We start from the raw sequence: 142,710 nt of genomic DNA on the forward strand, positions 1-142,710 counted from the left end.
CACGAGAGATTTTTCTTTATACTTCCGCTACATTTATGTGAAGACTATGTCTTATTATTCGTGATGTAATAAACACTTATGATGATACTATTTATAATTTGTCGGCTTATGTGTGTGACTGATCTCTGGGCGCACATAAGATTTTGCATCCCATTTTATCCTTAAAATCGGGTGTGACAATCATCCTCCCTCTCTCTAGGATCCGACCTCCCCTTATATGTCGAGATAGGTCAGGTACATGGCAGTTTAGGGGACTTTAGCCTATGGTATACATGCGCCGGAGTCCAGGAGGGTCTTCAAGTGGTGTGAATGGACCTTGGCATTGTCGTGGAGCCAAAGAAGCTCTAGGCGTTGTTCGACTGCTCTGTTCTGACACGCTAAGTGTCAGGCTTTGTTGGCTTGGACCGGCTTACACCAGGTGCACCTTTTGGAGGCTTCTTGGTGGTGAAGGCATCCGACTTGAGGGGCCAATGAGTGGGCCTGGAAGCCCCCGAGTCCCTGAAGCCGTTGGGGGGATTTGTCCCCTTGTGTCACGTGCCCGTGCATGACCCTATTGGAGGAGCGGTTGACAGCGCCACGCCTGCTGGGCAGCGCTAGGGAGCCCCGAGCCATGGATGCTCGGGGAGCTTGTCTCTAGCCCGGGCCTTGGCAGGCGCCGAAGGCCGGGTGGCCAAGGATCAGGTTTAGACTCTTGTCGATAGGGAGCCTGCCGAGCAGAGGCGGAGGGCGTGCTCGGGCTTGGCCCAATCCTTAACAGAAGGTGCGTGCGAGCGTACCTGAGGGGTGTAGCCCCCGAGCGATCCCGGAGGATCGGTTGAGGGGCCTCGTGGTTGGGATCCTTTGATCCCGAGGCTTAACATACCTCTATGTTATGATCACGTCACACCCCCTCCATAATCGAAGCCTGCATTGCATTCACACAGCTCGTTTAGCAGGGCACCTGAGAGCTTCCAGCCTGTTCGTTTGCTCGTAAATGATCGTAAATTTTCAGCTGGGAATAGTGTTTTTCTCTCACACCAAACCAACCAGCAGTAAATAATCCACGATCGTTTACGGCCTCCCGAACAGGCCGTTCATCTCTGATACTGTAGTAGTATTGTTGCTTCCAAAAGCCTACAAACCTAGATTCATCGGGCCGTAATGTATTTTATAAGGAGAGATAGAAACCACTCTGATTAACGGAGGAGGGCACATCAAGAAACCGCATCAGTAAATGGCCAGGTGTGGCCTCTAGGCAACTGGCAACGTCCTAAGGCGACTGCCTCTAAAAAATCATCGATTAACAGAGGCAGTCGCCTCAGGACGTTCGTCTCTGAAAATCGCTATTAATAGAGGCGGTCATTCTAAGCGTTTATCCATAAATATCAATTTTTAGAGAGGGACATCTTAAGATGCCCGTCTTTATAAATAGTTGCATCAAAAAATAATTCATAAATTTTTCATATAAACTTAGATGAAAACAAAGTTGTGGTCCTCGACACTATTTATAACTTTATAGTTGACAAGTTTTTTATATAAAACTATTTAGAGTCCCAAAATCATGTTTTAAGTACATGAATTTTGAAATTTGAAATTTGAAATTTTCAAACACTGGTTTTCGTCTGTTGCGGTGGACTATTGATCATCTATTGCAGCAGAATATATACACGGAGGTAGCAAAGGGAGTCCCTATTAATAAGGATCCAGAAGAGTAAAGGACAAGACCTTCCTCACAAAGACACATTGCAACATGCTGCCGCCAGTAAAAGCAGCGTGGGTTTTAAGTGACTGCCTAAGTCATGTGGGATAAATCGATGCATAAGATGCATTCAAAAAATAAAGATGCAGATATTGCAGACTCCTAGTTATACTCTAGGCTTTTTAGTGACTTTTGTGAAGCCTTGGTTATCTCAGCCTGTTCGTTTGGCGGTGGCTTGTCGTAAATGATAGTAAATTTTCAGCCGGAACAGTATTTTTCTTTCACACAAACCAGCCAGCAGTACTTCTTTACGAACCAGCAACGATATGAACCAGCGAACCGGCTAATCCGCTGGAGAATTAGCGTCATGAGAGCCATCTCCATTCGCGTCCAACGATGCTTGGACGTGTGGCGACTTTCCAAATACCCTCTACACGTGGTTTCGAATCAGCAGTATCTGCCAGGCGTTTTGGGTTTTTTTTTTTTTTTTTTTTGAGAAGCCAGGCGTTTTGTTGGATTGACCTCTACGTGCTCAGGGCCGTGTTAGCTGTTGCTACCGGCCTTCTTAAAATTACATAGTAATGCAAATTAGCGCACTATATATTCAGCCGCGCGCGGCAGAGCGCGCGTCCCTGGCCTTGTATATTTCACAGGCCTGGCCCACAGGTCACAGTGCTCACTTGAGCATGAAGAAAAGATAGAAGTACAGGATTTTTTTTAAGATAAGAAAGTACAGGATAGGATGACGATCGAGCGTGTGAAAAAGTCAGAAATTCCACTACAGCATGCAATCTAGCTAATTAATGGCATTCAGATGGTCATATAAATAAATAATGTGAAGTATAAAATGGATTCAGTGCCAGTTTTCCTTTTATCTCTGTACTTTTATAGTGAGTGTCATGATCATCTACATTTTTAGGGATTTGGACATGCGCATTTGTGAGTTTTCATAGCTACATCAGACACCAATGACCATAACACTACTACATAATCAGTAAGCACCGCCGGTTGCCAACCCCTATCACTACTGGTTTTACCGGTCAGTCGTCAGTAGTGGCAAGAGGAAGGATGTTCTCACCTATCACAGTCATAGAAAATTGCTACAACCTTTAGACAAAATGCTGTCTCCTTCTCTCTTCTCATGAACACACTATTTCTAACACTGGAGTCGCCTGTGCTAGACTTGATGGGTCTGAGATGTTTCTTGTAGAGAAAGGTTCAGGTCTGGGGCAAACTTCACTTGTGCCACTCCCTATCATCATCGCCCTAGCACCATTGAATGTCCTGGTGCCTCCCTCTCCCAGAAAACGATTTCAGAAACATGGTGAGCCGACAACAACATGAAAAGAACACTGATCCTCATCGGGTTGGGCACTGAACTTGTCATGGTAGATGAAGGCGAAGAGTCCCTATAAATAAGGATCGACCGAGGGAAGTCATGTGGACCGAGTTGGCACAGAAATTGATTTTTACAGCCTGCTCATTATACTTTTGGGGGGTTTTAATGACTTCTGTGAGAAGCCTTATCGATCCTATATGTTTCACCAGCCTAGCCCAAAGGCCACGCAGCAGAGCGTGTGAAAAGGTGAGAAATTATATTCTACCTCAGTGACCTAATTCAGACATTAATAATGGGCGTTCATGTGGTCATATAAATAAATATTACAAGAAAAGATCAGAGCCAGCTTTTTATCTTGTCTTTGTACTTCAGTACGTGTCACAAGTCTCATCTTCATGACCAAATTTGTAACCGTCACATCCCCATTTTTCAGTGATTTAATCTGGACGTGAGCCTTGGTCAGTTAGCTTCGTGGGACGCGAACAATGGTAATGGCCGGTGCAAGAATTCTAATGTGGACTTGTGACACAGATACCAAATTCATGGAAATGTACAGCAGTTATGAATACATTGGAATTGCAATTCAGTCCTTTGGTGTTCTAGGCAAATTATACTGAGATTTCTACCGGTTGCAACTTGTTGCTTGAGAGTTAATATGATACTTCAGGTTCAGTGTGACGCTAAACAAGTACAATCATATAGGCTGTTCTCTTTTTCTTCTTTATATATATATATATATATATATATATATATATATATATATATATATATATATATATATATATATATTGTTTATACCAAAGAAATTTTTAATGCTTCACAGGTTTTGTATGTAAATGCGTCATAGTAATGCTGCTGGTCAATGTGGAATATAAATTAGTGGGATTTTCATAATCTTGAAAAAAAACATGTTTTTTTAGGAAACTGGAAGTGCTTGTGCCCTTACAGTGCAATATTGTTGAAATAAAGAACAGTTAAAGTAAAGTACAAGGCTGGATCACCGACAAAAGTTCAGGAAACAAAGGGTGTCCCTATTAACTAATAGGAAATTAATAAGAATCGATAAGAGTGAAGGACAGGAACTTCCTCACAAGGACACGATGCAACATGCTGCTGCTAGTAAAAAGTAGCGTGGGTTAAGTGACTGCGCAAGGCATGTGAGACGAATTGATGCATAAGATGCTTCAAAAAAATTATAGATGCAGATACTACAGACTCCTAGTTAACTTTTAGGCTTTTTAATGACTTCTGTGAAGCCTTGGTGATCCTATGCCGCGTTTAGTTGCCGGCCGAAGTTGGCGCCGCCGGAATAGTAGATCACTATAGCGCACTGTAGGATTTCGTTTATATTTGATAATAATTGTCCAATCGTTGACTAATTAGGCTCAAAACGTTCGTCTCGCAAAGTACAACCAAACCATGCAATTAGTTTTTGATTTCGTCAACATTTAGTACTCCATACATGTACCGCAAGTTTGATGTGATGGAGAATCTTCTTTTTGCATAGTGCCAAAGTTTGGATTTTGATAGAACTAAACATGGCCCTGTATGTTTCACAAGCCAAGCCCACAGGCCACAGTGCTCACTTGAGCGTGAAGAAAAAGATTGAAAGGACAGGACCCGGCCCCGTTCAGCTTACTTAGAAATCGGCTTGTTCGGCTTGTTTTTTCAGCCGGAACAGTATTTTTCTCTCACGACAATTCAGCTAGAACAGTGTTTTTCAGCCAGTTTCAGCCAAGATTCAGCAAGCCGAACGGAGCCAGGACGACGAACGTGTGAAAAAGTCAGAAATTCCACCACAACAATCTAACTAATTAATTAATGACTTTCACGTGGTAAAATAAATAAACAATGAGAAGTATAAAATGGATTCAGTGCCAGTTTTTTGTTTTATCTTAGTACTTTTACAATACGTGTGTCATGATCATCTCCATTTTTAGGGATTTGGACATGCGCATTTGTCAGTTTTCATAGCTGCATTGGAAGCCAATGACCATACCACTACTACACATGATCAGTAAGCACTGCCAGTTGTCAACCCCTATCACTACTAGTTTAGTTGGGGCAAGAGGCAGTGATGTTCTCACCTATCACAGTCATAGAAAATTTGCTACAACGTTTAGAAAAAATACACGGCATGTTCGTTTCGCTGAAATCTGGCTTATGCTGATAATTATGGTCATGTTCGCTTGTCTTATGAGCCGTACTATTTCAGCGAACGAACAGTGTTTTTCTCTTACAACAAATCAGCGAACAGTACTTAGCGAACATGGCCTATGCTGAAAAATACTGCTGAAGTAGTTCAAGCGAACAGGGCCGCACCCTGTTCGCTGATGCTGAAATTTGGCTTATGCTGATTCTTATGCTGAAATGTTGTGAGAGGAAAATACTGTTTCATAGCTAAAAAGTAGTTCCGAATAAACTCAAGCGAACAGGGCGGCTATCTCCTTTCTTCTCATGAACTTTCTGTTTCTGTTACTGGAGTCGCCTGTGCTAGACTTGATGGGGCTGAGATGTGTCTTCTAGAGAAAGGTTCAGGTCTGGAGCAACGCCCGCTCTTGCTACTCCCTATCGTCATGGCCCTAGCACAATCCGATGTCCTGGTGCCTCCCTTGCCTAGACAACGATTTCGGAAACACGGTGAGCCGATAAGAACATGTAAAGAACTCTAATCCTAATCAGACATCAGGTTTGGCACTCAACTTGTGATGGGAGATGAAGGCGAAGAGTCCCTGTAAATATGGATCGACCGAGCGAGGGAAGTCGTTATGTGGACAGAGTTGGTGCAGAAAGTTATTATTGCACCCCCTCGTTCTGTTCGTTTGAACTTATCAGTCCGACTTATCAGTCATGGTGCAGTATTTTCTCTCACAACAAAACAGCATAAGCCGACTTATCAACTGTAAAAACCATAAGCCGAACAGCTTATACTTTTGGGGAGAGTTTTTAATGACTTGTGTGAGAAGCCTTATCAATCTTCAGCCTGTTCGGGAGGCCGTATTGTATCGTGGATTATTTACTGCTGGCTGGTTTGGTGTGAGAGAAAAACATTGTTCCCGGCTGAAAATTTACGATCGTTTACGAGCAAGCGAACAGGCTGCCTATATGTTTCACCAGTCTAGCCCAAAGGCCACGCAGCAGAGCGGTGTGAAAGGTGATGAATTCTACCTCAGCGACCTAATTCTGACATTAATTGGCGTTCATATGGTCATATAAATAAATATTATAAGAAAAGATCGGTGCCAGTTTTTCTTTTGTCTTTGTACTCTAGTACGTGCAGTGTAATAAACGTCTCCATTTTTCAGTGATTTAGTTTGGATGTGAGCCGCACCTTGGTTAGCTAGCTTTGTCGGACGCGAACAATGGTAATGGCTGGTGCAAGAACACGGATACCAAATTCAAGCAAACTAGAAGAACATCCCATGCGTTGCTACGGGAGCTACTAATTTAGAATAAAATTTAACTATTCATACCATTCTTATGAAGAAATTAACTATTATAAACTAATGTTAGTGGATAGCGTAGCATGCCGATGTGGACAACTAAATGTATGTTAGTGGATGATGTGTTTCGCTGACATGGATATCATAATTGCAAGTGACAGTGAACTACTGAGGTGGACACTTTGCATGTCAAGAGAAATTGCTAGTGAAGTTTTGCTTTATAAGAGTATATGATGTACAGCAGTTGATAAATTGGATATGCAATTCCTTTTGGTTTTCTAGACGAATTATACTGAAATTTCTACCAGTTGCAACTTATTGCTTGAGCGTGAATATGATGCTTCAGGTTCAGTGTGACGCTAAACAAGCAAAATCATATAGGAGTAGGCATTTATCTTTATTTTTCTTCTTTTTTATGTGTATATACTTTATTTATACCAAAGATACTTTTAAATGTTTCACAGGTTTTGTATGTAAATGCACATCATAATAATGCTGCTGCTGAATGTAGAATATACATTAGTGGGATTTTCATAATCTTTAAAAAATCATGTTTGTGATCCAAGCAAGTAATTATTGCATCTTTAAAAAAAAAAGACAGAAGAGCTGCAGAGATCCAATCCGAGAGGCATGTACAAAACAACAGAAAAAAACAAAAGGACATACATACTTTACACATAGTTAAGTTTTTCTTATGTCTCTGCTCCACCTAAAATTTTGAGTGTGTTCCGCCACTGCATTCACGACTCATTTGGCAGGGTGTCTGGGAGCTTCAGACATTGAATCCTGGAGCTGAGACTGTCTTTTAGAGCAAGAATGAATCCTGGAGCAATGCATTCTAGAGCTGAAGAACTGAGTTTTTTCCTTTTTAGCAAGAAGCACAGCGGAGGCTCAGGAATCGGGTGGGAAACAAACCTTGGAGTTGGAACAGAGTGGACAGAGCCAGAACAGCCAGGCGAGGCTGACAGTTCGATGGGGCTGAGACTGTCTTCTGGAACAAGAACGAAACTATCAAATAATCCTGATGCCTCTCTCACCCAGACAATAATTGGAGAAAACCTGGTGAGCCAACAAAACCATGCAGAAAGCTCCTATTCTCATCAGATAAATATTAGGTTTTGATTGTTCATGGCTTCATGCCTTGTTCATGAGGCCAATAGTCCCCTATAAATAAGGATCGATCGAAAGCAGGGAAGTTGTGTGGGCCGAGTTGACGATAAAAATTAATGCAGCCCGCTAGTTATACTTCTGCGTATATATGTTTGGATCTGGACTTATGCGAGAAGCCTTGTTGATCCTATATATATATGTTTCACAAGCACCTAGCCCACAGGCAACAGCTCTGACTTGAGCAAGAAGAAAAGAATAATATGACAATTTGCATGTGAAAATGTCAGAAATTACACGTCAGTGATCTGGTTCAAAGAAATGGCGTCACGTGATCATTTCAATAAATGATGTATATATAAGAAAAGATTCAGCGTCACTTTTTCTTTTGTCTCTGTAATTTAGTACACCTCCGTCCTAGAAAAGATAGATGCAATTCTAAGCCGGTCCAAGTCAAACTATTGTTATTTTAATTAAGTTTATAGAAAACAACATTAGCATTTATGACATTAAATAAAAAAATACTATGAAAATAAATTCCATAATATTTAATACCTTAAATATTAGCCTTTTTATATAAAATTAGGCAAATTTAAGTAAGCTTGACTAAACACTATTATAGAGGTGTATTCTTTGTGGCACGGATGATGTCTCCGTTTGCAGTGATTGGACGTGAGCCTTTGTCAGCTCTCTAACTGCGTCGGACGCCTGCGGTGGTAACGTCGCAGGAATTGTCCTGTGAACCTATGAATCGGTACAGATACCAAATTCAATGAATTGAGTGGCAGTTAATGCATTGGGATTGTAGTGATTCCTTTGGTTTGCTAGGGAATTATACTGAGATTTCGACAGGTTGCAACCAGCTTGAGAGAGAATCGATGCGTGCCCCTCGTGTCAGGCGGCGCCGGGAAGGAGGGAGGAGCGACGGCGCTAGGCACGGGCGAGGGCAGGCCGACGACGACGGCGCCGCGCGAGGGTGAGGGCATGCCGGCGACGGCTAGGGCTAGCGCGAGGGATGGGCGCCGGTGTTGTGGGGAGGCGGATGTCGGGCAGGCCGGCGACATTTTCCCTTCGCGTAGGAGCTCGGGTGCGTGGGCGGGCCGGGAGGTGGGCCGGCGGGGGTGGTGAGTTGGCTTTGCGAAATGACCATAATGCCCTTGGACGAATAAAATCAACAAAATAGCTATTTTGGGTAGGTATCAGAAATCGTTTCCAACCATTGTATGATATAGGTCTTCCCCTTTTTTCTTTCTTTTGTGTGCATATATTTTATTGTATACCAAAGATATTTTAAAATACTTCTCAAGTTTTGTATATGCGTTATAAACTTATAATAATGTTGCTGGTGAGTGTGGAATGTACATTTGTTGATTTTTTAATCTTGAAAAAGCCCAGAGTTTGTCTCCAGGAACAAGCCATCTGTCTCCAGGAAACAAAGGTAGGGCTCCTCTGATGAAAGCCCTCGCAGCTACAACGTAGGGCTCCTCTTTAACCCCTCGCACTCGCAGTTGTCGCCGAGACAACATGCTACTGCTAGAACGTAGCGCTCTTCTTCCGCTGCTTTCAGCTCTTGCCGTCTCAGCAAGATATCTCCTGGTGCCTCCCTCGCCCAGACTGCCAAGAAAACAATTGGGGTTTGAGAATCATGGTGTGAACCAACAAACGAAAGCTACGATGTCCGATCCTCATCGCTTAGGGAGCCAAACCTACGTTCTGCACAGGTTCGGTTCTGAACTTGTGATGGGGAAACGAGGACGTACAGGTGAGCAGCTGAGCATGGTTCTCTGGCCCGCTTGCTGTTCTTGGTGTTTGTTGCATTGGAATATTGGTCTCGCGGCCAAGGGTATAAATAAGGACTGAGGAGAGGAATGGACAGAGTTGACCTTCTCCGGACATGCTGCGTGTGGTTGTTTGTCGACTGATTTGGAGGCTTAAGTCATTTGGGCAAATTTGACACAAAAATTTGGTACAGCCCCCTAAATTGGGATTTTTTTTATATGGCTGTGAGCTGGATGGGCCTTTTAAACTTCTGATGCGATCCTGTGAGGAGCCTTAGTAGTACAACTATACGCAAGCTTGGCCTACAGAACATGTCAGAAATCTGATATGGAAATCAATGGTGTTCACGTGGTCATATATATATAAAGCAATAATAATATAGCAAAAGATGCAAGCGAATGTCTTATCTAATATCTTTATACTAATTTATTAGTACGTGTCATGATCATGTCCAAGCGAAGTGATTTGGACGTGAGCATTTGTCAGTTACCTATCTGTGAGTCAATGATAAAGATGCCTGTTACCAGGGATGATCGGATACGAACGGATATCACTCATATTATATTTGTTTTCATATTTCTGTTCGGATTCGGATTCGGACACGGATAGCGTTCGGATACATATACGAATACGGATTGACTCGGTTACGGATACGAATAATGAGTATCGAATACGGTATGAATCGGATTCGGAGAAGGTCGGATACAAATATCTATTCGGATATTGAGTAAAAGCAGCATATATATATATATATCATACGTGTGCAAACCATTACACCACTCTATGAGTCCATAATCCATCTAGATTAAGCCGAAAGACTAAAGAGTAAAGCAACAAATAAGATAAAGATACAGATACATCATACATCAAACATCATACAAGCACCAATCTTCGCGGCATGAGTAGAAATAGCCAAGCTCATGGCTTCATGGGTCTCATGGAGTCATGGTCATGGATTCAAGATCTACAATCCTTATATAGGCCATTTTTTTCATTTGAGAAAGTTTGAACAAAATGTAGTTCAAATTTCACAAGTGTGTGACATAGTTTTAGAAAGTCTGTATGAGATTCAAGAATTTGTGACTAGTGTTTGATAAAACTTTCTCAAATGGGAAAATGAGCTATGTAACAATTGTAGATCTTGCTGAGATGATCAAACTTGGTATTCAGAGTTTTTTCATCTGAGGTCATTTAGTGTCTCATTTGAGCAAGTTTGACCAGGTCAAATTTGTTCAAATGAAAAAACAACACTTTGACTCTAGTATTATGAACTCTAAATGACTTCAAATTGAAAAGTTTTGAATACCAAGTTTGTTCAAATCATCAAGATCTACAATTCTTGTTTTGGTCAACTTTCCATTTGAGATAGTTTGGATGGTTCAAATTTATGATTTTTAAATTTTGATGCTTACAAACTAGTTTTCGGAACCCTACATTGTCTCAAATTGAAAAGTTTTGAATACCAAGTTTGTTCAGCTCATCAAGATCTACAATCCTTATATAGGCTATTTTTTCATTTGAGAAAGTTTGAACAAAATGTAGTTCAAATTTTACAAGTGTGTGACATAGTTTCAGAAAGTCTATATGAGATTCAAGAATTTGTGACCAGTGTTTGATAAAAACTTTCTCAAATGGGAAAATGAGCTATGTAACAATTGTATATCTTGCTGAGACGATCAAACTTGGTATTCAGAGTTTTTTTCATCTGAGGTCATTTAGTGTCTCATTTGAGCAAGTTTGACCAAGTCAAATTTGGTCAAATGAAAAAATAACACTTTAACTCTAGTATTATGAACTCTAAATGACTTCAAATTGAAAAGTTTTGAATACCAAGTTTGTTCAACTCATCAAGATCTACAATTGTTGTTTTGGTCAACTTTCCATTTGAGATAGTTTGGATGGTTCAAATTTGTGATTTTTAAATTTCAACGTTTACAAACTAGTTTTTGGAACCCTAGATTGTCTCAAATTGAAAAGTTTTGAATACCAAGTTTGTTCAGCTCATCAAGATCTACAATCTTTATATAGGCTATTTTTTCATTTGAGAAAGTTTGAATAAAATGTAGTTCAAATTTCACAAGTGTATGACATAGTTTCAGAAAGTCTATGAGATTCAAGAATTTATGACTAGTGTTTGATAAAACTTTCTCAAATGGGAAAATGAGCTATGTAACAATTGTATATATTGCTGAGACGATCAAACTTGGTGTTCAGAGTTTTTTCATCTGAGGTCATTTAGTGTCTCATTTGAGCAAGTTTGACCAAGTCAAATTTGGTCAAATGAAAAAACAACACTTTGACTCTAGTATTATGAACTCTAAATGACTTCAAATTGAAAAGTTTTGAATACCAAGTTTGTTCAACTCATCAAGATCTACAATTCTTGTTTTGGTTAACTTTCCATTTGAGATAGTTTGGACGGTTCAAATTTATGATTTTTAAATTTCGACGTTTACAAACTAGTTTTCGGAACCCTAGATTGTCTCAAATTGAAAAGTTTTGAATACCAAATTTGTTCATCTCATCAAGATCTACAATCCTTATTAGGCCATTTTTTCATTTGAGAAAGTTTGAACAAAATATAGTTCAAATTTCACAAGTGTGTGACATAGTTTCAGAAAGTCTATATGAGATTCAAGAATTTGTGACTAGTGTTTGATAAAACTTTTTCAAATGGGAAAATGAACTATGTAACAATTGTAGATCTTGCTGAGATGATCAAACTTGGTATTCAGAGTTTTTTCATCTGAGGTCATTTAGTGTCTCATTTGAGCAAATTTGACCAAGTCAAATTTGGTCAAATGAAAAAAAAACACTTTGACTCTAGTATTATGAACTCTAAATGACTTTAAATTGAAAAGTTTTGAATACCAAGTTTGTTCAACTCATCAAGATCTACAATTGTTATTTTGGTCAACTTTTCATTTGAGATAGTTTGGATGGTTCAAATTTGTGATTTTTAAATTTTGACGCCTATAAACTAGTTTTCCATTTGAGAAAGTTTGGATGGTTTAAATTTTGAAGCACTAAATGATTTCAAACGAAAAAGTTGTAAACAACAAAGTTTCATAACTTTTTGAGATCTATAATTTTTATTTTGATCATTTCTCCATCCAAGGTCGTTTGAATAATATCCGGATAATATCCGTTTTTAAATATCCGGATATATCCGATACTTAACCGGATTATCCGATATCCGCCGGATATCGATGATATTACATCCGTATTTGATATCCGCCTAAGATATCCGTTTTAGTATCCGTATCCGAAAAAAATTACGGATATCCGAGTAACTATCTAGATAAGTGTTCATATTTGTTCGGTTGAACGGACGGTCGAATAAATATCCGTACCGTTTTCATCCATACCTGTTACAATTACAACGAAATGGACGTTGGTTAGTGCTTTGGAATTCCAGCTCCTTTGGCGTTCTAGGGAAATTATACTGAGATTTGTACCGGTTGAAACTTGCCTGAGAGCCATGGCTTCAGATCCAGGGTGATGCTGAAATGACATAGGCTGATCTGAACGTGATGCAGGCTTTACAAGAGAATAACTCCAACACCAGCTACAACAGAATAAGGAGAAGAGGAAACAAAAGTCGGCTGGTAAGGTCTCTGTTGCTGCTGCTGCGTCTGATGATGATTCTGGAGATTGTCTGGTAGTATTTGCTGGGTGTGTTGCTGGTCATGATGAATGGATTCTCGATTCCGCATGTTCATTTCATATTTGCACTAACAGAAATTGGTTTAGCTCGTATAAGCCTATGCGGAAAGGGGATGTTGTGCGGATGGGAGATGATAACCCGTGTAACATTGTGGGGATTGGATCAGTTCAGATCAAGACTGATGATGGCATGACACGCACGCTGAAAAACATCAGGTATATACTAGGGATGTCCAGAAATCTTATCTCATTGAGCACGCTTGATGCAGAAGGTTACAAATATTTCGGTTCAGATGGCGTTCTGAAGGTATCAAAAGGTTCTCTTGTTTGCTTGAAAGGTGATCTTAATTCTGCAAAGTTATATGTCCTTAAAGGGTGTACTTTACCTGGTTCTGATTCCGCTGTTGCTGCTGTTACTAATGATGAACCTAGTAAAACTAACCTTTGGCATATGTATTTGGGACATATGAGTCACCATGGTATGGCAGAATTGATGAAGAGAAACCTGCTGGATGGCTGCACTTCGAGTAAAATAAAGTTTTGTGAGTATTGTATTTTCGGGAAGCATAAAAGGGTACATTTCAACACTTTTGTTCACACCACTAAATGTACTCTTGATTATGTTCATGCTGATTTATGGGGTCCTTCCCGTAAGTCCTCACTTGGTGGTGCTCGTTACATGCTTACAATTATTGATGATTACTCTAGAAGGGTTTGGCCTTATTTTCTGAAACAGAAAGATGATACTTTTGCTACTTTTAAGGACTGAAAAGTAATGATAGAAAGACAAACTGAAAGGAAGGTAAAATTGCTTCGTATTGATAATGGTGGAGAATTTTGTTCGCGTGAATTTAATGATTATTGCAGATCGGAAGGCATTGTTAGACATCACACCATAACCCATACTCCACAACAGAATGGTGTGGCCGAACGCATGAACAGAACCATCATGTCCAAGGCCCGTTGCATGCTGTCTAATGCCAGGATGAGCAAGCATTTTTGGGCTAAAGCTGCTAATACTGCCTGTTACTTGATAAACAGGTCGCCTTCTATTCCACTAAATAAAAAAACTTCTATTGAGGTATGGTCTGGTACGCCTGCTGATTATTCACAGTTGAAAGTTTTTGGATGCACTGCTTATGCTCATGTTAATAATAGAAAATTAGAGCCTAGAGCTGTTAAGTGTCTTTTCCTTGGTTATAGTTCGGGAGTCAAAGGCTATAAATTATGGAATCCTGAAACAGGAAAGACTTTTATGAGCAAGAGTGTTGTTTTCAATGAATTTGTGATGTTTACTGACAGTTTGCCCTCAGATCATGTTTCAGAAAAAGAGCTGCAGCGTATGCGTATGCAGGTGGAGCATGTTGATGATGATACAGGTGTGCAGGTGGAGCCTGTTGATGAGCATGGTGACCATGATAATGATGTTGCTGAGGATGATGCTCATGATGATGTTCAGCAAACTACTCCTATTTTGCAGTTAGAGGAGGATTTACCTATTGCTCAACGCAAGTCAAAAAGGACAATTGCACCTCCTAAGCGTTTTATTGAAGAGTGTAATTTGTCTTACTATGCTTTGAGTTGTGCTGAACAGGTGGAGAATGTTCATGAGCCAGCAACCTATAAAGAAGCTATTCGTTGTGGTGATACTGAGAATTGGATTTCTGCTATGCATGAGGAGATGCAGTCTCTTGAGAAGAACAGTACATGGGAGATTGTACCTTTGCCTAAGAATAAGAAGACCATCAGCTGCAAATGGATCTTCAAGAGAAAGGAGAGTTTATCTCCAAGCGAGCCTCCAAAGTATAAGGCAAGGTTAGTTGCTAAAGGCTACAGTCAAATTCCGGGTGTTGACTACAATGATGTGTTCTCTCCAGTGGTAAAACACAGTTCAATTCGTACTTTCCTTAGTATTGTTGCTTCACATGATCTTGAGCTTGAGCAGTTAGATGTGAAGACTGCGTTTTTGCATGGAGAGCTTGAGGAGGACATATACATGGACCAACCAGAAGGGTTCATAGTGCCTGGCAAGGAAAAATATGTGTGCAAGTTGAAGAGATCCTTGTATGGTTTGAAACAGTCCCCTCGTCAGTGGAACAAGAGGTTTGATTCATTTATGTTAGCACACAGTTTTAAAAGATCTAAGTATGATAGCTGTGTTTACATCAAGCATGTTAATGGATCACCTATATATTTGCTGTTATATGTTGATGATATGCTGATTGCTGCCAAGAGTAAGATTAAAATCACTAAGTTAAAGAAGCTATTGAGTAGTGGTTTTGATATGAAAAATCTTGGTAGTGCTAAGAAATTTCTTGGTATGGAAATTAGTAGAGACAGAAAATCTGGTTTGCTATTTCTTAGTCAACAAAATTATATCAAGAAAGTTCTTCAGCGTTTCAACATGCAAAATGCTAAGGCTGTTAGTACCCCTATTGCACCTCACTTTAAGTTGTCAGCTGCTCAGTGTCCTAGTACAGATGCAGAGATTAAATACATGTCAAGGGTTTCTTATTCTAGTGTTGTGGGGTCTTTGATGTATGCCATGATTTGCTCTCGTCCAGATTTGTCATATGCTATGAGTCTTGTTAGTAGATATATGTCTAATCCTGGCAAAGAACATTGGAGGGCAGTTCAGTGGATTTTCAGGTACCTCAGAGACACAGCAGATTTCTGTTTAAAGTTTGGAAGAACTGATAAGGGTCTTATTGGCTATGTGGATTTTGATTATGCTGCTGATCTGGACAGGCGAAGATCACTTATAGGTTATGTATTTACTGTTGGCAGTTGTGCTGTGAGTTGGAGGGCTACTTTACAGTCAGTTGTTGCTTTGTCTACTACTGAAGCAGAATATATGGCTATTTGTGAAGCGTGCAAAGAATTAATTTGGCTGAAAGGTTTGTACGCTGAGCTTTGTGGAGTTGAATCTTGCATAAGTTTGCACTGTGACAGTCAAAGTGCAATTTACCTCACTAAAGATCAGATGTTCCATGAGAGAACTAAGCACATAGATATCAAGTATCATTTTGTGCGTGATGTGATTGAAGAAGGTATGCAAGATTAGTACTCATGATAATCCTGCTGATATGATAACAAAGCCTGTTCCTGTTGCTAAGTTTGAGCTGTGCTCAAGCTTAGTTGGTTTAATTGGATAGTCCAAGAGACTATTGTTGGCACCAGTGGTTTTCTATCTTTGTTATGTTCAGGATGAAGGGTTGATTTATGATACAAGATGAATTTTGTCTTAAGGTGGAGTTTGTTGGAGTTGTTCCAAATTCACTCCAGGATATAGGCCGGGCTTCTGACGGAGCGAAGCGGAGGCCCGTCGCCGGAGGCTTGGGTATATACACCCTTGCTAGGGTTTCGTGGAGACTTAATTCTCTTTTAAGCCACCATAGGCGTGTAACCCAAAACTCTTGAGATAGTGAGATTGTTGCTGGCTGGTGCCCGTGGTTTTTCCCCTTCACATCGGAGGGGTTTTCCACGTTAAATCGTGTGTCTCCTCTGTGGCTTGATTCTTTACTTCATATTCTTATACCTCATTCATAACAGCTGGTGCTGCATGTGGTTAAATGACTGATTTGGGGCCCATCTCTCATTGGCCGAATTGACACGAAATTATTGCATGTTGCTACTTAGAAAAAAGTCCCTTCCACTGTTGACATGATCAGTTTCTTTTATTCTTGAACTTCAAAACCGGATATCCTACCTACTCAACTCTTAAAACTGCCTAAATTACCTTCGTTCTCTGGTTTGGAATGGCTTTCAAGATAGTTTTCATCTTTAAGAAACATCAAGTACCTAATAATATAATTTAAACCATGTAAAATGTCACTAAGATTCTAAAAATTTTGAGAAAAACAGTAGAGATAGATTGACATGATAAATCCAAATAAAATATTCAAAGGTCATGCAAATATATGTAGGAGCTTCGAAAAAATAGAATTAGCTGAAAATGGGAAAATATCTAGAAAATATAAAAAAAAAACCCCAAAACAACACTCTAATCAATATATAGATGCATTTTGAAAACTTTTCACAAACAAAACATGAGATGCAACTAGCATGAATGCATTCAACATTAATGTATGTTAAATTCAAGATGGATGTTTTTTCGTGTTTTTGTTGTGGAAAATTTTTAAAAATGCAGTTCTACATCGATTACTGGTCTTGTAAATGTTTCCATATTTTTCGACATTTTTTATATTTTCCTAGAGAAAAATCCAATTTTTGGAAGCTTCTAAAGAAGTTTTCACGAGCACAAATATTTTATTTGGTTTTCTCGTGTCTCAATCTATCTCCACGATCATTCTAAAAAAATTAAAAGCTTAGGGGACATTTTTCATGGTCTAAAAACCACTTCAAGTTAGGATACAAGGTAATTTAGATGGTTTTGATAGTTAAGGGCGGTAGCATATCCAGTTTTAAAATTCAACAAAAATTAGATCCGATGATAATTTAAGAAGGTAAATTAATTTTTTTTTCTTACTAATCATAACTTTGGGCTTTTTTATATTATCGTGTGGATGGGACCATAAAACTTCTGATGAAATTATGTGAGAAGCCTTCGTGGTACTTTACACAAGTAAGAGAGCCCATGTCATCAGTCCATTGGGACATCATTGGTGTTCACATTGCCATATACTACGCCAGAACACGCAATCACTACCAAATCATCATTGTCGGTTGTACTGGGGCCGGAAGTGATAAGCTTATCACTGCCACTTCGTGGCTTCAATCAGCAGTGAGAGCACAACCGGCAGTGAAGGTGGATTATCACTGCCAGTTCATGGCTCCGTCCGGCAGTGATAGGCATGGTGCTATCAATGTCGGTTGAAGTCACGAACTGGCAATGATACCATGTTTTGCACCAAAAAATTCACAACTTTTTCATATGACAACTAGATTAAGATAAACATTATATCAAAATTATAGAATTTAAAGAGATTTAAAACTTTATAGCTGATAAATTTTTTAATTTGAGATGGTTTACAAGTCCAAATATGCAATATAAGATTTAGAAGGCGTGGTCGAACGACGGTAATGGCCAGTGCGTAGGAATTGTGATGTGAACCTGCGATGCTGATACCAAGTTCAACGAAATGTAAAGTAGTTAATACATTGGAATTGCAATAATTCTACCGGTTGCAACTTGTTGCATTAGAGTGAATATGATGCCTCATCAGGTTCTGCCTGATGCTATAACTAGTCAAATCATATAGGCATTTGTCTTCTTTTCTGTTTTTATGTGTATATATTTTATTTATACCAAATATATCGCTATCCATGACAGTACTGAGATGTAGTAAAGGGTAGCACAAAATTTTGGCACCGACTCCCCTGGTCCCTCCGGTCCTCTCATAATCGAGTGAATACTGAATTCAATTGCATAGGTGGATTGCATATTGCATCGCAGCTCTCAATGGCAGCAAATATCTTTGTTCGGATGGCCATGTATTTACATTAATCCACATGTGTTGAAGTGGATTGGAGTTGAAATTAAACTAAGTTTCACTCTAATCCACTTCTATGTTATGGTACAGTTATATAGCTCTCGTCTATCATAGCAAGATACACACGGATGAGGCCTAGATTCCATATAATAAATAAGGAGGCATCCTCTAATGCAGTATACTGTGTATATATTTCCTCTCATAATAAAGTGAGCCAGCACAGGAGAGATGCAGAGACAAGAGAGGACAATAAAAACAAGAGAAAACTATAAGGCTATAGATAGAGTGACAACAGTCAAGATTGATGTACCACTCTAACCATGTGTTTGGAATCGGCTACTATATATCACAAGTTGCAGTTTCTCCCTTGATTTTTGTAAGGAGCTGAAAACTTGGCGATTCTTTTCTTCCAAATTTCCTAGAATATGAAGATGGTGAGTGTCCACTGTCCTCACCAAGCTGCGTGCCAGATTGCTGCCATGGCTATCGTCAGGTGTGGGGGGGCTGCTGACTCAAAGTGCTAGGCCCTGTAGGGTGTAGGCCCACCAAGATACGTTTGGTGAATACGGCATAAAGTATTCATTGCTAATTTTAGTTGATTTTTCAAAACCTGGTCCCTTCAAGTTGTAAAAGATTTATGAACACGTCAAACATAAAAAAAGAGAGTAAGGGAACAGTTATTTCTATTTTCTTTCTTTCTTTTTCCTTTCGGAAAGTTGAATGGCTGATCACTTGAAATCGTAGTGATGAATCAATGAATCATGCTGACGATCTGCATTTTTGTCAGCAGAGATCAAAGTCTATTATCTCTCGAGTTTCCTTATAGCAGGATGTACTGCAGCAGTAACACTATCAATGTGTATCAGTGATAAAATGATGAACAGTACTGTAAATGAGTAAAGGGCAGTACTCAAAATTTTGTCAAGAGTACACCCCTGCCACCTCCTCCATAATCGAAGCCTGCATTGCGTTCACAGCTCGCTTGGCGGGGCTCCTGAGGCTTCAGCTCCGATATTGTAGTTGTAGCAGTATTATTGCTCCCGAAAACCAGAGCTTTATATTATAAAGCCTAAAAACATATATTCACAGCTCCTAGTGTATTTTGTAAGGAGAGGAAAAAATAACTTAAATAAACAAGGTTGCTATAATGTACTGAAAAGAGAAGCCATATCAAATAGGTCCTCAATAATTGCATAGGATGTGTTGCATTACAGTCCATCTCTTTCTTATACCACTCTATTTTCTGAACCATCGTCTATGGCTACAAATCGTGCACCAAAGTATGTCCAACTAAAACATCAGTGCCGCCAGATTTGCAGCATGACTTGCACCTGGATCATACACCCATAGAAATCATGCCCTTGGCACCACCAAATGTCTCGGTGCCTTTCTTACCTAGACAACCACGATTTGGAAATGACGTAGAGCCAAAGAAAGCGTATGAACAAAGCTAGACCCACATCAAGTTTGATTCCAAGAAGACGAGGAGGGATTAGCTAGCATACATGAGCTCCTCTCAAACACGGCTGGTATGGTTCCCTACCCATTCTTTGTTCAGGGCGTTTGTTAAGGTTGACTATTGGTCTCGTCTATTGTAGCCAGATACACATGGAGGAGGCGAAGAATCCATATATATAGGTAGGCATTTGTATGATATTTCAAGAAAAGTTAGGATATATTCTATCTAGAAACTAACAGAGCAACTTTAGTGTATTGCACCATAGTACCAAGATGGGCCACGTAATGAGTGCTAGTTAGCCAATTTTGCTCTAATGTCTACCTCTTCAAAGTGCGTCCCACATTTACAATTTAACTTATAATATGTAGGAGTGCAGAACAATAAGTCTCTTTTCTCTTACCTCCCCAGTTGCATGTGCTATTCTTATTCATTGTCTCTTCCCTAACTACACTATGTCAGAAAAGCAGATTAGTGGCGCGTCTAAACAGTTATCAGTGATGCGGAAAAAATGTGTCACTTATATATGTATCTGATGTGAATAAATCAATGATACATAAAAACATGTCACTGACGTCAAGATATCAGTGATGCGTATTGAACAAACGCGTCATTGATGTGAGTCATCAGTCAAAACACATCACGGGTGATGCGTTCGTGGTGAAAATCCGCAAAGCGACGTTCCCATTTGGCGTCATGATCGTCGAAGCATTGGCCAAGCTCATCGAGCAAGCTTAAGGTTCGGATCCATGGCGCCGCAAGAGCTCTGGAGACGAGTGAAGTGGTCGTGCAGCAGATCGGACCCCAGGATCGGAAGAAGAGTCTGATACCAATTTAATTTGTTAGCACAAGAGCGAAGGAGAAGGAAGGAGACTTGGAAAAGGGGAAGAAGCCGGACGCGATGAGGACAGTTTTCAGTAGAATTCGAGTTTGGCCTGTTCGTTTGGACTTATCAGCCAGCTACAGTATTCTTCTCACACAACAAATCAGTTTCAGCCGGCTTTAATACCAGCCGAACATGCCCATTTTATTACATATTTCTCGTCCCTCTCTCCATTCCCAGATAGATACTCTTCTACTATCTACTTGGTGTAGTCTCGGCCGGCAACCTTCACACTAGGCCGTGTCTTCCTACACACTAGGCCGTGTCTTCCTATTGAGCCTCACTACTTCAGATGTGCCGATAGGGTATCTAGCCTTCCTGCCTGGGTTTTGTTCCCTGTCTTGTCGTGCCGAGGTAGCTAGGGAAGCCTCGCTGACACGCCGTCTTGGCGAGAGATATCCTGGTGCCTCCCTTGCCTAGATGGTGAGATGACAATTAGGATTTGAGAATCATCGTGAGCCAGCAAAAGAAAGCTCCAATGTGAACTTATGATTGGAACATAAGGAGGCTGAGCAAAGCATGGTTTTCTGGTGGCCAAGAGTATAAAAAATAAGGACTGAGAAGGGGAAAGGACGAAGATGGTCTTCCCCAGGACATGCTGCTGCCACCTACCAGTGCTACATGTGGTTGTTTAATTTATCAACTGATTTGGAGGTCTATCATGTGGGCCGAATTTGACATAGAAAATTATTGGAGGCTGCTAAAGCTATACATTTGGTCTTTTTCATATAGGTGTGAGCTGGATGAATCTTTTCTGATGAACAGGCTAGAAATCTAGGCCGGGAACCTGATATGGTAAAATGACATCCACACGACCACACATGCATAGGTATGAAAACAAGCCATACGTCTGCTCCGAGAGGGTCAAAACCCTACATGGATAATCCGTATCTAAATCTGAACTTTTAATATCCGTACCATATCTGAATCCGAATACTCAAAATTGGATTTCTGATATGTATATGAGATAGATATCAAAATTCAACATGATTTGTATCCGGTTCTTAGATCCAAGAAAAAAATATAGGATAAAATGCATGATGTGAGATAGAATGCAGGATCACATATATCCGTCTATATTCGATTTGGTTTCATCCCTAACCACACGTCTTTTTAAAACCAAGAGCATGTGAGCTTCAATTTTTTTGTATTCCAAAGCGACAACCACCTTGGAAAATCATCGCTTATCTAGGCACAGGTTGAAAATATGACATTCTTTATACAAAATAAAATTTCAAAAGCCATTTGTTTGCTTTCCTCCTAAAGTCATCTTTAGATGTGGTTTTTGATGGAGCTGTCTCTAGAAAAAAAAAAGGGAGACATCTCTGAAAATTGCTTTTGTAATAGTGGTGATTCCTTATCACACGATACACTGGGACAGTAGCACTATGAATATGTGTAGTATACAAAATTTTGGCACATACACCCCTGCTCACTGCTTCATAAGTGGAGGTGCATTGCATTCATATGGCTCATTTGGTAAGACTTGTCGGGCTTCGGTGCCAATATTTTCTGTGAAGCTCAAAAAACATAGCTTCATTACTTCATAATGTAATTTGTGAAGAGAGAAAATAGTTTGAATGAATAGCGTTGCTACAATATGCTTAACGGAGAAGCCGAAATACATAGAAGCCGTGAACAGACAGTTGCGTAGGCTACCTTCCATTGCAACCTTTCTCCTTCCTTGTACCACTCTATTGTCAGATCCATTGTCCATGGCTGTAAATCTCACAACAAAATATGTCTGACTAAAACATCAACACTAGTAGAGTGACTTGCATATGGATGATACACCCACTAGATCATCCCCGGTGGCGGCAGATGTCTTAAGGCGAAGGATGTATGAGCATGCATGAGCTCCTTTTCAAACACTACTGCGTCTCTAGCCCATTCGTTGTTCAAGGCATTTGTTGTGGTGCGGTTGACTATTGGTTCATCTATTTAGCAAAGAGATGCATGGAGGAGGTGGCCAATTGAGTCCATATAAATAGAGGAGACGTCCTCTCATGCATTACACTCGGTGGTGTTTCTCACAGAATAAAAGTGGACTTGCTAGAAAATTACTCTTCACCACGATCTAGCCTAACACATTTAGTTTTATGCTTCAATTTTACATATAGATCTTAAATTAGTATAATGCCTTGTCCTTTGAATTCAAGGAATAATAACAAAAGTAAAAAAAAACTAATTTCAATCTTCAAAAGTAAACTTCAAATGCCAGATTTCTTTATTGGTAAGCCAAACCCCATTAGTAACCAAACAACTTATACATTGATACAGTACTCAGAAGGTGAGAATTCACTATTCTTACTTAGGCCCCAAATAAGTTTATCTCGTCCCCTTTAAACCAATATTTATTTTCAAGAACTAACTGTTGTTGATCCCTGGCTGCCCTGCACAGATAAGCAACTAGCTTTACCAGCACACACACTCACTTACTATGGCTAGACATAAAAGAAGAGGTTGAGAACAGCGTGCGCACACACTCAGCACAAGCACCAACGTTGGCCGAAGCCCTATCCTTTGGTTAGTGGCAACTGAACTAAGTATTCCATTGCCCTTTGGATTGAATATATACAACTCTAGCTGTACCTCTACCAGGTACATAGTTGTTGGCCAACTACCTACTCTTGAGTACAAGAGTACACCAACTACCTACTCCTAAAGTACAGGGTTCACCAACTACCTACTACTAAGGTACAGAGTATACCAACTACTCCTAGCAATACAAAGCTTACCTCAGCCCACTACCTAAGTCTTGGCTGATGTAATAGCTACCAACTAATATACTAGAGGTGGCATATTGTAAAACTGCTACAGCTACAGGGACTGGTCAGCAAAGCCGATCAGTCCTCAACTCCCAACAGGGAGTGGTCGGCCGAGCCAACCAGTCTCCAACCAAGGAGAGAATGGGGAGCAGCAGATTATGTCTAACAATTCTTCCCCTAATCCTGCTGCTAGCTCGATGCCTTGACCTCATCCACACCAATCATCTTCCTCAGCTCCATAAACCGCAGGCGACCGAGTGACTTGGTGAGGATGTCAGTGAGCTGTCTGCCGGTCTCGACAAACTCGATGACGATCTACCCTCCATCGATGCAGTTCTGGAGGAAGTGGGATTTGATGTCGATGTGCTTGCTCCGATCATGGAGGATAGGGTTCTTGGCGAGGGCAGTGGCGGGCTGGTTATCCACCATCAAAGCTGGTGGGTGAGCATTTTCGCCAGTCAGCTCGCCCAGCAGCCGGCGTAGCCATACAGCCTGGCATGTCGTCGTGGCCGCTGCGACGTACTCCGCCTCACGTCGATAGCGCCACGATCTTTTGCTTTAGCGACTGCCAAGCAATGAGGGCCGCTCCAAAGAAGACGAGCACACCGGAGGTGCTCTGTCGCCCATCAATGTCGCCCGCCATGTTCGCATCGTTGAAAACAGTGAGCTCCGGTCCACCTTCCTTTGTCTTGGGGGTTGCCTCATTGAACACCATGAGCCATAACCCTCCCTTGCCGCCACTCTTGGGGAAGATGATCGCTTGATCGAGCGTCCCCTTGATGTAGCGCAACAACCTTTTCACTGCCAACCAGTGATCTTCGCGTGGGTCCTCCATGAAATGGCTAACGTACCCAATCGCGAACGCAATGTTCGGTCGGGTATGAGTGAGGTAGCGTAGCCCGCCGATGATACTCCAGTAGCGCACCACGTCCACCTTTGCAGCAGTGTTGTGCTTACTCAGCTTCAGCCGCTCCTCCATCAGAGTCATGCACGGCATGCACTCCGCCATGCTGCCGCGCTCCAGCAGCTTCTCCATGTAGGCGCTGACCTAGGGAGATGCTCTGCTTCCCCTGCCTCACCTCGATGTCGAGGTATTAGGAGAGCACGCCAAGATCACTCATCTTGAAACGAGCCACCATCTCATGCTTGAAACCAATGATGTCCTCTACTCGTGTGTAGAGCACATGCTTTGTAGCGCAGCGAGTGAACCCAAGCTCGCCCAAGGTGGCATCGAGCTTGGCGTTCCATGCCCGAGGGGCCTGCCATAGCCCGTAGAGCGCCTTGCGCAGCTTAAGCACCATGTGCTTAGCGCCCTTGATGGCGAAGCCCGGAGCTTGCTTAACGAAGACCGTCTCCGCGAGCTCGCCATTGAGGAACGCAGACTTGACGTCGAGGTGGTGGACACGCCAATCCTTCATTGTTGCCATGGCCAACAGCAAGCAAACAGACTCAATTCATGCCACCAGAGCAAAGACTTCCTCGAAGTCGATGCCCTCATGCTGCACGAAGCCACGGGCGACGAGTCAAGCCTTGTACTTGACAATGGTGTCACGCTTGTCCCGCTTCACCTTGTAGACCCACTTCAAGCTGATCGACTTACAGCCCATCGGTGGGTCTACCAGCTCTCATGTGCCATTGTCCTCGATGGTCTTCATCTCTTCCAACATCGCCCGTCGCCAATTGGCGTCGCGTTCAGCCACTGCGAACGTCGGTGGCTCCTCGGCACTAACAAGGAGCAGCTCTGGATCATCGAGCATTTGACTCGCCAGGCCTATGGCCCCTGCATTACTGATGATGTTGTCTAGCCTGTGGAATCGAACCTCCTCGCCATCATGGAAGGCATCCACGAACTCACTAATGTCGCTTGGAGGGGAGGTGAACTCGATCGGTGGTCCTCGGCTTCCCTGTTCTGCCGAAGTGGTCGGTATCGCTGCTGGACCGCTCGGCACCACTGCTGGAGTGGTCGGCATCGCTGCTGGACCACTCAGCACCATTGCCAGAATGGTCGGATCCACTGCTGGAGCGATCGGCACCACTCTTGGAGTGGTCGACTCTACTGTTGGAGCGCTCTACACTGCTACTAAAGTGCCCGGCACCCCCTCTGTAGTGCTCAGCACTGCCCTAGGAGTGCTCGGCTCTGTTGCTAGAGTGGTCGGCACCACCTCTCTAGAGTCTCCATCACCGTGGCTGACCATGCGCTCAACGACGAAGGTGCTGGTGAAGCCGCCAGCTTCCCCCGTGCCTAGACTATCCCAGTCCCATGCCGCCTTCTCATCGAACACCACCGTGTTGGTCACATCATCGTCGAGCTCGAAGAAGGTTGCTTTGGAGCTCATTATGTGGTTGCTAGCGCTGGAGTCTAGGTACCACCACTGCTCCTGCTCGCCGCCCACACGTCCGAGGTGGACTTAGACATGTGGTTCGTCAAGGTTGACAGCCTTCAGAGCCTTCCCGAGCCCTTCCACCGCCATCCCATCTCCCTTCTCCTTAGCCTCAAAGTCGTGCAGTGCACAGAACGTCGCCATCAGGAGAGTAGCCTCATCATCATCATCAGCCTACGCCAGATGAGCCTTAGCCTTCTTCTCCTGCTTGCGATTTAGGCACTCCTTTGCCCAATGGCCCGTCTTCCTGCAGCGCCGGCAAGCATTGGGGTCGACCTTCTTCTTCTTCTTCGAAGAAGCCTTGCCGCGACGCTTGCCATCGCCACCGCGGCTGGAGGAGGCTTCTCTGGACTTCTTCTCCTTCATTCGGGCATCCCACTCCTCTTCTGTCAGTAGCAGCTTGCCGTTGTGCGTCATTGCTGTTGCTATATCTAGGCATCGGGTGGCCCGGCCCGGCACAGCACGGTCACGGGCCGGCATGGCACGATGGCTATTGGGCCAAGGAGGCACGTCGTGCCCTACGGGCCGTGCCTCATCGGCCTGCGGGCCTGGCCTTCGGCCTAGGCACGGGCCTGTAGGCCATTTTTCGTGCCGTGCTGGCCCGTGAGGCACGGCAAAAATAGCAGGCCGCGCCAGCCCACAGCCCGTTAAATCTAAAACACCTCCAAATAAACATCTCAATCCATTTTTTCAACCATGAACACATAAGTATGAATTTTGACCAACACAATTTTTTCACACTTAGCCATTTAGGACACTTAGGCAATAAACAGCAGCAACAGCAAGATGAAGACAACAGATTTAAATATCAAAAAGAGCTATTTTGTGCAATGCTGCCTCATTAAAAACCTACCTACGTAAAACTCACCCTTGTGAGAAACCCTAGGCAGAAAAAAAGAGTGTAGCCAGCTCCAAATGTCTTAATCTTACATAGTTATTACAGACCATTGTTCAAATGTTCAAATGAAAACTAAGCAAGTGAGTGAGGGACACATCCACTCTCAACTCACACAAAAGTACTCCAACACTCCCAGCCAACCAATGCCACTCTCAGCCACCAGATGCATCATCTTCACCTTCTAGTTCATCTAGGAACAGATTCTCGAATGCATCTTCAATTTCCTTGGTATCAGTAGCTTCATGTTGTTCCCTCTTCTCTCCTAGCTCCCAGTCCTTCAACAAGGTTAGCATCTCAACATGTTCTGGTTTCAAGCTCTGGCGCCGTTCTTCTAGGATCCTCCCTGCTAAGCTGAAACAAGACTCTGAAGAACAAGTGGAAATAGAAACTGACATGATATCTCTGGCCATAATAGCCAGGATGGGATAGGTTAGTTTATGGTCCTTCCACCATAGAAGAATGTCAAAACCATCCTCATAAGCAGTTATGCAGTCGCTGTCCAAATAGCTTGAAAGTTCAGAAGCAGTAGAGTGAGAAGAAGAACAGGCAGTGCCACTGGAAGGACCAGGCAGACCTGATCCTCCAAAAATTACCCCTCAAGTCTGTTTTCTCTTACCAGTGGGTGGGGTAGGACCAGCAACCCTTTGTGACCTGGTTGCACCAAACTTTCTCAAATATTTCTCAAACATTTTATTCAACTCAGTTTTCAAATCAGCATAGTAAGTAGTGTAATCAGTACCAGTATATTCAGTAAGTAAATGGAGGACCCTTTGCATACCTCTGAGCTTAGCTCTAGGGTCAAGAATGAATGCAAATGAGTATAAGAGAGGAATGTCCTTCCAATACTTAAGAAATTTATGCTGCATAGGGTACACAAAGGGTCTAAGATTAACATCCCTTTCACATGCATGCAAATGGGTTGCAATCTCCACAACATGGTGCAGCACAAGAGGACTGGTAGGATAATAAACACCAGACAGTGTAACAGTAGAGTCATAAAATACTTCCAGGAACTCCAATATTTTCCCAGCCACGTGCCAATGGGCTGGAGACAACAGTGCAGAACCATAATTTAAATTTATAAACACAGAAAATACTTTACTGTAAGGAACCAAGTGTTTTAGCATGAGATAAGTAGCATTCCATCTAACATCCATGTCTAAGCCAAATTTTCTAGGTCTCATACCTTTAGCTTCACAGTAGTTTCTAAACATAGTAATTCTTTAATTAGAGGAGTTCAAGAAATTAATTGCAGTTCTAAAATCCTCTATATAAGGTTTGATTCTTTTTAGTCCAGATTTGACTATCAGATTAATAATGCGACAAGCACAGCATTGATGCACAAGACTGTAACCAGGTGCAGGATCATCAGGTGCAGGATCACAACCAAGATAACCAGCAAACATGGGTGTCAAAGTTTCCATAGCCTTAGCATTAGAAGATGCATTATCTAAAGTGATAGAAAAGATTTTATCAACCAAGCCATACTCCTCAACAACAGATGCAATGGAAGCAGAAATGTTTTCACCAGAATGCTTAACTTGAATCAACCTAAGACCAACAATCTTCTTTTGTAATTCCCAATCAGCATTCACATAGTGAGCAACAACAGATATGTAATCCTCTTTAGCATTACCAGACCATATGTCAAAAGTCAAAGCAACAGATGCAGAAGCATGCACACAGTTCCTAATCATAGCACGACGTTCAGCAAATAACTTATCCAGATCTCTAGTGGTGGTTCTTCTAGATGATCTAACAAATCTTGGGTTATGAGAATTTTTAATATATTCCTCAAATGTATCAGTGTCACCAAAACCAAGAGGAAGATCAAGCCTAGCAATCAATCTACACAGTTCAGTTCTAGCAATAGCAGGATCATAGTTCCAATTATGCAAAGACCCATCAGCATTAAAAGCTAGTCGAGACTGAACCCTAGAAGCATTATCAAGTTTCTGTTTGCAAGATTTTTGGTGCCTAAGAATGTGACCAGTACCAGCAGTAGATCTAGCACTCAACACAGTTCTACACATCTTACATATAGCTCTAACACGCACATCGACACCATTAATCTTCTCATAAACCTCCTCAAAGTCACCCCGGCACTTAGACTTGCGCTTACCAAGTCCAGAAATAGCACCAGAGGAAGGAGTATGAGTACCATTACCATCAGCATTACCATTAACACCAGTGCTGTTGGAGTGGGTGTTGGAGTCCACCGTCCCTGTCCCCGTTGCCCCTGCATCGACGGCATCGACATCGATCGCCGGCTGTGTCTCACGGGTGGCGTCATCAAACATCGCAAAGGGGTCACGGCCATCATCGTCATGCTCCGGGGACAGCCCAGCCACGACCAAGTCATCGTCGCCAGTCATAGGGAACATGGCATCGTCGCCCTACGGGTCACACGCCATGGGGCCCTCGGCCGCGGACGGCTGAACTCCAGCACCGTTCCTCAATGGTGCGCGGCTACGGCTTGGCCGCGGTGCCATTGCCCGTCGTCCATCTATGCCAAGGCTAGTTGACGACGAGGCATCAGCAGCAGACCTGCAAAGAAAAAGAACACGAAAAGAAGAAAAGGATGAGAAAATGATCCCAAAAACATAATCAAAACACTGAGAAACGTATAGATCTAGGGGCTAGGGTTAGGGTTACGAATGGGGATGGACTTGCCTGTGCAACCGGAGCCCGACGCCGAAGAAGACGAGGGCCACACAAGGGCAAGACGGGATTAAGAAGGACGGCGAGCGACGGCGGAAGAGAGATGGGGAGGTGGACTCACATGTTCATCGACAAACAGAGGAGAAGGAGTAAAAAGGAAGACAAAGAGGGACTGAGGGAGCAGGGAACTCAGGGAGAGGTGATGGAGCAGTGACGACATCACTGGATCCAAGGACGACGGTCGCACTGGCGGCGAAGATGGATCAACGAGAGGAGGCGAGTGGCGACGAGCGAGAGCGATGAGTGAGAGCGACGAGCAACCGAGCGGGTGTCAAGTGCAGCGGCGGTTGGGAGGGGAATGGGGTTAGGGTTAGGGTGGGGGTGGGGGCTGGGGGGGTCGCGGTTTATATATGGGGAGGAGGGGGGAGTTCTTGGGCCGGCGGCCGTCGGCCTGCTTGCCATTGGGCCGCTACGGGCCTACCGTTATTTTGCAGGCCATGCCGTGCCAGCCTGTGGGCCTAGGGTGCGGCCCAAGCATGGCCTGCACCCCCGTGTCGTGCCAGCCTGGGCCCATTGACCTTCGGACCGGGCCGGGCTAGGGCTGGGCCTAAATAGCGGGCTCCGTGCCGGGCTCATAGGCTCAGGCTTTGTGCCCAGATATAGCTGTTGCTTGCTCCATGAGCTCATCCACCGCCCACAGATGACCTACCACATCCTCAATGGTGAGGGTGGACAAGTCCAGTATCGTCTCTATGGAGAGACATATCTAGATGTACTTCACCGGCACGGAGTGGAGGTACCTAGAGACCGCCTCTTCTTTGTCGATGGTGACGTCGTGGCTCCTTAGCTTGCTGATGAGCGTCTGTAGGCGGAGGGAGAAGTCCTCCACCAATTCACCATCCTTGAATTTGAGGTTGGCGTACTCTTGCTTCAGCAGCTGGGTCGTCACCTTCTTTGCACGGTCGGAACCAACGCGCATCGCCGCAATGGCCTCCCACACCTCCTTACCAGAGCTCTTCGCCCCCAATGGCTCCCTGTACTCCTCTGGCACAACAGCGAGAATGGCTTCCAACGCTGACATGTGGTCTTCTTTGTTGTCGGTGCCCTTGTCAATAGCATTCCAGAGCCGTCGGTCTCTGAGCTTGACCTTCATAGTCACCGCCCATTCACCATAGTTGGTGCGAGTCAGTGTCGGGCAACTAGTGCCGCTGACCTCCCACACCATGCGCACAATGACCTCCTGTCGTGGCTGGTCAGCCATAGCAGCGCCGCATCTGTCGCCCATCTCCAAAACGTCCGTCATCACCAGCGGTTAGTCCGGCGACAGCGCTTGTTCGGCTCCGATACCACTTGTTGATCCCTGGCTGCCCTGCATAGGTAAGCAACTAGCTTATCAGCACACATACTCACTCACTATGGCTAAAGTTGGAAGAAGAGGTTGAGAACAGTGCATCCATAATATCACATGTTTTAGTAAGGATTTTTTTATATAAACTTTTACCTATGCTTTTAAGGGGCAAATAAAATTATACCTTCATGATGATAAAGTCTCGAAAATACATAAAAACATAAAATGAATAAAAAATTGTTGAGTTTCTCATCACTACACCTATATTCTTATTGTCACTGGCCTAATCGAAAGGGAAGGCGCGGCTATGCTGTGAGTCTATGATAAAGATGCCAATCACAATGAAATGCTTTGAATTCCAGCTCCTTTGGTTTTCTAGGGAAACTATACTGCGATTTCAACCAGTTCAAACTTGTCTGACAGCGATGGCTTCAGATACAGGGTGATGCTAAACTAATATAGGTTGTTCTGAATGTGAATATATGATGGGGTTGGGGCTTAGCTCTTGTCTATTCTCCTTGCTATCGCCGCTGTGCAGGCGAACGTCCTGGTGCCTCCCTTGGCCAGAGAAAGGGTGACCATGGTTCTCTCCGGTCTGCTTGCTGTTCTAAAGTGTTGTGTTGGACTATATATTTTGGTCTCACGACTAGCTGCCGCCTACTGGGGCAGTAAGAGGATACACGGAGGCCAAGAGTATATAATACTGTTCGCTTTGCTGAAAAGAACTGTTCGTTGATTTATTGTGAGAGAAAAACACTGTAGAAATGGCTGATAAGCCGTGCTGAGTTCTAAGTGAACACGACAGATTTAGAAGAGAGGAGTAGGACAGAGGAGACTTTTCACCACGCCACTTTTCACCACGCCATACTGTTAGTGTTCCGCACCACCTGTGACGCCGACTACGACCTATACAGAGGAGGTGACCATATCCGTGGACACTACTACCCTGGCAGTGGGAGAGATGGCACCTGCAGTTACGGCAGCGCCCATCAAAGCGCCGCGTCGAAGCTCTAGGAATGCGGCAACAGCGGACGTCCATACACTACACAAGGCTGAACGGCTGGCAGCTAAGAAGAACCTTGAATTCCCAGGTAACTCTTTCACTAGCTTTCCAGATTCCAAAGTCCTTTCAAACCTTGGTAGGGTAGGCATCAACCTAGGTACCTCAGATGTAGTTACAATAAAAAACTTAGAGGTAGACAGGTTAGTTTTATGTGCTAATACAAAGAAAGGTTCTGCTAAATCTAAACTCTCCAATCTTGAGAGTGATGATGAGCGGGATGACCAAATTGATGCAATTCTCAGCCACGCCTGTGGAAATCTAAATGAGAATTTGCTGGAGGAGGAGAATGATCAAATCATAGATCTCTCTCCACTCCGACGGAAGAAAAAATATAATAGTGCCAAGAATACAGTTAATGGCAAACTTCCCAAAAAGCCAAAGACCCCCTCAAAAATTATTATAAAATGAAGGGTGTTTTCTGGAATAACAGAGGTCTTGGAGACTTGGCTAAGCACAGGTTTTTGGCTGAATTAGTGAAGGAAGAGCAAATTAATTTTATTGCTCTATCCGAAACAGGACGGGACTCGTTCCCGGATCATGTTCTCAAAAATCTTTGTGGGGGACATGATTTTCTTTGGCACACCATGGCACCCCACGGTAGGTCTGGGGGCATCCTTCTAGGTGTGGACTTGAATGTTTTTGACATTGGAGCCATTGCTGAGGGAGATTTTTATGTAAAATTCACCCTAAGAGTCAAATCAAATGACTTCAAATTTGTGCTATATACGGTATATGGACCAGCACAACTACAGAATAAGAGTGCTTTCTTAGTAGAACTCGCCAACACGTGCTCCAAAGAAACCCTTCCATATATGTTAGGAGGAGATTTCAACATAATGAGAGGCCCAGAAGATAAAAGTTCTGGGGACTTTGACCCTAAATGGCCAAATCTTTTTAATGCTATTATTGAATCTCTAGATCTTAAGGAGATTACAATGGCAGGCCGTCAATACACATGGGCGGGGCTAGGGGATAATCCAACCTTTGAGAAGTTAGATAGAGTTCTCGTTAGCACGGAATGGGAAATCATGTTCCCATTAACAACAGTAGAACCTAGGGATAGGAATATCTCTGACCATACTCCCCTATTTCTTAACACAGGTGCTTCAACCCACCAGACCCACAATCGTCCTTTCAAATTTGAGAGGGGATGGTTGATATGAGATGGATTTTATGATATGGTTGCAAATATCTGGCAATCTCCATGCTCTGGGTCAACCCCTCTTGAACGTTGGCAGTTCAAGATCCGCAGACTCCGACAATATCTAAGGGGCTGGGCGAAACACACTGCAGGGTCATATCGAAAAGAAAAAAAGACTCTGCTAGCTCTTTTAGAGAATCTTGATAAGAAAGCTGAGATCTCTCCCTTATCTGATCAAGAGATTAATCTGAAGCATTATTTAAAAGAACGTTTAGTTAACCTTCTGAGAGAGGAGGAACTAAAATGGTATGAGAGAGCCAAAGTTAAAACCCTCTTGGAAGGGGATGCTAACACTTGGTTCTTTCATCTAGTTGCCAACGGGAAACATCGCAAGCAACATATCTATAAACTTGAAAATGATCAAGGTGTTGTGATCGGTGATGATCATCTCAAAAGTCATATTATGACTTATTATAAAGAACTCTTTGGCCAGCCGGAGAATTTCGATATCTCCCTTAGGGAAGACCAAAACCTGGATATTCCACAGGTATCACCGGAGGAAAATGACATCCTCATCAGCCCGTTCACTGAATCTGAAGTGAGGGAGGCGGTCTTCCAGATGGAGCGTAATAAAGCTCTAGGGCCGGATGGTTTTCCTGCGGAATTCTATCAGGTGTTTTGGGGAGTGATCAAGGATAATCTTCTACCCTTATTTGCTGAGCTGCATAGGGAGGCTCTTGATCTCTACAGTCTTAATTTTGGTATTATTACCTTAATCCCAAAAGTGAATAATGCCATAAAAATTCAGTAATACAGGCCAATTTGTGTTCTTAACGTGAGTTTTAAAATATTCACTAAAGTGGGCACAAATAGGCTTAATATGGTAGCTAAAACTGTGGTGAGACCAACGCAGACTGCCTTTATGACAGGTAGGAACATAATGGAAGGGGTCGTTATCTTACACGAAACCATCCATGAACTTCACACCAAAAAGAGAGACGGTGTCATTTTCAAGATTGACTTTGAAAAGGCATACGACAAAGTGAAGTGGCCTTTCCTACAACAAACGCTACGAATGAAAGGTTTCTCCCCCAAATGGTGTCGATGGGTTGAAACTATGGTCACTGGAGGAAGTGTGGGAATCAAGGTCAATGATGATGTAGGACCCTATTTCCAGACCAAACGTGGACTCAGACAGGGAGATCCAATGTCACCAATCTTATTCAACATCGTTGCAGATATGCTAGCTCTACTTATTAACAGAGCAAAAGCCGATGGTCAGATAAGAGGTGTCATCCCCCACCTTATAGACGATGGTCTATCCATATTACAATATGCAGATGACACCATTATCTTTATTGATCACGACCCAGAACAAGCACAGAATCTGAAACTGTTGCTTTGCGCTTTTGAACAGCTATCTGGGCTGAAGATCAACTTCCACAAGAGCGAAGTCTTCTGCTATGGTGCAGCTAAAGAGATGGAATCCTTTTATACTGGTCTCTTTGGATGCAATGCAGGGGAATATCCCTTCAGATATCTAGGGATCCCAATGCACCATAGACAACTCCTGAATTCTGAATGGAGAAAGGTGGAAGATCATTTCGAACAGAAACTCTCTTGTTGGAAAGCGAAATACCTGTCATATGGGGGTAGACTAGTTCTGCTTAATTCAGTCTTAAGCAGCCTACCTATGTTTATGATGTCCTTCTTTGAGATCCCTAAGGGGGTCATTAAAAACCTGGATCATTATAGATCAAGGTTCTTTTGGCAAGGCTACTCAGATAAACATAGATATCGTCTTGCCAGATGGGACATCCTTTGCCGTCCTAAGGACCAAGGAGGATTAGGTATCCTAAATTTACAATTGCAAAATAAATGCCTTCTAGCCAAATGGTTGGTTAATCTGCTAAACTCAGAAGGCATATGGCAATCTCTTTTACGGAATAAATACTTAAGCTCCAAGAGCCTAACTCAGGTGGCAGCCAAACCCAATGACTCTCATTTCTGGAGAGGACTCATGCATATCAAAGATGAGGTGCTGGCTAATGGTTCATTCGATATTAAAGATGGAACCAACACTAGGTTTTGGGACGACACATGGGTAGGAGATAAGCCTCTGAAATTTAAATATCCATCCTTATATAATATAGTGCGGGATTCTCACGCAACAGTCTCAAAAGTGATGACTACTAGCCCACTAAACATCTCTTTTAGAAGGGCTCTGGTGGATAATAAACTTGCAGAATGGCTTAGTTTAGTAGCACGGATCTCAAATGTCGAATTGGTCGAAGGTTCAGATTACTTCAGATGGAGTTTAACCAAATCTGGGTTATTCTCTGTCCGCTCTATGTATCTCTATCTTATAGATACACAAACACCTTTTTGTCATAGGAAGATCTGGAAGATAAAAATTCCTCTAAAAATTAAAATCTTTCTTTGGTTCTTGCAAAGGGGTGTCGTCTTAACCAAAGACAACCTCGCTAGGAAAAATTGGAAGGGGAGTCAGAAGTGCATCTGCTGTAATGGGAATGAAACTATCCAACACTTGTTCCTAGACTGTCCCCTTACCAAAATGATATGGAGGATTATCTTTTTTGCTACTAGTCTGACCCAACCAAGATCAATCAGCCACATGTTTGGTAATTGGCTAACTAATCAAAATAAAAGGATTAGAAATTTGATTTGGGTGGGGGTGGCTGCCATGTTTTGAGCTATTTGGAGATGCCGTAATGATGTTGTTTTTAATCAAATGAGATCTAACTCTATGATGCAGGTAATTTTTAGAGGAGCGTACGCTCTTGAGCCCAGCTGCAGCGTGATGAGATAGCCAAGGACGCGCTCTCTACGATGAGCAAGAAATTAGAAATAATTGCTTTAGAGATATCCAATAAAGGATGGAAACATTTATACTATTTGAATTAGCGTCCGGGTCGATCTATAAGACTGGCTCTCTCTTTTTCCTTCAAAACTTTGTAATAATGGGCTGTGTACGTCTATGGATGTAGAGGCCGGATATTGTTTTATCCATTATCTAAAAATACTGTTAGTGTTGTATGTGGTTAAGCGGGCTGATTTGGGCCCAAGTCAAGTGGGCTGAACTGACACAAACTACTGTAGCTTGCTAGTTAGGAAAAACTCTCTTCCACTTCTTAGAGTGTCGGCGTAGTCTGATTTTGCTTATTGATCTTCAAAATTGGATAGCATACCCCTCAACTCTCAAAACCGTCTAAATTGCCTTTATTCCCTGGTTTAAATTGAATTTTTAAGGTGGTTTTATCTCTCTTTCTTTTTTAAAAAAAATCTAGTAAATACCTAATAAGAAAAATGTCTCTAAGATTCTAAAAATTCTGGGAAAATTCTAGAGACAGATTAACATGATAAATCCAAATAAAATATATAGATCTCATGAAAATAACTCTAGGAGCTCCCAACTTAGATTTTGCTACGGAAAAATTAGATATATATCTAGAAAAAATTGAAAATTTCCTAAAATAGTCTAATCGATGTATAAATGCATTTTGAAAACTTTCCACAATAAAAACATGAGATGCAACTAGCATGAATGCATTTAATATTAATGTATGTTATATTCAAGATGGTTGCATTTTGTGTTTTTGGTGTGGAAATTTTTGAAAATGCATTTCTACATCAATTACAATGTTTTGTAAATTTTTCTAGAGTAAAATCCAATTTTTTGAAGCTTCCAAAAAAATTTTCATGAGCTAAAATTTTTTATTTGGTTTTCCTATGTCTCAATCTATCTTTAAAATCTTTCTAAAAATTTTGAAAAGCTTAGAAGACATTTTTCATGGTTTAGAAACTACTTCAAGTTATGACAGGAGGTAATTTAGACCGTTCTGATAATTGAGGGCGGAAGGATATTCAACTTTAGATTTCAATAAAAATTAGACCATGATAATAATTTAAGAAGGTAAAATAGACTTTTTCTTACTAGTTATACTCTTGGGCTTTTTCATATTGTGATGTGGACGGGACCTTTAAACTTTTGATGAAATTATGTGAGAAGCCTTCATGGTACTATACAAAAGTCAGCCCATTCATGGACCTATTCGGACATCATTGGTGTTCACATGGGCATATAAAGCAATACATTTTGCTCTATCATAAATTCATAATAGGTGTAAACTTCTCTTTTACAACTAAATTTTTGTGAGCAGTAGTTGTACCCCTATATCTAACATGTTGTAAGAATTGGGTGAAACATTCCTTCTCCACACTAGAATTTTTAGTTACGTCAGTCAACATAAGAATTGCTTGGAAATAATCACCGGAACTCTAGTATTAGTTGATAGTAACTAAAAGTAGGGTTTAGAAGAGAAGATTTTCACACAAATCTTTATTTCACCAACCGTACCTAGATATTGTACCAAAATATAGTAAAATTGGAGTATAAATTTAGCATAACTTGATGATAACTGAAACTATGGTGTGGTCGCCCCTGTGTCACCTCTACCTGACGACGCGGGGGGTGAGTGGGGGATTTTCAACGCATTTGTCAGTTTTCCAATTGCATCGGACACACGAAATTGTATTATTTATGAATCTATGATAAAGATGTCGATTACAATTGGCCCCGTGCGGCTTACCCAGAAACATGCTTGTTCGGCTTGTTTTTTCAGCCGGAACAGTATTTTCCTCTCACAACAATTCAGCCAGACCAGTGTTTTTCAGTCAGTTTCAGCCAAGTTTCAGCAAGCCGAACGGGCCATTAATGAAATGACGGTTAATACTTTGGAATTCCAGCTCCTTTGTGTTCTAGGGAAATTATACTGAGATTTCTACTAGTTGACACTTGCCTGAGAGCGATGGCTTCAGATATAGAGTGTTCGATGCTAAACTGATAAAGGTTGGTCTGAAAGTGATGAAGTATTTGCTGTTGTCTATTTTCTCCAATAAGCTCACCAGATATTATTCCTTCCTCATGTATAAAAGGCCTTCCTTTTGATATAGAGTGTTCGATGCTAAACTGATATAGGTTGGTCTGAAAGTGATGAAGTCTTTGCTGTTGTCTATTTTCTCCAATAAGCTCACCAGATATTATTCCTTCCTCATGTATAAAAGGCCTTCCTTTTTCCCTTTTTTTATGTGTGTTATACCTGTACCCAAGATATTCTTCACAAATACTTCTAGATTTAATGAATGTGTTTTGGTGAGTGTGGACACACTGGGGGAGTTTTAATCTTGGAAAAAAGGGATATGTATGTGATTAGAGCAAGTACTTATAGCTAATTTCGGTTCATGTTTCAAAAGCTGGTCCCTTGTAATTGGTGTAAGGAATCCTGATGATCTGCCAATCCTTGCTGCATTGGTGTACTCAGCAGACCAAAAGTCCACAGTTCAGTTCTGTTGTTACGGTGAAGGGTGCTTTGCTGCAGCAATGCAGCACATGTATGACAGTTGTGAATTTAGTGAATAGCAAATATTGGTGCATCACGTATGAATAATCGAGTTTTAATCGTAGAACGCGGCGAGGACAACAGTCAGCCTCGCCGCTGGTCCTTTCCCTGGTCAACAGGGGCGGCGAGGCCATGGAGGCGGTGTTCCTGGCGCTGCAGTGCGCAGCGCACCTGGCCGCCGCCGCGGCCGTCGCGCACGAGAAGCGGTTCCGCGCGGCGGCGCACCCGCTGACCCTGCGCATCTACTGGCTGGCGGCGCCTGCGCTGACGGCGCTCCTCGCCGGCACCTCCGTGGCGCGCCTCGCGTCAGGCGCCGCTAGGCTCCCGGACGACACGCTCGCCGTCGCGACACTGGTCCTGTGCCTTCCCCTCCCGCTCCTCTCCATCCTCGGGTCCACGGGCGTCGTAGCCGTGGTGGCGGTCAACGACCACGCCACCGGGGCCACAACGGCGGACAAGGAGACCACCACCACCACCACCACCGACAGCAACAGCAAGGCGAACGTGACCCCGTACGCGACGGCATCGTGGGCATCGCGCACGACGTGGGCGCGGATGAACCCGCTGGTGCAGCGCTGGTACCGGTCGGCACTGGAGCTGTCGGACGTGCCGACGCTGGCGCCGACCCACCGGCCCGAGCACATGCACGAGCTCTTCACCCTGCACTGGCCGTCGTCGTGGGCGTCCAAGGATAACAACCCGGTCCGGTAACCGGCAACTGGCATCACGCCCGGGCGCCGCCATCCTCCTCCTGGGCATCCCCGCGCGCTCGAGTCCGGCTCTGGCGCGGCATCCGTCGATCCCCCATGCGCTCGAGACCCTGCTCCGGGTTCGTACACGGCGTCCTTGCCTCCGCTCATGGTGAACACCATCGCGCGCTCCTAGCCGCAGCACGAGGAGAGCCCGTCCATGAAGCTGAGCACACGCGCAGTCCTCGCCGCCGCGCTTGGGAGGTGGACTTTGAAATCCGTCGTGACCGCCACGCCACCCAGTCCGTGGCATTCCTCCGGTCGCAGGGCTTCGACTTCGACGCAGCACGCGAGCGGCGTCGACTCGGCGGTGTTCGGGGCGAAGGTCGCCGATGCCGGGGACGTCGAGCTGACGTGATTGACGAGCAGCGCTGCGCAAGGCCGGGGACGTCGAGCTGACGCGCCTACGACATGGTCAGGACGCTCGGCGATGGAGACGAGGCAGGGGTTCGTTGCGCGCAGACCTGTGTTGCATCGGCATGAGAAGCATCGCCGCCAACCTCGGCGTGGCAAGCCCCGCCGTGGATCCGCCGTGGCTTGCCGGCCCCAAGAGCCGCCAACCTCGGCGTGGTGAGCCCTGCCCTGGACCTACCATGGCTTGTCGTGCGCCACTGCTGCTACTCGTGTCCCCTGCTTGCCGACGTGCATGCCATCGGGTAGCATGTCGTCCGAGGCGCACCTCTGCGAGTCGAGCGTCGTCAGCGGTACGCCGCCTGCGTGCTGTCGTCGGCGGCCAAGAGCAACGACTTCACGCTGCCACACCGCGCGGGACGCCTTCCTAGGGGCACGCCTCGCGTGGACCAACGCCGGGGACAGCCGCCTCGTGCTGCGCGTGCGCCGCCACGAACGCACACGCGTGCTGCGTCCCTACCTGCAACACCTCGAGTCCGTCGCCAACAAGATGGAGGCGCGCCGCCGCGAGCTGCGGCTCTACGCCAACGCCACCAGCGATTGCGCGCCGACATGGATGTCCGCGCCCTTCACCCACCCGGCCACACTCGACACAGTGGCCATGGACCTGGACCTCAAGGCACGCTATTCCGCACCTTCTAGGCGTAGTTCCTGCTGAACGCGTCGCTGGCGCTGCTCCGCCTCACCGTCATGTACGTGGGGCCGACGCTGATCCAGAGCTTCGTGGACTTCACATCGGCGGGCGTTGGGCAGCGGCCGCTCGAGGAGGGCGCGCGGCTGGTGGCGATGTTGCTGGCGCGTGGAGGCACTGTGCAGCCACCAGTACAACTTCCACTGCCAAAAGCTGGGGATGCAGATCTAGGGCGCGCTCATCGTGGCGCTCTACTGCAAGGGGCTCACGGACCAGTCAGCGGCGGAGGAGTTGGCGACGAGGTGCGCGCCCTGGCGCAGCGACTGCCCGTTGAGGAGCACCAGGTTGCCGTCGCGGGCGACAGCCATCGCGGCCACGAACCGCCCCACGGTGCCCGCGGACCACACGACGGCGCCTGCTCGCGCACCCACAGGATGTTTGACGAAATGAAGTGTCAATAATTGCTTTAGAAAGACAAGTCAGAAGGCCACGTCAGCACAGAAGCCAATGTGGATAGCTATGGACCTAAGTGATACACCGTACTAAGTTTATGGACCCAAAAAGCTACTTTGAAAGTTGATGAACCTAACTAAAACCTCCTCATAAGTTAATGGATCTCTGGTACATTTAACTCTTTATTAAATATAATTTGTAATATTGAGGGTAGTTTCGTAACCGAATCTGCTTGCTGATCATCCGAGCGACGCAGTACGGCAGCTTCGGGTTCGCGCCGCGCGTAGGCCCGTCTTAAAGGTATGTGCAGGGGGTGCGACGGCCGGGGGCCCATGGCGTTGGGGGCCCATGAGTATACCCTCTATACTACATGTATATAGGCTTTCTGAGTCCATTTGCTGGTGCGCTCGATCGCTTCGTATGACGACGACCCTTCCTATTTGCGAGCGACCCTTCCGATTTGCGATCAGAGTCGTGACTTCCTTTGCGTTGACGGCGACGGCGTTCTTCGCGGGAATCACGGCGGATTGAGGGCGGCGGCCGGCGGGCACGGTGACCTTGTCCGCTCGTCGCCAGGGCCGTGTTGTACTGCTGTGCTGCTGCTACAGTCCTTCACGGCTTCACGTCACTACGTCAGTAGGTATACGATAATACTATAATAGCATACTAATATACAATCAGGATCAGCACGTTCGGGTATGGGCGTCTAGCCTCCATCTCCATCCTCTAGCCTCCCTGTCCCTGATCACTTTTTTTTCAATTCAGTTCGTCAGTTCGGCACTAGGCACTCCGGCCGTGACTCCGTGACTCTGGCCAGCACCTAGCAGTAAGTGATTGCATTTTCCAATTTGCAGTTCTAGTTCAGTTATCAGTCGTAGGGATCTAATTTCTAAATTCTAATTGAAATATATTTTTTGTATATGATAGATGCCGCCAAAAAAACATTTGTCTGGTTATGAGAAAAGGAAAAAAAGAAAACTAGAAGAGCAATCGAAAGAATCGCAAAAGGGTGCTATACATAAGTTTTTTTCAAGTTCAAGAAATGCCGGAGTCATTCAAGATCAGAGGCAGGAACATGATCAACCAATAATTGCACAAGATTCCAATGAAGGTGCTACTGAGGAGGAAAATTTACAGGAAAATTTGTAGCCTTCGGATGATACAGAAAATGTAAACATGGATGAACAAGAAGATTCACTGTCGACTATCTTTGATCCTAGAATATGAGAAAATATTGATTATAGCAAAAGGGATATCTTAATTGAGAAAGGGCCTATGAGAGAAATGGATTTAGAATTCCCTAGTGATCCTAGTAATAGGCATTTTTCATATGCTTATTACTCTAGAAAGTTAACTAATGGTGAAGTTGTTGACAAGAAGTGGCTGGTTTACTCTAAACATGTGGACAAGGTCTATTGTTTTTGCTGCAAGTTGTTCAAATCAAATCAGAACAAGTCTAATTTTGCATCTGAAGGAGTGAGGGATTGGAGGCACTTGAGTGTGAAACTAAAACGGCATGAGAACAGTGTGGAGCATTTGACAAACATGAATACATGGAATGATCTTTGGATTAGATTAAGCAAAAATCAAACAATTGATGATGAAATGCAGCGGGAAATTGCAAAAGAGAAGGAGCGTTGGAGACAAGTGCTGGTAAGAATAGTTTCTGCTGTGAAGTTTCTTGCTAAACAAAATCTAGCCTTTCGAGGATCAAATGCAAAACTTTATCAACCAAATAATGGTAATTTCCTGGCCACAGTAGAAATGATTGTTGAATTTGATCCTGTGATGCAAGAACATATTAGGCGCATTCATAATAGTGAGATTTGTCATCATTATCTTGGCCCTAATATTCAGAATGAGTTAATTGCTATTCTTGCTGATGCTGTGAAAACACATATCTTAAAGATTATAAAAGATGCCAAGTATTTCTCTATTATCTTGGATTGTACCCCAGATGTGAGCCATGAAGAACAAATGACACTAATTGTGCGTTGTGTTAATATGTCAAGTGCCATTCCAAGAGTAGAGGAATTTTTTCTAGAGTTCTTAAAGGTTGATGACACATCAGGATTGGGGCTTTTTAATGTATTGTTGGATATATTGCAGACTCTTGATTTGAACATTGATGATGTGAGAGGTCAAGGGTATGACAATGGTTCCAATATAAAGGGAAAACATCAAGGTGTGCAGACACATGTGCTTGAAATTAATCCAAGAGCATTGTATATGCCATGTGCATGTCACAGTCTGAACCTTACTCTTTGTGATATGGCAAAATCTTGCAAAAAAGCTATTTCATTTTTTGGTGTCATACAACGGATATATGCATTGTTTTCACGTTCTACTAAAAGGTGGAAAATTTTGACTGATAATGTTGAGAGGTTCACTGTCAAGCCCTTATCTGATACTCGTTGGGAGAGTCGAATAAAGAGTGTGCAACCTATCAGGTATCAAGCCCCTCAAATAAGATCAGCTCTGCAGGAGATGGAACGAACATCTTCCGATGACCCAAAAGCAGTGAGTGATGCTCAATCATTGGTAACAGCACTTGAGAATTTTGAATTTTTAGTTGGTAGGTTATTTGGGATGATATTTTATCTACTATCAACATGGTGAGCAAAAAGTTGTAGTCTCCGATTATGTCCTTGGATGGTACTCTTAAATAGATTGATGGGGTCATAACATATTTCCAGGACTACAGAGATACAGGCTTCAGTGCTAGCATTGAGACTGCAAAATCCATTGCATCTAGTATGGATGTAGAGCCAACATTTCCTACAAAACGTCAAGGTAAAAGAAAGAAGCATTTTGATGAACAAAATGATGAAACCGAAGAATTACAACGTTCAGCTATAGATTCCTTCAAAGAAGAGTACTTTCTAGTTATTGTTGATCATGCAATTGTTTCATTGACTAGTCGATTTGATCAGCTAAAGAAATTTGAAGAAATATTTGGTTTCTTGCTCGGAAAATCTGAAGTCCTTAGATGCTACTGATCTACAAAAGTGTTGCACCACTTTTGTAAACAAATTTTCTCATGACAACAAGTCTGATGTTGAGTTAGATGATTTTTTCTCTGAATTGAAAGTGCTGCAAGTTACTTTGCCAGACAAATTAATGTCAGCACTTGAGATTCTTCACTTTGTTAAAGATTTAGATTGCTATCCAAATGTCTCTATTGCATATCGGATTCTCTTAAATGTTCCTGTGACAGTAGCATCAGCCGGGCCCTTCGTGCCTTGCTTGCACGAGGGCCCTCAAAATTATTGAGACGGCCCTGGCCGCGCGCCGCACTCCGAGGGTGTTTCCGGCCGTCGAGCCATGCTCCAGTGAAGTCCACACAGTCCAGGAGGCTCTCCCGGTGCCCTTCATGTCGTATGCCTGCACGCGGCGCCACAGGCTCCTGGCATGAACGTTCGCCGGCCACGCCAGGACGAGCCCGCGTGTCGCGTCGCTCACCGCGCGTCGGCCTCGCGCCGCGCGAGCCGGCACTGCTTGCAGCTGCTGTGCAGCACCAGCCGCTCACTCCTCCTGCTCAGGTGGGCACAGCTTCGGTATAGTGATCAATTGCCTTGTCCACGTCGCCATGCAAGAAGCTGTCGTGCCTCTTCTTGACTTCTTCTCCAGCAGCAGGTATACATGCGCACGCTGCTGGTGAGCTGCGCGCAGGCCATGGAGTCGAGCCTCGCCGGCACGGGAGCCTGCTGCACAGGTCGCTCGCGGCGGACATGTCACACGACCCTGCTCGGTCCACGCGGGCCAACACGGCCGCGGCGGGCTCGCTCACTAACCCCCGCTCCTTGCCCCCTCGCCCGGCGCCGACGAACAGCGCCGACAGGTCAGACCCGGGGGAGAAGCAGAGGATGTAGAACGTTGTTGGCTCCCTGTCCCCGTCGTCCTCCACCGTCTTGGACTCCGCCGGCCCGAACCACGCCGCCTCCTCTTCATCCTGCCCGCGGCCGCCACCAAGCACCAGGCGGCCCAGCTCCTCATAACCGAAACAAATTACCATCTTTGCCCTTCAGCGAAGGTGCTAAAATTATCATTTGCCCATAACCGAAAAAATAACAAAAAAAATAAACAATAAACCTGGACCCACATATTTTAGTATTTGTCCCACTTAATTTTGGTACTGGCCCCCCTATTTAGTAGCTCCAGGTACTTTCACATTAGTACCTTCTATTTTTGCACCATTCGAACTCGTCGAATGGATGGCTTATGTTTTTTTTCCAACCAATGTAAAATTTCTCTTCCCCTTCCCATGAACAGCAAGCAGCAAGGCGATAATTCATAGAAACAACTGAATAACTTGATTAACATCAATCCACACATACTTAGTAGAAGGCCTAAGTGTACCCAGGGATGAGGAATGGGGAACCTTCACGTCCCTGAGACTGCGCCAGCCAGAAAGACAATTCTACCATTCACATTTTGATGGAGCTAAAATTGTCCTCTGCCCATCTTGTAGTAGGGAATTCCCCGTAGGAAACCGTGAATCGATGTCCGCTAACATCCCTATACACGTGCCCTCTAAGACAGGGGGCAGCTCCTCCAGCATCCCTGGAACCTCTGGACCATGGGCGGACCCAGGCCTAAGGCCACTAGCTAGTGCCGTGGAGCTGGGAGCTCGATCTCTTCTGGTTCGTTCTTGTCCCTAATTTCCCAATTCCGACCCTTCTTATAATTGTAGTTTCTATACATTTTGAAAGTTGAAATTACAGATTAGGTTTAGTATAAAACGACGAGGGCATCCAAGTTGTAAGCTTAGTTTTTTTTTGTCCCTTCTTTTATTAACTTTTCCATCTTGTCCATCCTGTTTGCTGAAGACATGTAAGATGCGAATAACCAAATGTTCACTAGGTACTTATATTTGATTGTTCCATGCTATATTCTTAACAATTGTATCGCACTATTAAAAAAATATAGTTCAAGCAACTTATAAAATTGAAAACCTTCATTGACGAGGACCGCGCGTAGCGCAGTTGGCAAGTTCACAGTGTGCGACGATGCCTACCCGCGTTTGAGCCTCGCTCAGCGAGCGTGGTCACGGGGTTTTTCCCTAGAATAAAATTTCAGTGTAGCCTCTCAACACGTGGAGCTACAAAGAGACTGTGACATGCCCGTCGTCTACAGAGCTTCTCTGCTGATCTCTTCAAAGACGCGTCTTCGAATCTGTGTATAGTTGCAGGTCTGGTTGTGTATGGGTGGTGTGAGTGAGGTGTGTATGGTGCTGGTGTGTGTTCGTATATCCCAACGAGAGGTGTCAAAAAAACCTTCATTGACATTAGATATTTTTCTTTTTTTTTCTCGAATACGCAAAAGATTTGCGTATCATTCTAATTAAGAAGAAAAGGGGTTTAACCATACACACGACACGCTTCTAATAAGCGCCCTAGGAGGTCTTACAGTTTAACTGGACCTGCCTAGTAGACTGTTTCAAACTTGGATATTACATAAAAGTAAACAACCGAACTAAACTACGAGCCGCGCAGTAACTAACGTAGCTGTGCGTCTCCGCTAATGGCCGCGCGACTCTGCTCCGTCATCCGAGAAGAGCCTTGTACCAATCGTAGCAGTGGCCGCCGGGAACAGCTTGTCCAGTGCTTCCACTGCCTCTTGTATGGTGTATTTTTCAATATGTGGCATGTATGGTGTATTTTTCGCTACTGAATTTTGGCCGTAATCTTTCTCAATTCCTGGGTCTGCCCGCTGCCTCTTGTTAACTTTTACATGCCACGGATAGGCTGACGTGTGGAACATACACCACCAGCCTGTTCGCTTGGTCGTATTTAGCTTATTAGCAAATAAATAGTATTTTTCTCTCACACCAAACCAGCCAACAGTACTTTTAGTCATGGCTTATAAGCCAAACGAACAGGACGCACCTCTCTTGCCACCCCATGCTGTTTATGCTGTCTAGGCGAATGTCCTGGTGCCTCCCTCGCCCACATGACTAGACAACAACGTAAATGTGGTGAGCCAACAGAAGCATGAAGAAAGCTATGATGTCTGATCCTTATCACGTAGGGAAACAAGCTAGGGTGTGCACAGGTTTGGTTCTGAACTTGTAATAATGCGAAGACGAGGACAGGTGAGTATGGTTTTCTCAAGTCCGCTTGTTGTTCTCGAGTGTTGCGTTGGACTATATATTAGTCTCGCAGCTCTCACCTACTGCAGGATAGAAGGAGGATACGCATAGGCCAACGATATAAATAAGGGATCAAGAAGAGGGAAGGAGTAGGAGTGTAGGACAGAAGAGGCCTTTCCTCACACTACTCTACAAAGCTATTGCAGCATTTTTTTTTTTTGAACCTCAAAGCTATTGCAGCTTGCTAGTTAAGAAAAGTCCCTTCCACCCCTCTAAATTGTCAGCATGGTCTAATTTTTCTTCTCAAACTTTTAAACCAGGCATCCTACCTCCACAATTCCTAGAACTATTTAAATTACCTTCCTATCCTAGTTTGAACTTTGAAGTGATTTTCAAGGTGGTTTCATTCTTTTTATTAAAAAAAAATCAGTCATTATTAATAGCTGATAATTAACATTTTAAACATGAAAAATGTCTAAGATTATAAAAATTCTAAGGAAAAAAATCAAGAGATAGATTAACACAATAGATAAAATATTTAGAGCTTGTGAAGATATTTCTAGGAGCTTCCAAAAATAGATTTAACTATAGAAAAGAATTGGGAAGATTTTCTAGAAAAATATAAAAATTTCCCAACACATTCTAATTGATACATAAATGTATTTTGAAAATTTTCCAAAATAAAAACGTGAGATGCAACTAGCATGAATTCATTCAACATTAATGTATGTTATAGTCATGATGGTTGCACTCATGTTTTTGTTGTGTAAAGTTTTAAAATTTGAATATCAAAAATCAAACTATGGTGATAATAGACAATTTAGGAAGGTAAAATGTTTTTTTTCCTGCTCGTTATATTTTTGGGCTTTTTCATGTGGTCTGTGATGGATGGGACCATTAAACTTCTGCTGAAATCATGTGAGAAGGCTTCGTGGTACTACATATATAAAGGTTGAGAGCCCAAGTCTATTCGGAGTCCCTAAGTTTGTATTAACGTGGGCATATAAAGCAATACAGTTTTGCTATATCATAATAGGTGAAAAACTTCTCTCCTGCAACTGAATTTGTGAGCAGTAGTTGTACAACTAGACTTAAGGCGTTGTAAGAATTGGGTGAAACATTCCTTCTCCACACTTGAATTTTTAGTTACACCAACTCTACATAGAAAGCTTGTATTAAATAATCATCTTAACTCTAGTATAATTTGAATATAAATCAAGGTGGTAGATCACTCTGAAAATACGACAATCAATTGAACAATGTATATTAATATATGATTGTAGTAAAGAGTTGGATTCTAAATTTCATGAATGCGTCCTAATAAACTTGGTGCTGGGTGTGGAATACTAGAAAAGGGTTATGTCTGTGATCAGAGCAAGTACCTATTGCTAGTTCCGGTTGGTGTTTGAAAAGCTGGTCGTCCCTTGGAGCTGGAGCAAGGAATCCTGACGATCTGCCAAAGTCCCAGCTGCGTGGCTGTACTCATCGTCAGCAGATCAAAAGTCCACCGTGCATCCATGGCAAGGCCGGTTCGCTTAAACTTTTTATGATTTAGTGTTTTTCTCTTATAACAAATCAGACGTATGTATATATCATCCCTTGCAAAAATATCTCCGTCTCACCTTCCTTCTCCTTCCTCCAGCGCTGACTCGCTGAGCCCGTGACTGCGAATGCCACGCGACATCATGCTCTGCTCTCTCCTCCGGGTCGCGCTCGCGCCAACGCTCACTGTCCCTGGCCAACCGATACGTACCCCGCGTTGCTGTCGCGGGACACGCAAACGCAACGGAGCCTTGGAGCTTGGACGAGTCGTACTCGTACGTACGTAGCTGGCTGTTCTGAATCGGAATCCTCTCGTCGAGCTTTCTTCCATCTCCCTGTCCTGTAATCCTGTTACAGAGAGAGAGGGAGAGCGTCCGGCTTGTCATCCTCTCGGTACCCACCTGGCCAGGCCACCTCTCACAGTCACACAACGAGCCAGCATCTTGCTTTAACCTTCCCTTCCGACGGCACTCTCCTCTATTAGAGCTCCTCCGCCAGGTCCTCGGTCCTCCCAGGCTCCCATCAGCGTCCAACTTTGGCCGGCCGGCCGTGAGAATCGAAACGAAACCGAACCAAACCCCCCTGCTGCGCACCTCCCCCGGCCAGTTCATTCCGCCGCCCATTGTTCCAAGAACCCACCCACCCGATGCGACCCGCTCCAAGATTCCGGCTCGCGACGGCGCCCGGCTGCGCTCTTGCTCTAGCGCCGACGCATACGGCGGCAGAGATGCAGGCCTGAACGAAGTGAGGCTTGTCGTCGGCCGTGTTATTAGGCCAATGGCCCCGCTCCGGGTGATGCTCCTCCTCTTGGCGCTGCTCGCCGTGGCCGCGGTCACGGTCACGGCGGCGGGCGGGGCGCGGCCCAGCGAGGTGGCCGTGGGCGCGCTCTTCACCTACGACTCCACCATTGGCCGCGCCGCGCGCCTTGCCATCGAGCTCGCCGTCGACGACGTCAACGCCGACCGCACCGTCCTCGCCGGGACACAGCTCAACTTGCTCGCCCAGGACACCAACTGCAGCGGCTTTCTTGGGACCATCGAAGGTTGGCCTCCTCTTTGTTTCCCGTCTGTAGTCTTCTTTGTTGCTCATCTTAGTGGTACTAGTGATTTCGAGTGCAAAGCAGATTGAACTTAGAATACCGATTTTGTTTTCTTATTCTAAATTTTGCCTTTTTCATTTTGTTTCAAAAAAAAAAAAAGCAATGGTTTTGATTGGAGATCAGCCTTGCAGACTAAATGTTTGCTAATTCGAGTGACCAGTGACTGCTAAATTAGCCCGAACTGTTTTCTTTTAATTGGAATGAATAATGATTCGGCCTACAGTTCCAACTATTCACAAAAGTGAAGTGGTGACCACGAAGAAAAATTCCAGCTTTAGCACTTAGCAGCGAGCAAAAAAGAGGGTAACCAAACAGAGTAACGTGTGAGTGCTTATTTCCGGACTTTTTATTAGATGTTTAAGACCTCTACCCTCCGACAGTTTAAACATAGGCCTTCTTCATACAAACAAAGGGAGTAGATGATAGTGGTGGAGAAGAGGCCAAGGCCAGCACAATCTGACTTGTACATCTGTTCTAGGTATGGTGGGCCTTGTAAAATATTGATCTGCAATCTGCACGCTCTTAAAGAAACAAAGTGGGTGCTACTACTTGATTCAGGATGCCAGGACTTGCACGTTGAGAGTTAGTAATCAGTAATTACAGTAATACTTATTAGTAGCCTTGCTTTGTTGCTTTCCCGTCCTCTTTTGCAGTATCGAGTCTTTTGGCACATGGGAAGGGAGAGGAGAAACGAGAGTCCCTCTTGGGTTAGGTAACCCATATTTGTAGGACCTAAGTGTTGACCGCCAAGAGAGATTCGTTTCAGTGTATTATTGGTTGAGTGTCTTTATCTGTCTGAACTAAGGTCAAGGTGCCCTCTTGCTCATTGTTTATACTTCCCAGTCCTCCCTTATTAGTCTAAAACTCTAAATGCAATAATTGCCTGCCTCGTGCCTCATGAGATGATTTGGTAATGTTTAAAGTGGAAATGAAGAAAGCAACAGCTACTTGAAATTATGAGGATGACGTTGTCCTTTCTTGAGAGTTTTGCTAACCATACTATCCTGGTAATAGAAGAGAAACAGACGAAAAGCATACCGGTGCAGTGGTACCACAAATGGCACAACATATGAAATTGCTTGTGGTATTCTGTATGGTGCAAGAAACATGTCTTAACTATTAAGGGGCATCCGAGCCTTCACTTTCTTCTCATGCAAGATTCATTTTTTCTTTCTTGTGTCATACATTGAAGACTGCTCCTCTTTGTGTGAAGCAACACTAGTTTTCCTGTTTTTTGTCACATATAAGAAAGTTTGATTAACATGAATCAAGTTTTAGGAAGTAAGATCATATAAGCACAATGAAAACTTACAAAAGTGAAAACTTTGATTAATTAGCTGTACCCGCTGCTCGCTTGGATGGTCCATGAACTGATTTATAAAAAAATTACTTTGTTTCAGCATTGCAGCTAATGGAAAGAAATGTGGTTGCTGTTATTGGCCCACAATCCTCCGGGATAGGCCATGTCATCTCCCATGTTGTTAATGAGCTACATGTACCTCTTCTATCATTTGCGGCTACAGATCCAACCCTTTCTGCATCAGAGTATCCGTACTTCATCAGGACAACCATAAGTGACTACTTCCAAATGAATGCCATTGCTAGCATTGTTGATTACTATCAGTGGAAAGAGGTGACTGCTATATTCGTTGATGATGATTATGGGCGAGGTGGTGTGTCGGCACTTGGTGATGCGCTTGCAGCAAAGAGGGCGAGGATTTCATATAAAGCAGCTATTCCTCCCAATTCAAATACAGACGTGGTCAATGATGTGCTGTTTAAAGCAAATATGATGGAATCAAGGGTCATGGTTGTGCATGTCAATCCTGACACAGGGATGAGAATATTTTCTGTTGCTAACAAGCTCCAAATGATGGCCAGTGGCTATGTCTGGATAGTAACTGATTGGCTAGCTGCTGTCTTGGATTCCTCGACGTCTAGAGATCGTAAAGATATGAGTCATCTTCAGGGACTAATTGTTCTTCGCCACCACACTCCTGAATCTGATGCCAAGAATAAGTTCATATCTAAATGGAATAATGCGGCTCGTAATAGAAGTATTACTTCTGGCTTGAACTCATATGGTTTTTATGCTTATGACTCAGTTTGGGTTGTTGCTCGTGGTATCGATCAATTTCTCAATAGTGGGCAGCAGATCAACTTTTCTACAGATCCAATGTTGCATGATTCTAATGGCAGCACTCTGCATCTATCAACTCTCAAGATATTTGATGGTGGTGAGCAGATGCTACAGCAACTTCTGCTCACAAATTTTACAGGCCTAACTGGTCCAGTCCAATTTAATTCAGATCGCAATTTGGTATACCCAGCATATGAGATCCTTAACATCGGTGGTTCTAGCTCCCGGTTGATTGGCTATTGGTCCAATTACTCAGGCCTCTCTGTTGCTGCTCCTGAAATTTTGTATCAGAGGCCACCAAATACTTCTTCGCTTGCCCAGCGGCTCTACAATGTGGTTTGGCCGGGTGATTCCACCACTACTCCTAAGGGGTGGGTTTTCCCAAACAATGGCCAGCCTCTGAGGGTTGGTGTCCCAATGAAACCAAGCTTTAAGGAATTAGTGGCAGGTGGAAAGGGCCCTGATAATGTGACTGGTTATTGCATTGATATATTCAACGCAGCAATTAAACTGCTTCCTTACCCAGTTCCATGCCAATTCATAACAATTGGGGATGGCAGAAAGAATCCTAACTATGATGACATTATTAATATGGTTGCTGCCAATGTATGTTCTCATTCTTTTTTTGTTGTATGTTACCATTTTGTTGTCAGTCCTCTGATTTGTTTTCATTTCATTTAGTCCCTTGATGCAGCTGTAGGCGACTTTGCTATTGTGAGAAACAGAACAAAGATTGCAGAATTCACACAGCCTTATATTGAGTCAGGGCTTGTGATAGTAGCACCAGTGAAACAAGCAACTTCAAGTGCCTGGGCTTTCCTTAAACCGTTCACATTGGAGATGTGGTGTGTAACAGGTGCTCTTTTTATTTTTGTGGGGATAGTTGTTTGGATTCTTGAGCATCGGAGTAATGAGGAGTTTCGAGGCTCTCCACGACGACAACTTATAACAATATTTTGGTATGCTTCTGTCACTACTTAGGAATGTATTTTATCCTGGGTTACCAAGTCTGGCTTGGTCGAAATTCATTATTTTGTTGGTAATTTTTTCTAATTGACTGACATTTCATTATTATATTTCAGGTTTAGCTTCTCAACAATGTTCTTTTCACACAGTAAGTCCACTAGATCCATCACATGATATTATGCTTAATTCGTCCATGATCCTTTCCCTGTCTGGATGGAAACATCTTGACGAGAAACTCACTGCAGGACAGAACACTGTAAGCGCGCTTGGGCGATTTGTGTTGATCATATGGTTGTTCGTTGTGCTGATCATCAATTCAAGTTATACTGCTAGCTTGACGTCAATCCTCACAGTCCAACAGCTCGCATCAGGAATAACTGGGATCGACAGTTTGATTTCAAGTGGTTTACCTATTGGATATCAGGATGGAAAATTTACCAGAAATTACCTGATTGAAGAGCTCAATATTCCTGAGTATCGATTGGTACCACTAAATACGATCCAGGAGTATTCTGATGCCCTTAAACGTGGACCAAAAGATGGCGGTGTTGCTGCAATTGTTGATGAGATGCCATATGTTGAGATCTTCCTGTCATACCACTGCAATTTCGGAATAGTGGGACAGGAGTTCACCAAGGAGGGATGGGGCTTTGTATGTTCGTCTTTCTTTCTCTACCTTTTCTGTATTTGTTCACCTTGTTTTGATAACTGCTCCCATTGCATCTCATGGAAGCATACATCCCTGTTCGGTACTGCAATTGAAATAATTTATTCTTCTCCATCGTTCTTTACAGGCATTCAAGAGAGACTCCCCCCTTGCTGCAGACTTATCAACAGCCATCCTTCAACTCTCAGAGAGTGGACAGCTTCAGAGAATTCACGACGAGTGGTTCACACGGCCTAGTTGCTCCTCTGATGACAGCGAAGTGGGAGCAACCAGGCTTGGCCTCGGAAGCTTTTGGGGCCTTTTCCTCGTGTGTGCCCTGATATGTCTCTTGGCTCTGGTGGTGTTTTTCATACGAATATGGTGGCAGTATAACAAGTACTCCAATTCTGAAGCTGCTGGTGAGCCCAGTGCAGCAGCAACAGCTGCAGCTGCAGCAGATGCTGCTGCTGCTGCTGCTGCCACTGATGCTGTGGAAAGACAGCGGAGGCCATCACGCCTTGGCAGCTTCAAAGAGATTATACAGTTTGTCGACAAGAAGGAGGAGGAAATTAAGAGAACGATGAAACGAAGATTAAGCGAGAAAGATAACCAAGCTGCAGGATCCTCAGATAAAGATAACCAAGCTGCAGGATCCTCAGATGCTCATTCAGTGCCTTCAGCATAGAACATAGTTCCAACTTCAGTCCTTCAGAAGGCAAAGCAATGAAGCACATATACAGATAACATACTGAATTAGGTTCTCGCTCCTCAAAACATATATAGTATGATAATCTAACTAGCTTCAAACTAAAAGGATTTGTTGTTGCAGTAGGATGATCTAAGAAACCATTTTTTATCAGGATCATTAGAATTTCGTCTCAGATATACTCGGTTTCTATACTAAACAATTGTCCATGGCAATTGAATTCTTTTTCAAGTTGCGCAAAGTGTTATTTTTTCCATTTGCATCTCTAACAAACATCATTTTGAATGGGGTTTAACCAATACGAGCTCTTTTACGGTGCCCTCTAACAACTTAAATCTAAGAGTAACTTTAAGAGTCTCTTTATTTCCTTTCGAATTGATAAGAACAGAGATTTTGGTGAAAAAGATTCTTTCAGCTTCTTCAACTAGATCACTATATGTTACCATCTTCTATGCCTAGTTTCTTGCTTGTTGAAGATAGAGGGCGGAGCTAGCTCTCCAAAATGCCAAACAAGATTTAGAGAAGTTGGAGAGCGGAGAGATATAAAGATTAAAGAGCGGCTTTTCTTAGAATAGCCCTCAAAATGAGGATTTAGAGAGTGGGTTGAAAAAAGATGGTTGGAGATGCTCTAATGGGTGAGATTAAGTTCGGATGTTAAGTATAGTCCATGAGAACTTTCTTGCCATATCGCCTGATCAATCAATAGTAAACTGCTATGACCCGACATGAAAGTCTAAGAAGCAAATATAATTCAGCAGTATATGCCAATATGCTTGTTAAATGTTAGTTTTAAATTTTTTACTAAAGTGGTCACTGTTAGATTAACTTGGTTGTAGATCATATAGTTGTTCCAACTCAAACCGCCTTCATGTGAGGGCACAATATCCTTGAGGGAGTCATTAATCTTGCATGAGATAGTTCATGAATTAGTATCATAAGAAGCAAAAATTGGATTATATTTAAAATAGACTTCAAAAAGACATAGGACAAAATGAGATGGCCTTTCTTACCGCAAATATTGTAGAATAAATGTTTTTCTCCTAAGTGGATCATCTCTTGGACACAAGGTTTTATATCAGATAGGAGCATGGCAGTCAATGTTAATGACGAGGTCGAGCCTTATTTTTAAATGAAGAAAGGTCTTCAACGAATGAAGGATCCATTATTTCCCATTATGTTTAACATTGTATATAGCCAACATGCTAGCAGTACTAATCAAAAGTGTCAAGGCAGTGTGTGTCACTGGGGCTAAGTAAAACTACCTTGGGCATAGTTCCACCAGACGATCCGCCAGGTTTCAAGCCTATCATTTGGTGCACGTTCAGGCGTATTTTTCAAGTCTGTTTTAAGTTCGATCTCGTAAAATATAACTTTTTTGAGATCCTTGGCTTAAAACCACTTTAATGGGGCCACTTAATGCCACGATCTTGACCAAGAGTTATCCTCTTGTGCATTGAACTCCCTCAAGATGATGCCTTGGAACCCACCCAACCCCCCCCCCCCCCCCCCCAACCACCTAATAGTACGGCCAAGAGAAAAATAGAGCCCTAATACACACTACAACAATATTCTTCAAGCACCAAGCTGACATTCGCTCTATTGTGTTTTTAGTCTTTATGAGTATTCTTTGCACCATACAATAATTAACGATCCGAATCTTTGGGGCCAAGACACTTGTGGGCTATGGCCATTCAACTTGTGACTAACTCCAATGTATGAATACTGTTGCAAAACACAAATTAGTGTAAAGCTTATGCTCATCAATCATCAAAACCTCAAATCACCAAATTAGGGCCTAGATGTGTTCAAATGTCGATGTTGATATGCTTCGTGTGACGATGATGAACAGGGTTTCCTGTCATATAGATAGCACTGACTTTGTCCCGGTAGACCACCGTCAGAAAAAGCATGTGGTATATGAAGTTCCTACAGAAAGTTGTCCTCCACAACGGCATGTTCCACAACGTGTTATTCTGCCTCTGCACTAGAACAGGAGATTGTACTCTGACACTTGAAAGACCATGCACCATGGCACCAGATTATCGCCGACAAAGACACAGTTACCAGACATGTAGTGCCGAGAGGCGAGAGTTGGCACAGCCTGCCTAGTCCGTATCAGAGAATGTGGTTAGAGACTACACGGGACCATTGCCAATATAAAACCCAGTGGATAGGATGCCCTTCACAAAGCCAATGATGCGCTTGATCAACGTGCAATGGGGCTCCCAAGGATCCTGCTGGCTGTTGAACTACATACGCCAAGTCAGAATGAGCAATGGCGGACTCAGCTGAAAATTATAAGTGAGACGGAGAGCAAACTAAATAATAATAAAAACATTTTGCACTAATATGCCATATTTATTTATATCCAAATTATAAAGTACAGAAGAAAAAAAAATCCCAAACATCACCTCACTCCTCCAAATCTTCAAGCAAGGCGTCTAGCAGGTCTATAGCTGTATTGCGGCTGGCCGCGAGCAGGCGCGCCCGCCTGGCCACCGCCGCGAAGACCGCCCGCAGGAACGGCGCCGGCGCCTCGGCCGCCGACAGGTCCCGCGCCAGGCGGTGCAGGGAGCGCAGCACCTCCCCGGCAGGTCGGCGGGCGGGATGCCTCCACCGGTCACCCTGGCGTCCTCAACTCGACAAGCCCTACGGCGCATCACAGCAAAAGATCCCATTCATCCAGCGGCGATCGTCGGCAAGTTCTGGGATCAAACGGAGTCCGATTGTGAGGAGCTGGGAGATGCGGACGCCCTGCCGCGGTTCTTCCCAAGGACGGCATCAGCGGCGCCGGCGCCGCCGATCACTGGCCCTTCTCCCGCACCTGCGGCCACGGCCACCGCATGTCAACCGATCCCGAAGCCATCCCCAAGGCGAGTCCGGTTACCATTGATGACGGCATGGAAAGGACCACTGCCACCACCACGGATCACGCCTCTACCCTCCATCGGCGATTTCATCTCGCCGGCGTTGCAGCGGCAAACTCGCCGGCGTCCGGGTGTCCATCGGCCTCAATTTCAAATTCCAAATCTTGGATCCACCGTCATCCAAAACCGGACTCGGCCCAAGCCGACGCGACCGGCTCAGGTCGCCCCGACTCGGTCGGCTACGAGACGGCCTCTGGTCGCACCGAATAAGGGCGGTCCCACGCAAGCCGAAGCCTCCACGCAACCACTCCGAGGCCCGAGACGTCGAGTGGTCAACCCTACGATCATCGACGCCGCCGCAACCTGCGCTCCGTCATACCTCGAGGTGCTGATGGCCGGGGGAGACGGGGGAAGGAGAGGAGGCCGGGGCGCTCCTGGCAGCGGCGGAGCCGATCGCCGCCGGGGTCGCGGCCGCGCCATCATCGACGACGGACGCGGACGGGACGACGGCCAGGGACATCGAGGACGTGGTCGCGGGGGTCCGATGCACAACTCTGGCCGTGGGGGTCCAGCACCCTCTGCCGGCCGTGGAGGCCCTCCACCGGCTGGCCCTCCACCGGCCGGCGGTAGGGGCAACTCTGCCCGGGGTGGACGAAACCCTCGGCACGCAGGAGGTGAAGCTGACAAAGATCAAGGTCCAAATAGCTCTGCAACAGAGGCTGCAGTGGTTGAACAGGGACAAGCCGAGCAAGAAGAAGGGAAGAAAAGGAAACGAAACACAGTGAAGAAGGTGTGCACTATTTGCACGGATGAGCACTTCACAAATTTATGCCCTTTGTTGCGAGGCCCCAAACCCTCAGTCGCGTTGTGTGGTGCAGCTGAGGATGGGATGGGGTTTTTCCAAATCCAGGGTGCAAGAAATAATCAGATCGTGGAGACATCACAGTCTTCAATTGCAGCACTCGTCACTGTCAAAGTCGGCAAAGTATCGGCACAGTTACTTCAGGCGGAGCTGGCTAGGATTATCCCGGTCCGTTGGGATTGGGAGGTACAACAGCTGGGGGCTAACTCTTATGTTGTCCCCTTCCCCAGCAAAGAAGAACTGGATCGCATGATAGCAATAGACACCATCAACACAAAGAACAAGGAAGGCACTATATCTTTTGCTGAGTTTGTGGATGATGTGCAGCCTATTAAGGTGTTGGAGCAGGTATGGCTAAATGTCACCGGTGTCCCTAGGCGCCTGCGTTCGTTCCTATCGCTGTGGGCAGTGGGGACTATTGTTGGAGCTACGCAGAAGGTGGACATGGTTCATCTCAGGGCAACAGGTCAAGCCCGCATTCTAGTGGCTGTTTTTGACCCCAAGAAGATACCAGGTATGGCGGACGTTTGTGTTGGCACTAGTATCTACCGCCTATTTTTCAAGGCGGAGGAAGATTTACAAGCCGACACCGGTGCTGATCCGTCTGATGAGGACTTGTTGAGTGATAAAGATCTGGAGGAGGGAGACCGTGAAATGGAAGATGCGGAAGATCCTAACCCGCAGAACCCTCAGGATAATAGGAAGTCTTCCCAACAAGCACCGCAGCATACTCAAAATGTCCCACCTATGCAACAGGCAAATCTAGTAGATGAAGCTTTGGACTTGGCCTGTGAGCAACTCTTGGATGAGATCAGTCTTAAAGTTGCTTTGGAGTCTGACCTGGGGACTACCAGGAAGAGTTACTCTCCACCAACACAAGAAGAATTAGCGTTTTTTAACTCTAATAATACTCTTTTTTCTTCTGCTGTTGTGCCACTACCTTCGACAAAGATTGCTAGTACATTTGTCGACGCTTCGGGTCAGGGAGGAGAGGGCTTTACTCCGCCATTGCCCTCCCCCTCGCCACCGCTGGAGCTGGTGTCTCTTGCTGCCCCTATTGATATAGGGTGCGGCCTCGTTGGGGGCTCATCGGAGGCGGCCCTCTCTTCTACTTCTACAGCGGTGGAGACCGGTATCATGACGTCGGTCCCTGCAGCGGTGGAGGAACCAGAGTACGCCCCCGCTGCACAGGGACGTGGCCCGGCACCCCCACCACTGGAGGTCACCGCCCTGATGCCTGCACAGGGAGGTGGCTCGGCCACATCGACGGAGGAGACGCTCCGGCTTGACTCGTCGTCACCCAATGTTGAGGTGGCTCAGGTGATGGAGTCCACCGCTGCGGAGGTTCAGGAGGGGGGCCCTACTTCGCCACTCGCCCCCCTGTCCACGCCGACCGGGGGAGAGACAGTGGTGGTGCCGGCCTCTGCTACCTGGGGAGAGGTAGCGGGGACTACCGCCACTGCTACTCTCTCCACCCAGCCTGGAGAGGCTGTGGAGACGCCACTGCCTGCTGCACCCTCTCCCCCTGCTACGACCTTGGGAGAGGCAGCGGTGGCACCAGCCGGTGCATCTCAGGCCGTCTTGGAGGCAGCATTGTTGGAAGGAGCGGGTGCTACCTCACCATCTCTTGAGGGAGCCTCCAATCCCACACCTGTGGTGGTTCCCATCAAAGAACTACGACGGAGCACCAGAAACGCAACTTTAGCGGATGTTCATACACTCCATAAGGCGGAACGTTTGACGGCGAAAAAGAACCTCGAATTCTCAGGTAACTCTTTTAATACCTTTCCAGATTCGAAAATTATTTCAAACCTTGGTAGGGTAGGCATCAACCTAGAATCCTCTACTGTTGCAGTTTTAAAAAATATTGAGGTAGCTAGGTCAGCCTTTTGTCAAAATACAAAAAAAGGTTGTTCTTCCTCTAGGTGCTCTGATATAGAGAGTGATGTTGAGAAAGAGGACCACCTTGAGGGTATTCTCAGCCACGCTTGTGGAGATCTAAATGAGAATATGCCGGTTGCTGAGTTGGATTCCATCATTGATGCACCACCTCTCAGTACAAAGAAGATTTATAACAATGCCAAAATTCGTGGCAAAGTCAAACTTCTTAAAAAGGCCAAAACCCCTTCTAAAATCATTATAAAATGAAGGGAGTTTTCTGGAATAGCAGAGGTCTTGCAGACTTGGCTAAACATAGGTACTTGAGGGAACTAGTTAAGGAAGAGCAAATCAATTTTATTGCAATTTCCGAGACTGGACGTGAATCCTTCCCAGATCATGTCCTCAAAGATCTTTGTGCGGGACATGAGTTTCTTTGGCACACCATGGCCCCCCATGGTAGATCAGGGGGCATTCTTTTAGGGGTTGATCTGAATTTTTTTGATATTGGAGCAATAGATGAGGGAGATTTTTATGTAAAATTCACCCTACGGTGCAAATCTAATGACTTCAAGTTCGTACTATATACAGTATATGGACCTGCCCAAATTCAAAACAAGAATGCTTTCCTGGTAGAACTAGCTAACACTTGCTCTAAAGAATCTCTTCCTTATATAATAGGACGGGATTTTAATATAATGCGAGAGCGAGAAGATAAGAGCTCAGGGGATTTTGACTATAAGTGGCCTAATCTTTTCAATGCTGTCATTGATTCTCTGGATCTTAAAGAGATTGTCATGTCAGGCCGCCAATATACTTGGGCAGGACCTGGAGATGACCCGACTTTTGAAAAGTTAGACAGAGTCCTTGTGACCACTGAATGGGAGAATCAATTCCCACTCACTACAGTTGAGGCTAGAGATAGAAATATCTCTGACCATACCCCTCTCGTTCTTAGCACTGGCCACTCGACCCACCAGTTAAATAATCACCCTTTCAAATTTGAGAGAGGGTGGCTATTAAGGGAAGGGTTTTATGGTATGGTTGCAAATATCTGGCAATCTCCTTGTTCAGGATCAAATTCTCTGGAGCGGTGGCAATCCAAAATCCGCAGACTCAGACAGTATCTGAAGGGATGGGCTAAACATACTGCCGGGTCTTATAAAAAAGAGAAGAAGACTATACTAGGACGCTTAGAAATTCTTGACAAGAAAACTGAGACTTCTCAGTTATCTGATCAAGAAATTAATTTAAAACATTATTTAAAAGAACGTCTAGTTAATCTGCTGAGAGAGGAGGAACTCAAGTGGTATGAGCGTGCCAAGGTGAAAACACTATTGGAAGGTGATGCTAACACTCGTTTCTTCCATCTAGTGGCTAATGGGAAACACCGAAAGCAGCATATCTACAAACTTGAAAATGATCAAGGTGCTGTAATTGGTGATGATTGCCTCAAAAGCCATATTACAAACTATTATAAGAATCTCTTTGGGTCCCCCGAACAATCTGCTATCACTCTTGAGGAGGATCATATCGTAGATATTCCTCAAGTGTCCCCGGAAGAAAATGATATCTTAATTAGTCCATTCACCGAATCTGAGGTGAGGGATGCAATCTTCCAGATGGAACATAATAAAGCTCCAGGACCAGATGGTTTTCCTGCGGAATTCTATCAGGTTTTTTGGGAAATTATCAAGGAGGACCTTCTTTGTCTCTTTGCAGACCTACATTTGGAGACACTCGATCTCTACAGTTTGAATTTTGGAGTCATTACTCTAATTCCAAAGATTCAAAATGCCACAAAAATTCAGCAATATCGACCAATTTGCGTCCTCAATGTGAGTTTCAAGATATTCACAAAAGTGGGCACAAATAGACTGAATACGGTTGCCAAAACAGTGGTGAAACCAACACAGTCGGCCTTTATGCCAGGTAGGAATATTATGGAAGGTGTGGTAATTCTCCACGAAACCATCCATGAATTACACTCTAAGAAAAGAAACGGAGTCATTTTCAAAATTGACTTTGAAAAAGCATATGACAAGGTCAAGTGGTCGTTCTTACAACAGACTTTGCGTATGAAAGGTTTCTCACCTAAATGGTGTAGGTGGGTTCAGAATATGGTCTCTGGAGGAAGTGTGGGGATTAAAGTTAATGATGACATTGGCCCATACTTCCAAACCAGAAGGGGACTCCGGCAGGGTGATCCTATGTCACCTATCTTATTTAACATCGTCGCTGATATGCTAGCTATTCTTATTAATAGAGCAAAAGCGGATGGGCAGATAAGTGGAATTATCCCCCACCTGATTGATGATGGTTTATCAATCCTACAATATGCAGATGACACCATCATGTTTCTAGACCACGATCAAGAACAAGCGAAAAATCTCAAACTTTTACTATGCGCCTTTGAACAATTATCTGGGCTCAAAATTAATTTCCACAAGAGTGAGATTTTTTGCTTTGGGGCAGCCAAAGAAATGGAATCCTTCTACACTGATCTCTTTGGCTGTAAAGCAGGGGAATACCCCTTCAGATATCTAGGCATCCCTATGCACCACCGGCAACTCCTTAATTCTGAATGGAGAAAAGTTGAAGAGCGATTCGAACAAAAGCTCTCATGCTGGAAAGCGAAATACTTATCCTATGGGGGACGTCTAGTACTGCTTAATTCTGTATTAAGCAGCCTACCCATGTTTATGATGTCTTTCTTTGAGATCCCAAAAGGAGTTATCAAAAAACTCGATCATTTTAGGTCGAGGTTCTTCTGGCAAGGATCCTCAGAGAAACATAAATACCGCCTTGCCAAATGGGATATCATTTGTCGTCCCAAGGATCAAGGTGGACTAGGTATTCTGAATTTACAACTGCAAAATAAATGCCTACTAGCAAAATGGCTAGTGAATCTCATGAACACAGAAGGCATATGGCAAACGCTATTACAGAATAAATACCTAAATTCAAAAAGTTTATCCCAGGTCACGGCAAAGCCAAATGATTCACATTTTTGGAGAGGCCTCATGCATATCAAGGATGAGGTGCTGGCAAAAGGTTCTTTCGATATTAAGGATGGAACCACGGCTAGATTTTGGGATGATGTATGGGTAGGTGCTAGGCCTCTGAAAGTTCGTTATCCATCTTTATATAATATTGTGAGAGATCCTCACGCTACAGTCTCAAAGATAATGAGCACTAGCCCTCTGAATATTTCTTTTAGGAGGGCTCTGGTGGGTAATAAACTTACAGAATGGCTTAGTCTAGTAGCAAGTATTTCTCATGTCGAACTAATAAATGGATCTGATCATTTTAGATGGAGTTTAACCAGCTCAGGTTCATTCTCAGTCAGATCCATGTATCTCAACCTTATAGATACAAATACATCTTTTCGGCATAGGAAGATTTGGAAGATAAAAGTTCCTCTAAAAATAAAAATTTTCCTCTGGTTCCTACAAAGAGGTGTCATTCTTACCAAAGATAACCTGTCTAGGAAAAATTGGAAAGGGAGTCAGAATTGCGTTTGTTGCAATGGGAATGAAACTATTCAACACTTATTCCTGGACTGCCCTATTGCCATAATGATTTGGAGGATTATCTTCTTTGCTACTAGTTTAACTCAACCTAGATCAATCAGCCACATGTTTGGTAACTGGCTGTCTAATCAAAATAAAAGGATTAGAAATTTGATTTGGGTGGGAGTGGCTGCTATGTGTTGGGCTATTTGGAGATGCCGTAATGATGTTGTTTTTAATAAAATAAAATCTAACTCTATTATGCAGGTCATTTTCAGGGGAGCGTACTGGTTACGCTTCTGGGCCCAGCTGCAGCGTGAAGAGCAAGCTAAGGACGCGCTCTCGACAATAAGCAAGAAATTAGAAGTTATTGCTCTAGAGATATCCAATAACGGATGGAAACAATTTTATTGTTTAAGTTAGCGTCTTGGTCATGTTATAAGACCTTGGCTTTCTTTTTGGTTTTATCATTATCTGTAATTTTGGGCTGTGTACATCTACGGATGTAGAGGCCGGATGTTTATCCATTATCTAAAAAAAAAAATGTCCAGAACATGAACAATTGAACCAATTTTTTACCTCTCGTATCTGTCTTTTTGTTGTTCTTGCTACATCCTGGCCGCAGCTCCTCGAATTGAACTCCATTCCCTGCAGCCCCTCGCTTCCCGTTCCTCCATGGCCACAGGAGGCAAAAGTTGCAGTTGCCATCTCCCTCTTGCACATCCACAGGAGCCAGTTGGCGCAGGTTGCCGTCATCTTGCACTGCTGCTGCCATCGCCGAGTGACCGAGCACGGTAGTGGGCGTCCATGTGAGCGAGCACTAAGGCCTGTTGGGCGAGCCGGCGAATAACAGCTTGGGCCATCGCCTAGTGGATCCCAGGCCAAGCCCAAGTCGGCAGTTCAACAGTTAGGCAGCCCAGAAAAATTCTACGCTTCCGTCTCCGTCGCACGTGCAGTCGCGTCAACCTCACATTCAGCCACCATGCATATTCACCTGTGTCGCTCGCTGTCCGATCAAACAACGGGGCTGGCTACATCTACATCCTCAGCCTCACCGGTTGTCGTCTTCACGTACTCTCATCATAATGCCGGAACTACCATCGAAATTATTCGGGCCATTTTTCCTTGTCCGCCCTCAGCTCGGTCGATGTCCTTGTCCTTGCAGCTTCAAGAACCTGCTGTTCGTTGATGTCCACCATCCGTCATGGCCCGGGGCTTGGCTTGCCTCCCACTGATGAGGTGAGGTCTCCACCTGTTCCAACGAACATTTGCCTTCTCGTCGATCGATCGGCTAGCGTTGTCCCGCCAAGCGACGCACAACTTGCATGCATGCGCCACCATATCTATCACAACTGGATTCAGGTTCTTCGCCGAGTGCCTGAGGCACTCGACAAAGGCCAAATTGCACTTGGCAAAGCCTTTGCCGAGTGCGGCACTCGGCAAAGAACACACGACAAAAATTTGATCGGCAAAGCCCTATTTGTCGAGTGTCTTTTATCGGGCACTCGTCAAAGGGTTTGCCGAGTGCTCCGGGGACACTCGGCAAAGAAAAGCGACCGTCACGGCACTGGTCCCGTTGACGGTCACTTTCCCGAATGCCAACCCTGCAGGCACTCGGCAAATATTTTTTTATTTTTTTTAAAAAAAATTCTTTGTCGAGTGCCAACCCGTGAGGCACTCAGCAAAGATTTTTTATTTTTTTTAAAAAAATTTCTTTGCCGAGTGCCAACCCGGAAGCCACTCGGCAAAGAGCTTTTATTTTTTTTTGAAAAATTTCTTTGTCGAGTGCCAACCCGTCAGACACTCGGCAAAGTGTTTTTATTTTTTTAAAAAAAATTCTTTGCCGAGTGCCAGCCTCGGACACTCGGCAAATGTTTTTCTTTTTTTTTTAAATTTCTTTGCCGAGTGTTAACCCGGAAGGCACTCTGCAAAGATTTTTTTATTTTTTTTAAAAAAAAAATTCTTTGCCGAGTGCCCTATGGATGGCACTCGGCAAAGTTTTGAATTTTTTTTTAAATTTCTTTGCCGAGTGCCCTACGGCCGGCACTTGGCAAAGTTTAAATTTTTTTTTTAAAATTTCTTTGCCGAGTGTTATGGTCATAGCACTCGGCAAAGCTGAAAAAATATATAATAATAAGTGCTCAAGTCCATCCAAATAAGTCCATCAAAGTCCACAAGTGCATCACAAATATATCACAAGTCCATCACCAAGTGAACAACAAATATAAAAAATACAACATGCACTCATCTCGGCCACTGCGACTGTGGTGAAGGCCCAGATGCATCATTCGAAGGTGCATGAGGTGGATTATTCGAACCACCGTCAGATGAAGACTGCACAAAGGAGAAAAGATTACATGTGAGATAAGATTATTTTGATAGCTAATCTAGGATGATAGAGGCCATACAAGTAAAGCACAAGCGAAAGTAAAAAACTTTGATACTCACAGGAGTAGCTGCAGGACGCGGAGGCGGAGGTGGAACCAACAGCCCAGGTGGCAGAGACAAGCCCATACGTTGCCCAAGCCCTTGTAGGAAATCCGTAATGTCCATCAGCCTCTGCGTCTGGGCCTGCCGCTTGGCCTGCTCGGCCTCCATTTGGGCCCCCAGCTCCTGACGTTCCTTCATTTCTTATTTCAGCCGGGCCTGCAATATTTCACTTCAATGTTTCAGTAATGCAAAGCTAATTAAGGTGTGTAAAGATCAATGTATGACAAGTAAAACAGGAATAACCTCGAGTGCGTTGACCCGGTGCTGTGCAGCGGTCGGCCATGTGCGAATGGTCGGGCTCTCGCTCGTGCTCCGTGCTCGGATCTAGGAGAGAGAGGGGGTAGAGACCGTGTCGATGACGCCGTCGCCAAGCCAGAACCGCCCATGCTTCTTGCCTTGCCCCGCCCTCATGACGGCCTCTCCATCGAAGTCCTGGGTGCTCGGATCGTGGTCTGACCCATGAAGCGACCTCGCCACCTCAGTGTACTCACTGATGCAGGAGTGGACGCTCGGGTTTGTGTATGCCTCGGGCGGGTCCTCCAGGTTGAAGGAGACGTCAGGCGTCGTCTTGCCCTTGTGGCCATACACCATGCCTGGAAGTCCGAGCAAGCCTGGCCACTATGTGACGCCGACTACGAGAAAGACAGCACGATGATTAGAAATCAGGCAGAACTGAGCGTGACAATAGATAAATCAATTCGCGTACCCATGCTTGTTTGTATCCGGCGAGGTTGCGGCTGCCTTGATGGTGTGCTGGATCTTGCATCAGCAAACGACGGTCCCAGGCATCCCTATGCATCTTGAGGTACTCCTCCGTGAACCACCTCTCCACCATCATCACCCAGCACTCGGGATACGCTTGGCACCACTAGGGAATCATCTACACGTCATCAAGTATTGGACATATAAGAAGATCAAATTATGCCAACTTAATCTCAAAACGAATCAATATTGATGTTCTTCATTTACCTCAAGGTACTGCTCCCGGGTCAGCTGCATCTCTCTTGCGTCTTTCTTGGTTTTCCTCTCTCCAAACTTCGACCCGTAGTAGGTTACGATGGCCTGGATGCGCACCTCGTGATGCATGTCGGTGACAAGTTTTTTACAGGCTTTGGTAGTCACCTGCTCCGCCCTAGCCTCAAATCCCTCCTCGCATCTGTAATAAGTATGCATACAAAAGCGATGTATCCATTCATTATTTCAAGAAAAGTCCAATGAATGCGACGTATTTAGCAATATTGTGCGAGAGAGACTTACCCAAAACTCTGCCTTCACCCGCGCCGCCTTGTTGGGGTACTCCGCATCGGAGGCGACGACGTAGTGGTCAAACGAGTAGGCCGGCTCCGTCTTCGATGCATACGTGACAATGCCGGGGAAGTGTTGCCTACATAGAAGATCCAGGATGCCGTTGACTAGCCGTGCGCTACCACCCGACACAACCACCTAGTTCCTGCATAAGTGATTAAGAAAAATTATTAGTTTTTTTTATCATATCATATGAAGTAGTGGTGATAACATATACAGTTACTTACTTTTATCCTTCGGGGCGAATCACTGGGCGTTGGTGAGGAAGCGGAATCTGTGGGAGGCTCGCGGGACCTCGCAAGTAGACACTCGAAGATGAGTTGGAGGAAGCGGAACCCGTGCCTGCTGCCTCCCCCCTCCTCATCCTCCTCCTCCTCCGTCTACCGAACCAGCTCCTCGTCTGACTCGTCCACGGGTTCCACCTCCTCCTGCGGCTGGCGGTCCTTCTCACGTGGCGTGGGAGGAGACGGCCCCCTCCTGCGGCTAGCGGTCCTCCTCCTCCTCCTGTTCGATCCCTCTGCCGCCCCCTCTGCCCCCTCCTGCGGCCGGCGTGGTCTTTGGTAAATCGAGTTCACGGACCTATGACGGTCGCCCGCCATCTTTGTTCAATCACCTGCAATAAAAAGGAAAAACAAGACGTAATTAGAAATAGGTGCAAAAATAAACAAAACATAATTACAAAAAACATAGTAATACATGTATTAGAAATATATGCAAAAATAAATAAAACATAATTACAAAAAACATAGTATTACATGCATTAGAAATAATCTTCATGATTGAGATTAGCTGGATCATAGGTCTCGTCATCACTATCAACATTGTCCAACTCATCAACACTATCCGAAGGAGGAATGTTGTCTTCATTGTCATTGCCCACATGTAATCGCTCAAGCATTTGTATGTCCTTCAGATTTCGCACCTCGTCACCAGCGTCCTCGTCATCATCCCTTTCATTGTCTACTTCCATTCCTATCTCTTCAGTTAAGTCTATGTCAAACCTCCCTTGTAGCCCCTCTTCTTGATAGAACTCTCCATCATATGTGTTTGGGTTGAAGTTGTAATCTTCATCGTTTGGGACAGGTAGTTTACCGTGTGGCGATACCTTGTGCACAATAGACCAACCCTTAAGATGCTCGGCGTCTTTGCACGCGTATGACGTATAATAAACCTGGACGACCTGTTAAGCCACAATGTAGACATCTTTTCCTGGATAGACGGAATCCTGTCGAATCTCGACTAGCCCAAGCTTAGGGGTCCGTCTCGTTACACCAGGATGAAACCAGTGGCATTTGAATATGACAGGAGTAAGAGGTTTGGAACCATAAAATGATAGTTCGTAGATTTCTTCAATTCTTCCATAATAGTCGAGTCCATCAGTGCCAGGCGTAACAACTCCGATGTTTGTGGTTTGTCAATTGGGCCGACTCTGCTCGTAGCTTGCTGTGTGAAAACGATATCCATTCACGTCATAACCGGTAAATGACTTGACCCTAACGGCACAGCCGTTTGCAACCTGTCTCAACTCATCACTTATAGTGCCCATGTTTGCCGAGTGCAGCACTCGGTAAAGAAGGTCTTTGCCAAGTGTCCGATTTTTGACACTCGACAAAGAATTTTGTACTCGATAAAGTCTCTGTTTCCAGTAGTGTATCCTCTCCTCCGACTCTCCGAGTGCACATCGTGTCATCGGGCACCATGCACCTAATGGTCACCATCGATCATCCACTGGTGGTGCAGCCTTGCTATCTAGTTTTTCTGTGGCAGTAGCAACGTAACTAGCAACGCACCATGCTGGCCCCCGAAGCCACGAGCCAGCAGATGGGTGGCGATGGAGGAGGCCACGGAGGAATTGCAGGGTCATCAGCCTAAGAAAAATTATTAGTTTTTTCATCATATCATATGAAGTAGTGGTGATAACATATACAGTTACTTACTTTTGTCCTTCGGGGCGAATCACTGGGCGTTGGTGAGGAAGCGGAATCTGTGGGAGGCTCGCGGGACCTCACAAGTAGACACTCGAAGAGGAGTTGGAGGAAGCGGAACCCATGCCTGCTGCCTCCCCCCTCCTCATCCTCCTCCTCCTCCGTCTACCGAACCAGCTCCTCGTCTGACTCGTCCACGGGTGCCACCTCCTCCTACGGCTGGCGGTCCTCCTCACGTGGCGTGGGAGGAGACGGCCCCCTCCTGCGGCTAGCGGTCCTCCTCCTCCTCCTGTTCGATCCCTCTGCCGCTCCCTCCGCCCCCTCCTGCGGCCGGCGTGGTCTTTGGTAAATCGAGTTCACGGACCTATGACGGTCGCCCGCCATCTTTGTTCAATCACCTGCAATAAAAAGAAAAAACAAGACGTAATTAGAAATAGGTGCAAAAATAAACAAAACATAATTACAAAAAACATAGTAATACATGTATTAGAAATATATGCAAAAATGAATAAAACATAATTACAAAAAACATAGTATTACATGCATTAGAAATAATCTTCATAATTGAGATTAGCTGGATCATAGGTCTCGTCATCACTATCAACATTGTCCAACTCATCAACACTATCCGAAGGAGGAATGTTGTCTTCATTGTCATTGCCCACATGTAATCGCTCAAGCATTTGTATGTCCTTCAGATTTCGCACCTCGTCACTAGCGTCCTCGTCATCATCCCTTTCATTGTCTACTTCCATTCCTATCTCTTTAGTTAAGTCTATGTCAAACCTCCCTTGTAGCCCCTCTTCTTGATAGAACTCTCCATCATATGTGTTTGGGTTGAAGTTGTAATCTTCATCGTTTGGGACAGGTAGTTTACCGTGTGGCGATACCTTATGCACAATAGACCAACCCTTAAGATGCTCGGCGTCTTTGCATGCGTATGACGTATAATAAACCTGGACGACCTGTTAAGCCACAATGTAGACATCTTTTCCTGGATAGACGGAATCCTGTCGAATCTCGACTAGCCCAAGCTTAGGGGTCCGTCTCGTTACACCAGGATGAAACCAGTGGCATTTGAATATGACAGGAGTAAGAGGTTTGAAGCCATAAAATGATAGTTCGTAGATTTCTTCAATTCTTCCATAATAGTCGAGTCCATCAGTGCCGGGCGTAACAACTCCGATGTTTGTGGTTTGTCGATTGGGCCGACTCTGCTCGTAGCTTGCTGTGTGAAAACGATATCCATTCACGTCATAACCGGTAAATGACTTGACCCTAACGGCACAGCCGTTTGCAACCTGTCTCAACTCATCACTTATAGTGCCCATGTTTGCCGAGTGCAGCACTCGGTAAAGAAGGTCTTTGCCGAGTGTCCGATTTTTAATACTCGACAAAGAATTTTGTACTCGGTAAAGTCTCTGTTTCAAGTAGTGTATCCTCTCCTCCGACTCTCCGAGTGCACATCGTGTCATCGGGCACCATGCACCTAATGGTCACCATCGATCATCCACTGGTGGTGCAGCCTTGCTATCTAGTTTTTCTGTGGCAGTAGCAACGTAACTAGCAACGCACCATGCTGGCCCCCGAAGCCACGAGCCAGCAGATGGGTGGCGATGGAGGAGGCCACGGAGGAATTGCAGGGTCATCAGCCTAAGTCACCTGCCCGGCCCGGCGGATGATTGGCCGACGGCGAGCCCAGTAGCGCTAACCGCTAGGAAGTGGGCCGGGGGAGCCAGCCACTGGATGCCGGTGGCCGCGACATGCCACAAAAAAGATCTGCGTCGTGACTCGTGACAACAAGATTCTTTGCTTTGCTTCCGTGACCGTCTCCATCGCACGTACAATGGCGTGTCACCGTCACATTCAGCCGCCGCCAGATATTCAGGCTGTCTGCGTACGTACGTGCAGCCACCAGATCAAACGACGGATCGGACGATCGGAGCTAGTAGATCCACACGCTGCTCACCTGGGCCAGTCCTCCGATGTCTACTACTGGCCTGTGGCCTCTGACTTAGCTCGTCGGCGGTCGGCCTCACCGGCTGCCGTCGTCTTCGCTTTCCCTCTCCTCAACCAGTGCCTCTCGTTTCTCCTCTCCCTTCCCAATTAAATGCCCGATGCGGTTGGTGCCAAGAGCAAGGAACAAACCATCTGACATCTGAGCATGCGTGTGTTGTGTGCTTTATTAGCTACTGGGATTGTATTTGGATTTTTTTTTCCACTAAGATTATTTAGACCAATTTAAAATCTGTATTTTTCAAATGTTCAAGGTTTTGTCGTGGCTCTACATCCCAAAATTTGTTGGACAAAAAGAACAAAAAGAATACAATAAGTTCGCGATGACATACATCACGTGCATCGCTACGTACGTTGTCTCATAGTGCCAAATTTTAGTTAGTTTATGGCGTGGTTTTTTTTGCGTGGCAAGGCGATGATGCACGAGAGGATTTATGAGACGGTACAAGTGATTTAGAGCTATGTAATAAGTTCAAATGTTAAAGTGCTACAAAACCAATCTTCCGAAGTCGTAGGTGTGTACGGCTCTATGGTATGGTCTTTCTTAATTAGTGATAGCTGAGGCAGGCTAGAGTGCCTAGAAAAAAGTAGCTCGCCGCTTGTACTAGGGTTTGCTACTAAACCCATTATTGAGCCCACTAACAACCTCCCACCAGCGAACTCACCGCTAGCTCCAATGTTCCTGCTACTACCTTTGTCTTTGGGCACTGGTATTGTGCTGCCATGCGACACACAACTTGCATGCGCCACCGTCTCTTGCGCCCCTCTCCTCCTCTCGATAACGTGTCAGGAGGGCCAATAGTGCATCCCAGATGGCGCTCCTCCTAGCCTATAGTGTGTCTGATACCTCCTCGTGGTTGTCACCATCCATTGTTGTAGCCTTGCTGCTATAGCTTCTGTGGTAGTTGCATCGCATTGAGATGTCCTCAAGGATTCCATTTAGAAGGGCATACATGGAGTAAAGGAGCACGACGGTAACATCCACAACCACAAAGACAACAACCAACTCCAAGGAAGCCGCACCCACAGAGGTCACATGGAGGGGCAAGGTGTCTCACCCAATGATAGGAGCAAAACAAGGTATGCATGCCACATCGCCACCTGGGAGGGGTTTTTGCCTTTGCTATCACTCGATCCTCCACGCTCTCGACCAGAACCACCACGTTGTCGTACCTCTGACTGGATGCCTTCGGGTAGTGGGAAGGTGGAGAGACGGGCTGTGGGAAAGTGGAGTGTATGGACTATGGAGCCCTGCTACGGGGAGAGAGGGGGGAGAGAGAGAGAGAGAGAGAGCCAAGAGAAGAGATAGGAGGAGGACGCGGCTGAGAACTCTACATTGGGCTTTGGTCTATTTTCTGAGATGGACCTCTTAAGAGGTTCGTCTATAAAAATCAGCTATTTTTAGTTTTTCCTAAAAAAATAAGCTATTTTTAGATAGGCTCGTCTATGTAAGACATGGTTATTTTTGCACTACCTCTGTAAATGGAACAGAGAGACTCTAAAATTTGCTAGATATTTTTGGAGAGCAGTGGTAAGAGGTTCCATTTGCAGCGATTCACATGCAAAGGTTATAGGCAAAGTTGGGAAGCTGCATGTGAGCCATCCGAAATTCTGAACAAAGATGCTTGCCTCACATCTATGCTCAGATATTCATGTCGTTCCCTTTCGATTTACTAGTAGCAAATGGATCCTTGCGCCGGTCGATGTCGAGGCTTATATACATGCACATGCACATGCACATCGACTCATGATGGACGTACTGGTGCGCGGTGTCATCATCTTCAGAAACACCCACATGTCCCGGGAAGCTTCCCCGTGGACCGTATGGTGTGCGCCTTGTCCCTGGCCTTCCTCTCGGCGCTCCTCCTCTTCTCCTCCGCCGTCAGCCTCGACGCGGCGGCCACCTTGTTGATCCTCGACATCTCCTCGTTGTACTCCTCCAGCGCCTTCGCACGCTTCCTATCTGACTCACTCTACAATGCAAGAGATCGGATCGATCGGCAAGATTAATGAAAACTAAACAAGGTCGTACGTTCCGATAAATCTTCTGAACAAAGCAGAACGAAATGAACCTCATCTTTCAGCTCCTTTTGGCGCCTGGCCTTGGCCTTCTTCTCGGACTCCCATTCAGCAATCGTCTGCATCGTCTCGTCGTACCTGCCAGAAATTAAATCGGTGGCAAATCAAACAAAACCAGTCGATTTTGCCTCCAAACAAAACCAAACTGATCACCAGCCGCTAGCTTACTGCTTCTTGATCTTCGCCAGCTTCTCCTTCTCCCAGGCATCTGCCATGGCTTCGTTTTCGCTGGAGAACGCCACTCCACCACCAGACGTGGTAGCAGCTCCACCACTCTCTCTACCGGCCGCCGAATACGAGCTCGACGTCTTGCTGTCCATTGGCCGTGCCGTTGGCTGCGCCGCCACCGCCTGGTTCCCCTGATCTTGCTCGAATCTCCTGCTTCCTCTCTTTTCTGAAGGTTTCCGGCTGAAACTGGGGTCCTTCCTTACGCGTGGTGCAGGGTCAGTGAAAGCAGGGGGCCTTTCATCTGAAACTGCACCCTCTGCTGGCTTCTTCTGAGCCGGTCTTAGTGGCCGATTCACTGACACATTAGCTGAAAATTTACCCAAATGAATATGACACATTAGCAAAAAGAAAATCTCAAAATTACAGTTAGATATTCTTTCAAAAAAAATTACAGTTAGATAGTATATATACCACCTTGTTCATCTTGGTAATCGTCGTCTATGGGCTCTTTACCAGTGAACCATCTCGACGAAGAGGATCTGCTGCCTTCGAAAATTGGCTTCTTCAGGCTCTCGCCTCGCTTGGGTGTACGTGGTGACTTGCTGGACTGCGGCGTGGTCCGAGCAGGTCCATCATCCATGGAAGAAGAAGCAGCAGGACGCTGCTTGTTTCCATTTCCACGCGCAAGCTTGTCCGCGACAGCATACGGCGGCCTCTCTTGAGACGCTAACAGCCTCTCCTCCTCTCGCGCGGCGATGGCGTACGCGACTGCTGCCACCGTGGCTGCATACGCCGCGTCGTACTCCTCTGCATTGCTCATTGGCCCTAAACAAAAATGCGAGCTTGGATTAGCCATCAATCAACTGCCTTAACAGTTTTTTTTTATGAAGTGCCTTAACAGTTTTTCAACCGTTGAAAAATGAAAACATAGTAGATCAGATGAAAGCAACACATGTCTCAACTATTTTAGTTTCACCTCTACGTGAACTCGTCCTTTGCTGAGATGGCACTGGTATCGTCTCGCCGCCGGCGCCATGATCTTGCTGCCTCACCCCAGAGAAGCTTACCCTGTGCATGTGGAGAGCAAAGCAAACACCGCATATATGGTTATGAACTTATGAATTTGAGCACCAAGATGGAGGAATGGAGGTAGTAGAAACCAATAGACGAACAAAGTGACAAAAGCCTCTTGCAATTTACTACCTCAGATGTTTCAGGTCGTCATCCATGGTGCATGCAACAACAACAGTTTGTGAACAAATCAAACTAAAAGCTCGATCTTCGTCGTTCGTGTAATGCGCTACTCCGAACCGAACTCCATCCAATAAGCTTAAGTAGTAAGCTATGCACTTGAACGCTATATAGAGAGGAGATGAGGAAGAAGAAGAGGAGGAGGTTAGAGAGGGTACCAGGGTAAGTAAGAGCTGCAATCAAGGTTTTAAATAGCCGGCTATGCCATTTAGCTTTCTGTGTCCGAAAACAGGCTATAGCCGGCTATAGCAGGCTATAGCGGCAGCTAAGAGCTAACTTGTATATAGAAAAACTTAGCTAAATCATTCTCAAACAGCTATAGCCGGAGATAGCGGAGGCTATAGGCCGAGATTTAAAACCTTGGCTGCAATACACGACACGAAAGCGCTAGTCTCGGAGGCACGGAATGCATAAGAGAGGAGACAGGGCGGAATCACTTTGCCCAGTTGAAATCTCAAAGAATCTTTCAATCCAGGGGGCAGCCCTTTGCCTGCCTTGTCCTGCCGATCGATTAGGAGAAATTCTTTCCTTGTCTTGCTGAGCCATATCTTGCGTGAGCGTGAGCGTGACTGACTGACACAGTGACACTCCAGCTGTCCTGTCCTATTCCTGCTGCACAGAATCAGCGTAAGCGATCAGCATAAGTCAAATTTCAGCGAAACAAACAGGCCTGATCGAACAACGGAGGAAGGAGAGCCACACTTGGCTAGCTCACCTCGGCCCGTCCGATGGGCGCCGACGGCTACGGCCCGTGCCCCCTGACACCAGTCACGACATGGCTAGCACGTCGGCGTCACCTCACCGGTTGGCTGGCACTTGCTTGCCAGAGCCGTCGTCTTCACTCTAGCTAGTGCTAGCTACCTCCCCCTCCTCCTCCTCTTTCCTTGCGCACCTCAAAACCAGCGCCTCTCGTTCACTCCTCCTCTGCCTTCTTCTTCTTCTTCCCAAGCAGCGCACTCACCGATGCGACTGGTAGTGGTGCTCCCGGCGGCGGCGGCGCCCACCGTGCTTTAGATAGCTAGTGCGTGGCCGGCGCTTGGGTTGGGGCTGGTGATGGGCGGTGTGGCTCAATTGGTGGTGGTTACTGTGCTCTTGGCCACTGCCGCCGCCGCTGCGCGGACGGCGTCGGCGGCGGGGGCAAGGCCGAGCGAGGTGGCCGTGGGCGCCCTCTTCACGTACGACTCCACGATTGGCCGCGCCGCGCAGCTTGCCATCGAGCTCGCCGTCGGCGACGTCAACGCGGACGCCAAGGTGCTCTCCGGGACCAAGCTCAACTTGATGCCCATGGACACCAACTGCAGTGGCTTCCTTGGGACCATCAAAGGTTAGTTTCTCTTTTCGCTTCATCTATCTCTTTTTTGCTCGTTCATGCATGTGTCAACTAAGGATTTGGATTTTCGCAAAAGTTTTTTTTTTCACAGCTGTATATAGAAATATATATTATGGTCAGCACTAATCCTAATATCTATGGGAGAATCTCTATAGGTTTTTTTCCTCAGTTAACCTTTTATGACTTTAAATTTACTTAGTAAAGAAAGCATAAAAGAGCATGAAAGTCTACATTGTAATCCGCCCACAAAAAAAAAAAAATTGCCCACCCCACCTAAAACCCAAATAAAATTGTGATTTATCCTGTCCTAAACAATGCGTACAAATCATAATGGATGGAGCCATTCTATCCCTACCCTCTCACCACATAGGAGGCTGAAGGAAGGGGACCTTATGACTGTGAGTGCAGCAGTGGAGCACTCAGTTCACATCGTGTGAGATGCCCACGAGCATGGTTCAAATTTTAGTTGAAAATTACATGGATGTTTATAAGATCTCGCAAAGCAGATAATGGTATTCCTTCAATACGCATTGGACACCAATATGTGTTGGTACCTATTATTTTTGTCATTTTTGAACATCATGGACGCTTTCGTATGATATGAACCCTAATCCCTTGTTCTACTCCTAAAATCCCACTTTCTATATCACATTACTACATGAAGTGCCTCCTATTTTTTCAGGGAGGGTTCACTGAGCAATGCATTTCTAACTAGTCTTAGGAGCACTATAGCTTATAGACCACCCTGAAAATATATTTTTAGGTACGGTTCTATTGAGTAAACTGTCCCCGGAAATATAGACATTTTCAGAGGCGGTCAGCTTAAGAAAATTGTCTCTAAAAATATGATTTCTAATGGCGGTTGCTTATGTCAACTACCATTTTAATGGGTGATCTTTAGTTGAAGTTAACTTAATCAACGGTATCTAAATATTGATTTTCATGGACAGGTACTAAGTCAATCGTCTTTAAAAATAGCCATAGAATTCGTAATTTTTTAAAATGATGTCAGATGAAGACATAATTTATATAACAAGTATAGACAACAATGAGATTTAGAACTTTGCGGTTGAAGACTTTTTCATTTAAGATTGTTTAAGATCTCATATTTCTTAATTTTTAAAATTCAATTTGTTGAAATTTTCAAATAATCTCGAATGGAGACACACACTTTATAAAAGTTATAGTGATAGACAAGATCGAAAACATTAGTTGGAAATTTTTCTATTATTAAGATTGCTTAAAGCCAAAATTTTCAATATAAGAATATTCTGCTATCCTGATTTCCCTGGCAATATCCGTATGTGTGTTCGCATATTCGAATCCGTATCATTCTATCCGGCCAACATTACCTAAGAATATTATGCTAAATTGATTTCCTGGCAATATATAGAAGAGAAAAAGACAAAAAAAAAATACCGGTGCAGTGGCATAACTTATGACATTGGTTAAGGTATTTTGTAAGGTGCAAAACATATTTTACCTGTTGGGGAGCATCAAATTCTTTACTTTATTCTAATGCAAGATTCCTTTTCCTTTGCGTCATGTTTGAACCCCACAATAAAGTACAACAAATAGGTTTCATGAGACTTCTTTGTTTTAACACAATGCAACAACTAGTTTCCATTTTCTTTCAGAAAATAAAGTTTTGCTTGACATGCATAAAGTTTTAGGACAAAATAATTGGTTCAATCTTATAGTTACGGCTCGTTTATTTCAATTCGGCCCGAGATAAAACTAAACCGGTCAAAATATTTCAGCCCGATTCAAACTTTTAGCCCATTCGAGCCCACAAACATTCCTCCGCAGCGCCGTCTCCGGTCGCCGCCGCCGGCGCCAGCTCTCCCACAGCCACCGCGAGACCGTGATCGCTTCCCGACGTCCGAGCTCGTGCCATGGACGCTCCTCGACGCCACCCCCGTGCCATGGCCGCTCCTCGACGCCCGCCGCCCCGCCGTCACCAACTCCGCCGCGTCGTCACTGCCATCTGCACCCCCTGCTGCCACCACCGCGTCGTCGCCGCCCTCCCCGCCGCCTGAGCGTTCCACACCGGCGCCGCATGCACCCTCTCCAGGCCCACTGCCATGTCTAACCGGTTGGGGAAATTTTGTTCAGATTTGCTCAAATTTCATTCAAATCTGTAGTGGACACCGGTCCGAAATTTCCGAATTTCGTCCGATTCGGTGTGCTCCGATTTTTTCAGAGAATCCGAGAACCTTGGCTACGAGTAGAATAAGTTATCTTTTCTTGGGATCCAATTGCAAGACATCCGAATTTAACTTCAGTTCATCAACTTTCACTGCTACTCACTTTGATGGTGCATGCATGAACTGATTCATAGAAACCTTACTTGGTTGCAGCTTTGGAGCTAATGGAGAAAAATGTAGTTGCTGTGATTGGCCCACAGTCCTCTGGGATAGGCCATGTCATCTCTCAAGTTGTCAATGAGTTACATGTTCCTCTTCTATCATTTGCGGCAACGGATCCAACTCTTTCTGCATCAGAGTATCCTTACTTCTTAAGGACAACCACAAGTGACTACTTCCAAATGAATGCCGTTGCTAGCATTGTTGATTACTATCAGTGGAAAAGGGTGACTGCTATATATGTCGACGACGATTATGGGCGAGGTGGCGTCTCGGCTCTCGGTGATGCCCTTGCATTGAAGAGGGCACAGGTTTCATATAAAGCAGCTATTCCTCCAAATTCAAACACAGATGTGATCCGTGATGTACTGTTTAGAGCAAACATGATGGAATCAAGGGTCATGGTTGTGCATGTCAATCCTGACACAGGTTTGAGGGTATTTTCTGCAGCTAAGAAGCTCCAGATGATGGCCAGTGGCTATGTCTGGATAGTAACTGATTGGCTAGCTGCTGTCCTCGATTCCTCCCCCGCATCTAGAGATCCTAAATACATAAGTAATATTCAGGGAGTAATTGTTCTTCGTCAGCACACTCCTGATTCTGATGCCAAGAAAAAGTTCATATCTAGATGGAACACTGTGGCTCGTAACAGAAGTATGACTTCTGGACTGAACTCATATGCTTTCTATGCTTATGACTCAGTTTGGGCCATTGCTCGCTCTGTCGACCAATTTCTCAATGCTGGGCAACAGATCAACTTCTCTACAGATCCAAGGCTGCATGATGCAAACGGCACCACTTTGCGTCTGTCAACTCTCAAGATATTCGATGGTGGTGACCAGATGCTGCAGCAACTTCTCCTCACAAACTTCACAGGTCTAACAGGTCCAGTCCGATTTGATTCAGGCGGCAATTTGGTACGCCCAGCTTATGATATCCTCAATGTTGGCCGTTCCGGCGCCAGCTTAGTCGGCTATTGGTCCAACTATTCAGGCCTTTCTGTGGCTGCTCCTGAAATTTTGTATCAGATGCCATCAAATGCATCCAGTGCCTATCAGCTGAAGACTGTGGTATGGCCTGGTGATTCAACTGATATACCTAGGGGCTGGGTGTTTCCAAACAATGGCCAGCCTCTGAGAGTTGGGGTCCCAGTTAAACCAAGCTTCAAGACATTGGTGTCAGGCAGTAGCCCTGATACTGTGAGGGGTTACTGCATTGATGTTTTCAAGTCAGCAATTAAACTGCTCCCTTACCCAGTTCCTTACCGGTTTGTACCTATTGGGGATGGCACAAATAACCCTAGTTACGTCGGCATTGTTGGGATGGTTGCTTCCAATGTATGTCCTCATTCTTTGTCATCCCAGTTTGTTTCACCATTAGCTTTAATTTGTTGAAAATCGTCTGATTTGTTTGTTTCATTTTCATTCAGACACTTGATGCAGCTGTAGGCGACTTTGCGATAGTGAGAAATGGAACACGGCTTGCAGAGTACACACAGCCTTACATTGATTCAGGGCTTGTGATAGTGGCGCCGGTGAAACATGTAAGCTCAAGTGCCTGGGCTTTCCTTAAACCTTTCACATGGGAGATGTGGTTTGTCACAGGCGCTCTTTTCATTTTGGTGGGAATTGTGGTGTGGCTACTCGAACATCGGACTAATGAGGAATTTCGAGGGCCTCCACGTAATCAAATCATAACAATATTCTGGTACGTCGTCTCTGTTGCTTCTGAGCCTCTATCTAAGGATGTGTTTTATCCTAGTTTATTACCATACCTGGCTTTAGTCAAAATTCATACTGGCAGTACCATTATATGGGTCAAAATGGTTGTAGCTTTATTCAATTTTCTCCTTTTCTATTTGTGTTCTTTTCTGAATGCTTAGTTGCTAACTTAGGAGTTAACCATATATACATTGCGTGCTTCTCTTTCAGGTTCAGCTTCTCAACAATGTTCTTCTCACACAGTAAGACCACTACTAGATGCCTCAATGACATCAACTTCCCCATGATTTTTTTTTTCACTGCATGGGGAGAAATTTCTTGACTAAAAAACTCTCACCTTCAGGGCAGAACACTGGAACCGCGCTTGGGCGTTTCGTGCTGATCATATGGATGTTCGTCGTGTTGATCATCACTTCAAGTTACACTGCCAGCTTGACGTCAATCCTGACGGTCCAACAGCTCGCGACAGGAATTACAGGACTTGACAGTCTCATATCAAGCTCTTTACCTATTGGATACCAGACCGGAAAATTCACCAAGAAATACCTGATGATAAACCTCAACGTTCCTGAGTCTCGATTGGTGCAACTGAACACGATCCAGGAATACGCTGATGCCCTTACCCGTGGACCAAAAAATGGCGGTGTTGCTGCGATTATCGATGAGAAGCCGTATATCGATATTTTCCTGTCACACTACTGCAACTTCAAGATTGTGGGACAGCAGTTCACAAGGGAAGGATGGGGATTTGTATGTTCATCGCCCTTTATCTTGTTCTGTGCCTTCTTTTTTTAGTAATTTGTTATATATGCCTTTCATTCGCTTTCATTTGGGCATTTGTCCTGTTACATTGCATCTCAAGGAAGCATGTGTCCATTGTTTTTTCTTTGCAGGCATTCCAGAAAGACTCCCCCCTTGCTGCAGATATGTCAACCGCCATCCTTCAGCTTTCAGAGAGTGGCAAGCTTCAGAGCATCCATGACGAGTGGTTCACAAAGCCGAGCTGCGCCACCGATGATGAGAGCAATCTGGGAGCAACCAGGCTTGGCCTCGGAAGCTTCTGGGGCCTTTTCCTCATCTGTGCCCTGATCTGTCTCTTAGCTCTGGTGATGTTCTTCATTCAAGTCTGCTGGCAGTACAAGCAGTACTCCAATTCTGAAGATGCTGACGAGCCCAATGCAGCTGGCGCTGATGGTGCTGGCAAAAGACAGCGGAGGCTGTCAGGCCTTGGCAGCTGCAAAGAGATCGTAAAGTTTGTCGACATGAAGGAGGAGGAAATCATGAAGAAGTTGATGAAACGACGGTCAGGCGAGAAAGATAACCATGCTGCAGGATTGTCAGATGCTCAATCGGTGGCTTCAGCATAGAACATGCATTCTTGCTGATCGACTTCAATGCTTCAGAAGGCAAAGCAAGGAAGCACAAGACCGATGACATATGTATATTGAATTGGGTTCTCCGCCCAAAAGAAAAGTAGTACGATGATCTAACTTTTTTCCAGGACAAAAGGCTTTGGTTTTTTGTTGTGGGAGGATCTGAGAATCCATCTTTTATCACGGTTATTAGAATTTTGTCTCCGGTAACTTTTTTATGTTTGCCTGCTATATCGATTGTACTAATTTACGAGATTTATTATAGTTTCTCAAATAATTTATTATCGTAATATAGTAAATTTCATCATATATATGTGTCTACTTGGTTCATAGCCGTTACACGCCACGTCCTATTTTGTGGCGTCACCGTGGCACAGTGGGCTCCACACCTGTGAAAGTTTATACGTGAATCAAATATGAATCTTGTGCCATGTTGCAGCCCACAGCTTATGGAACAACCAACCAACAACCAAGTTTTTGTTGTGAGCCATAAGCATAGTGTGGCAAAGCTAGGCGGTGAACCAAACACACCTTTAGCTTATACTTATTACCTTTCTGTTCTAAATTATAAGCCATAGTACGTAGCAAAAGTTGTAACATACCTAGAAAAGACAACATGACTTATCCACCTTGCTCTTTCAGACACCTTGATATTGTGTCCGCAATGAGCTTACCCACAGGAAAGAGGATGTCTCCTCATTTCCTCCACACAGATACGACGCCGCTCCACATTAAAAATGGGGGTCACCGCCTTGAGCCACTGTGCCTTCACCAGAAGGTCACAAAAATCTAGAGCACTCTGAATCGCCAAGATATGGTAACACGCTCCAATTACTCAAAGCTCTCAAGCTCTAAGACCTAAATCTTACAAGGATGCACTATAGTGTCTATCTTAGTCTTAGATGTGATCACTATGTAGAAAAAGGTTTTTAGGGGCGGCGGTAATCCTCTGTAGGGGTGGTTTTGCCAGCCGCCCCTATGAAAGGGCGGCTACAAATCACTGATTTGTAGGGGCGGCTGGATATTGAGCCGCCCCTACAAATTAATTTTCAGAAATCACGAAAAAAGGGGCAAAAATATAGCAATTTTTTTTAATCTAAGGAGGACCCCGCCGGCAGCCCACACACCCTCACTCTAGGTTTGTAGTATTTTTCATGATTTTTGCACACTTTGCGCCGGCCAGGTTTCGAACCCGCGACCTTTCGCTCGCGCGTAAACTCCTCTACCACTGCACCTCGTGATCACTTGTGTCTACATTCCATTTTGATTTCCCACATATTATACAAAACTGAGTATAAATTGATTATTTGAGGCCCGAAACTAATTCAAATGAAAAAGTTATCAACTACAAAGTTTTAAAACTTTTCGAGATCTACAACTTTCATTTTGGTAGTTTCTCCATCCGAGGTCATTTATAAAATTTAAATTTCAAATTTGAGAAATTCAAACGTAGTTTTCCATGACAAGATGATTTCAAATCAAAAAGTTATCAACTACAAAGTTTTATAACTTTTTGAGATATACAAATTTCATTTTTGCTGTTTGTCCATCCGAGGTCATTTAAAAAATTCAAATTTCAAATTTTTTGAAATTCAAATATAGTTTTTCTTGTCAAGATGATTTCAAATTAAAAAGTTGTCAACTACAGAGTTTCATAACTTTTCGAGATCTACAACTTCTATTTTGATCATTTATTCATCCGACATAGTGGTAGTAACATTGTTCACAAATGTTACATATCCCTCTTATTGTTTATGAAACTATAAGAAAGATATGTAAATTTTACATATCCCTCTTGGAGCATGGCGTCTCGACATACGGGGCGACTCGCAGCTCGTCGTCGATCAAGTGATGAAGGAGTCAAACTGTCTCGACCCCAAAATGGACGCGTACTGCAAGCTGGTACGCCGCCTGGAAGACAAGTTCGACGGTCTCGAGCTCAACCACATCGCACGGAAATACAACGAGGCCGCGGACGAACTGGCAAAGATGGCCTCGGCACGGGCTCCGATCCCCCCGAACATCTTTGCCAGGGACCTCCACAAGCCTTCCATCGACTACGCCTCGGCAGCGAAAGAGGGCCCACCGGCCGAAACCACCACAGGGCTCGACGCCCCCCCTGCTGCCGAGACTCTCTCGACCAAGCCCGAGGTCATGGAAGTCAACACCGGGCCTCCCCAGGCCGACCAGGACGCGGACTGATGAATCCCGTTCCTTGATTGGCTCGCTCGGGGAGAGCTTCCTAGTGACAGGACTGAAGCCCAACGGCTTGCGCGGCGAGCCAAGACATACGTCCTCTGCAATGGCGAATTGTACAGGCGAAGTCCCTCCGGTGTCCTCCAACGATGCATCACCATCGAGGCAGGCCAAGCCCTGCTTTGGGACTTGCACGCAGGGGCCTGCAGGCACCATGCGGCGCCTCGGACGCTCGTCGGAAACACTTTCCGTCAAGGGTTCTACTAGCCGACGGCGGTTGCCGACGCCACTAAGCTAGTACGCTTCTGCGAATGATGCCAGTACTATGCTCGGCAGACGCACCTCCCGGCCCTGGCCCTCCAAACCATCCCCATTACGTGGCCGTTCGCCGTGTGGGGGCTCGACATGGTCGGGCCTCTGCAAAAGGCCCCCGGGGGCTACACCCATCTGCTGGTAGCAATCGATAAGTTCTCCAAATGGATCGAGGCTCGTCCGATCAATCGAATCAAATCCGAGCAAGCAGTGCTGTTCTTCACTAACATTATCCACAGGTTCGGGGTCCCTAACACCATCATCACCGACAACGGGACACAGTTCATCGGCAAAAAATTCTTGACGTTCTACGATGACCACCACATCCGTGTGGCCTAGTCGGCCGTAGGACACCCAAGGACCAACGGCCAAGTAGAACGTGCCAACGGCATGATCCTACAAGGCCTCAAGCCAAGAATTTACAACCGGTTGAAGAAGTTTGGCAAGAAATGGCTCGCCGAACTCCCATCGGTCATCTAGAGCCTGAGGAACACTCCAAGTCGAGCCACGGGGTTCACGCCTTTCTTCCTGGTCTATGGGGCCGAGGCCATCCTCCCCACTGACTTGGAATATGGTTCCCCAAGGCTATAGGCATATAACGAACAAAGCAACCACACCACCCGAGAGGACGCCCTCGATCAACTGGAGGAAGCCCGAGACATCGCGCTGCTGCACTCGGCTAAATACCAGCAAACCTACGGAGCTATCAGGCCCGGCGCATCCGAAGCCGAGACTTAAAGGTAGGCGACCTGGTGTTGAGGCTGGCGCAGAGCAACAAGGGTCGCCACAAGCTGACCCCGCCATGGGAAGGACCGTACATCATCGCCCAAGTGCTGAAGCTCAGAACCTACAAGCTAGCCAACGAGAAGGGCGCAATCTTCAACAACGCTTGGAATATAGAACAACTACGTCGCTTTTACCCTTAAAATTCCAAGCATTGTATATATTGTTTCTCGGAATACAATTGAAAAGCGTTCTTTAGTTGTTCTAATTTTTCGAGAACCCCCCCCCCCGAGCCTATCGTTGGTCTCGGCAATACGATGACACTATAAGGGAGACTCGGCTCTGCCTCCGCATAACCGAATCTCCCTCGGGGGCTAGATGGGGGAATCCCTCTAAGTCCCACGCACCATTTTTTAGTCGTCTTTCGAAAAAATTCCTACGCCAAACCCTCGACGGACCCCGGCGCCCCATCAGTCCTCTGCGGGGGCAGTTGCGTTGCCCCCGCCGCCACCTGCTCCACCACTGTCGCCGAGCCCACCGGGCTGACGGCACGCTTGCCCAACGTCTGCTCCTCGGGCGTGTCGGCTTGGCCCTGAGGCGGGCAACCGCCGACCCCGGGGCAGGTCCTCCTCCTCCTCCTCCTAGGAGCGCCGAGCTGCTTGCCAACGCCCCGGGCACCGTCTCCCCTACATCAGGGAGATGGTCTAAGGGACCCTGCCCCATCTCGCCCTCGTCATCCCCGTCCGAGGCGTCCATCGATATCGACGGCGACGGGGACTCCTCCAATGGGAGACCATCCTTCCTTTGTTGGCGGCGGCGCTTATCCAGTTCCTCACGCGCGAGGATCTTCTTCGTGCACTTCGCCGCCTTGGCGTCCTTCTGCTTTTTCTGCGCCTCAGCGTGCGCCCGGTTGATCGCTCGCCGCCTCGCGTCCTCGGGAACGGGCGGCAGAGAGGCGCGCATGTCCCTCATCCCCTACAGGAACAGCGAACGCGCATAAGGGAACGAGAAGTAAGGAGAAACGGAGAAGGCTCGGGGGCTACAGCGGCGTGCAACTTACCAGCGAAAGGAACCCCCACGACGGGCGCATCACGATGGTGGTCAGGTTGCCGCCCCTCAGCTTCGCCTCCACCGTCTCCCCCACCCGGCGAAGAATTTTCTCGTCGAAAAGGGTGGAGGAGGACATCCAGATGCCCTCGTTTGGCTCACCCGGCCTCATCTCGAACAGGCGTCACCGCCAAGACATCAGCGGCAGCACCCTCCAGCGGTGGAAGGCAGCCACGACCATGGCCACAGTAAGGCCATGGCCCCATAGCCTCTCCAGCCCCTCCAGAAGTGGCTACAGCTTGGGCTGATCCTCCCTCAGGACGCCGTACTTCCACCTCTCCGGGCAGCTCCCCACAATCCGCCCAGTGTAGGGGGGAAGTCTGTCGTCGTCGTTGTGAAGATAGAACCAGCTCGTGTACCATCGACGATTGGATGACGCGAGCTGGGTCGGGATGTAGAGGTGCTGGCGGTCCTGACACACTTGGAGAGTGCAGCCACCGGCCCTCACCACCTTCCTCATGCCCGACGTGCCTGTCGACTTAGTGGTATGCCCCGCTCAGAAGAGATGGAGCCACAACTCCCAATGGGGAGCAATCCCCAAGTACCCCTCGTAGACAGCGATGAAGATGGCCGCCTACGCGATGGAGTTGGGGTTGAAGTTGTGGAGCTCCATGCCATAATAGCGTGGGAGCGCCCGCATAAACCGATCCACCGGAACACCGAGGCCACGCTCGTGAAAGGAGACAAAGCTCACGACGTAACCGTCGTGAGGCCTCGGCTCTGGCTCACCTGACGGAGCGATCCACTCCGGCCTGTTGGGGTCCATCACCGGACGAAAGAGTCCGCCATCGACGTGCGACTGAAACGTCTCCACGGTGATGTCAGATGGATCCCAGGGGTTTGTCTCGATGACAATGATGTCATCGGCCATGAGTGCGGTGGAGGGTTCGAATGCGGCGGTGAGTTTCTCTCTCTCTCTCTCCCTGGCTCGTCCTTCTCCCTTCTTCTTACCGGTGCCGCTGCTCTAGCGATGGCTCGATGGGGGTAGAGCTAACGCAGGCAAGGTAAGGTGGGGAGGGGTGAGGCTCATTGCGTATTTATGTAGGGCAAAGGCGAAATGGACGGGCGATGAGATCAGGGAAGTTTCCCCCGGATCCGGCGCGGTTAACCCCGATCCGATTTTACCGCCCATGTGTCTACCTTTTCCTCATTAATTGCAGGAACAGTTACGTCCCATCTGCTGACACCACATTGCGCCCGACCACTACGGCAGCAGGCGTCGTTCCGTCTCCTAGAAAACTGCCTCAAAAGGCGCGCCAACTGTTGCCAAGCCGATGGGGAAGATATTCCCCTTGCCCTATCCTTTCCAGATGAAGGAACCGGGCACCGAGCCTATTATGGTCCAGGGGTTCGAAGGCTGGGCCCCTAGGGGTTTCGACAGCCGCCCCAGGGCAATAGAGTCAGGGACGACCATGGGTGAGCCCACTCGGGGCCGAGGCCCAAGAAAGCAAAATGCTTGGAACTCCCTAAGTCGTGTCCGAGACCGACAGGGAGGTCTCTGAATGGGATCCCACCGTAGGGAGGCACCGAGCCACCGAGGCCCAGCGAACGGCCTCGGCACCCACTAGAGAAACCCTTTGGTACTCTTAGAGTGCGTCTCTAGACTACTAGCCATCCCCTAGCAAACGGGGCACGGGCCTCCACTCGGACTTACCCGATAACAGCTCACCGGAAGTGCCACCGCTCATGCCCACCGAGGATAGCCTGGCACATTCCACCCCTCCTTCCGAGCGAAAAGGAAGCATGAGGGTCGTACGAAAAGCCAGGGGAACCCCTGATGGACCTCTTGCTCCATGCAGAGGCTAAGGGGCTCTTCCTGCAACCTTGCCGAGACCTAGCGACCCCGGCTCGCACTCGAGAGGGCTCGGCAAAACAACCCCTCCTTCTGAGTGAAAATGAAGCGTGAGGGTCATACAAAAAGTCAGGGGAGCTCCTGACAGCCCTCTCGCTCCATGCAGAGGCTAGGGAGCCCTTTCTGTAGATATGCCGAGACCCCACAACCCAGGCTCGCATCCAAGGGGGCCTCGGCAAACAAACCCTCACACGCGAGGGGCGTACAAAAAGCCAGGGGAACTCCCGACGGCCCTCTCGCTCCGTGCAGAGGCTAGGGGGCTCTTCCTGCAACCTTGCCGAGACCAGCGGCCCAGGCTCGCACCCGAATAGGCTCGGCAAACAACCCCTTCATCCGAACGAAAAGGATATGTGAGGGCCGAGCAAAAAAGCCAGGGGGACCCCTGACCGCCCTCTCGCTCTGGGTGGAGGCTCGGGGGCTCCTTCTACACCTAAGACAAAGACAAACGACCTAAGCCCACGCTAGAAGTCTCGTTACAAACACAATAAAGGGCACCGAGCCCGTTATGGTCCAGGGGTTCGAAGGCTGGGCCACCTAGGGTTTCGACAGCCGCCCCAGGGCAACAGAGTCAGGGACGACTATGGGTGAGCCCACGTATGGCCAAGGCCTGAGCAAATGATTGCTCAGGGCGTCCTAAGTCATGTCCGAGACCGACAGGGAGGTCTCTGAATGGGATCCCACCGTAGGGAGGCACCGAGCCACCGGGGCCCAGCGAACGGCCTCGGCACCCACTAGAGAAACCCTCCGGTGCTCTTGGAGCGTGTCTCTAGACGACTAGCCGTCCCTTAGTGAACGAGGCACGGGCCTCCACTCGGACTTACCCGATAACAGCTCACCGAAAGTGTCATCGCTCATGCCCACCGAGGGTAGCCTAGCACATTCCACCCCTCCTTCCGAGCGAAAAGGAAGCATGAGGGTCGCACAAAAAGTCAAGGGTACCCCTGACCGCCCTCTTGCTTCGTGCAGAGGCTCGGGGGCTCTCCCTGCGACCTTGCCGAAACCCCGCGACCCGAACTCACACTTATGGGCTCGGCAAATACGATAAAAACTCCTCACTCAAACACAAAAAAAGCTCCTGGAGGAGTAAAATCCACTCCTCCAGGGACTCGGGGGCTACACCCGGCGGGTGCGCTCGCGCGCACCCACCGAAACCTCAAGAAATGAAACGCAATCCCTACAGGAGCGGCTGCAAGCTAAGTCTCGACAAACCCTCAGGGAGAATGCACGCACTCCCCCTAAGGCTTAGGGGCTACTGTCGGGTACCATAAAACGGGGTACCCCGAACATACACCAAAAGAGTCACATAAATTCCATCAATAACAAAGCCAGAAGGTAAGCCATAGGTTCACCACCAGCCCCGTCCGAGCCCACCGGCTCTCCGCCTCGCCTGAGGCCTCGCACGGGAGATCTCGACACCCTGACGAAATCCCCGCCTCGCGCGAGGCCTCTCGCGGGAGGCCTCGGCAAGGAGCCCAATCTCCGTCTCGCCCGAGGCCCCGTGCGTACAGCCCCGAATGAGACAGCTACTCTCCGTATCGCCCGAGGCTGGCTTGTCAATAACCCGTCGCTCCCGCCTCAACCAGTCTTCCCGACAGCATGTCACGTCCTATTAATGCGTCAACCACTCCCGCAAGCTCAGCCAGACGACGGCTCGACACCACGGAGTGGCCGATGGGACAAGGAGTCGCATCAACACCATACCGGCTACGACAAGGCACGGCGGGGATTACCGGCCACTGTGTTCTGGCGCTGTGCCCACGATCAGCGCCGGCGCTACGCTGTGCCCCGTAACACCCGCCCCGAAGACAACGCGGCATGGGAAGTCTAACCCGGGTCATCATCGCCTCCGAACCAGCGTACCAGATCGACCGCTCCCTTCGAGCCTCGGCATCCTATGTCAGGGCCTCGGTCATCTCGAGATTCACGTCTGCCGAGACCCCCACCATGGTTCGGCCTTGGCACCAACCGAGCCTCGGCCTCGCGCGCAGTCAACCCACAGCGACCCGCACGCTGACTGCCGCGCCCGCTTTGAGGTAGCCCTAGAGCTCCCATGACGCATAGGATCGGATGTGACCAGCACGTCGCCCCAGCGCTTCAAGGACGGACCACTCCGACGACCACGCTGCCACAGGAACAGGCTACAGGGCTCGGACACGCCGCCTCCGTTCGCACGACGTCGTATAGTTAGCACACGTACTACCCTGGCCCCCCTCCAATTATAAAAGGAAAGGACTTGGGCCATTTCTAGCGGGGGGAACACAGACACACACAAAAACAACACCCTGTAACACGCATACTCCCTCGCTGTCTGAGAGCAACGTCTTAAGTAGCCCGCATCACTCCGTGTCGAGACCTGGGACTAGCTCCCTCTCTCACCCAGCTTGTAACCCCCTACTACAAGCACCTCGGTGCAATGAATACAAGATCGATCTCTCGGACTAGATGTAGGGCACCGATTGCCTGAACCAGTATAAGCCTTATGTCTCTTTGCATCACCATCCGGGATCGGGAACACGCAGTATAAATTTACTAGTTGGTTGAGGATCCCCCGGTCCAAAACACCGACAAAAGTCAAAGCAAGAACTACTAACATGTCACTAGTATGAGATATACTAGGAAACAAATCACAAATGTGACCAACATACTGTACTACACAGCCGCCGCCACTGGGGATGGCTCGCCGTCGTCGCCGGCGACGACCTTGATGCCGGCACGGCAGATCGGGCAGGTGGCATGCCCACGCAGCCACCCGTTGATGCACCGCGCATGGAACGCGTGGCCGCACGCCGGCAGCCTCCTCACCGTCTCCCCGTCCCGCAAGACGCTGATGCACACCGCGCACTCCTCCGCGGAGGAGGACGACGACGGCCCTGAGCCGCCGCTGTCCGCCGCGCGGTACTCGAACGCTGGGATGGCCTTGATGTCCCCCTGGCTGAGGCCAACGCCGCCGTTGGCCTGCAGCTGGTGCGGTCGTGGCTCAGCAGGCTGCTGCCCCACCGTTGACTCCTCCGACCCCCTCGAGCGCCGCAGGTAGTAGCACGTGAAGATGAACACGAGCGCAAGGAGCACGCCGGCGACGACGAAGCCCCAGAGCCGGCCGGCGAAGGCGTACACCAAGATGGTCACGAGCTCGGCCAGCGACCACGTCAGAAGGAGAGTCGAGCGGCGGCCCCACCGCGCAGTGCTAGGGCCAGCACCAGCAGTCCGCACAGCGTCGTCCATGGTGGATATATATAATTAGGATTAACCCTGCAGCTAAGCTAGGAGCTAGCCTTTTCTGGTGTTACTAGTGCTATATAACGCTGATCCCCAGCCGTATATGTGTGCGATGGTACGATGATTCTATCTACAAGGTAACAAAAAACTGAGTCATCAACATGTAGATAGATACTAGAATATATACTGGGATGGGTGAAGTGCGATCGAAACGAGATGAACATTAGGACGCAGATAGAACGTGTGGAGGAGAAGTAGCCAACGTGTGGAGGAGAAGCAGCCAATGTCCAAGGTGACATCCGGTCCACATTGACGACCGAATAGGTTAAACACAAGTTGTAGTGTTTTTCTAGGATTAAAACCAAATTTACCAACGTCGTCATCAGCGCGCAATTCTTCTAAGGTATATAGTGCAAAATCTTATGCACAGTGCTTTCTCATGTTACCATTATCAATGATATGATTATTAACTCTCGTAGGCCATGTCTGGACGCATAGTAATAAATAATAATCACTTACAAGTGTAAAAAACCACTCCACACTTGTATTTGCATGTGCACAACCTACCAGTGTAATTAAAATGTGTTCATTCTCTGTCATTGTTTGTTTGGGAGAAGTAAATCAAATAAATCAACTGTAAGTTTACAGTCCTCTAGACTGCAAAGCTAGCTTTAGCCTCTACAGGCTGCCTGGAGTCAGAATGCTCGCCGCCGTTGTTGCATGCTTAGAGCTAAAGCGCAGAGCTCAAGGCCATCGGCGCCGTTACCATGCATTGCCCGTCCTTGCCTAGACAAACACCTACGGCAACCATGGTGCTGGAGCTGCGCAGGGCTTGCAGCACCTCAAGTGTTTGACTTCAAGAAAAGCATGGATCAAATTGAGGCAATGAACAAGACATGCACTGAAGCGGCAAGCACGGAGCTCGACCATGCCGACGACAACGACGTACGGGATGATGATCACTATACTACAAAACCGACTTGCACTATCGATCAAATAAAATCGGTTTCGTCAGCTGTGGCTACAAGACCGCAGCTAAAAATTGAATTTCTAGAGGCGGAGTGGTTCATCTATAGAAACCGACTTTTATAAAAAAGATGCACGATGACCATATGCATAACACCATTGCCATTCGCTAGCCGTTCACGTCCATTTTGGATGAGTAAGATTTTTTGTGGCTGGCCATCAAATTGGTTGTACCTAACTGCCTACTGTGGCAAGCACTTCACTCAGCCAGATCCGTCATGGCCGAGCCCTTCTCCCATCGGATCCGCCAAGGTGAAGCACCTTCCTACCTAATACACTCAACATGGCCCCACTACGCCGCCATCTGAACCACTTCGTCGAGGCCCCATCGTGCTATCACTCTAAGCCTATCAGTCGAGGCCCCTATTGTAGGGTAGAGAAAAGAGAGGTCATATGTGGAGTAAAGAGAAGATAGAGACATGGGTGGATATGCTGAGTGGATAGAAGAGAGTGGGTGAGAGGCCTTTGGTGGCTATTGTGGTTAAAGAAAAGATAGAGAGGCAAGAGAGTAAAAGACCCGCGGGTTTGGTGCCTATAAAGTCTATAGATTAGGTATTCGAGATAATAGGCCAGATTGATTTTTAAAGGCGGTCAATGTATGATTACCCTTAGAAATGCTATTTCTATCAATCACCTCAAGAAATGGTTTTATTTTTAGAGGCAGTTTGTAGCACAAGCGGCTCATGTAAATAGTATTTCTAGAGGCAATTACAAACACCAACCGCCTCTAAAAATGCAATTGACTATAGAAATTGATCTCTATGGGCAGTCAGTCTCTAGACCCACTTTTAGACGTAGTTCATGATACAACCTTGGATAAAGAAAATTGGTACATCTCTAAAAAATCGTTTATAATAGTGGATGTCGTTATGGATCGAATCTAAAACAACTATGACTTTGTAGGTGAGGTGAGATGAGGGCATGCCGAAGATTCAAGCTCGAACCACAAAGACAGCGCTGGTGATGGAGGTTAGATCGACGAGGGTGATGCCATATTTTCTTTAAAGATCAACACCATGAATTTGAAAGCCGGAACAACAATGCCAAAATTTGTGCTTATTAGATGTTGACAAGGTAGCCATCACGGATGGAAGGCTAGAATGTTGGCAGCGGCGAGACGAGATCACGACAACTGCGGTGGTAAGGAACTACGGATGTGGCGAGAGCCACGACACTTGAGCAGCGGAGCGGTATGGCTTTGACTCCACTAGTTAGGAAAAAAACACCTCCTTAGGCAATGTTTATTTTCCGCTGGAACAACATAGGCCGACTATATTATTTTTCTTTGATACCGTTATCCATGTAGAATATATAGAATGCTAGCGTGGAAAAGGTTTGAATAAGTATTAAAAGTTGCATGCCCAAAAATGGAAATAATGCCAAGGAAGGTTACTCCGTAGAAGAGAGTGAAATAGGCATTAGTTGTCTTTCCATGTGTATAGGAGTTGTTTACGGCAGAGGCACGCCACTTTGTCCTTAACTCAAATTAGGATTTTACAAATGTTTCAAAATATTTGAGGGCAAAATAGTCAGCACCAGCGTGAAAAGGCTCCATCGGTGGACTCGGAGTACAACGAACCAAGGACTTTCAGGACCCGGATCCACAACGTGAAGTGTGGACAGATCTGCTTCCGCTGTTAGTTCTTGTTCACGCCAAACTCAACTTCAGTGGTACCAGGGGACACGTGCACACACATGTGTGTGTGACCTTCATCACTAACAACGCCGAAGACGTGAACGTCAGGCAATGTGTGCTCCTTTCTAGATGTGGTGGCGCTTATAGGTCAACATCTTGGCAGTCCACTGGGTGATGTATCGTGACTCAACAATGGAGGTGTTCCAGTGTTGTAGTGCAAGCACGGGGAAGGAGTGAGCCCTGGACTATCCTGGCATGGGAACGGTGCACAAGTCCTAGTGCCCATTGGCGCTCGCCTCATTGACCAATAGGTGGTCGACGCATGGTTGAAACAATGTTGCAAAGAAAGGGCTAACGGTAGGGCTATGCAATCACTTGTGGAGAACGGTAGGGCTATGCATGAGCAGGACAAATGATGAGATTGAGCAAATTCAAGACTTGGTTGGTTTGTTATTAAAATTGGCCATGACAGAGGTCTGTGAAGCAGAAGTTATTAAAAAGTTTTGTCAACATATGTCAGCCAGATGTGAAATGTGGACAAGTTTTGGTAGTTCTCAAGGGAAAGAAAAACAAATGTTAGCAAAGGGCCTTGATTTCCATGCTATCACTCAGAGAGATCAGAATTGTTCAGCCTGTTCGCTGGTTGGTTTCTAGGCTGGTTTGGATTGACTGGTGCTAGTTTTATGTGAGAGAAAAACACTGTTGGTTGACTGGTTTGGGCTGGTTGAAACCAACCAGCGAAGTCCATGGAGACGCTGTCCACCGACGGACCTGGCTGCGACTTGGCACGAAAAAAAAAAGATCTTTCTCGCCTGGGTCCGACGTCCGTGACGACAAAATTCCTTCCTTCCCGTCTCCGTCGCGCCCGCGCGGTAGCATCACCCATTCATTCACCCTCAACCTCCCCAATCTCCATCTCGCTCGGCGCTCGCTGTCTCTCTGCTGTGCGCGCTTGGGTCATGCGTGACTTCACACCTACGCATTCCGACTTCCGAGTTCGGATTCAGATCCCATACAGTCCCCAGAGTTCGGAGACTCGGAGTCAGCTCCGGTACAGTGCGTCGGCTCCTCAAAGCCTCATCCCGGCATCCCGCGGCGAGGGAGAGAGCTCGGCTCCTCACCAGTTGTCCTCTTCACCGTCCTCCTTCCTTGCCCACCTCAAAAACCAGAATCTTGCTTTGCGACGATACCATAGCTCCACCCAGAACCAGCCGTCGCTGCCCCTCATCCTCCCAGCGCTTCTCATTCAGTCATTCCTCCTCTCCGAACTGACTGATGCGGTTGGTACCAAGGTTCCGGCCCGCGCCGTGCTCTAGCCTCTAGTGCCGCTTGAATTCCGGGTAATGGGCGCGGCTCAGTTGGTGATTCTGATCTTGGCGCTTGCCGCCGCGCGGGCGGCGTCGGCGGCGGGGGCGCGGCCGAGCGAGGTGACCGTCGGCGCTCTCTTCACGTACGACTCCACAATTGGCCGCGCGGCGCAGCTCGCCATCGAGCTCGCCGTCGATGACGTCAACGCGGACGGCAAGGTCCTCCCGGGGACCCAGCTCAATTTGGTGCCCCAGGACACCAACTGCAGCGGCTTTCTTGGGACCATCGAAGGTTGGGTTTTCGTTTCCCCCTCTGTCAGTGGCTTTTTTTTTTTGTTTGGCGAAGCTTCAGTTGCTCGTGTAGGCATGTCCATGTGTCAAGATGTTGTTGTTTTTGTCTTTCAAAAAAAAGTAGTTTTTTTCCCTTTTTTTATAGTTAAGAATTATAATTACTGCAGAGGTAGCAGCGGAAATGGAAATATTGAGGCCTTTTTGGATACAGAGCTGTTTCAAAGTTTTGAGGAAATATTATAGCCAGCAGCTGTAACAGTAGTCTTAATCCTACTGTTTCATCGTTATACTTATTATCAGTAAAGCATAAAAGAGGGGGCAATGTCTATCTTATTATTATCCATGTTCAAAAAAGTTGATTGTTCGTCTAAAACCTGAACAAAATCTTGACTGATCCAAGAGAGAACTTTACTGCCGGCAAAAACATAGGAGGCGGATGGGAGGGGACTATTCAGTCCCACTGTATTATTGGTTTAGTCAAACTAAGCCAGGTACTCCTACTGGTCGGATTTTTATATTCTTAATAATTGCTCGGTGCTAGAGTTGTGATTTCATCAGGCTAACCCTAGAAGGAGGGTAGCAATGTATATTGGTCATACATGGGCCTCATGGGCCTAATACACATACTCTCATACTCCAACACCCCCCCGCAGTCTGAACTACCGGCGCAGCGGAGTTACAGACTGGTCATGAAAAGAAGCACACACGATCACACGATCCCCCCCCACAGACGCAACTAGCCACCAATGATGTTGAGGCTGGAGCGAAACTCGGTGAAGGTCGATGACGGGAGGCCCTTGGTGAAGATGTCGGCAAACTGGGAGGTGGTCGGGACGTGGAGGACCCGAACATCGCCGATAGCAACCCGATCACGGACAAAGTGTAGGTCGATCTCCACATGCTTGGTCCGTTGGTGCTGCACAGGGTTGGTGGAGAGGTACACCGCACTGACGTTGTCGCAGTAGACCAGCGTGCTCCGGGAGAGAGGGCTGTGGAGCTCGGCAAGGAGCTGTCGGAGCCAGGAGGCCTCAGCCACGCCGTTAGCGACAGCTCGGTATTCCGCCTCGGCACTGGATCGGGAGACCACCGGCTGGCGCTTGGACGACCAGGACACCAGGTTGCCGCCCAGAAAGACAGCGTAGCCTGAGGTAGAGCGCCGAGTGTCCGGACACCCGGCCCAGTCGGCGTCAGTGTAGACAACGAGCTCGGTGGAGGAAGACCGCTGAAGGAGTAAGCCGTGGTCGACAGTGCCGCGGAGGTAGCGGAGGAGGCGCTTGAGCGCAGTGAGGTGAGGCTCTCGGGGATCATGCATGTGAAGGCATATCTGCTGTACGGCATAGGTGATGTCTGGCCTGGTGAAGGTAAGGTACTGAAGGGCACCTGCAAGACTCCGGTAAGCAGTGGGGTCTGCCACGGCGGTTCCCACGGCCTCTGACAGCTTGCCCTGTGTGTCAACTGGAGTAGAGCAGGGCTTGCAGTTAGTCATCCCAGCACGCTCCAGGATATCAAGAGTGTACTGCCGCTGGTGAAGGAGAAGGCCGGTGGGGCGAGGCTCAACAGTGACCCCGAGGAAGTGGTGGAGCACACCAAGATCCTTCATAGCAAACTCCTGGTGAAGAGAGGCGATGACACGGCTGAGTAAGGACGGACTGGAGGCTGTGAGGACAATATCATCAACGTAGAGCAGCAGATAGGCAGTCTCAGCTCCATGGTGATAGATAAACAGGGACGTATCTGACTTGGCCTCCACAAACCCCAGTGTCAGCAAGAAAGCAGCAAACCGAGAATACCACGCCCGGGGGGCCTGCTTGAGCCCGTAGAGAGACTTGTTGAGCCGGCAGACCATGTCCGGACGAGAAGAGTCAACAAACCCCGCTGGCTGGCTGCAGTAGACCGTCTCGGTGAGAGTCCCGTGGAGAAAGGCATTTTTGACGTCCAGCTGATGCACGGGCCAAGAACGACTGAGAGCCAGTGAGAGCACTGTGCGTACGGTGGCCGGCTTCACCACGGGGCTGAAAGTCTCATCATAATCGACTCCAGGGCGCTGAGTGAAACCCCGGAGAACCCAGCGAGCCTTGTACCTCTCAAGGGAACCATCAGCCCGCCGCTTGTGTGTCCAGATCCACTTCCCGGTGACAACGTTGGATCCGGGTGGACGGGGCACCAGATCCCATGTCTGGTTGGCGAGGAGAGCCGCGTACTCCTCTTCCATCGCGCGGCGCCAATGAGGGTCCGACAAGGCGTCGCGAACGGAAGAGGGTACAGGAGAGATCTGCGAGTCGTCGGGCATCGTCGCGAGAGCCCGGGGCCGCAGGGTTCCAGCCGCGTGTCGCGTCACCATAGGGTGAACATGTCGCGGGTGTCGGTGAAGGAGTTGCGGGTGGTACACCGGTGACACGACACGGGTAGCCTGAGGCGGCGGCGGCGGTGTAGGGGTCGCCGACGGAGAAGGGGCCACCGGTGGTGTAGGCGTCACCAGTGGAGAAGGGGACCCCGGTGATGCCGGAGGCAGCGGTGCCGCCGGCACACGGCGCCGGTAGACGTGCACCGGCTGGGCGAAACGCGCAGGAGGTGCGACAGGCGGCGTCTCCGTACCCGCTGCGGACGTAGGGGCAGGAGCAGCTCCGGAGGGCGACGCCTCCGGACCCGGGCAGGGCGCAGGGCCAGGGGCGTCACTGGTGGGTGGCGAGCGGGGGCACGGGCCCGGCGAGGGGCACGGGGAAACAGTACCTGCAGGAGACAGCGGTAAAAGTGGCTGGACCACCGTGTCAGTGGGAAACAAAGAGAAGGGGTCCGGATCGGGGGTGGGAGATGGGGTGGTGGTGGTGGAGAAGGGAAAGACAGACTCATCAAACACCACATGGCGAGAGATGATGACCCGACGGGAGGTGAGGTCAAAGCACCGGTACCCCTTGTGATCCGGGGAGTACCCAAGGAAGACACACAGAGCGGAACGGGGAGCCAGCTTGTGGGGAGCGGTGGCAGTGGTGTTAGGGTAACACGCACACCCGAAGACACGAAGGTGGTCATACCGAGGAGGGGTACCGAAGAGAGCGTGGTGCGGTGTGGGAGCCGGGCAGGCAGCGGAAGGAAGGCGGTTAAGGAGATAGGTGGAGGTGTGCAGACTCTCTGCCCAGAAGCGAGCAGGAAGCGACGCCTGGAGCAGAAGGGTGCGCATGGTGTCGTTCGTGGTGCGAATCATGCGCTCGGCCTTGCCGTTCTGGGAGGAGGTATACGGGCAAGACATGCGCAGCTGGACACCGTGAGAGAGGAAGAAGGCACGGGAGGTGCCGTTATCGAACTCACGGCCATTGTCACACTGGACGGCCTTGATGGTGAGGCCGAACTGAGTAGACACCCAGGCGAAAAAGTGGAGAAGGGTGGTGAAAGTATCCGACTTCGCACGCAAAGGGAAAGTCCACGAATAATGCGAGAAATCGTCAACCACCACAAGATAGTATTTATACCCAGAAATGCTGATGACAGGAGATGTCCATAGGTCGCAGTGTACAAGATCAAACACATGCGTAGCATGTGAAGAAGAAGAACAAAAAGGGAGACGAACATGACGGCCCAGCTGGCACGCATGACACAAGTGCTCATCGTGAGCCCGAGTACAACCAATGTCGGAACTGCGACTAAGCTGCGTCAGAGCATCACGTCCAGGATGGCCAAGCCGACGGTGCCAAGTGGTGGAAGAAGGAGTGGCGGCGAAGGCAGCTGACAAAGTAGACGGCGATGAAGAGGAAGCAGACGCCGGAAACCGAAGGGTGTAAAGGGGTCCCGTGCTGTCACATCGGAGAAGAGGACGCCGGGAAGCCAAATCCTTCACAGTAAGACCGGAAGAGTCAAATTCAACAGAACAAGAATTGTCAGCTGTAAAACGACGAATAGAAAGAAGGTTGTGAACCATAGAGGGTGCAACAAGAATGTCAGGAAGACGAAAGGAACCATGAGTGCCGGCGGCACCCACGGACGTAACTGGAATACACGAACCATTCGCGACCATGATGGACGAAGGATGAGAGGAAGAAGGAGGGTGAAAAGAAGAGAGTATACCAGGGTCTGGAGTAGTGTGGTAAGTGGCACCCGAATCGGCAATCCAGTCGGTAGCAGGCGGTGTCAAGGCCATGGTGCTGAAGGATCTGGCCAAGGCCGCCGGGTTCCAACCGACAGGCCCGGGCAAGATGTCGGGAGGTGGCACCCACGAAGATGCGCCGGGAAGTGGAGCCCACGCAGACGGGGAGTGAAACCCTGGAGGAGCTCCAGTGAGCAAGGCTGCTGGTGGGCGAGGCTCTCCGCCTGGAGCCGGGAAGGGCCACATGTAGATGCGCCCCGACCACGGGTTGTGGAAGGAGGGCCAGGGTGCACCCCGTGGGGTCGCGGGCGTAGGGGCTCCGGAGGGCGACTGCACCGGTGTGTGGTGGCTTCCGCGGCCCCCACGTCCCCCTCCACGGCGACGGCGGCCGCCACGGCCCCCCCCACCCCCGCCCGGCCCGGGAGGAGGAGAACCAAGAAGCGACGACGGCGGTGGAGCGAGGGAACGCGCCGGAGGAGTAGCGGCCAGGGCAGTCGAGGAAGACGAGGACCCTGGCGTGGAGGTGGACCCTGGCTGGACGCCCTGAGTGAGCTCCTCCATGACAAGGTCGTCACGGACCTGCAGGAAGGAGGGAAAGGGCCTCTGCCGGGTGATCCACGTCCGGAGGTGAGCGTAGCGGTCACTGAGCCCGCGGAGGACATTGAGGACCAGGATGCGGTCCTCCACGGGCCAGCCAAGGTCGCCGAGGGAGTCCGCCATGCTCTTCATGCGCCGGCAGAAGTCGCCAACGGAGAGGTCACCCTGGACGAAGGTGCGGAAGCTCGCATCGAGACGCAGGGCCCGGGCTTCGGCATTGCCCAGAAACTGGCCCTCGAGCGCAAGCCAGGCCCGGCGAGCGTCAGCAGAGTTGCGGACGAGGTCGTGGAGGTCCAGGGAGATCGTCCCGATAATCCAGGAGAGGACGACGCTGTCCAGGCGCAGCCACGATGAGGTCTGGACTGCGACCGAGGCGTCGACTAGGACGTGGTCGTCGAGGGCGTAGCGGCGTAGGGTGAGGAGAACCAGGTCCCTCCAGCGGGCGTAAGAGGGCGACTCAGGTTCGAGGACGACCGGGACGAGGAGTCGGATGTTCTGGACACCCCCGGCCTGGTAGTGGAGCTGAGCGACGTGCGGGTCGGCCGGGTCGTGCCAGATGACCGTGGTGTGAGACGCGCGGTGACCCGTCGAGCCTGAGGAGGTGGCCGCGGTGTCATAGGATGTAGGGAGGACGAGGAGTTGCTCCGCCTCAGCGATCTGGCGGGCCAGGGCATCAGCCGCGTCGCGCTCGCGCTCCAAAGCGAGGGCGGCCGCCCGCACCCGGGCCTGGCTGTCAGCAGCAGCAGCCCGTGCAGCCACGAGAGCAGCGGCGAGAGCGGAGCTGGCCCCTGCCGTCTGGAGAGGGGCAGGGCGGCAGAGGAGGAGGAGCGGGGAAGAAGAAAGGCTCCAGGTTCTCCCCCGCGCCCCCAGCGGCAGGGGCGTGGCTGCCTGCGCCCGCGCCCGCCCCTGCCGCAGCCGCTCTTCTTCATCTGCCCTTCTTCCATCCCTCTCCCTGCTGCCTTTCCTCTCCATTCTTCCTTCTCCCTCTCCCTCTTCTTCCTTCCTCCTTTCTCCGTCTCCCTCCTCTCTTTTCTTTCCTCCTCCGCTCTCCCTCCTCTTCTTTTCCTCCTTCTCCCTCCCCCTCCTCCTCTTTTTCTCCCTCCCCTCCTTCTTCTTCTTTTCCCCCCTCCCTCTCCCCTTCTCCTTCCCCCTCTCCCCTCTTCCTTCCCCCACTCTCTTCTTCTTCTTCCTTTCCTTCTCTTCCTCTCCCGGCTTCTTCCCTCTCCCTCGCGTGGGCCCAGGACGGGTAGGGAAGGGAGGGGAAAGCCTGGAAGTAGGTTGGGGAGGGAGGGGGAGGGCGGCCAGCCATGGCGGCGGCAAGAAATCGGCCAGCGGCGCCTGGCGGCTGGGTGGGGAAGGGGAGGAGGAAAGCCTAGCTCTATACCATGCTAGAGTTGTGATTTCATCAGGCTAACCCTAGAAGGAGGGTAGCAATGTATATTGGTCATACATGGGCCTCATGGGCCTAATACACATACTCTCATACTCCAACACTCGGCTCGTGTTTCATAAGATGATTTGACAATGTTAACTTTTCTGTTTGTCTTACGTCGATCAAAAGTATCTTATAATAACATATTCCTTTCTGAAGAACTATGATTGCACAGATACTTACAAAAGTTTGCATATCAGATAATGATGCCCCTCGAATATACATTGGACACTGATAATCGTCGGTATCAGTAATTTTTGTAACATTCAAATAAATAAGATACTTTTTGACACTTGGTCAACACCCCATCCATGCTTTTGGATGCCTATGAACCCTGACCCCTCATTCTACTTAAATACCACTCTCTAGTCTCTAGATCACTTCCACTTGTTCCCCTCATTATGCGTTCACTTATCCATATCCATATTGATCTACCTATGCAAAAATAGCTTAAGAATTCTACTAACCCGATTGTCCTGGTAATAGAAGAGCAACAGACAGAAAGAGTGCTGACGGAGTGGTACCACAAATAGCGTAACTTGTGAAATCGGTTAAGGTATTCTGTAGGATGCAGGAAACATGTGTCAGCTGTTACTGATGGAGTGGTGCTGTAACTTGTGAAATCGGTTAGGTATTCTATAGGATGCAGGAAACATGTGTTAGCTGTTACTGATGGAGTGGTACCACAAATGGCTTAACTTGTGAAATCGGTTAAGGTATTCTGTAGGATGCAGGAAACATGTGTCAGCTGTTAGGGAGCATCCAATTCCTCACTTTATTCTCATTCAAGATTCTTTGTTTCCTTCTGTCAAGTTTGAGAACCAGAACAAAGTAAACTATATAGGTTTATTGGAGACTGTTTCTTTGTTTGAATCACAGCTAGTTTTCCTGTTTTTATCAGAAAATAAAGTTTGCATGACATGCATAAAGTTTAAGGACAAAATTAGTTGGATCTTTATAGGCACGAGTACAATAAGCTGTCATCTTTTCTTGGCTTGAAAGACATCAGAAATTAACTTCAGTACCTCAAGTGTCACTTCTACTTTGACGGTGCATGAACTGATTCATAGAAACCTTACTTGGTTGCAGCGTTGCGGCTAATGGAAAAAAGCGTAGTTGCGGTGATTGGCCCACAATCCTCCGGGATAGGCCATGTCGTCTCCCATGTTGTTAATGAGCTACATGTACCACTTCTATCATTTGCGGCTACAGATCCAAGTCTTTCTGCATCAGAGTATCCATACTTCATCAGGACAACCATAAGTGACTACTTCCAAATGAATGCCGTTGCTAGCATTGTTGATTACTATCAATGGAAAAGGGTGACTGCTATATTCGTTGATGATGATTATGGGCGAGGTGGCATGGAAGCCCTCGGTGATGCGCTTGCATTAAAGAGGGCAAAGATTTCATATAAAGCAGCTATTCCTCCAAATTCAAATACAGACGTGATCAATGATGTACTATTTAGAGCAAATATGATGGAATCAAGGGTCATGGTTGTGCATGTCAATCCTGACACGGGGATGAGAATATTTTCTGTAGCTAAGAACCTCCAAATGATGGCCAGTGGCTATGTCTGGATAGTAACTGATTGGCTAGCTGCTGTCCTTGATTCCTCGACATATAGAGATCTTAAAGATATGGGTCATATTCAGGGACTAATTGTTCTGCGTCAGCACATTCCTGAATCTGAAGCCAAGGATAAGTTCATATCTAAATGGAATGATGTGGCTCGTAACAGAAATATTACTTCTGGCTTGAACTCGTATGGTTTTTATGCTTATGACTCGGTTTGGGCCGTTGCTCGTGCTGTCAATAAATTTCTCAGTAGTGGGCAACAGATCAACTTCTCAACAGATCCCAGATTACAAAATTTAAATGGCAGCACGTTGCATCTATCAACTCTGAAGATATTTGATGGTGGTGAGCAGATGCTGCAGCAACTTCTCCTCACCAACTTTACAGGTGTTACAGGTCCAGTCCAGTTTGATTCAGACCACAATTTGGTACGCCCAGCGTATGATATCCTTAATGTTGCTGGCTCTGGCTCCCGCTTGATTGGCTATTGGTCTAACTATTCTGGGCTTTCCAAGGCTGCTCCTGAAATTTTGTATCAGATGCCACGAAATACATCTACAAGTGCCCAGCAGCTGCATGATGTGGTATGGCCTGGTGATTCCACTACTAAGCCTCAGGGATGGGTATTCCCAACCACTGGCCAACCTCTGAGAGTTGGGGTTCCAATTAAAGCAAGCTTTAAGGAATTAGTGTCAGGCAGAGGAGATAACATGAGTGGTTATTGCATCGAGATATTCAACACAGCAATTAAACTGCTTCCTTACCCAGTTCCTTACCAATTTAAAACTATTGGGGATGGCACAAAAAACCCTAGCTATATTGACATCATTAGAATGGTTGCTGCCAATGTATGCTCTCATTCTTGTCCCAATCTATTTCAAAATTTTGTTGTCAGACCTCTGATTTGTTTCATTTTCATTTAGTCACTTGATGCAGCTGTAGGCGACTTTGCTATAGTGAGAAATGGAATGCAGCTTGCAGAATACACACAGCCTTATATTGAGTCAGGGCTTGTGATAGTAGCGCCCGTGAAACACGTAACTTCAAGTGCCTGGGCTTTCCTTGAACCTTTCACATTGGAGATGTGGTGTGTCACAGTTGCTCTTTTTATTTTGGTGGGTGTAGTAGTTTGGCTTCTTGAACATCGTACTAATGAGGAATTTCGAGGCTCTCCAAGGCGACAAGTCATAACAATGTTATGGTACGTCTGTTGCATGTTGTAACTTTGTGGATGTTTTTTGTCCTAATTTACCTTACCTTGTTTGAGTCAAAGTTCAGACTGGCAATACCATTATGGGTGAAAAATGTTTCTAGCTTTATTCAATTCATGCTCATCTTATGATTTACTGTTATTTTGTTGGTGTTTTTTTCCCTAAATGCTTAGTTGCTAACTTCAGGAATTGACGGATGATATGTGCTTCTCTTTCAGGTTTAGCTTCTCAACAATATTCTTCGCACATAGTAAGTCCACTAGACGCGTCCATGATATTAACTTATAAACTCTTCCATGATTCTTTGCCTATATGCATGGAAACGTCTTGACGAGAAACTCACTTCAGGAGAGAACACTGTAAGCACACTTGGGCGGTTTGTGTTGATAATATGGTTGTTCGTTGTGCTGATCATCACTTCAAGTTACACTGCTAGCTTGACGTCAATCCTCACAGTTCAACAGATCTCAACTGGAATTACAGGGATTGATAGTTTGGTTTCAAGTTCTTTACCTATTGGATACCAGGCCGGAAAATTTACCAAAAGGTACCTGAGTGAAAACTTCAATGTTCCTCTCTCTCGACTGGTACCACTGAATACGATCCAGGAATATGCTGACGCCCTTAACCGGGGACCAAAATACGGCGGTGTTGCTGCAATTGTTGATGAGAAGCCATATATTGATATCTTCCTGTCAAACTACTGCAAATTCAGAATAGTGGGAGAGGAATTCACAAAGGAAGGATGGGGCTTTGTATGTTCATTGTCCTTTATCTTGTTCTCTTCCCTCATTTACTTCATCTCAGGGAAGCACACATCCATGTCTGGCACTGTAACGGAAATGATTTATTCTGCTCCATTGCTTTTCTTTACAGGCATTCCAGAGAGACTCCCCACTTGCTGCAGATTTATCGACCGCCATCCTTCAACTTTCAGAGAGTGGCCAACTTCAGAGAATCCACGACGAGTGGTTCTCACGGTCTAGTTGCTCCTCAGATGACAGCCAAGTGGGAGCAACCAGGCTTGGCCTTGGAAGCTTTTGGGGCCTTTTCCTTGTGTGTGCCCTGATATGCGTCTTCGCACTGCTGGTATTCTTCATACGAGTCTGCTGGCTGTACAACCAGTACTCCAGTTCTGAAGCTGCTGGCAAGCCCAGCGCAGCCGCTTCTGGTCCTGTCATAAGACAGCGGCGGCTATCACGCCTTGGCAGCTTCAAAGAGCTGATCCAGTTTGTCGACAAGAAGGAGGAGATGAAAACGATGAAACGAAGATCAAGCGATAAAGATAGCCAAGCTGCTGGATTCTCATATGCTCAGTCAGTGGCTTCAGCTTAGGACAATCTTTCAGATTTCTGTCCTTCAGATGGATATGGCAAAGCAGGGGAAGTTCATTATCAATCGTATTGAATTAGGTTATCTCCAAAAGCAAAAACAAATCGATGTAAATAGTAATGGTATGCTTTGATCTATACTAGGAGTCCATTTCTTATGTTCCTGATATAAGCTGTTTGTATTTGACAAAACTGTTTTCAGCAATTGACCATTGCTCCAAGCTGTGCAAAGTGGTTTATTTCAATTGTTTTTCTGGCAGGCGCCATTTTAGCTTTCCTCTGATTTATGGTTCTGCTTCAAGATTATGCAAGTGGCATGAGCAATTTGGGTAACGCTCTTGAATTCTGAAACCCTGAAGCCCAGAAGTGAGCTTTAAAGTGGGAACAGATCGGCCGTTGGGCTATTACACGGATCTGGTCACCCTCGCGTGGGCACGAGAAACCATCAGCCTGTTCGCTTGTTCGTAAACGATCGTAAATTTCCAGTCGGAAACAGTATTTTTCTCTCACACCAAATTAGTCAACAGTAAATAATCCACGATACGATACGGCCTCCCGAACAGGCTGCATAATGATCTAGTAGCCACGCTGGTCCTGCGCATCGAATCGAAACACGGCATTGTTAACAGACAATCCCACTCTCCAAAATCGCTTCGCGAGCTCGACATATATATAGGAGGAAATGCCACTGCAGTTGCTCAGCTTGACCGCTGCTCCAGCCTTCGGTGTAGAGTCCGGACACACAGTACTGGCCCTGGCCATGGACAAGCAACTTAGGTGGTATTTGGTTGCCTCTCCTGAAATTTAGTCGTTGTCCTATCGAATGTTTGGATATATGTATGGAGTATTAAATATAGATTAATTATAAAACTAATTGCATAGCCTGCGACTAATTTACGAGACGAATCTTGTAAGCCTAATTAGTCCATGATTTGACAATGAGGTGCTACAGTAAACATATGCTAATGACGGGTTAATTAGACTTAAAAAATCCGTCTCATGGAGTACTGATGGATTATGTAATTTGTTTTTTATTAATATCCAAATACCTCATACAACGTCCTCTCAACACACTTTCTAAATTTTAGTCATCGGATCAAACACCACGTTATTCCAGTTCCCCGCACTCAGCAGCTAGTAGCCGCACACTTACAGAACCGTTACCAAGTTTTTATGATTTTTATTTTAATAAAGGAAAAATAGTGTTCTTGCCCCTTACACAGATGTGCAATTGTGATTTTGCCCTCGTTTTTTTAACTTTATGATTTTGCCCTTAACTGTTCACAAGTCAACGCGATTTTGCCCCTGGTCAACGCAAATTTGCCCCTGTTTTTTCCGTTGACCAGGGGTAAAATCGCGTTGACTTGTCAACAGTTAAGGGCAAAATCACAAAGTTAGAAAAACGAGGGGTTGACCAGGGGCAAAATCGCGTTGACTTGTAAACAGTTAAGGGTAAAATCACAAAGTTAGAAAAATAAGGACAAAATCACAATTGCACATCAAAATAGGGGCAAGAACACAAGAGCCCCAATAATAAAATGGAGTGGCTTAGAAGGACTTCATCCGTCCAAGAGTAACTTTTTTTTTGAACAAACCGTTCAAGAATGACAAGGCGTGTTTAGTTTAGTTTCCTTCGGTCTTCGAAGTTAAACTTTAATCATTCTTTCCCCGTGTAATATTCTCTTTATTCCAAATTATAAGTTAAATTTTAGCTTTTGTTTCTTTGCATAATGCTCCTATATCATTAATATAATAGGTATAAAACCAATACAGTGAAAGTAGTCAAATATGAATCCAGTAGTATATAACTTTTATTACATGAACATACTTATAATTTGATGAATTGTTAGTCAAAATAGACGAAAGTTTGATTTTTGTGAAATAAAATGTGCCTTAATATTTTGAACGGAAGGAGCATTGACATTTCACATTTGGTTTATATATATTGGGACCTTTCTAAGTATGACAGAAAAACTAAAAAGCATTAGGCATGTTTGTTTCAGCTTTTTATCTGGCTTCTGTCACATAGAAGATAGAAGTTGAAACAAACAACATATTTATTGGGGCCTTGTTTAGATCGAAAGTTTTTTCAACCTGATGAATAGTACCACTTTTGTCTTATTTGGTAAATATTGTCCAATCATGGACCAACTAGGCTCAAAAGATTCATCTCGTGATTTTCAACTAAACTGTGTAATTAGTTATTTTTTTTACCTACATTTAATACTCCATGCAAGCGTCCAAAAATTGATGTGATGGAGAGAGAGTGAAAAAACTTGGAATTTTGATGGGAACTAAACAAGGCCTGGGCTACCTTTTGAAAAACTAGAAATCTGGCTTCTGATGCAATAAACTAAAAGCAGAAAAGCAAACTGAGATCGACTCTTTTGGCGTTTTGTGTACTGAGAAGTTAAATATTTATTAAGAAAACCAATAGCAATAGCCAAAAGCCAGAAAACTGAGTTTTGAGTCAAAAGCCTAAAAGCTACAACTCAAACAAATAGACCCTAAGCCTGTCTTATCCTGACATACTAGGCTATCACCAACCCACTACTTTTGCTTTATCTGCTTGTTTGGGTTTAAACTTTTTCCTAGGATCAACAGCGTAAAAAGGAGTTGATTAGGGACATATAGTCGATGCTTACGCAGCCACTAGTCCACTCGAGGAAGGGCTTACAACGTGTTCTTGAGCTCCATTTGGTGGAGGTTCATCCAGCTCCGGCTTCACCTTCTCAGTGCACTGTAGCTATGATGTAGTGAAGGACCGTCTTTATCCTCTTCTCAACATGAAGTAGAATAAGCCATTATCTTTTCTTCATGTGCTCTAGCTCATCGGCGCAATGTAGCAAGGAGCTGAATGAATCAGTGCCAAATAGCCCTTAGAAAGAAGAGAAAATTACCTACATGGCCCTCTTAAAACTCAGTCTTTCTTTCTTGGCCTTGAAAATTTCCAACTTACTTATTTGGCCTCCAATCCAATTTTCGATTCCTTGTATGGCCTTCCCGTCAGTTCTGTTTGAGGGCACCGTGAAGTCCAACTGAAGACTAATGTGAAATGACATGATTACCCTTCACTACATCTCCTTTTCTCCCAGTAACGCACGACTCAGACCGGATCGGGAAAAAAGCTTCGAGGCAGACAGCTCCTGCACCCATGCGGATGGAGGCGGAGTCGGCGCAGGCGGAGGAGCCTCCAGTGGCTTGCGAGGCAGCGGCGGAGGCCATCCCGCGCGTCCCTGCGCCCCTGCGGACCGGGCCGCGCTTGCCCCTGCGGACCGCGTGAGCGAGGTCGCGTCCCTCGGCGGCGGTGGCTGGGCCAGCGCAGGGTCGGCGCTCCCCAGCGATGGCTGGGCCGACGCTCGCCCAGGCGGAGGCAGGAGCGGCGTCGCGCTCCTCGGTAGGGGTTGTGCCGGCTCTCGCCCAGGCCTGCTCCGCGTGGCGTTCCCAGGCGGCAGGGCGAGCCGCGCACACTGAGGCAGCGGGCTCTCTCACGCGCGCCAGGAGGTAGGACCTTCAGCGGGCGCTCTCGCGTGCGCCCAGGCGGCCGAACCTTCCGCGCGCGCCCAGCCAGCAGGGCGAGCCGCGCGCGTCGAGGCAGTGGGGCCAGCTGCTCGGCACCAAGCGGCGGGTGCTACCCATGGTTCAGGCGACGCCGGTTCGGGCTCTGCAGCAACCGTCACCAATGGTGCAGCTGTCGATGAACCGCAAGTAGTGGAGACTAATTGGCTCGACGGGTGAGTCCATCTTTTTTTGTTCAACTGCAGTACTAGACATGCATTTGTAGATCTTGTTTGCGTTACTTAGGTTTCTTGTTGAAATAGCAGATTTGATCCAAATTCAAGTTTCTTGTTGAAAATTAAATTGTTGGGCAACAGAAAGAAGTGCAGAAAGGATATTAAATGTTTTAGCTTTGAGATGGTTGTGGATTCAGACTTGACAAATTATAAGGATCTTGTTGAATCAGTGGTAGAAAGGTATCCACCACGTTATTTGGAAGTTGCCCATGTTCAATATTATGATGAAGTTCTAAAAAGCTTCCCAGAAATAACATCTGACCAACAATTAATGACTATGTTTAGTAAGCACTCTAAGAGCAAGATTGTCATCATGTTCATTGCATATTGTGGTCCTTCTAATGCTTTTGAGCCAATCTCTGAGTGGGATTTTAATGATGAAAGGCAGCCTAACAACAACATAGAGGCAGTGGACACCAACAAAGAGCCAGTTAACACCAACACAGATCCGGTTGAGGATGATTACCTTAAAAATCCACTACCACAGAACGAACATGTAGGCATTGATGAGGAGATTATGTACTTGGAGAATGAACCCGTTAATGGTCTAGCAGTTGTGCCTTCTTCTGATAACAGAAAGAGAGACTCGGCCTATGTCCCTGATGATAGTGAGGGTGGAGATGTGTCCCTTGATGATAGCGAGGGTGAGGATGTGTCAGATGAGTTACCATGTGAAGAGGAGTTGCCATATGATGAGGAAAACTATGCTCCAAATGTAGAATATGATACAGAGGATCCTCCGATGGTAGTAGGCTCGACTTATGATAGCATGCCAGAGTTTAGACTGGCTATTTCTCAGCATGCAATAAAACATGATGGCTATTTCTCAGCATGCAATAAAGCATCACAAGTCTCTAAACTTGGATGATTTCATGGACAAGTTTAGGCAACTACTTATGACCAAGTGGAACCAAAGGAGAAAAATAGGAAAGAAACTTGATGGCTTGATTCTACCTCACATAATAAAGAAATTGAATGAGGCCGGTAGAGAATTAAACTTGGAAGTGCTAGAATGCGGAGAACATGTGGGTGAAATAACAACAATGGGTGGTAGTGGCTTCAGGTTTGTGGTTAACCTACTTGAGGGGACATGTTCTTGTCGACAGTGGCAGGTTTCTGGAATTCCTTGCAAGCATGCACTCGCATTCATCACATCACTTAGCAATGCACCAATAGAGCAATATGTTGACATGTATTACTGCATTGAGAAGTTTAGAGTTGCATATAGTCAGCTTATCCCTGCTATGCCTGACAAGACTCAGTGGCCGAAATCTACTCATTATTTTTTCATGCACCCACCTCTATTAAAGCAAGTAGCTGGTAGGCCTAAAACAGAGAGGCACAAAGGTAGCTCTGATAAGAAAAGGAGTAAAGGCCAGCACCAATGCCCTGTTTACATGGACTACGGACATCATTGGCATAATTGCAAGCGAGGAAGACCAGAAGACATTGCTGCTATGAAAGCTATCAAGTAATAATTTGTCTACTCTTTCTCTACTTTTAATAAAACACATATTAGTGACTTTCTTATTTTTGACATTGCAGAGAAGAACCAAAGAAGAGGGCAAAAAACAACAAATCTGCTGAAAGTTCCATTATGCCTTTGGAAGAAGCACCATCTGCATCCATGTCTTTTCCACCAAGGTTTGCAATTCCATATCCCTTGCAATGTCAAACTTACTCCCATGTTCACTTCAAACTTATGATTGATTCTATATTCCTACTGTCTCACCATAGTCAAAGCTTGGAAACTACTGCTAAAAAAAGAGAAAAATCTGTTGATTGTACTCCCAACACATCTAAAAGGTACTTATCACTAGTGCTGAAAATATGAATTTATGCTATCATGAATGACTATTTGTCTTAGATACTAAATAGATTGCTTGTCTTTCACCACAGCCAATCCTTGGAGATATCAAGTAAGAAAAAGGGGAAATATGGTAGCTCCAACTCAGGCACATCAAAAAGGTACTATTTTCAACTCTGAATTTTTTCATTGTTCATATTTCTATTTGCTAAAAATCATTGTTGCCCTATATTCACATGTCCAGGTCAAGGAGTGGCTCCAATCAACCCGAGGCACTTTCCATTGATTTCCCTGCCCACACAGATCAACCTAGGAAGGCCAAGGCTAAAAAGAAGGTCACATTCAAAACGAAAAAGAAAATGCTTGGCAAAGAGGCGGTAAACAAGCCAAAGGTGATACTTGACAGCCCCGCAATGGGCACACGAAGCAAAACTTCTCAGCCTACTAGCCCGGCGATGAGTACAAGAAGTAAAAGAAGCCTTAGCCTATGATTTCTCATGTGTGTAGCACTAGCTTGCGTATGTGACAACTAAATTTATTTGACTTATGTGCGAACTGAATTTATTTTAGATGTCCAATATGTGTGAACTGAATTTATTTGAGATATCAAAAATGTGCGAACTGAATTTATATGTGCAATTGGCTCCATGTCTGGAAAAAAAATGCGTGCTAATGCTGTAGTTATGATGTGCTCTAAAGTTATGTGCAAGAAGTGAAAATAATGCTCAAAATGAAACATATGCAATTTACAAGCATCTACAAAATGTACAGTAGAATTTGAATTATAAAATATCAAAAACTGAATTCTAAACTATCAAAAACGATGCTTTGGGGTAGAATCGACTTTTTGTCTCTCATCTAACACCGTTACAGGGTCGAATTGATGGGAAGGCCAGATAAGGAATCGAAAGTCGGATTGGAGGCCAAATAGGTAAGTTGGAAATTTTCAAGGACCAAGAAAGAAAGCCTGAGTTTTAAGAGGGCCATGTAAGTAAATTTCTCTAGAAATAATCATTTGGGTGATATGCCAATCTGCGGTGGCCACACACGATTAGCATGGTAGGGAGGGAACTAGAGTGCCACTTGCCAAGGTGGTAGAAGATGGTTGGTGTTATTACAGCAGCAGGCGAGACAACAAAATTGCAATACAACAAGGTTAATGTATAAGCGAATCCTGCAGAGTGATTTTTATCAGAAATAGAGGAATACAAAGGCATGCAACGGCGCATGGTGGAGAGAGAAGATCAAAATGTACTAAGGTTAGGAGGAAGAACAAATTGAGGATTTTATCCATTGGCTTTGCAACTGTTGACTAAAGTGGAAAGAGTGTTAAGTCAATTTGTAGTTTTGTGTCTTTGGTCTTAGGCTATCTCCAACAACAATACCTAAAATACAAGATATATTCGTCCTTTGGGTAGCGCTACAGGCAAAAGGTTCAATAACTATTCAGCATATTCTCCAACAACAAGACCCAAAAGAGAATCATTTCTGCAAATGGGTTTTCAGGAGAGATGATGCCCATATTTAGGTTGTGCCTCTCATGTAACTAAAAATAGGTCTCCCGTATAGGTACTCTGTTGGAGGCTGATTTTAGATCTCTTGCTACCCATTTTGGGTTTGGGTGTCCATATGAATTCCATGTTGGAGACAGTCTTATATGATCCATTGCCGACTAAATTAAAAAAAAGTGTAAGCGGTTTGTAGTTTTGTGTCTTTTGTTTTATATGGCTAATGGGTGCAAAGGTAAGGACTTAAATAAGTCCCTACAAGAAGCTAAGTCTAGCCTAGTCATTTTGTTCTCTACTTGATGGAATAGTTCAATGTTCACATTTTAACTTTATCTATATAAACGTCTTATACTTCAAAAACCTAAAATGGATGAATCCTTTAGACAACCATGTGAAAACAGTTATGAACGTTCGTCGAGCCACCGACTCTAGATTCAAAGATCCAAGGAAAGGTTTTATGTCGCCAAACTTAAATATGTAGATTTTAGGTTTACAACATCTCAGGGTCAGGGTTGTAGGAGAGGTGATTGAGGGGCAGGAGGCTTATCTTATCAGCCATGGTATAATATTTTTCTATCACAATAAATCAGCAAATAGTATTTTTCAGCCTGACTTTTCAGCGAAACGAACAGGGCCTTAGAGAAGTAAATTTTGTTTTTTTATGGTTTGAGTGCGTCACACCGAAGAAGAAAGAAGAATGGGATCGAATCATCGAAGGCAAGCCGGAGGAGAAAGAAAACAATTCCACGTACTATATAGTCAAAGATCCAAATGCCTTTCATTCGTCACCCGAGTTGAACATGTATTTCGGATCATCATCACGGTATAACATCATCTATACCCGTATTCCTCACTTGGGTTTGCCACATTTCTCTAATATAAATTGTTAAAATATTGCAATTGCTAAATAAGGCAGGATATTTTGCCATGCATATATGTATTTCTTCAATACTATAAGCAGAAAGAATTGCATATAATGTATGGATGTATTGCATTAAGCCTCTTGAATGGTATATATAGACTATAGAGTACAGTGACTTGAGAGCAAGACATCTCTCTAGATATATATGGCAATACTAGGCCATGTTTAGTTCCCCCATTTTCCAGAATTTGGCACTATGCAAAAAGAAGATTCCCCGTCACATCAAACTTACGGTACATGCATGGAGTACTAAATGTTGACGAAATCAAAAACTAATTGCACAGTTTGGTTGTACTCTACGAGACGAACGTTTTGAGCCTAATTAGTTAACGATGGGACAATTATTACCAAATAAAAACAAAACGATACAGTGCATGAACAGTGCCACCGAATCCGGCAGCGCCGAATCGGCCTCCAACTAAACACGGCCCTAGATTACAATGTTAACTACTAAAGTTGTTTTAATGAACCTTTTGGTAAAACAACTCTGCGTACAAATTTCATTAAAACATGCTATCACAAAATCCCACAAGTGCGAGGGTTTTCAGCTTCATCCATACCATTCCTATGCGAGAGCATGTTTAAGGAGCTTGATTGGTGAGATTTTGTGAGTATGTTTAAGGAGCTTCATTGGTGTGAAATAGCTTCGAAGCTATTTGCAAAAAAAAAAAAAAAAAAAAAAACTGTTTGGTAAGAAAACGACTTCAAACAAATCATAAAGATGATGGTGAAGCTATGAAAAACAGGCCGTAAATATACTCTAATATCTTTGTAGCTATAGCGAGAGCATCGTCACAGACGATAAGACTAGATACTACGGAGTAGAACCTAAAGACTAACCTATGTACAAACTGTAATAAACCGGCGGCTAAACACACGAGGAATCTTTGCCAAATATAGATGGTGGTGGTGGGTGAAGCGCCACCCGGAGCAAGCTCCAAAACTGAGCTTTCGCCATCAAATCCCCATATCTCCGTCGGATCATAACCGAATACCAGCGACATGGTACTGATTGCTATGCCTGGGGCTGGGGGCTTCTCTCTCGGCTCTCACTATCGATTTGATCGACATGGCCGGCCGGCGAACGGCGTCAAGTGCTAACCAATTTGGCCTGCCCTCTAACGCCGAAAGGTTGGGAAACAGTTCCGTCCCTGCGTCCACGTCAACATAAAGATCACACACACACACACACACACACACACACACACACACAGAGGCGAGGCGAGCCCCAAACACGAGCCGGCCGGCCGGCCGGTGCAACCGCGAGCCAACCCAAGCAAGTACCCAGCCAACCGCATCGGGCACGGGAGGTTGGTCTGTACTAGGAGTAGCTAGCTCACTGTCACAGTGGCACTGGCCAGTCATCACGCGGCCGTCGTCGCCGTCGCGCACGCGTCGTCTCGTCTCCCCAACCGCACCGGCTCGTGCACTGTAGCTCTGCTGTAGCACGCGGGAGCCGGAGCCGGTGAAGCTCGAATTTCTGGTTGGTATCGGTGAGAGGGGAAGAAGGGAGAGAGAAGAATGGATCCCGGTAACAGAGGAGCCGGAGCCCCCGAAATCTGTACCTGTGTGAGCGCGCGCGGGCGCGCCATGGGTGGCCAGGCTGCTGCTGGTTTTCTCCGAGCTCCCACATTGAATGACAAGCAGGAGCATTGATGGCCCCCTTTCAGATGGTAGATGGCGCGCATTCACGCCGCCACGGTACGAGCCCGAGCTCAGCTCCCCCTCGCTGCTCCTCCGCTATATAGAGCTAGCTCCATCACCCAGTCACCCACTGCCCTCCCCAACCGCCATTGCTCACTGCTCAGCTCAGTAGCAGCAGTAAACCCACGCTGACAGACAGCTAGCTGGTTCATTTCTGGCTGGCCGGCTGGTGGCGCGGCGGTGGTGGTAGTGCTCGGCACAGCCAAGAACAGAGAAAGAGAGAGAGAGATCATCGATGGATGTGAACGACGTGCTGCTGGTGGTGCTGGCGGCGGCGCTGGGAGCCATGTGGTGGCGCCGATGCTCCAAGACCGGCGGCGTCGATGGGCTCCCGCCGGGTCCGCCGGGTTGGCCGGTGGTGGGAAACCTGTTCCAGGTGATCCTGCAGCGGCGTGCCTTCATGTACGTGGTGCGCGACCTCCGGGAGAGGTACGGCCCCATCTTCACGATGCGGATGGGGCAGCGCACCCTGATCGTGGTCACCTCGGCGGACCTCATCCACGAGGCGCTCGTGAAGCAGGGCCCCATGTTCGCGAGCCGGCCCGAGGACAGCCCCATCCGCCTCCTCTTCAGCGTCGGCAAGTGCACCGTCAACTCGGCGCCCTACGGCCCGCTGTGGCGCGCGCTCCGCCGCAACTTCGTCGCCGAGATCGTGTCCCCGCACCGCGTCAAGTCCTTCTCATGGATCCGGGAGTGGGCCGTGGACGCGCACCTGCGCCGCCTCCGCGCGGAGCTCGCCGCGGAAGGCGCGGTGAGGGTGATGGCCAGCTGCCGCCTCACCATCTGCAGCATCCTCATCTGCATCTGCTTCGGCGCCAAGATCCCCGACGAGCTGATCCGGGAGATCGAGGAGGTGCTCAAGGACGTGATGATGATTTCCTTGCCCAAGCTCCCGGACTTCCTGCCCCTCCTCACGCCGCTCTTCCGGAAGCAGCTGTCCGAGGCCCGCGCCCTGCGCCGCCGCCAGCTCGGCTGCCTCACGCCGCTCGTCCGCGCGCGGAGGGACTTCCTCCGCGACGGCGCCAAGGGGGCGGCGGCGGCGAAGGACGGCGTGGAGATGATGAGCGGGCCCGGGGAGGCGTACGTGGACTCGCTCTTCGACCTGGAGCCGCCCGGCCGCGGGAAGCGCCTCGGCGAGGAGGAGCTCGTCACGCTCTGCTCCGAGGTCATGAGCGCCGGCACCGACACCAGCGCCACCGCACTGGAATGGGCCATGATGCACCTCATCCTCGACCCCGCCGCGCAGGAGCGCCTCTACGACGAGGTCGTCGCCAGGGCCGGCAAGACCGCCCGGATCACCGAAGCCGACGTCGAGGCCATGCCCTACCTCCAGGTAACACTAGTTCTTTCTACCGAACTTCCTGATATCCTTTCTTTACATTCATTTCGGTTGCGGTTTCCATTCTATACGACACGGATGTTCCAAACAACATTGGAATTCGATAAAATACACACACACACACACACACACACACTGGAAGATACATTGTTTAGAACACGAGAATGTCATAGGTATGTGTGTGTGTGTGTGTCTATATATATATATATAGACACACACACACACCTCCTGCACTAGTTCAATTTGCACATGCGAGTAGTAAATACGAAATTCTTCCGGTTTTCCAAGAAAATGTACATTATTTTTTGACTGCACGAAATTGGTAGCTGCATTGGATATGAAATTGCAGATGGATAGGCTTTCACTGTTGACTGTACAGATGCATATGCGAGATCGATCCCAAATGAATTCAACGGATTAAATAAAAGGAAAATTAAACTAAATCGTGGACATGATGTATCTATATATCCTTGGGTATTTATATATTTACTATTATTACGGATGATATTTTACACTGTGTTACTGACACATGAGTCATTGGCATGGTACTTTTTAGATTAAATATGTAAATAATCCATCCTTGGTACTGATAGGTACCAGGTAGCAAATAGATAGACGGCTTCACATTCGCTTTTATCTGAAAGACAGTCACACCAGACAGTGATAGCTGACTAGTGATTACTGTACATTGGTTCATCCGTCAGCAACTAAAAACGAGTCTCTTAATTAAAATGATGTTTTTTGTACTTGATTCCGACCTCCAACAAAATTGCGGCTACTAATTAGTAACAGTTGACGCCGAAATTAAAACCCTTGTCCATAGCAAGCAATAGTCAGTGATGTGCTTCTAGAACTACAACAAGTGATTTGCTAGTGTCCATCCGTCATGAAAACGACGTGCTTTCAAGATTCCTGGGTTTTAATACCACAACTGTATATAGCTGAAAACCGAAAGCGATGGTCGCACGCGCGCGCACGTACATTCCCAGGGGCATGTTGGTCCCTCCGCCGCCGCCGCCGCCGCCGATGACGACGACGACCGTTTTAACTTACCCGGTGCATGTGCAGGCGGTGGTGAAGGAGACTTTCCGGCGTCACCCGCCGAGCCACTTCGTGCTGTCGCACGCGGCGACGCGGGACACGGAGCTGGGCGGGTACCGCGTGCCCGCCGACGCCAGCGTGGAGTTCTACACGGCGTGGGTGACGGAGAACCCGGCGACGTGGCCGGACCCGGAGGCCTGGCGCCCCGAGCGGTTCCTGGAGGGCGGCGAGGGCTTCGACACCGACATCACGGGCACCCGCGCGCTGCGCATGATGCCGTTCGGCGCCGGCAGGCGCATCTGCCCCGCCGCCACGCTCGGCGTGCTCCACATCCAGCTCATGCTCGCCAACATGGTGCGCGCGTTCCGGTGGACGCCCCCCGCCGGCGAGGGACCGCCGGATCCCACCGAGACGTTCGCGTTCACTGTCGTCATGAAGAACCCGCTCCGCGCTGCCTTCGTCGAGCGGAACCACCCCGCCGCGACGGCGACGGCCACGGCGGAGTGATGGTGAAAGTTAAAAAAAAAAACTGGGCTCTCTGGCTTGGTAAGTTGCTGCCACGTGTACGTGCGTGTCCTGCGGTGCATTGCATGGTACGGGAGGGTGATTATGGCGCGCGGCGGTATAATAAAATTACAGTTATTAATTACTCCACGGTGAAGGTCATCCTAGCTGTTGGTTGGTTGACGAATGGCTGGATGGACACGTACGTACGGCCGGGGGCAAATGGATGTGATTCATGTGGATGCAACGCACGATGCTGTCACAATACCATAAAATTTTTCTAGTGTTCCCTGTGCTATTAATTTTTAATAGTAGTACTGTGTTTTTAGCTTTCTCTCATTTTTCTTTTCTCTTGATTTGATAAAAAAAATGTACGTAATAGTTATTGTATGATCGATCTACAGCCGGTTCGTTTGGCCGTTAAACGATCGTAAATTTTTAGCCGGAACAGTATTTTTCTCTCACACAAACCAACGAGTAGTACTTTTTCACGAACCAGCAACGATACGAACCAGCCAACCGAACAGGCTGCTGGTTTAGCTCTGCTCAGCTGCATGCATGGCGGCAACAGCCGCCGCCGTACCCGCTCGACTGGCCGCCTTGCTAGTTGCCACACTCCAACTCTACGCGTCGCCGCCGATTTTGTTTCGCGTCGTCCGACCCACGGCACCGTCAGTTTTTAAGCCATTTTGGCCCCGTTCGGCGGGTAGAATTTTAGCTGAAAAATACGGTTCTGGTTGAATTGTTGTGAGAGAAAAACACCGTTTCAGCTGAAAAAAGAAGCCGAACAAGTCGAATATGGGGGAAGCCGAATAGGGCCAATTTGTTTAGTTTATAAACTCTAAATATGAATTGGAGATGTGCGTTGGAGTTGTGTGCAAACTGAGAAATTTGTTTGTCGAAAGAATAAAACAATTTATAACTTCAAATATGGAAGTTATCCTAGATTTGCTAGGCACTCCCTTCATCCAGATTATAAGTCATTTCAACTCTCACGTAGAGTCAAAGCATTTCAAATTTGACCAAATCAATATAATAAAATAATATGATATGAATAAGTATCATTAGATTTTTGATTAGTTATATTTTTATAGTATACCTATTTAATGTTATAAATTTTGACGTTCTCTTTAATCAAACTTGAGATACTTTCACTGTCCAAAAGTTAAAATAACTTATAATTTATGACAAAAGGAGTATTCTTTTTTCTACTTACGTTGAGCTGGCCTACTACAGCAATTTTATTTTTGTAAGACTGTGCAGCAATTGTTGGTTGTTCCATGCGGTCAGAAAGAAGTGCAGCTGAGCATGCCAAATTAAATAAGAGATGTAGCTAAAATGTCACCTTAATGATTTTATTAGTAAGCAACATTTAGTATTACAAGGTGTAACAGACTGTTAATTTTATATTTACCTGTATATGTATATATCTTCTGACGAAAGGAGACCACAGAGTACTATTATTATTACTATTATTGTACAGTTTCTCTAGTAATAAAGTTGGTATGAACATTGACACCTGCCGCTGTTCATGGGGCTCAGGGGTTGCCCTACGCATGGAGTGAAAAATGGTTTCTACTGACGATTCCTAAAAAAAATAGAAAGAATGTATATATTTTTCTTCTACCAGTTCACCAGTTTCAAAAAGGAAATTGTAACACTCAGGGCCGACACCCCCTACTCAGATAGGAGCGGTGGAACCCCTGTGGAGCCCCTATAAATTTTTAGTCAAAGTTATATAGTATAGGAGGACTGAGACTTAAGATCGAACAACATTATTGTTCAGGCCCATAAAATATTTCCTCGGTCCGTCGCTGGTAACACTATAATATAATATGTACTATGATTGTACCTGCAATGCTTGATTAAGATTCTTAATCCAACTGTGGGGATTCCTGCTGCTGCCTGTCTGAGCCTATGAGGTTGTAAACAAATGGATACGGAAACAAACAGCACAGTGCAGCTATGCCAAGGTGGTACCCCATCGGCCATCAACACAGATGGACGCCTTGTCTCTCAGGGTACACGCCGGATCACAAGTCAGGAACGTAGCTGTAGAGACGGCCCCGTTGCTATGAAAAAGGGCAAGTGGAGCAGTGGTTGGGCGACCCTTCTTCCACCCGTGGCCCCCGCCATGCCGTGAGACCGGCCACTGCAGGGAGTGTGCAGGCTGCACAGGTATGTAATGAAGCTGAAACAGGTAGCGGCCAGCCCCCGGTTTGAAACTGATGAAAACTTGCTGCTGCGATGCGAAGAAGGATCGGACGTGACCTGTCCCTGGCCGGCAGCCGGCGGCCTGGCCCGGGCTTCACATGCTCTCATTCAATTACCCCCGGCAGTAGTGCATCGATCGATCTGATCTCTCGTTTCTTTTCACATCGGGGCCGCCCGGGGTGGGCGCGGGGCATCACTCAGGGCTATTTGGCAGCCCCCTGCGAATTCTTTGGGCCAATCTCCCCGCGCCGATCTCCTCCGGGCTAAATTTTGGTGCTCTTTGGAAGACCACTAACCCGAGGTTCGCAACCCGTTTCCCTTCGTTTTTCACACGAAAATAATCCACGAGCGAGGAGGCCGGGAGGGTTTCCCCGTGCGATCGCGAGTTGCACGCGGCTTCTTCCTTCGCTCGCGAGGCCGCCCAATTGCGAGGCCGCTACCACCATAGCATCCGGTCGCTGCCGCGCCGGTATCTAGTCTCTGCCGCCCTCCGCCTCGTGCCAACGGTGAGCCCGTCTCCGCCGCCGCGACTTCTCTGGTCAGCGCACCCCGGTTCCACTTCGCTCCACCACCGTCGTTATCGCCGGTAAGTCCACCTCCATCCACATCTCCTTCCCCACAGAAGCTTCAAGATTTGCTAGGGTTTCATCCACATCTGTTTCTGGGTGATCTTGGAGTTACGAGTCCGCGAGCTCAGACGCCTCTACCGCTAGCCATTGTGCCATCCGCGAGCAACACCGACGTCGCCAGCAACACGACACAACCTCTGCCTCTACAGGTTAGTCTTCTGTCCACATCTCACACCCCTACTTGTAGATCTGAGCAAAACAACTACTAGGAAGATCTATTGTGCTGTACCAAGGTTGTTTCAGATCCAATTGCTTCATGTAGCTTAAAGAACTTAACTGTTGAACTACTTTACTATTCATTAGCAGAGTGATTCTATGGTTTCTTGTTTGTGATGTGAAAATAGATGTCGTGAATTATGATTCTTCAATAATCGGTAGAAATTGTAATGTTCATTGGTGAGCTGGTTTCTGTGTTCAGAACACCATTGCAATAAAATAGGATGGCATGCTGTGATGGATTTTTTTTCTAGCATTGCACAACAACTATATACATGCTTATAACGGTCCAGACATACAATGGTTGGGACGTTTGGCAGTCTTGCTATTTTCTAGCATGCAGACTAGTATAGTAACCGGTCACTACAATAGCAATTTTCTGCAAGGTGACTGAAGCATTTCTTTATTCCATTGTAACTTGTTGTGCTTTTTAGTACAGTCTTGCTATTCTCTAGATGTTAATATATTTTTTTTTTCAAAAAACTGAGATAGCCAAACTTGACCCTATGGTTTGGAAAAGAGGGAGTAGTGCAATTAAACCTGCAAAGCCAACACCACACCTAGGTTGTGAATCAGAAGGATCTGAAGGATTATTGTCTACTTTGTGCCATGTTTGTTAACTTTTACTCTCGCTGACACTCGGCACGAGATCTTAAGAAGAGTGTGCCTTTTTAATTTGATGGCAGTGTGGGATCTTAAGCAGAGTTTATTTTTTAATTTCAGTGGCGTCTATACTCGTCAATTACTCAATCTAATAATTTGCGTGCTAAATCTTGACAAGTGCTTCCGCTGCAGTCTCTGATAGCATAAGTCTATTTGCTACTTTTGATGGGCTAGACGTCTCAAGTGCACGCAATGAAGCTCAATCTGCACCTTCCAATCAAGATTCTATGCAAGGAGCGAGGGGTGGGAGAAAGCATAAGAAAAGTCATATTGGTTCTGCTATTGAGGATTTTGTGCAGTATAAAAAGATGCAAACAAGCAAAACCATGGAAGCTCCTCTCAATGAAAAGAAGAAACAAGATGAAGAATTTTCAGTCCACAAGTGTCTCGACAAAGTGTATGCAATGGAACTTACTGATGTGGAGAAAGCGTATGTTATAAATATCTTCAAATCTCAAATAGACATGGAGGTATTCATGAAAATGAAAAACAAAAGTGTTCGCTTGATTTGACTCAAACAGCAGATTAGGTATATTATTTGAATCTGTCCTTGTAATATCTGGGGTATATATGAACTGCAGTCATTAGTTTAGGTACTTCCATTTTTTTTGTCTGAACTACAGCTCGATTCTAGTCCTATGTTCTGTTTCAGTTCAGAGCAAGCAACCTACTATTGTCCATTCAACGATAGCTTGTTTTGCACAACTGTACTTTTTTTTTCTGGTCTGAATTCTTGACAGCAACAATGACTTCCATTATCATTTACATATTATATATTAGTGTAGACTTATTTTGAACATATTTTTTCTGTTGCACAACGATGACCAGGTGGTCAAAATACACTTTTGGTTATTATTGTTGGAACAGACTAGTATACACTTATTTTAGTATTGGTAAAGTTAGTAACTTAGTATGAAGTATACCGTTCCTCTTTTTTTCCTGTGCCAACAGTCTAGCCATGGTTGGTTTCCTAAGCTGTCCAGACAAGTAGTTGACAACTATTTTCATCCTGTTTTGTAGCAAGTTTGAATTGAATATTTCCACCCATACTAACATGACCTCACAAACTTTTTGTTTGTGCACTTGTATGAATACAGTGAAAGTAATAAGTCAATCCAAGATGTTAGATGGCACTTTGCTGTTTCAATCATACTTCTTTTTTTTTCTTTTGAGAAAGCTAAACTGTCCTTTTTATGCCTAGTGATTCATTATATCGTATAATCATTGAAATAAGCATAGTTCTTTCTTTTTTTTGAGAGAGCATGGTCACAATTGAGCTGCAAAATGAACTTGTTCTTGACCATCTTTCTTTGAGCTGCAAATGATAGTCATCAGCACATAGTCCAGGTGGACAGGCTCCCAGCTTGTCTGCAGGCTGCCTCTAGCAGAGCGAGTGCATCTGTCCTCGCCCTAAGCACAAACTCCCAACTTCTCATATCATTGATTTTGATTTTGTCTAGTTGTAAATTTGTGTAAGCTATTATACTTTTTCTTTGTGTTACTTGCAGAGGGATAGGTGGAAGCAATGCATGATTTGAGAAAAGTGATGCAGACTTGCTCAACATTTGTGCTATCATCTTGTCTGCAGTCAATCAATGCATGATCTGAGAATTGTCTGTCCATAGTGATCCTATTTTATTTTTCATTACCTCATTAGGTATGTTGATGGAGATGATAGTAGGAAGGCCGTATATTAGCTTTGTTGGAAAAGATGATACTTGAGTAGAACTTCTGTACGAATTTAACTTGTGGTGCTTTAATTTATTTATATTATGTTTTATGCTATTTTGTGTATATATCTTTGTTAAAAAAGTGTGGTATAGTGATAATCTGTAGATCTGTACGCATAGTTTATGTGACAACAGTAAATAGAGAGGCTCCGTACGTATTTTCTTGTGACCGAAGCAGGAAAATTGCCTTCCGCTTCTAATTGTCCATGCGTGGATATCTCCCCTGGGGTTTGGACGGGGATTCTACCCCACACACACACACCCCCCACCCCTGTTCCCAGGGTTTGGATCTACTGCTACTGGCCATGGCGTTGCATTGCATTGTGTTGTAGATCGAGTACTCTGTGCACAGCAGATCGATCGAGCAGATCCGACAGATACGACGTGGATCATGGCTGGGCTCGTGTCCAGCTGGAGCAGCAGCTAGCGCACACGGCCTGGCGTGATGGCGTATTGGCAATGTGGCATGCCAGTGGTGGAAGGCATGAAGTGCAGTGAATTCAGTGTGTACGTAAAATAGCAGATGAGGGATGGAGCTACCCCCCTGGGCCACCGGAGTAACTCCGGCGCTACATAGCTCCTCCGTCCCCGCAGGCCGCAGTGCGTGGTTAATACTGCGCTAGCGCACTGTCACGATCTTGACCGAAGTGCCGTGGCCGATCTTGACCGCGCGCGGGATCGATCTGGTCGAGGTTATTGGCTTCTTTAATCTCAATTTATTACTGCGCTAGCGCACTGTCACGATGGACGACTCAGCTACAGGTAGAGACCTGCCGGCCGGTGCGTACGTACTGGCAGAGTGGCACAGCACGCAGTTACGTACATTGGCATGGGTAATGCCAGACGAGACGACGCCGTGCCCAAATTTTTTACTATTTAGCCCTTTTTTCGAAAGTTTCTCTCAAATAGACTCCTGGCTGAAACAATTCTAGAAATGGACCCTTGGCTCGACGCCAGAGTGAGTGGCGCCGAGCTCGACGCCACGGTGACTGGCGCCGAGGTCCTGGGCACGGACAAACGGCCTGTAAGGGGCTCGGCGCCATCCACTCTGGCGCCGAGCTCGGCCTAAATATCTACCCTCGGTCTTCTTTCCCATCTCCTTGCCCTAGCCAGCCGTCGCTGCTCCACCGCCGCGCCCGCGCCCCTGTCCGCCCGCGCCCGCCCGAGGCCGCGCCGCGCCTGCCCACGCCGCGTGCCGCGCTTGCCGCGCCGCGCCGGGCCCGTCCGAGCCGCTGCAGCTCCGCCTGTCCGAGCCGCTGTTGCTCCGGCGGCCGAGCCCGCGCCGCGCCGCTGCCTCCGCTCCCTCGCCCGAGCCCGCACCGCGCCGCCGTGCCCTCGCGCTGTTGCCCGTTGGTTGGCTGCAGCGCCGAGCCGCCACGCCCTCCACCGCCGTCCTAGCCTTTGTCTCCACCGGCGGCCTCGGCCTCGCCCCGCCTTGCCCCCTCCATCGCCGGCCTCGCCCCGCCTTGCCGACGTCCACCGCCGCCCTCGCCTCGCCCCGCCTCCCACGGCCGTCGAGCCGGTCTCGCAGCGCGGAGCGCCGGCCACCCCGCGACCGCCGCGCGCCACCTCTGTCGTTGGCCGCGCCACCGCAGTCCCGGATATTCACCTAGACCTACGCCCATCGTCTGTCGACCCGAAAAGGTAAAAAATATGAATATGCAATGTACCTATTTAGTTGGTGTATGTTATTTACTAGTTATACTGTGATGACTTTGTTAGTTGATTTAGTTAGATATATATGTAGATAGATAAAACATAGATACATTGGTAAATAGATATAGTTAGATAGCTACTTAGATATGTAGTTATATTTGTAGTTAACTACATATGATCTTGCTATTTAGTGAATACACTATAAATATATACGTAGTTATTATCATGATTACTTAGTTTGTAGTTAGAAAGTACTTGTTAGGTACTATCTATCGTCTAATTTGGACTAAAGGACATGTGTTTCGTTACGTTTTTTAAATAGATGGACAACCTAGTGACCATATATCATGGAGGCACGGTTGAAAGCGATCGTTATGGATATGTTGAGTTTCTTGAAATGCAAAGCGTGCCTGTGCTATTCAATGATAGGCCTTCATTTAGTGATATGGTTGCAAGGGCTCGGGAGGAGCTGCATTGCTTTGGAGATGATGACATTGCAGTTGATGGTGTACTGCACCTAGGTTGTCCTCCGAACATCTTCAGGCGAATGATCTCAATTGGTTGTGCGGATCAGTGGGACAACTATGTGAGATCGGCTATGAAGAGCCAGCTGCAATGTTTGGACGTGGTTGTTCGTTGGGTGTTAGTTGATCCAATCCCTCATGGGTTTACCCCAGCAATGGATCATCCGGCACACATCGACCCTCCTGTTCCGGAACCTTACCTGCATGTGTAGATTGCGCCTACGGTTCCTGATGCTCAATCTGCCCCCAATGCATTATTTGGAGATGGTTGTCATACTCATGTTTTCGTGGCAGATCCTCCTTATGAGATCCCTTTGACACAGAATCATCCGAGTAAGTGTCTTAACCGCATGGTTTTTGGGAGCTTATCCCGTTCCTTACATCTATTTCTTTCATTCTTTCCTCATTTCTGTAATGACGTTGCAGGAGACATTCCTGAGAATATTGATGTGCCCCATGTTGCTGCGCAAGTGCACTTTTCAGATGGATTTCGTGGCTCCAATAATGTTGAAATTATGAATGATTCGGAGCCATATGAGATGGCTAGGGCTCTTGATTCTGATGATGATCGTCCTGTTGGAGAGCTGACGGAGAGTGATGTTGAGATGATGAGACGTATCTTTCCCGACCGCCGTGATCCTAGAGTTCATGAGTTTAGTGATCTTGCTCATTCTGATCTGGCGTTTGCAGAAGGACGTGATGATGAGCTCCTGAGGCCGGTCCTAACATGGTAATTGAGGAGGGGAGGGTGTTCAATGACCTCCCTGCTTTGAAGAGGTGGTTGCAGGCTTTTGCAGTGATACGAAAGAGGCCTTACAGGGTATTGCATTCATATGTGGAGCGTCGTTACACAGTTATGTGTGACAAGGAACGCTGCCCATGGAGGGTTTGTGCAAGGAAGCAACAGGTGACCAAAAAATGGAAGATCACAAAAGTAGTTGGGCCACACAATTGTGCTGACCATGAGCTGACACTGAGGCATCGGCAATTGACATCTACCCTCATTGCCAAGCGGTTGATGGGAATTTTGCAGGGAGAACCCAACATAAAGGTGAGAACAATTATTAGGACTGTTGAGGCGTTGTATGGAGGATATGTGATAACTGATGGTAAAGCATGGAGGGCTAAGCAGCGAGCGTGGAAGATGATATATGGGGACTGGGAGGATGGGTATGAGCAGCTGCCAGTTCTTTTCAATGCAATCAAAGCGGTGAATCCAGGCATGCATTATGAGTATATCCCAAAACCTAATGCATGGATGGATGGGAGGCAGATATTTTTTCGTGCCTTCTAGTGCTTTCCTCAGTGTGTCGAGGCCTTTAGGCACTGTCGTCCCGTCTTCTCCATTGATGGTACGTTCTTGATTGGCAAATACCAGGGCACACTTCTTATAGCCATATCCTATGACGCGAACAACAAGTTGGTTCCTTTGGCATTTGCTTTGGTTGATAAGGAGAACAATGACAGTTGGGGATGGTTCTTGAGGCTAGTCCGGATATATGTGGTTGGCCCTGGCAGAGAGGTTGGCCTCATATCTGATAGGCATCAGGGCATACTTAATGTCGTGCGAGAGCAGTTAGAGGGGTATGCACCTTTGCACCATCGTTGGTGTACTCGACACCTTGCCGAGAATCTACTACGGAAGGACAGTGTCAAGAAAAACTTTGATCTGTTGTAGGAGGCTGCTCGACAGCTTGAGGACAAGTACTTTAGGGAAAAGTTGGAGCAGGTCAGAACCGCATCAAATGCAGAAGGTAGACAATGGCTCACAGGTTTGATGAGGGATTTGGAGAAATGGACGAGAGCTCATGACGACGGTGGCTAGAGGTACGAGTTTCAGTGCAGCAACATGGCAGAGTCATTCAATAAGTTGCTATTGGGGATACGTGGTATGCCCGTGAATGTAATTGTTCAATTCACTTTCTATAAGCTTGTTGCCTGGTTCAACGATAGACACGCTCATGCATTGCAGTTGAGGAGTGATGGAGAGATATGGGCTCCGAAACCAAAGGCACACCTAGAGAAGGCAAGAGAAAGGGCTAGCACACATGAGGTTGCATGCTTTGACCATGCCACAGGGACTTATCAGGTCGAGCATAGGGGCGGTACAACGTCCGATGGTGAGGTCCAAGAGTCGAGGATACATGTGGTTGTCCTCCAAGATTTCAAGTGCACTTGTGGTAAACCAAGGCAATACTAGTTTGTATGTTCGCATTTGGTGGCAGCAGCTAGGCATCGCAACTATAATATCGAGAGGAGGATACCTCACGAGTTCAGTGTCAACACGCTTGTGAACATATGGAGCCCTCGCTTCGTGCCTTTCTGGGACCCTGGAGAGTGGCCTCCTTATGATGGGCCAAAGTACATTGCGGATCCAGCTTACCATTGGAACAAGCGTGGATCAAGGCAGAGGACGAGGCATAGGATGGTTATGGATCAGATACCCGGAAGAACTTGTAACACCCCAGGTGTTTGCCACCAGTTAAGCAATGGGTTTGAGCTAAAACATAGTATATTAAGTGATGATGAAGATGTCAAGGTCAAACCTATAGAAACGAGCCCCAACCTAAACTTGGATATTGTACCTTTTGCTCGCCTATAGACCCCTTTTCAAGATATATGCTTGGGTGGTGTTATTGAAATATCTTCATGTGTCTCACATCAATACCCATCTATATTGATCCATGGAAAGGTTTCGTGAAGTTTGGAATCAAAAAGTCACATGAAATGATAAGTTATATCCTTATTGGAATGACTTTGCTAAGTGCTTGAATTACACTATTAAGTGAATGAGAACATGCGATGTCAACCAAACCTTGCAACCTTGCCAAAATGACTCTAGATGAACTCTACAACAAAAGTCATGAAAGGTTCATGTTGGGCAAATGCCAAGAAAATGCTCCAATGGATCAAAAAGGATAATTTAAGCTTCATCGTGATCCTACTTTGGTCAAAGTAGAACAGTAGGTTCTATACCAGTTTTGAGGTTGGACCTTAAATGAAAGTTGTAGTCCATATCATGTAGAACAAACTTTGTTTTTGGACCAAGAGCTAGATCAACTTGGAAATAAGTCAAACAGAGGCTCGAAGATTGAATCAGCGGCTGTTTTTAGACTTAGAATTTTTCTAAGTCTGGAATTCATCGTCGTCGACGTTGGCATGTCGCGTTCTCGTGTTTTCGTTAAGCAACTTGACTTGACCCCAAAATAGAAGTTGGAGCTAATTCATTGGAGAAGATCATGCAAAAGGTTGGGATCAGTTTGACCATGTTTGGACCAAGTAGTTCGACTACAAGCAGAGCGACACTTAACCCTTGTTAAGTCACTGATAATGTCAACTTGAGGCTTGATTAGCTACTAATCTGAGAGTTTAATGTCTATGCACCCTTAATAAAAGTTGGAGAGCAGCTTGTGGACAACAACTTTGCTACAGGCGCCCAGGTCCGAATCCAAGCCAAATATGCTGAAAAACGCGTCTGAACTCGGGCTCCATCGCGCGCGCTAGGTGTTTGATGGTGGGCCCCATAGGGGACACGCGGATGTCATGCTCGCCGCCGCTGCTCCACGCGTCGTGGGCGCCCCGCCGAAGCCGCCTGCCCCTGCCTGCGTAAATGGGGAGCACCAGAGCGCCCTCACTCGCCTCTCTGCTCGCCCTGCTCTCCTCCTCCCTCGCCCTCTGTGCTGCACGCGCGCACCAGAGCGCGCCCGCCATGAATGCCGCCGCCGAGCTCGCTGCCGCTGCTACTGCCTCCACTCCATCCCTCCTCCGTCCGAACCAAGCGTGGCATCACCTTCTCCATCGTGCGCCGCCCCTCCTGCGCCCCTTTTCCAGTCACCTTGACCGTCGTGGCACCGTCGCCGCCGAGCAGTCATCGGCGTTCCGCCTGCTCACGTGGCCAGCAGGCCACAGGCCGCCTCCGTCCATGTCGTGGCCACCTACGAGTGCGAGACAACCCACTGATGCTCCTCCGCCACTCCATCGCCACCGAACATCCTCCTCTGGCCGGCACCGCGAGCCTCCGACGACCTCCCTGTTCAAAATCCTGTCAGGGACCTCCTACAAAAATTCGACGAAAGTCAGGGTTCTAACTGCGAAGTCAGTGACTCAGATGAATAGTGCCGATAAGGACCTATTTGTAGTAATTTGCTGAATCTTTGGAAATTCACAGTAATTCATAGGAAATTCGTAAAATAGCAAATGAGGACTTTTTGGAATCCTTGTAAAATTGTCTATACAGTGGATCTATAATATGGCATGTTTTAGTTTAAATATTTTGCGGTAAAAATAGATTTGTGCAGTAAGGTTATAATGCTAGTTGAATTTGTTATTTTTCATAACTATAGATCTAGGGCTTCAAATGAAGTGAAATTTTTGTGGCATGCTACTCATGTGATAGTTGATGTGTGGTAAAAATTTCATGAGTATTGGATGAAGTATGAGTGAGTTATTGGTTTATCTTGCTCTCACATGAATTCTTGCTTTAGCAACTTGTCTTTTTCATAGAGGTTGCTATACATATCCAAATGGAGTGAAATTTGTACAGTAGACTATTGAGAGGATACGTGAGCCACTGTAATTTTTGTAGAATTTATTATATGCTTTTGGTATATGTTCATTAAGTCACCTTGTTATCTAAAATAAATTAAGAAATGCATTAAAAGAATTTATTTGGTCATGGACACTAGGTTTTATGGTGTTCTTTAGTCATATGTGAAATGTTGGTAAAGTTGGTTTAGCCCAATTATGAATTTGCAACATAAGTTAATAATTATTTTCTTGCCGGTGTGGTTTATGGACAGATCTGGGAACTTAGCAAAGTTCTTCATGATAATGTGCTTTGTTGTGAAACTTGTTTATACAAAAGTTGTAGATAATTCAAGTATCTAACTTCTATTAAAATTTGGTGTCATTTGGCCAAGTAGTTTAAGAGTTACAGCTGTTTAAAGTTGAGTTTCAGAAATGGCTGTTTTCTGTCAATTGTGGACCAGTTTCTGTAAATAGATATATTTGACTTAGTTAACTTGAGAATCATGCTAAGATGATTAAAGATGAATTGTAGAAAATTTCATAAGCTTTCCAGAATGTCTTCTTGCAAGTCATTTGGATTTGTGTAACTCCAGTTATAGCTAAATCTTATAGCTGCTGTTTGCATGTCCAGAAATTGACAGATTCCAATTATAGTTGTTTGCTTGTATATTGCTAAGTGTGGCTTTGTTGATGATCAAGTTATGATACTTGTGACCTTATTAAACTTGTGTCATGCTTGATGTGCTTGCTCTCTATAGTTAGTTGTGTGATGATAGTTAAATAGCTATTGGTGTCTATGTCTTACATAATCTTGTGTTGTCTTGAATGCTTATGTGATGCATCTTGTGTTACCATTCATCACATTCATACACATGCATCTTACATCTCATTTAGGTACGCTAGATGAACCATGTGAAGGACGTGATGTTGGAGCCAAACCCGAAGACAGTGTTTGATGGATCTGTCCCGAAGATGGAAGGACTAAGCGAGCGCTAGGATCTGAGATGTCACCAGGATGGTGCAAGCTAACTGAACTGACTTGTGTTGGATCCCAGGCAAGCCCCGGAGCATTATAAGTCTCCTAATTTATAAAAGCAATTCTTTCTATATATGAGTTATCTATTGTTGCATTAAGTTGTAGGAGTTGATTGAAACCGTTGATGCATTTATTACTATCCTTGCCTACCTTATTACCTTTTTACCCTGTTAGGTCAGGATCAAATAACTGCTTAGCCTTGCTTAGACCGGTAGCGATCAGTGATATCCGGTCACCTACATTGATAGGTGGTTACTGGAAGAATTTAGCTATGGAAAGAATGATATCCTAGAATTAACCATGTGTGATGGAGAATTGGAGACCGGACGGAAAAAGTTGGAGGCAACTAGACAGGGTTCTGGGGTGCTGTTAGTTTCTGTCTGTGTCGATTAAGGACCGACCGTTGTTGGGCCTCGAGTCATGTTGAACGCATGCCTTACATTTAGCTGGCCGGATAAAGTACCTTCCGACCGCGAAGCTGGGAGATTTTTCGGGCCGAGTAGATTGCCCGCAACGCACTATGCCGGAGCAGGTGTGGTAGGACACGGGGGCGAGATGATAAGACCAAAGTGCAGTCGGTCGGCCCTCGGGTACATGTGGTTCCTGGCAAACTCGAGATTCCTGGAAAGTTGACTCGGTGATCAATATCTCACTTTAGCGGGTGAGTGAGGTTTGTGTAAGGAATAAATCACCAGCTGGTTAGGAATCGATTCGAATCGCCATCGCTCCTAGATAGTGAGCACTTGACTCGAGTTACTTCATCGTAGTAATTATTATGGAACAATGATGGTTATCTGGATGGTATGGGATATGCTAAATCTAAATTGGTAACTGGATGTTATTGGTTAATAAAGTGATTGCTATAGTATAGGTGCTTACCTAGATGGATAGGTCATAATAAAGATGATGCAAAATATTTAAAATGGTTTCTTCATGATAGCTTATGCTTTTCGCAAATAAGTCAGCTAGCCCACTAAAGAAAGCCTTGCATAATCCTTGGTGTCGCTTTATTTTGGTTTAAGACGGGTAAGTCTGGCTGAGTACATTCGAGTACTCAGGGTTTATCCCACCTTGTTGCAGGTGATGTTCTCAACCTATTGATGATGGTGGCTAACCATCGGTGGGCTCGGTGATTCTATACTTACTTCTCATCTATATGCTTTTGTCGGATGATGTCACTATGCTAGCAATATATTTGGAACTTATATTAATGTAATCATTTGAAAGCTATGTTGTTTTTACTAAGCGATTTTAAAACCCAAACTTGTACTATTATTTGTTAACCCCTTTGTAATATTATTTCCACTGCAACCCGATGTATGTGATGTGTATTTGCTTAATCACGCGATCTTGGTTGTAATGTTGATTTACCGAGGTCTTTCGGGACACTCGGCGGACTACCGGGTTTATATGAGTAAAAGTATGGGTGTGTCAACGTGTTAGCGGGGACAACCGTACTTGATCTTGTATAAATTGGGCGGTTCTGTCACAGCTGGTATCAGAGCGAGATTAAGCATAATACTGTCAGGTACATAGTTTTAAAAGCTAAGTTTTGGTTTTAAAAGGTCTATTTTAACTAAAACTTTAGCTACAGGCAAATTTGTCAAAACTTATTTGCAAAACTATGCTAGCGACATCTTCCTTTATGCCCAGTTAAGGACTATTAGGTGGCTATCTAAGTACTAACTTTAAGGGATGTACTTTATTGCAATTTTTCTTTCGTCGTCCATACGGCGTGCTACTGTATGGATGCCATTCGCTTGAATGGTACTGTATGGATCAATTGCCTCTATGCCTAGGTAAGTGTGAGTTGTGAGAGTATGACCGTCCAACTATCGGTCTAGGGGAGAGTTAGCTGTGGTTACTGGAATATTTACATGTTACACACATGTATATATGAAGGTACTTAATTGCGGGTATATGTATCGGGTAGCTATGGATATCAAAGTATATACATCTGGGGATGTATATATGGAGAGTATCTTAGTTTACTGTTTTCATTATGCGCTTATTTATCTCTTGTGGGAATGGGATGCAATGAATTTGCCTGCAGGTACGCTAACCACGAATGTGTAGATTGAATGTAGCTGACGACTAGCTATATATCGAGAGAGTATGTGTTATGCCACCGACATAGAACATGATTGCCACCTTAGGCTGGCAATTTCATGAGGACAAATAGGACGAGCATGCATCGTGATTGTGCTTGTGCATAAATATGCTTCCCTTCCTTTGTTCTGAGTACTAAGTAACTTGTGATCGATGTATTGCACTATCTTCCTTGTGTGGAGTTAAACAAGAATGCCGTGTTCCATGTTGTTTGAATAGGAAGTGCTTGAGAAAAGTGTGTGCTTAGCCTTGCTAGAAATAATTGTGGTTACATGCTTAATGTCCTCTAGTTTAGCCAAGTGGTGGGTATGTATGCTTGTTATCTAATTAGTGCCATAGTTATCACCCCTTTTGTCCTCGGTAAGCATACGAGTGTTGAAGAGCGCTATCCTAGAACCACGTCCAAGTTTTGGTAATCACTTGGTGGACACAAGACGTATATGGAAATTTGGCAAGAAGTCCCCTGCTCAGTTGTCTTTGGCAATTAAGCTATGCTCTCTTGCGTTGTGTTTTGATTTTCGGATCCCTTGCTTGTTGACTCCTAACCTTGTGACTACCTTTGTTTGCTATCCCTCCTTCGCATAGTGCTTGCTCCTATGCAACCCAATTTATGCCATGTGAGATTTCTTGAGGGTTGTATGTTCAGTAATGGTGCCACAATTAGCGATCTATGGTGCCGCGACGAAACCGAGAGCCTCCTGTGGGCGCGCACACAAGGTTGTGCTGCTCGGCACGCGCTGGTATCGAGGTTTCTAGTCATGATCCATTGCAGAACTGCACCGATATGTTATTCTCACTTGAGCTCTTCCTTGGTTATCTCTCCTTATCATGTCAAGCGATCTATATGTCGAACTAGATGCAATAGGACTCCCTTGTGAAGTCGTCCAACAGTTAACCTTTGAAGATCAGGTCACTAACAGGAACATAAACAGACTGCAAGAGGTGGTAGACAAGTGACTCTACTTGATGATCCCTATAATGACATCGGTCATCTAGTGAGCAACTTATGTCATTTTCATTGGATCAGAAAGGTGCACCACACTTAAGGTTGAACAAGTTATCAGTTGGATGATAAATGGACCAGGAGATTATGTGCTGTAATAGGTCACCTGGTATATATGAGATTCCTATCCAAGTTCTCAATCTTTAGGTGCATAAGGATGACGTAGATGAACCGACCTCCTTTGGTGTGACCCCTTTCTGCTGACTTCAATGGCGACCATCTGTAGGCTTTGACTAAAATTTTTATTATCAAGAGTGAAGATTTGGAACCTTTTTAGTGTTGAGGGACAACTGATTTGTTACCAGTAGGAAAGTTAGCCTTCAGTTAGGTAACGACTATTTGGTAACTATGAAGGCCAGATCTCACAGAACAATGTTGATCAAGGAAACAGCAAACCTGGCCCCACAATGCAAGTGCTACTTCTTCTCCAAATGTGCTATCAAGTCAATTCCATCTTTGAAAATCACGTATATAGTACAAGACGTTGTATCGGCTAGGTAGGAGCTAGCAAAAGCACGTCCGTAGTTTTAGTAAGCATCTTTATGCCCTAAGGTGCCAATTCCACATGTGTCCGGACTCTATTGGATAAAGTGCCGAAGGATATATAGGAATGGTTCCTTGTCAATGTAGAAATGCCCTACATGTGGAATAATGTTTTGTGCCCTGCGAAAACATCCCACCAGTTAAATGCTTGCGCATAGTCAAGTTGGTGTCTAGAACGATGGTTGAAGTGTTACCAGAGAAGCATGTGAGGAGAACTCTAGCCTCCATCCTCAGCTAGAGAAAGACTGCTGCTGCTACGAGAAAAGTTAGAGAGTGCAAAACACACACCTCAACGTGTGGGGCGAAGAAAAGAGAGGACACGAAATCTGTCCAGATTTTGTGGCACTAAACCGGTTATCTTCAAGCCGACGGTTAGTGACTCAAATGAAGTTGGATTGACCCCAAACTTGGTGATCTCATTCCTTGCTTAGGGCCCTTCAATGTCTTAAGTTGGTTTGAGTATTGGTTGACTAAAACATCGGATTTAAGAGATATCTTGTCGGCTCGGTTTGCTGCCATTTCAGAACACAACAGTTTTGGTAGATGAATTGTTTGGATGGTCAAACGGTGTCCGTTTGAGTTGAATTTTGGTGAGTATTTAGAAGACTCATGGATCTGTATGCCTACCAAAATTCATGCGTAATGGAGCTGTAGATTGTGAGTTATGAACAACAAACAAAAAGGTATAGAATCTGCAATTTCGCTGTGACTGCGATCATCATTTGCATTAGACGGTTGTGTTTGTAATTCATGCCAAGGAATTACAACTTGTAGGTGTATCGCTGTTAGACAACCCTCCATGCCCTAGACAAGACTCCTTGCACCCATGTTTGTGCCATACCTTTGTCCTCTCGTATCGATAATAGTTGAGCAGTCAAGATGTTCTACAAGTCAACTTGTACCGTTGCAAGTCAAAAATAGATTGGAAGGGTGTTAAACCGTAGATTTTCGGATTATGGTTTTTGAGATATTGATTGGCCTTAGAATGGAAGCCTCGACGACAAATGTAGTAAGAAGGCTGGTTTTGCTACGATGCAAGTCAACCCAACTTGTTGTGCAACTGCACCACGAAGGCAAATTGTACTCAACCTGCTTGGTAGTGACCTAGTCCCTAGTTTTGTGATTACTTGCAACTTGTGTTGTCCTCCAAGCCATGCTAACATCTTTCTGCGTCAATGGTTCTCCAATGCTGACATGCCTTTGGTACCTTATATGTGTTTTTACCCAAGAGGTTGCATCAGATTCAACCTAGATCACTGTTGCAACCTAGATCCAAAGGCTCCCTAAGGAATGATCATCGAGAACAACAGAGTCAGCTATTACGTTTACCACTCACTCGATAGACTCAGACCATACAATATTGTTATCAGAGAAAGAGAACTGCACACATGGAACCATTGCAACGAGTATCCTTTAGAAGATTATCATCTAGTGCAAAAAGTCCATATGGTCTGTGCTATATCCACTTGGGAAGTAGATGTTGCAAGTATTTAGTCTACGTTTGTATCGCTCTTCGTACATCGAGGACGAAGTACGTAGGACATTGCTATCTTGGATTCCTCCCAAAGTAACAATACATCGTGAAGGCCAACGAAGGAAATTCTTCAGACAAAACTTACTACAAAGGACAAGTATCAGAAAGTGTCTTGACAAAATTAGCCTCTCTTATGCTTGAAGCTATGTAGCCTAAAGCTATCGCTGATATTGGAAACTGGTAGCATGTCTCTCTTCCACAAAAGTCTTTCATCCTGAATCTCGGGACGCGATTCTTTTAAGGGGGGAGGGCTGTAACACCCCAGGTGTTTGCCACCAGTTAAGCAATGGGTTTGAGCTACAATATGGTATATTAAGTGATGATGAAGATGTCAAGGTCAAACCTATAGAAATGAGCCCCAACCTAAACTTGGATATTGCACCTTTTGCTCGCCTATAGACCCCTTTTCAAGATATATGCCTGGGTGGTGTTATTGGAATATCTTCATGTGTCTCACATCAATACCCATCTATATTGATCCATGGAAAAGTTTCGTGAAGTTTGGAATCAAAAAGTCACATGAAATGATAAGTTATATCCTTATTGGAATGACTTTGCTAAGTGCTTGAATTACACTATTAAGTGAATGAGAACATGCGATGTCAACCAAACCTTGCAACCTTGCCAAAATGACTCTAGATGAACTCTACAACAAAAGTCATGAAAGGTTCATGTTGGGCAAATGCCAAGAAAATGCTCCAATGGATCAAAAAGGATAATTTAAGCTTCATCGTGATCCTACTTTGGTCAAAGTAGAACAGTAGGTTCTATACCAGTTTTGAGGTTGGACCTTAAATGAAAGTTGTAGTCCATATCATGTAGAACAAACTTTGTTTTTGGACCAAGAGCTAGATCAACTTGGAAATAAGTCAAACAGAGGCTCGAAGATTGAATCAGCGGCTGTTTTCAGACTTAGAATTTTTCTAAGTCTGGAATTCATCGTCGTCGACGTTGGCATGTCGCGTTCTCGTGTTTTCGTTAAGCAACTTGACTTGACCCCAAAATAGAAGTTGGAGCTAATTCATTGGAGAAGATCATGCAAAAGGTTGGGATCAGTTTGACCATGTTTGGACCAAGTAGTTCGACTTCAAGCAGAGCAACACTTAACCCTTGTTAAGTCACTGATAATGTCAACTTGAGGCTTGATTAGCTACTAATCCGAGAGTTTAATGTCTATGCACCCTTAATAAAAGTTGGAGAGCAGCTTGTGGACAACAACTTTGCTACAGGCGCCTAGGTCCGAATCCAAGCCGAATATGCTGAAAAACGCGTCTGAACTCGGGCTCCATCGCGCGCGCTAGGTGTTCGATGGCGGGCCCCATAGGGGACACGCGGATGTCATGCTCGCCGCTGCTGCTCCACGCGTCGTGGGCACCCCGCCGAAGCCGCCTGCCCCTGCCTGCGTAAATGGGGAGCACCAGAGCGCCCTCACTCGCCTCTCTACTCGCCCTGCTCTCCTCCTCCCTCGCCCTCTGCGCTGCACGCGCGCGCCAGAGCGCACCCGCCATGAATGCCGCCACCGAGCTCGCTGCCGCTGCTACTGCCTCCACTCCATCCCTCCTCCGTCCGAACCAAGCGCGGCATCACCTTCTCCGTCGTGCGCCGCCCCTCCTGCGCCCCTTTTCCAGTCACCTCGACCGTCGTGGCGCCGTCGCCGCCGAGCAGTCATCGGCGTTCCGCCTGCTCACGCGGCCAGCAGGCCATAGGCCGCCTCCGTCCATGTCGCGGCCACCTACGAGTGCGAGACAACCCACTGATGCTCCTCCGCCACTCCATCGCCGCCGAACATCCTCCTCTGGCCGGCACCACGATCCTCCGACGACCTCCCTGTTCAAAATCCCGTCAGGGACCTCCTACAAAAATTTGACGAAAGTCAGGGTTCTAACTGCGAAGTCAGTGACTCAGATGAATAGTGCCGATAAGGACCTATTTGTAGTAATTTGCTGAATCTTTGGAAATTCATAGTAATTCATAGGAAATTCGTAAAATAGCAAATGAGGACTTTTTGGAATCCTTGTGAAATTGTCTATACAGTGGATCTATAATATGGTATGTTTTAGTTTAAATATTTTGCGGTAAAAATAGATTTGTGCAGTAAGGTTATAATGCTAGTTGAATTTGTTATTTTTCATAACTGTAGATCTAGGGCTTCAAATGAAGTGAAATTTTTGTGGCATGCTACTCATGTGATAGTTGATGTGTGGTAAAAATTTCATGAGTATTGGATGAAGTATGAGTGAGTTATTGATTTATCTTGCTCTCACATGAATTCTTGCTTTAGCAACTTGTCTTTTTCATAGAGGTTGCTATACATATCCAAATGGAGTGAAATTTGTACAGTAGACTATTGAGAGGATATGTGAGCCACTGTAATTTTTGTAGAATTTATTATATGCTTTTGGTATATGTTCATTAAGTCACCTTGTTATCTAAAATAAATTAAGAAATGCATTAAAAGAATTTATTTGGTCATGGACACTAGGTTTTCTGGTGTTCTTTAGTCATATGTGAAATGTTGGTAAAGTTGGTTTAGCCCAATTATGAATTTGCAACATAAGTTAATAATTATTTTCTTGCCGGTGTGGTTTATGGACAGATCTGGGAACTTAGCAAAGTTCTTCATGATAATGTGCTTTGTTGTGAAACTTGTTTATACAAAAGTTGTAGATAATTCAAGTATCTAACTTCTATTAAAATTTGGTGTCATTTGGCCAAGTAGTTTAAGAGTTACAGCTGTTTAAAGTTGGGTTTCAGAAATGGCTGTTTTCTGTCAATTGTGGACCAGTTTCTGTAAATAGATATATTTGACTTAGTTAACTTGAGAATCATGCTAAGATGATTAAAGATGAATTGTAGAAAATTTCATAAGCTTTCCAGAATGTCTTCTTGCAAGTCATTTGGATTTGTGTAACTCCAGTTATAGCTAAATCTTATAGCTGCTGTTTGCATGTCCAGAAATTGACAGATTCCAATTATAGTTGTTTGCTTGTATATTGCTAAGTGTGGCTTTGTTGATGATCAAGTTATGATACTTGTGACCTTATTAAACTTGTGTCATGCTTGATGTGCTTGCTCTCTATAGTTAGTTGTGTGATGATAGTTAAATAGCTATTGGTGTCTATGTCTTACATAATCTTGTGTTGTCTTGAATGCTTATGTGATGCATCTTGTGTTACCATTCATCACATTCATACACATGCATCTTGCATCTTATTTAGGTACGCTAGATGAACCACGTGAAGGATGTGATGTTGGAGCCAAACCCGAAGACAGTGTTTGATGGATCTATCCCGAAGATGGAAGGACTAAGCGAGTGCTAGGATCTGAGATGTCACCAGGATGGTGCAAGCTAACTGAACTGACTTGTGTCGGATCCCAGGCAAGCCCCGGAGCATTATAAGTCTCCTAATTTATAAAAGCAATTCTTTCTATATATGAGTTATATATTGTTGCATTAAGTTGTAGGAGTTGATTGAAACCGTTGATGCATTTATTACTATCCTTGCCTACCTTATTACCTTTTTACCCTGTTAGGTCAGGATCGAATAACTGCTTAGCCTTGCTTAGACCGGTAGCGATCGGTGATATCTGGTCACCTACATTGATAGGTGGTTACTGGAAGAATTTAGCTATGGAAAGAATGATATCCTAGAATTAACCATGTGTGATGGAGAATTGGAGACCGGACAGAAAAAGTTGGAGGCAACCAGACAGGGTTCTGGGGTGCTGTTAGTTTCCATCTGTGTCGATTAAGGACCGACCGTTGTTGGGCCTCGAGCCATGTTGAACGCATGCCTTACATTTAGCTGGCCGGATAAAGTACCTTCCGACCGTGAAGCTGGGAGATTTTTCGGGCCGAGTAGATTGCCCGCAACGCACTGTGCTGGAGCAGGTGTGGTAGGACACGGGGGCGAGATGATAAGACCAAAGTGTAGTCGGTCGGCCCCCGGGTACATGTGGTTCCTGGCAAACTCGAGATTCCTGGAAAGTTGACTCGGTGATCAATATCTCACTTTAGCGGGTGAGTGAGGTTTGTGTAAGGAATAAATCACCAGCTGGTTAGGAATCGATTCGAATCGCCATCGCTCCTGGATAGTGAGCACTAGACTCGAGTTACTTCATCGTAGTAATTATTATGGAACAATGATGGTTATCTGGATGGTATGGGATATGCTAAATCTAAATTGGTAACTGGATGTTATTGGTTAATCAAGTGATTGCTATAGTACAGGTGCTTACCTAGATGGATAGGTCATAATAAAGATGATGCAAAGTATTTAAAATGGTTTCTTCATGATAGCTTATGCTTTTCGCAAATAAGTCAGCTAGCCCACTAAAGAAAGCCTTGCATAATCCTTGGTGTCGCTTTATTTTGGTTTAAGACGGGTAAGTCTGGCTGAGTACATTCAAGTACTCAGGGTTTATCCCACCTTGTTGCAGGTGATGTTCTCGACCTGTTGATGATGGTGGCTAACCACCGGTGGGCTCGGTGATTCTATACTTACTTCTCATCTATATGCTTTTGTCGGATGATGTCACTATGCTAGCAATATATTTGGAACTTATATTAATGTAATTATTTGAAAGCTATGTTGTTTTCACTAAGCGATTTTAAAACCCAAACTTGTACTATTATTTGTTAACCCCTTTGTAATATTATTTCCGCTGCAACCCAATGTATGTGATATGTATTTGCTTAATCACGTGATCTTGGTTGTGATGTTGATTTACCGAGGTCTTTCGGGACACTCGGCGGACTACCGGGTTTATATGAGTGAAAGTATGGGTGTGTCAACGTGTTAGCGGGGACAACCGTACTTGATCTTGTATAAATTGGGAGGTTCTGTCACAGAACTAGGTGTGGGAGAGGAACTCCATTTGTTACTGATCCCGAGCAGCACGAGTGCGGCAAGTGCGGTAGACTTGGCCACAACTCACGAAGTTGCCATTGGCAGATTAGTGAGGTAGGACTATTGGTTTATAGTATTATTTTATATTTTGTCGTATCATATATTTAATTATGCATGTCTCAATTTATGCTTGTATTTGTGTCAATTACCTATACATTTATAAGTTCATGTTTCATTGTACATTGCAATTCTAATTCATTCACTTTTTTTGTAGGATGGAGCAATTCCACCTGCTCGACCCGACGTACGAGGAGACCCACAAAGGACGTCTCGTTGCGCTAGGGCATGTAATAATCTATAAGTTTTATTCGTACATGTGTTCGTCAAGTAACATGTGACTATGTTATATTCGATGCAGGACCTTCCGCACCTTCATTCTAGGACCCACAGTGGGTTCTTGGACATTTGGTACGACGATAGGTACACTCCTTTTCTGCAAAGAGCTGGCCTGGATGTCATCTCCTTTCAGGTTCGTCGTGGGTTGCCCAAGTTCAACTCAGCGGTGATAACTGCGTTGGTAGACAGGTATTAAAGTGAATCATTACCTCCATTCATGGCCATTTGTTAATGCGATTGACTTTTTGACAAGTAATCTTGCTTGGTCTTAAATATAGGTGACGGCTGAAGACTCACAGCTTCCACCTACCTTTCGGGGAGATGACAGTCTCGCTTTAGGACTGTCAGAAGATGCTAGGCCTAAGGATTCATGGGAACCCAGTCACCGGATAGTGTAGGTCAGAGGGATGGAGAGCACGAGTGGAGGCCTTCCTTGGGCGTGAGCTTGGCAAGCAAGGGGCTCGCACTTCTAGAGTTCCCATCTCATGGCTACGTACAGAGTTCGCACAGTGCCCCGAGGAGGCAGATGAGGAGACAGTTGGGTACTACTGCCGGGCGTGGAGCCTACACCTTTTTGCTTGCGTTCTCTTTCCCGACGCGACGGTTGACAATGCGTCCTGGATGTGGATCCACTGCCTCAGTAACTAGGACTAGGCGGGTCAGTACAACTAGAGCTCTGTAGTCTTGTGTTTTCTATACCGGCAGCTGTGCGAGGGGTGTCGTCGGTCTACGGCGAACCCGTCACTTGGTGGATGCATGTACCTATTACAGCTGTGGATGTGGGCTCGTTTTCTAGTTGGTCGTCCAGAGGTACTGGCTCGTCGTGAGTGGTTCCAAGGTCAGCCTCCAAGTCACCAGCCGATGTGGGCGTGCCTTTGGGACCAGGTCAGGGTTTCGCACATGAGGATAGACTGGGCGTACATTCAGTACACGAACGAGCTAGATTCGCTGACGATGTCTAGTGTAAGTAAATTTTATTTTCTATGTAGCTATTAAAAGGATTAGTATACCATCTAACATCTTATTTGAACATGATGCAGGTAGAGTGGGAGCCGTATGGTGGAGAGGACGCACTACTTTTTCAGCTGAGCACCGTATGTGGGGCCGACGACTACTTCTATAGGATGAGGTGCCCTCTAATCTGCTTCTATGCTATCGAGTACCACCTGCCAGATAGGGTTGCACGCCAATTTGGAGTGAGACAGCTTTGGCCTATGCCTCTATTCTCGACTGGCGTTGACTTACACAAGTAAGTGTTTTGATATTTCAAATGAGTCATGATGATGGTCCATTTCTTATAATATGGTGCCACATACGTGGATTAATGTAACGATGACATACGTGCAGGTTGGATCGTCAGAGGAACAAGAAGATTTTTGACTGGGAGAGGCACCACCAGTCCTACATTGAGGAATGGGAGGAGATGCACGACAACCTGGACGACAACAACGAGCCGCACACGAACCGTGAGTTCAGGCGGTACCAAGCTTGGTACCAGCGTTCG

At 46.2% G+C, this 142,710-nt stretch overlaps 9 protein-coding genes across 11 annotated transcripts; 6 read left to right on the forward strand and 3 right to left on the reverse strand.

Annotated features, from left to right (window-relative positions):
• Positions 1-24,101: 24,101 nt before the first annotated feature.
• LOC136526437 (secreted RxLR effector protein 161-like) lies at positions 24,102-24,608 on the reverse strand. Its single transcript, XM_066519103.1, has one exon. The coding sequence runs from the start codon at positions 24,606-24,608 to the stop codon at positions 24,102-24,104; it is 507 nt and encodes a 168-aa protein (XP_066375200.1).
• Positions 24,609-42,012: 17,404 nt separating this feature from the next.
• On the forward strand, positions 42,013-44,143 carry LOC136526438 (uncharacterized). Its single transcript, XM_066519104.1, has 3 exons — positions 42,013-43,269; positions 43,425-43,709; positions 43,949-44,143. Exons 1-3 carry the CDS (start codon positions 42,013-42,015, stop codon positions 44,141-44,143), a joined length of 1,737 nt encoding a protein of 578 aa, XP_066375201.1.
• Positions 44,144-48,803: 4,660 nt separating this feature from the next.
• Positions 48,804-54,165, forward strand: LOC136528882 (glutamate receptor 3.4-like). 2 transcript variants are annotated; one of them, XM_066521877.1, is made up of 6 exons: positions 48,804-49,403; positions 50,861-52,206; positions 52,282-52,559; positions 52,683-52,714; positions 52,812-53,218; positions 53,361-54,165. In XM_066521877.1, exons 1-6 carry the CDS (start codon positions 49,139-49,141, stop codon positions 53,895-53,897), a joined length of 2,865 nt encoding a protein of 954 aa, XP_066377974.1. In that variant the 5' UTR covers positions 48,804-49,138; the 3' UTR covers positions 53,898-54,165. The 2 variants fall into 2 exon arrangements, with proteins under 2 accessions (XP_066377974.1, XP_066377975.1); XM_066521878.1 differs by having other exon boundaries at positions 52,812-53,222; positions 53,361-53,604.
• Positions 54,166-57,077: 2,912 nt separating this feature from the next.
• On the forward strand, positions 57,078-63,434 carry LOC136529182 (uncharacterized). The gene is made up of 2 exons (XM_066522263.1): positions 57,078-59,844; positions 63,305-63,434. The coding sequence occupies exon 1, from the start codon at positions 57,177-57,179 to the stop codon at positions 59,793-59,795; it is 2,619 nt and encodes an 872-aa protein (XP_066378360.1). The 5' UTR covers positions 57,078-57,176; the 3' UTR covers positions 59,796-59,844; positions 63,305-63,434.
• Positions 63,435-72,295: 8,861 nt separating this feature from the next.
• Positions 72,296-74,337, reverse strand: LOC136526893 (uncharacterized). Its single transcript, XM_066519466.1, has 6 exons — positions 74,224-74,337; positions 73,997-74,088; positions 73,495-73,845; positions 73,021-73,387; positions 72,846-72,930; positions 72,296-72,746 (listed from the first exon to the last, which is right to left on the reverse strand). The coding sequence occupies exons 1-6, from the start codon at positions 74,247-74,249 to the stop codon at positions 72,555-72,557; spliced, it is 1,113 nt and encodes a 370-aa protein (XP_066375563.1). The 5' UTR covers positions 74,250-74,337; the 3' UTR covers positions 72,296-72,554.
• Positions 74,338-75,103: 766 nt separating this feature from the next.
• On the forward strand, positions 75,104-81,368 carry LOC136526892 (glutamate receptor 3.5-like). Of its 2 annotated transcripts, XM_066519465.1 has the most exons (7): positions 75,301-75,595; positions 77,380-77,696; positions 77,962-79,304; positions 79,397-79,674; positions 79,899-79,930; positions 80,032-80,438; positions 80,582-81,368. In XM_066519465.1, the coding sequence occupies exons 3-7, from the start codon at positions 77,973-77,975 to the stop codon at positions 81,053-81,055; spliced, it is 2,523 nt and encodes an 840-aa protein (XP_066375562.1). In that variant the 5' UTR covers positions 75,301-75,595; positions 77,380-77,696; positions 77,962-77,972; the 3' UTR covers positions 81,056-81,368. The 2 variants fall into 2 exon arrangements, with proteins under 2 accessions (XP_066375561.1, XP_066375562.1); XM_066519464.1 differs by lacking the exon at positions 77,380-77,696 and having other exon boundaries at positions 75,104-75,595.
• Positions 81,369-89,900: 8,532 nt separating this feature from the next.
• Positions 89,901-90,473, reverse strand: LOC136526439 (RING-H2 finger protein ATL39-like). Its single transcript, XM_066519106.1, has one exon. The coding sequence runs from the start codon at positions 90,471-90,473 to the stop codon at positions 89,901-89,903; it is 573 nt and encodes a 190-aa protein (XP_066375203.1).
• Positions 90,474-94,014: 3,541 nt separating this feature from the next.
• On the forward strand, positions 94,015-105,390 carry LOC136526904 (glutamate receptor 3.4-like). The gene is made up of 6 exons (XM_066519478.1): positions 94,015-94,728; positions 101,924-103,263; positions 103,339-103,616; positions 103,845-103,876; positions 103,975-104,381; positions 104,503-105,390. Exons 1-6 carry the CDS (start codon positions 94,473-94,475, stop codon positions 104,959-104,961), a joined length of 2,772 nt encoding a protein of 923 aa, XP_066375575.1. The 5' UTR covers positions 94,015-94,472; the 3' UTR covers positions 104,962-105,390.
• An 8,964-nt stretch (positions 105,391-114,354) lies between these two features.
• On the forward strand, positions 114,355-117,721 carry LOC136529390 (cytochrome P450 77A1-like). Its single transcript, XM_066522463.1, has 2 exons — positions 114,355-116,025; positions 117,100-117,721. Exons 1-2 carry the CDS (start codon positions 114,928-114,930, stop codon positions 117,577-117,579), a joined length of 1,578 nt encoding a protein of 525 aa, XP_066378560.1. The 5' UTR covers positions 114,355-114,927; the 3' UTR covers positions 117,580-117,721.
• The last annotated feature ends 24,989 nt before the right edge of the window (positions 117,722-142,710 follow it).

This window comes from Miscanthus floridulus, chromosome 19, assembly GCF_019320115.1.
Source record: "Miscanthus floridulus cultivar M001 chromosome 19, ASM1932011v1, whole genome shotgun sequence".
NCBI classification, from domain to species: Eukaryota; Viridiplantae; Streptophyta; class Magnoliopsida; order Poales; family Poaceae; genus Miscanthus; species Miscanthus floridulus.

Coding starts and splice junctions, on each gene's coding strand:
- LOC136526437 (XM_066519103.1), bottom strand. CDS start 24,608: ATGGAGAAGCTGCTGGAGCGCGGCAGCATGGCGGAGTGCATGCCGTGC.
- LOC136526438 (XM_066519104.1), top strand. CDS start 42,013: ATGGATTTAGAATTCCCTAGTGATCCTAGTAATAGGCATTTTTCATAT. Junction 43,270..43,424: donor TGAGTGATGCTCAATCATTG/GTAACAGCACTT, acceptor ACATATTTCCAG/GACTACAGAGATACAGGCTT. Junction 43,710..43,948: donor TCTTGCTCGGAAAATCTGAA/GTCCTTAGATGC, acceptor CTGTGACAGTAG/CATCAGCCGGGCCCTTCGTG.
- LOC136528882 (XM_066521877.1), top strand. CDS start 49,139: ATGGCCCCGCTCCGGGTGATGCTCCTCCTCTTGGCGCTGCTCGCCGTG. Junction 52,207..52,281: donor TTAATATGGTTGCTGCCAAT/GTATGTTCTCAT, acceptor CATTTCATTTAG/TCCCTTGATGCAGCTGTAGG. Junction 52,560..52,682: donor CAACTTATAACAATATTTTG/GTATGCTTCTGT, acceptor ATTATATTTCAG/GTTTAGCTTCTCAACAATGT.
- LOC136529182 (XM_066522263.1), top strand. CDS start 57,177: ATGGCCGGGGGAGACGGGGGAAGGAGAGGAGGCCGGGGCGCTCCTGGC.
- LOC136526893 (XM_066519466.1), bottom strand. CDS start 74,249: ATGGATGACGACCTGAAACATCTGAG. Junction 72,931..73,020: donor CTGGCGAAGATCAAGAAGCA/GTAAGCTAGCGG, acceptor AATTTCTGGCAG/GTACGACGAGACGATGCAGA. Junction 72,747..72,845: donor AAAAGGAGCTGAAAGATGAG/GTTCATTTCGTT, acceptor CTTGCATTGTAG/AGTGAGTCAGATAGGAAGCG.
- LOC136526892 (XM_066519464.1), top strand. CDS start 75,325: ATGGGCGGTGTGGCTCAATTGGTGGTGGTTACTGTGCTCTTGGCCACT. Junction 75,596..77,961: donor CTTCCTTGGGACCATCAAAG/GTTAGTTTCTCT, acceptor ACTTGGTTGCAG/CTTTGGAGCTAATGGAGAAA. Junction 80,439..80,581: donor CAAGGGAAGGATGGGGATTT/GTATGTTCATCG, acceptor TTTTCTTTGCAG/GCATTCCAGAAAGACTCCCC.
- LOC136526439 (XM_066519106.1), bottom strand. CDS start 90,473: ATGGACGACGCTGTGCGGACTGCTGGTGCTGGCCCTAGCACTGCGCGG.
- LOC136526904 (XM_066519478.1), top strand. CDS start 94,473: ATGGGCGCGGCTCAGTTGGTGATTCTGATCTTGGCGCTTGCCGCCGCG. Junction 103,264..103,338: donor TTAGAATGGTTGCTGCCAAT/GTATGCTCTCAT, acceptor ATTTTCATTTAG/TCACTTGATGCAGCTGTAGG. Junction 103,877..103,974: donor AACAATATTCTTCGCACATA/GTAAGTCCACTA, acceptor AACTCACTTCAG/GAGAGAACACTGTAAGCACA.
- LOC136529390 (XM_066522463.1), top strand. CDS start 114,928: ATGGATGTGAACGACGTGCTGCTGGTGGTGCTGGCGGCGGCGCTGGGA. Junction 116,026..117,099: donor AGGCCATGCCCTACCTCCAG/GTAACACTAGTT, acceptor GTGCATGTGCAG/GCGGTGGTGAAGGAGACTTT.